Source organism: Lipophrys pholis (assembly GCF_963383615.2).
Source record: "Lipophrys pholis genome assembly, chromosome: 12".
NCBI classification, from domain to species: Eukaryota; Metazoa; Chordata; class Actinopteri; order Blenniiformes; family Blenniidae; genus Lipophrys; species Lipophrys pholis.
In genome coordinates, this window is record NC_137641.1 from 2236130 (window position 1) to 2378786 (window position 142657).

The following is a 142657-nucleotide window of genomic DNA, read 5'->3' on the forward strand; positions in this document are numbered from 1 at the left end:
GAGAGAGACAGAACGAGAGACAGAGAGCAAGAGAGAGAGAGAGAGACAGAGAGCAAGAGAGAGAGAGAGAGAGAGACAGAGCGAGAGACAGAGAGCAAGAGAGAGAGAGAGAGAGAGACAGAGAGCAAGAGAGAGAGAGAGAGAGAGAGAGACAGAGCGAGAGACAGAGAGCAAGAGAGAGAGAGAGAGAGAGAGAGAGAGACAGAGCGAGAGACAGAGAGCAAGAGAGGGAGAGAGAGAGAGACAGAGCGAGAGATAGAGAGCAAGAGAGAGAGAGAGACAGAGCAAGAGAGAGAGAGAGAGAGAGAGAGAGAGACAGAGCGAGAGACAGAGAGCAAGAGAGAGAGAGAGACAGAGCAAGAGAGAGAGAGAGAGAGAGACAGAGCGAGAGACAGAGAGCAAGAGAGAGAGAGAGAGACAGAGCAAGAGAGAGAGAGAGAGAGAGAGAGAGAGCGAGAGACAGAGAGCAAGAGAGAGACAGAGAGCAAGAGAGAGAGAGAGAGAGACAGAGCAAGAGAGAGAGAGACAGAGCGAGAGACAGAGAGCAAGAGAGAGAGAGAGAGAGACAGAGCGAGAGACAGAGAGCAAGAGAGAGAGAGAGAGAGAGACAGAGCGAGAGACAGAGAGCAAGAGAGAGAGAGAGAGACAGAGCGAGAGAGAGAGAGAGAGAGAGAGAGAGAGAGAGAGAGAGAGAGAGAGACAGAGCGAGAGACAGAGAGCAAGAGAGAGAGAGAGAGAGACAGACAGAGCAAGAGAGAGAGACAGAGCGAGAGACAGAGAGCAAGAGAGAGAGAGAGACAGAGCAAGAGAGAGAGAGAGAGAGAGAGCGAGAGACAGAGAGCAAGAGAGAGAGAGAGAGAGACAGAGCAAGAGAGAGACACAGCGAGGAGAGAGAGAGAGAGAGAGAGAGAGAGAGAGAGAGAGAGAGAGCACTTTTTTTTTACCTTTAAACAGTTCTTTTTTTCCTCATTTTAATTTTTACAAATTTGCTTTTAAAAGGAAACTCATACAAAGGTAATGAGAAATGGATGTAAAGAACTATTTATAAAATAGACACACAACCAAAACCACTCCGACACACACACACACACACACACACACACACACACACACACACACACACACACACACACACACACACACACACACACACACACACACACACACACACACAATACACACGACTCACAGAAATGCACATACAAATGTACAGACCAATCATGTCTGAGACACAGGGAGGAGGATAAAGGGCCTGCAAACACCACACACACACACACACACACACGCACGCACGCACGCACGCACGCACGCACGCACGCACGCACGCACGCACACACACACACACACACACACACACACACACAGAGTTGCAGAGGGAGTGAATGCAAATTGTTGAGCTAATGAATTTCTGAATTCCAGCTTTGGCTCCTGTGATGGTAATGAGCTTATTTTGGCACGAGCTCATAGAGGAGGGAGGAAACACACACACACACACACACACACACACACACACACACACACACACACACACACACACACACACACACACACACACACACACACACAGATCTAAGCTCCTGCTGACAGCAGCTCATCTCACCTCCTCCGTCTTTCCTGCTCACAAAAGGACACACAAACACACACAAACACACACAAACACAAATACACACAAACACACGACATCAAAACAACACAAAAGTACGACGACACGAGCTGCAGCACCGTTCGTCTCACACACAGACTGAGATTAAACCAACATCTTCACCTGGAGGTCCCAGAGCAGGTCAAAGACAATCTACAAGTTTCATTGATTCAGTTTCAAACCTTTCAAAAAGTTTTACTGTGGAAACTAAAGTTCATCGTGACCTTTTCAAAGTAAAACTGCTCTTTATCTAAACACATGTATGAGTATCGCTAATAAAATAACTTTAATGACTCAGTGCACTGAACACTTCCTGAACACTTCCTGTACACTTCCTGAACACTTCCTGAACACTTCCTGAACACTTTCTGTACACTTTCTGAATGCTTCCTGTACGCTTCCTGAACACTTCCTGAACACTTCCTGTACACTTCCTGAACACTTCCTGAACACTTCCTGAACACTTCCTGAACACTTCCTGAACACTTTCTGTACACTTTCTGAATGCTTCCTGTACGCTTCCTGAACACTTCCTGTACACTTCCTGTACGCTTCCTGAACACTTCCTGAACACTTCCTGTACACTTCCTGAACACTTCCTGAACACTTTCTGTACACTTTCTGAATGCTTCCTGTACGCTTCCTGAACACTTCCTGAACACTTTCCTGAACACTTCCTGAACACTTCCTGTACACTTCCTGTACGCTTCCTGAACACTTCCTGAACACTTTCCTGAACACTTCCTGAACACTTCCTGAACACTTTCCTGAACACTTTCCTGAACACTTCCTGAACGCTTCCTGAACACTTTCCTGAACACTTCCTGAACACAGAAATCCATCAGTCCAGTCCAGCCCCTCACCACTCTGACCTGACGGTGCTGGTGTTGCAGCACCAGCGGGGAACAGAGCAGTCGGGTTGACAGCAGCTGGAGCACAAACACATGACTAGGTAACAGGGGTTTCCACCGCTTCAGGACGTGGACAAACGTTCCCCCTTACAGATGATTGCCGAGGATCATGGCAACCCCTCGTACAGGCAACTTAGTGCGCAACCAAATTTGCACTAAGCCAGGAACAGGCGGCGATCGCAAAAACACGGCGAGGAGAGTTCCTCGCAAAAACGCTGATTTTCACGGCGACAGTGTTTGCGACAGTCGCGCTCGCGTCGCTCCGGCATCACGCAAAACCGTAATTGGCACCTGATCCTCCTCCTTCCCCGTCAGAGAGACAAAACCTTTCAAAGTAAAAGGTGGGTTTCTCTCGTCAGCATCGCTATCTGCTTGGTCAGTGTCGACTGGAGACTGAGTGGAAGTCCGCCGCACAGAACCCAGTCGTTCAGGCTGTCATGTGCTCTGAAGGAGCTCCAGGAACGCTGGAGATCAGGACCAAGACACAATCAAATGGCAGTAAAAACATTCCCGGTCAGAATCAGAGCGCGGTGGACTTTGTGGTGCCATTTTAACAGGCTTGCCGGTACCGACAGCCGGAGTGTGCTCGTGCTTTACTGGTGCAATAGCAACACGATGCGTTAAGGGAACTCATCTGCGCCACACCGCTGCTTTTCACAAGGAGTCCACTATTCCTTCATTTAAAGGAACGAGGATTTTCTCTGGAGGACACGTCTTCAACTCTTCCAACAAAACTAATCCACGGAGCAAAGTCTGGCACTTAACTGCCGGCGCACCACTCGTCGAACAGAAGATTTCTTTTATTTTCAGCGGCTCCATGAGATTTCTCTCTCTCAAACTGGACCTAAGTTTGGTTCATAGACTCCTCACATCGGCCTCAGGAATGAGCTCATTCGCTCTTCACGCCGTGGCTTTAACTACATCATAATCAGAACTTTGCCCAGGTGATAAAGTTGCACAGACCTCTTGAGCTTTTCCCACCAACTTACACTGAAGTAAAAGACTCCAAACGTCTTTGGGTCGTCTCAAAGTTGCTGCAATGCGCTCAGAAGCATTGAAATACAAATCAACCTCACTGATCTGAGGTACCTTCCTCCCAACAACATACCCTGCAAACACATTTCAACCAAACTTACCAAAATCACTTACCAAGGTAGAGAAATAGAAACCGGAGGAGGCCCCAATGTACAGGACTGTCTCAGAAAATTAGAATATTGTGATAAAGGTCTTTATTTTCTGTAATGCAATTAAAAAAAAAAAAATGTCATACATTCTGGATTCATTACACATCAACTGAAATATTGCAAGCCTTTTATTATTTTAATATTGCTGATTATGGCATACAGCTTAAGAAAACTCAAATATCCTATCTCAAAAAATTAGAATATTTCCTCAGACCAAGTAAAAAAAAAAGATTTATAACAGCAAAACAAAATCAAACATTTGAAAATGTCAATTAATGCACTCAGTACTTGGTTGGGAACCCTTTTGCATGGATTACTGCATCAATGCGGCGTGGCATGGAAGCAATCAGCCTGTGGCATTGCTGAGGTGTTATGGAGGCCCAGGATGCTTCAATAGCGGCCTTTAGCTCATTTGCATTATTGGGTCTGGTGTCTTTCAGCTTCTTCTTCACAATACCCCACAAATTCTCTCTGGGGTTCAGGTCAGGGGAGTTGGCAGGCCAATCGAGGACAGTAATGCCATGGTCAGTACACCAGTTACTGGTGGTTTTGGCACTGTGGGCAGGTGCCAGATCATGCTGGAAAATGAAATCATCATCTCCATAGAGCTTTTCAACAGATGGAAGCATGTAGTGCTCTAACATCTCTTGGTACACAGCTGCATTGACTCTGGACTTGATGAAACACAGTGGACCAGCACCAGCAGCTGACATGGTTCCCCAAACCATTGCTGACTGTGGGAACTTCACACTGGATTTCAAGCAACTTGGATTGTGCTCCTCTCCAGCCTTCCTCCAGACTCTAGCGCCTTGACGTCTGAAAACAGGACTCTGGACCACTCTGCAACTGTCCAGTGCTTCTTTTCCATAGCCCAAGTCAGACGCTTCTTCCGTTGTCTTGAGTTCAGGAGTGGCTTGACCATGGGAATACGGCTATTGTCGCCCATTTCCCGGACACGTCTGTGAACGGTGGCTTTTGATACCTGGACTCCAGCTTCAGTCCACTGTCTTTGAAGCTCCCCCAAATTCTGGAAGCGGCTCTTCTTCACAATGCTGTTCAGGCTGCGGTCCTCTCTCTTGGTTGTGCAGCGTTTCCTGCCACATTTCCTCCTTCCAACAGACTTTTTGTGAATGTGCTTTGAAACTGCACTCTGTGAACAGCCTGCTCTTTTAGACATTTCTTTTTGTGTCTTACCCTCCTGATGGAGGGTGTGAATGATGGTCCTCTGGACAGCAGTCAGCTCAGCAGTCGTCCCCATACTTGTGATTTAGTTTACTGAACCAAGCTGAGTGTTTTTAAAGGCTCAGGGAAACCCTTGCTGGTGTTTCGAGTTAATTAGACGATTCAAGTGATTAGTTAAATAGCCTGCTAGTATACTTTTTCATGATATTCTAATATTTTGAGATAGGATATTTGAGTTTTCTTAAGCTGTATGCCATAATCAGCAATATTAAAACGACAAAAGGCTTGCAATATTTCAGTTGATGTGTAATGAATCCAGAATGTATGACATTTTCATGTTTTTAGTTGCATTACAGAAAATAAAGGACTTTAACACAATATTCTAATTTTCTGAGACAGTCCTGTATGTTACAGCCCAGTGTCGGGACAAGGATGCAACACTAAACGTAAAGGAAGTGAGGAACGCAAACTTTGTCCTAAAAACATTTTAGGCACGAATTCAAACCCGGAGTCATTAACAGGAAGAGGCCGGATTTTCAGGTAAAAAGGTCTTAGGCCAAAACAAAACAAAGACAGTGTTGATAGATAGACAATGTGACAATAATCACCACAACACCAACGCAGCTGCTGTCAGGCCGAGTCCTCTTTCCTCCACCCCTCCGGAGGAAGGCGGAGGAAGGTGGAGGCTGCACTTTTTGCCTCCAGGGAGACGAAGAGACGACCAATAGGGGATTGACTCCAATTGCTGTCTGGAAGTGGGCGGGGCCAGCAGAGCTGCTGTGGAAAATACAGAGGACACACACACACACACACACACACACACACACACGGGGCTTTTCTACCAGAAAGAACCGGGTACTAGTTCTGGTCCAGGGCCAGATTTTGCATCAGATATTGGTCTTTCCACCTCCAAAGCCCCGGCCTATCAGGGGCTAAACGGGTGCTAGACTGGCCCCACATCATTGCTTGGCCAGAGCGGGGCCAGAGTGGGGCCAGAGCGGGGCCAGAGCGGGGCCAGAGCGGGGCCAGAGCGGGGCCAGAGCGGGGCAGACGCGTCATCAGCTGGGGGCGGAGTTATCGCTACCTACAAGGCGAAAGAGATTCTGAACCGGCTTTCTGAAATCTACATCGAACACGGAGCCCTAGAGTGATTATAGAGAAAAATAATAGAAACACGTGGGAACAATATGATACGTCGTTCCCTCAAGTAAACAAGATAGTTTAATCCATGATCGCGGTGCCGTGGCTCTCGAGGTGCAGAGCTCCTGCGGTCAGGCAGCTACGTTCTAGAATCTAGAAGCAGATTTCCATTGTGGGTTTTTTTCAGGCTTTTCACCATAACATGATTGTAACTAACGTCACTCCCAGGTCTTGTCTGGCGTTCTGACCGCAGGCTGAGGTCTGCATGAGGCTGCATCGCCCCATATCTTATCCCTGTATGAGCGCTGTCAGCGTTACATTGGTGAAATCCCTGACGTACCACGTTTTGGAGTGACACAAAGACGCGGCTCTCACTGGCTCCATGACAACGGAAAAACTACTGGTTCTTTGGCGGTGCTCATTTAAGAACTGAACGAGCACCTGGTTGTTTTTGGTGGAAAAGCCCTATAGTCTCCAGGCCCCGGTGAGGACCATGTGGGGACAACCTCAGTGAGAACCATGTGGAGACAACTGGACTTCATTTTGTGGCAAACACTTTCAGCTGGAAAACGAAGTCGATGTGTGATGGCACAGCGAAGTGTGTGTGTGTGTGTGTGTGTGTGTGTGTGTGTGTGTGTGTGTGTGTGTGTGTGTGTGTGTGTGTGTGTGTGTGTGTGTGTGTGTGTGTGTGTGTGTGTGTGTGTGTCCTCCTTCATGAAATATTCACTGTGACCGGAGCTGAGCGGCTCAGCAATCGTCCTGCTGACTCTGACACTTCAAACCACACACACACACACACACACACACACACACACACACACACACACACACACACACACACACACACACACACACACACACACACACACACACACACACACACACACACACACACACACACACACACACACACACACACACACACACACTCACACACACAGGCCTGAAGCTTTCCTGCAGTCTGCATCTCTAATCTGATGCCTTTTATCACAGCATGGAGAGCAGGTTTAGCAGAGCAGCAACAGGTTTAGCAGAGCAGCAGGTTTAGTATAGCAGCAGCAGGTTTAGCAGAGCAGCAGCAGGTTTAGTAGAGCAGCAGCAGGTTTAGCAGAGCAGCAGCAGGTTTAGCACACCAGCAGGAGTAGTAAATTAGCAGCAGATTTAGCACAGTGCCAGTAGAATCACGTGACCGTTTACAGGTTTAGCAGAGCAGCAGCAGGTTTAGCAGAGCATTGTAATTTACAAATTAGTATTAGCACATTAAGCATCCTTGTATTTTCAGGTCAAGCAGAGCAGCATCAATTTTAGTGCTGCCAGCAGGTTTAGAAGAACATTAGCAGGTTTAGCAGAGCAGCAGCAGATCAAGGTAATCATTAGAAAATTTGAACAGAGTGACAAAGTTTTCATTCATCCCACAAAGTGAGATGTAGTAACATTCAGGACATTTAGACAGCGGCTCCATTCGTAGGTTTAGCAGAGCAGCACCAGGAATGTTGAGTTAGCTGTAAGTTTAGCTGAGCAGCAGCAGTTAGCTCTTCTTCTGTGTGTCTAACAGGAGGCCTTTAGGTTCCTGAAGCTCCGAGAGGAAAATGGAGCGTTCGTGGGAGGGTGATGTTCACAGACACGACGAGCAGCGAGCGAGCAGACGAGCTGAGCGGAGCAGCGAGCTTCTCTCCTCTCTGGCTGACAGCGATGGGAACCGACGAGTCTGAGGCTGATGAGCGCTGGCAGGTATGTGGCGTCTCTGTCTGCCCGCACTGCTGTGACTGGTCCTCTGTCACCCTGTCAGTGTGTGTGTGTGTGTGTGTGTGTGTGTGTGTGTGTGTGTGTGTGTGTGTGTGTGTGTGTGTGTGTGTGTGTGTGGAACTGCTTTCTCTTTAGCTTCTGTTTGGAAGCTCCAGATGAACTACAGTAAAGCATGGCAGAGGCAGCATCACACAATAGGGCTTCTCTGCATAATTGAATAGTGATTAGTTATATGTCCTCTAAGATCTTCTACATCACACTGTGGAGCGCACTGATCACAATCATCATGTTTTATAACAGGAGTATAGAGAAACTAAGTAACCAAGTAAAGTTACTTGTAGTTTTGGTGACATTTGCTCTGTGAGGTCGGACTGGTTTGTTTGGAGATGAAACCTCCAGAAGAAGTCATTAAGATGTGTGTGTGTGTGTGAGAGAGAGAGAGAGAGAGAGAGAGAGAGAGAGAGAGAGAGAGAGAGAGAGAGAGAGAGAGAGGAGCTTTTAATAAGACTCAAACTGCGACCATCTCATCCATTTTGTAATTCACTATCACTCTTCATTATCTGTGGCATTACCGTGTGTGTGTGTGTGTGTGTGTGTGTGTGTGTGTGTGTGTGTGTGTGTGTGTGTGTGTGTGTGTGTGTGTGTGTGTGTGTGTGTGTGTGTGTGTGTTTCTAAAGGGTAGATAAACACACGCATCCTGCACAGAGCTGGAATTATTCATGAGCTGTCACAATGTATTCACAACCGCACAACACACACACACATAATTAAATTAACGATGTTCAAACTGCTCACACACACACACACACACACACACACACACACACACACACACACACACACACACACACACACACACACACACACACACACACACACACACACACACACACACACACACACACACACACACACACACACACACACACACACACTGTGAATCTTCTATCTTTGCTCTTTTGCTGCTGCTTTATTAGACTAGTTGTTTAGATGGTTGACAGTCCTGTAGCCTCAACATTTTTGTCTCCTGCATCTCTTAAAGTTTGGTCTCCTGCGTCCACGACACCATGAAAATGTCTCAACACGACGTAGGCCTATAGGTGGCGCTGTAACGCTGCCACAGAAATACAGCAGAAACAAAACAGAAGACATGGAGCATGAAAAAACATAGAAATGAGAAAATCCAGTATGTGTCCTTCAAAAAAGACCGTTTTCAGGCTCCTGAAGCTGTGCACCATGTGAAACGGCGTTGTGGTGCCGGCCGGGTCTCAGTCAGAGCATTTTCGTTTTGGAACCGTTTTCAGAAATGGCTGAGTAGTGCACAATCTGCTTCTGCTTCATATATTTGTGTGTGTGTGTGTGTGTGTGTGTGTGTGTGTGTGTGTGTGTGTGTGTGTGTGTGTGTGTGTGTGTGTGTGTGTGTGTGTGTGTGTGTGTGTGTGTGTGTGTTTTATAAATGACCTATCATAGATCACAAATCAGAACATTGTATTATTGTTGAGTCCACTATGAACATTAAAATCCACCAAACCACGTGTCCTGTACCAGAACTGCATGTCTGATGTTTGCTGACACTTCATTGCAGATTAGACTGAGCGGAGCGGACGACCGGACCTAGATGGCGGAGCCACCGCTCAACGCGGCGTCTCTTTATTATGTCAATGGAGAAGGTACCAGTGATGAGCTCTTGCAGGTCTACAGTGCCCCCCGGTGGCCGCAGTGGTACACTGCAGCTTACCACTAGAGCCAGTCTTGGAGAGAAACCCAAACAAGACACTGCCGTTTTGGGTTTTTCTCCTTGTCCTGTTCGGCAGCTTGACAAACAATATGATGTGATCTAGAACCTTCTGGTTCAGTTTCTGCTCTTGAACAGGAAGAGACCTGGAGTCTCCTCCTGTTGCTGCTTTATTAGGAGTTGGTATGGCTGCTGGACACGACCGGGGGGAGGAACGCTCAGAGAGAGCGAGAGAGAGGACAAGACAAGACAAGACAAGACAAGAGAAGACAAGAGAAGACAAGAGAAGAGAGATGGGGGGGATCACATACAATATCCTTGTTGTGCTACATATATTATTTACAGTTATCACACTGGTCCAAATACTTTCCAACTGTTATTAGATTAAACCAGCCTGAGCAGCTCTATCTAGACAGTAACATGATTTCCTAGATTAACCAGCCTGAGCAGCTCTATCTAGACAGTAACATGATTTCCTAGATTAACCAGCCTGACCAGCTCTATCTAGACAGTAAGATGATTTTCTAGATTAACCAGCCTGAGCAGCTCTATCTAGACAGGAACATGAAGCAGGAACATGAATTAACAAAGAAGCAACAACAAAAGAGGAACATGATTTTGATAGTTGAACGAATGATGGTAGAAAACAAGAAACTTCAGCAACTCATCTCATGAGGAGTGGAAATGTGTGTGTGTGTGTGTGTGTGTGTGTGTGTGTGTGTGTGTGTGTGTGTGTGTGTGTGTGTGTGTGTGTGTGTGTGTGTGTGTGTGTGTGTGTGTGTGTGTGTGTGTGTGTGTGTGTGTGTGTGTGTGGGTAGCTGTAGCGACACCCCGGGCCCGAGGCCATCGGGCTCAGATACCCCCACCCCGGCGGCTGGCAGCCCCCCAGACCCGGGGGGGGGGGGGGGGGGGCCCAGCGAACCACCCCAGAGAGCCACGCCCCAGCCAAGAAAGCACCAGATGGAGAATGCATAGAGCCCCCCCCCCAGGAGCCCACAAGAGAAGGATAAAAGGTACAGGGCCCCAGACCCCAACCCAAGCCGGTCAGCCGAGACTGCGGGCCGGGAGCCCCCCCCAATCCCAGCGGCGAAGCCCGGCGCACCCCCAGGAGCCCTCCCTCCCAACCAGGCAGGGCAGAGAAGGCCACAGCCCCCCGGACCAGACACCCCCCCCAGACCAGGAAGAGTGAAGGCTCGGCCGGGCCCAGTCGGAGGACAGTCAACCCCCCACCCTCAGGAGCCTCGTATCCCACCACCCACATTCCCGCCCTATGATCCTCCCCCCCGATCTAGATAGACACATCCACCCGGGGTTCAGGGTTCAGGGTTCAGGGTTCTGCCAAGCGGCAGAACCCTGAAAGCGGCTTACCCCCTCAAGACCCTGCGTGACTAGGTGTGGTTAAAATTGTGGGTGGTGCAAAGTTGGGGGAGGAACCAGACCGCATTTAGGCAGCCTGGACCCCCCACCCTAGGCACCGCCCCACTGTTCCCTATTGTAGAGTGAAGTAAGGTGAGGTAAGGCAGGGAGGGTTCTGAGGGAGGGAGGGCCCCCCGTCGCTAGGACCTTGGCCGACCCACCCCAGTCCTGGGGTTCTGATCCTCCAGCGAAGCGTTTTACTTCTTCACCTCTTCAATGAGGATAACTTCTGGAACATCATAGAAACACATCGAACACAAAGACAGAAACGTCAAAGTGTCTGTCTTCTGTCGTTATCTGACTTTCATTATGTCTTTAGTTTGTTCAGAAGTATTTCTTTCTTTTTTCAAGCAGGAAGTTTCTCACGACGTATCTTTGACAAGCTTCGAAATGTTTGATGACGCTTATGACAGAAGTATTCCGTTATAACTCGCCAGAGGTACAAAGTACAGACCTGCTAGCCTGACGATGTTTCTAATGAAGACAGAAGAACAGTCAGCAGATCCGTCTTCGTGTTTCGACAGCGTTTCTCCGTCTTAGTTGGAAACGTCATTTGATGTTTCTCTCGGAACAAAACACACCAGAGGTACGTATGTAGTAAAAACCTACTTGCCTAAAAAGAAGAAAATAAAAAAACACGTCTGAACCATTCATGTTCCTCAGAGTGAATGAATGACTGAAGTTGGTCATCGGTGTTGGACGAGACTCTGAAAGACAAAAGCGAACGCAGAGAAAACCAAAGCAGTTGACGGCACAAAACACTGCGTGCTATTCAGCAATATAGTTATGTCGAGTATTTCCATGACGATACCTGATGAGTAGAAATTTTTAAGTCGATTTTACTTTAAAATTGGAATGTCAAGAAAATGTCACAGACGTTTCAGACATTTTATTGGTTCTCAGCAGTTCAGATGTCTCAATCAAGTCGGATTAAAAAAGTGACACACGTTTTTAGCTCCGTTAAAAAAACTAATAAAGACCCAAACAGATTTAGAAAAAAACAGAACAGCAACTGAAAAAGTAAAAACTGTTCCTGAGATCTAAAACTTCATTCTGACTAAGACAGACCCAGACTCTGGATTTAGAATCTGAACCAAAGACGCTTCAGACCTCAGAGTCCAAATTCTGACTCTGTGGTTCAGACTCCAGGTTTTGGACTCCGGGATTCAGATTTGAGGGTTCCCACTTGAACTTTGGGACTTGGAGCTGCAGATTCCGGGATTTCGAGCTTGAAGGTTGGGTCTCAGGGGTTTGGACTGGAGGGTTTGGTTTGCTGCAGGAAAGAAAGTCCAAAACCACCACTTTTTTAAAGTCCGAGGTCGAGTCTTAGTCACTGGCAGATTCCGAGTCCGGTGGTCCAGGTGTGGACAACCTGGGGATAGCAGCTGCTGTGGGTCCCGAGAGGCGTGGCCTAGTTCCCTTCCCCTCCATCACAGCCAGTCACGCAGCAGGGGGCGTGGCCTAGTTCCCCTCTATCACAGCCAGTCACCCAGAAGGGGGGTGTGGCCTAGTTCCCCTCCCCTCCATCATCGTCAGTCGCCCAGCGGGGGGTGTAACGAGGGAGAGAGGGGGGAGGAGGACGAGGAGGACGAGGAGGGGAAGCTCCTCTTCTGTGCTGCTGCATGCGACACGCCGAACTCCACCCCGGCTCAGGACAAGGGGGTCTGTACCTGCCCTCTTCTCGTTGGGGGTATCTGTACCTGCTTTCTACTCGTGGGGGGGGTCTGTGCCTGCCGTCTTCCTGGGGGAGGTGTCTGTATCTGCCCTCTTCTCGTGGGGGGGGTCTGTACCTGCCCTCTTCCTGGGGGAGGTATCTGTACCTGCCCTCTTCTCGTGTGGGGGGTCTGTACCTTCCGTCTTCCTGGGGGGGGTATCTGTACCTGCCCTCTTCCTGTGTGGGGTATCTCTTCCATTCTGGGTGAGGAGGGGTCCGTGGGTGTGCGGCGGGGCAGAAAGGAGGCGGGGGGCGTGAGGGGGAGTCGTAGTGGTCGTCATGGTGACGGCGATGAGTCGGTCTGCGAGGAGAAAACGATCTGCGGGAGAAAGTTCAGAGGATTCCTTGAGTCAGCTCAGTAGATTGAATCAGACCTGATGGAAGGTTCCACCTCAGGGTTCTGGTACCTGTGGTTCCAGCTGTGAGGGGGCGGTCCTCCCTGGTCTCTCTGGGGCCAGGTCTCTACGGGTGGTTGACAAGCTTCTCCTCTCTGAGGTTCCTGCCCCGGTTCGTCCATTTTCTCATTACTGCTCAGGAGAAATCAGAGTCCGTCAGAAAGTGGAAGAACCTGAACTGGTATCTGAACCGGTACTCACCTCCTCCTTGGACCCGCACACAGGTCCGTCACGTAGTTCTGCCTCTCCATGTTGTGTCCACGGCTCGAGTTAAACACTGAAGGTGAAACACCGATGTTACAGCTGCTTCAATTACCAAATATCCACCAATCATAAAACAGATTCAACCATCAAAGCAGAACCAAGATCCAACAATGAGGAGCCAATCAACACCCAGAGAAACATCCTGAACACGTAAAATAAAAGTCATGAAATTAAATTCTGAAGAACAATTCAGATTCAAATGATTACTCAGAGTAACTAACAAACCCTCCTGATCTGTTTCTTGTTCATGTTGGGTTGTTTGAAGTGAATATTTGATTCAGGACATCGAGCATGAGCAGAAACTAATCACAGAACAAAAAGTAATCAGAGTAACTCACGCTGTACCGCCTCCTCTGGATCCATCCCGTCCACGTCGACCAGGTACCTGCAGGACCAGACATCTGTTAGACCCTGCCCAGCTGACCCGGCAGGGGGCGCCCCTCTACGTACCTGCAGATCAGGTAGCCAGTGCGGTTCAGACCGTGTGTGCAGTGGACTCCGATCAGTCGGTCTGGAAGACAAATCACACAACTAGAGTCTTGACTGTCTTCAACAACTTTAATAAATCCTTTATATGAAACTGTCTGGACTCAACACGGTCACTTCCTGTCTGGACTCAACACGGTCCCTTCCTGTCTGGACTCAACACGGACACTTCCTGTCTGGACTCAACACGGACACTTCCTGTCTGGACCCAACACGGTCACTTCCTGTCTGGACTCAACACGGTCACTTCCTGTCTGGACTCAACACGGACACTTCCTGTCTGGACTCAACACGGACACTTCCTGTCTGGACTCAACACGGTCCCTTCCTGTCTGGACTCAACACGGTCACTTCCTGTGAAGACGTCTTACCGTTATCGTTATTGTCCTGAAGAAACTTGCGTACGGCGCGTTTGAAGCTGAGGATGACGTTGTCGTTGGGAACATGATGACCTTCCGTGACGATCTTCACCACCAGCAGTGACTGTGGAACGTCCTGCACAGCAAACAAACAAATCTTCTGAGACATTTACCAGAGTACCAGAGTACCTGAGTACCTGAGTACCTGAGTACTACTCTCTGATCAACATTTCCAGGATTTGTCAGTTTCCTGGTTAACTGATCCAGACACTGGATCCTGATCACCGTTACCATGAAGCAGGTTATCAAGTCTCTGGTTCAACCCAGACCTACCTGTGCACGTTCACAAAAAAAGGGCGGAGCTTGCAGCATCTGCCCAATCACACACAGGAGAAACTGCAGAGCAGTTTACAGATTACTGAAGGAGCAGTTAATCTCTGAGATTATGAAGAATTCAAACTCATCCAGCAGCTCAAAGCAACACTGCTGCTGCAGCCAGAACCAGAACCTTCCTGACTTGTTAATGCTGACCTGGTGAGATTAGAGCAGATTAATTTATCAGCGATATAAACGGACAGCCCGTCCGCTGATCAATCAGTTTCACTTTATTCCAGCAGAACGTGTTGGGCTGAACTTCCTCACTGATCTTTTCCTTTAGATTCTCCATCCAGTTGTTTTGAGGCTGTTTCTCTGTTTTATGTTGGAATATTAATTCATCACCGTGACGACAGGAGAAGTTCTGTGTCCATAAATTCATGTTTCTGCAGTTCTGTCAGGTGTGATCATGAACCTCATCTTCCAGATTAACCCTCGTGGAGATAAACAGACCTGGAACAAGTCAAGAACCAGAACCTCCTTCAGAGCCTCAGAGACCAGGATTTATTTTATTCTGTCAAAAAGCTCTAAATTAATTTCTCCTCTCTGCTGCAGCTCAGCGCTGAACCCGTCCACCAATCACCATCGTTTAAGAATGGGCGGGGCATTTTCCAAGAGCTCTGATTGGTCAGGAGGCGGAGCTTTACACTCACTGTGATCTTACCCAGAACATATCCTGCTCTGGAGCAGGTCAGACATTCAGAGTCAGTTACCATGGTGATTTATCCTGGTGAGAAGTGAACCAGCGTCGTAGTACAGAAAACCAGAGTTAATCCTGAAATTACCTGGATTAGAGAAAACCAGAGTTAATCCTGAAGTCATCTCGATAAGAGAAAACCAGAGTTAATCTTGACGTTATCTCCATAAGAGAAAATCCAGCGACCTAGTTCGGGCCTCTGTAGTCGAGTTGTTTACCTGTTTACCTACACCTTGTTTGTACTGCGGTCAAGTCAGCCCGCAGTTTCAAAAACGAAGTCAAGTGAGCCGGATGTGCGGCTGTCGGTTGCCGTCGATGATCAAGAATGCAGCGGACTATTTCCCGCCAACTGATATAAAAGCTAATAAAAAGCTCATATCACATCGAAATGAATCCTTGAGAACTCTTTTAAAGACAGATTTTTTCAAGCTAAAAACTACTTATTAATCAATTATTCAAATAGTGTATCGATGGAATCAAACTATTGTTTTCAAAATATTAAGTCAAACTTATATTTTTACAGTAAATGCAACATGTATAATGTTGCATTTCAAAATAAAATCTATTTGGAAATTAGAATGTAACCAAACACTCTTATTTCAAGTAGGATTAACTCACTAACTCACTAAAACAACTTTGAAAATTCAATAGGACAATTCAATTATTTCAAGGTGGAATAACCCCAAAACTCCTAATTGTCCTGGGGTCATTCCACATCACAGTGATAGTACACCATCCTAGGATACCACTCAGTCCGTATGAAGGAATTCAGATATATAGTTTCAAAATAAAACAACTTTGAAAATTGGAATGTGGCATCTGATTTTGACGTGGAACAACTCAGAAATTCCTACTTGTCCCGGGGTTATTCGACCTCACAGTGATAGTCGAGGTAAACACCACTGCATGTCACAGAAAAGGGCGCGCATAACCTTTTAGCTACCACAACATTCTGACAACCGTATACAACCATCCTGTAAAAAGGTTGAGCCCTGGAGAACAGCCCATTTTAAAAACATCAATCAGAAACCTTTAATAAGTAGATTTTAGCTGGAATAAATCATTCTTTCTTTTTAAATTCCCAAGTATTCCTGGTGGAGTGCTATGAGCTTCTATTTTGAAATGACATGGCGGAAATAGTACACTGCATAGTTGATTATTGACAAAAGCCGACAGCCGCACAGCCGCACAGGTGACTTCGTTTTTGAAACTACCGGCTGGCTTGACCGCAGTTTGTTTGTTTACCTGCAGACTGTAGTAGCGTTTGGTGTTGGTGAGGTCGATGATCAGACCCAGTTCCTGGTTCTGTTGGTTCAGAGATTCCAGAAGCTCCCAGTGACCGAAGACGTGAGAGGACGGAAGCTGACGAGTCAGAGCCTGAAGGAGAAGAAGTAGTAGTAAACAAAAACAAACGTGTTGTTGTATGTGAGAGCAGGAAGTAAACAGCAGTAGACCTGTTTCAGAGGCACTTTGAAGGCGATGAATCGAGTCCCGTTCAGTCGTTTCCCCACAGATTTGTAATCCAGCCACCTGGAGGAAGTAATTTGATTACTCTCATTTATAGCTACTCTTCAAAATGACAACATAGGTCTCAGCCACAGTACCGGAACACTCACACACGCACACACAAACACACAACCTGTCCGGTACTCCGTTCTTCTTCCCGTTCATCTTTGTTTCTGTTTGTTTTGAAAAGAGTGAACACGCCGTCTCCACGTGCACGCGCACGTAAGCAGCCTCCGAGGCGCGTGACTGTGCTCCGTTAAAAACACCTGAAAAAGCTCATTTAAAAGTGAAGACCGGCCACGAGCTGACACATACACAAACACACTCCGACCGGCAGGGGCGCGGGGTGATGACGTTTGTGACGTGCAGCTCGTCGCTGGCTCTGTGACGTCATGTGACAAAAGGGAATTTAGCTTGTGAAACAATTTTATATGAATAATAAAGTTTTGTAATTCTCACTGTTCTGTGTTAAAATGTCCATGCAATCTTGTTTTCATTCCGTTAATTCTCTATTAAAACAATGTGCTTTTATTATTAATTCGTTCGTCTATTGGACCTTTAGTAAATGTTCATTGTAAATAAAGTTGTGTATAAAAAGAGACTACGTCACCCTGCGTCAGACGGAGCGCGTTCAGCCATTTGTGGAGGTGCTCCTGGCCCCGCCCCCTCCCCGCCGCTCCGGAGTCTCAGTATAAAAGCCCGGGTGTCGAGGGGACTCTGGGCAACAATGGCGACCGAAGTGCGGCAGGAGCTCGCCCAGCTCATGAACTCCAGCGGATCGCACAAAGATCTCGGCTGCCAAGTACGTACCGCCGCTTGCCGACGAGTCCGTCCTGATAAAGTGTCCCAGCGGGGGGACGCTGTCCTCACAGATAGACCAGCTCCCTCAGCCAGGCTGACGCTAGCCTAGCCACGTTAGCTTTGACAGCTTCACTGTTCCTCATCTTGAACAGAATTTAAAATTCTTTAAGTACAACTGGGAATCTAATAAACCACATTCCAGGAGGCAAACTAATGCTGACCTCCTGTAGGAGGATAATACCCCCGCTAAGCAGCTGAGCAATACTAAGGCTTACTGTAATGTGTAGCAGCAATCTCATTCAAAACAAGCTCAGCGTCCCAACTTTTCTGGAATGATTGAGTCGGTGGAGAATCAAGCACAGTTACATATTTATTTACACTGTCATGAGATGAGCGGTGTAATCGGTGCATGTGGGGTTGTTTGTGTGGCTGTGATGACCTGTGTTTACATGTAAGGACCTGTGATGACCTGTGTTTACATGCAAGGACCTGTGATGACCTGTGTTTACATGCAAGGACCTGTGTTTACATGCAAGGACCTGTGTTTACATGTAAGGACCTGTGATGACCTGTGTTTACATGCAAGGACCTGTGTTTACATGCAAGGACCTGTGTTTACATGTAAGGACCTGTGTTTACATGCAAGGACCTGTGTTTACATGTAAGGACCTGTGTTTACATGCAAGGACCTGTGATGACCTGTGTTTACATGCAAGGACCTGTGTTTTCCTGTAAGGACCTGTGTTTACATGTAAGGACCTGTGATGACCTGTGTTTACATGCAAGGGCCTGTGTTTACATGTAAGGACCTGTGTTTACATGCAAGGACCTGTGATGACCTGTGTTTACATGCAAGGACCTGTGTTTTCCTGTAAGGACCTGTGTTTACATGTAAGGACCTGTGATGACCTGTGTTTACATGTAAGGACCTGTGATGACCTGTGTTTACATGCAAGGACCCGTGTTTACATGCAAGGACCTGTGTTTACATGGAAGGACCTGTGATGACCTGTGTTTACATGTGATGACCTGTGTTTACATGTAAGGACCTGTGTTTACATGCAAGGACCTGTGATGACCTGTGTTTACATGTGATGACCTGTGTTTACATGTAAGGACCTGTGTTTACATGGAAGGACCTGTGATGACCTGTGTTTACATGCAAGGACCTGTGTTTACATGCAAGGACCTGTGTTTTCCTGTAAGGACCTGTGATGACCTGTGTTAACACGTAAGGACCTGTGTTTACATGCAAGGACCTGTGTTTACATGCAAGGACCTGTGTTTTCCTGTAAGGACCTGTGATGACCTGTGTTAACACGTAAGGACCTGTGTTTACATGCAAGGACCTGTGATGACCTGTGACTTGATAAAGTCTATAATAATTTCAGGTACCGACAGATTCTGGAGAAAGCGGTTCAGTTCACAGACGCAGACCAGCTGGAGTCTCTGAAGGCCTTCGTGGAAGCAAGTACGTTCTGCCTCTCTTTCTTTTTCTGCACGGGGGGGTTACAGTGTGTGTGTGTGTGGGGGGGGGGGGGGGGTAAAGTGTGTGTGTGTGTGTGTGTGTGTGTGTGTGTGTGGGGGGGGGGGGGGGTTTAAAGTGCGAGTGTGGGGGGGTGGGGGGATGAAGAGGGAAGGAAGGAGAAAGCTTGGGGAGGGCTGTAATTGTTTGGTTTTCTTGAAATATCTAAAAAAAATGAAACAAAACAAACTAATAAGTAAATAAATAATGAACCAATATATCTGAAAAAATATTATCCATCATGTGTTTTCTGCGTCACAGCAAAGAAACATTTAGAATTTGAAGGTTATTACGTTTCTGCGGTCCAACCCGCTGCAGATGGAACTTTCTGATTCCTGAACCTTCATCTGATTTTGACGCCTCTGATTTCAGGGGTCAAGCATTTCTTTATGTCTTAAAAATCCGTTTGTCAGCATTTAATTAATTCATGTCACAAAACTACTTGGTTCTATTATTTACATTCCCGGGTCCGTTCTTCTGCCCCCCCCCCCCCCCCCCCCCCCCAAGTGGTGAACGAGAACGTGAGCCTGGTGATCTCCAGGCAGCTGCTCACAGACTTCTGCACTCACCTGCCCAACCTGCCCGACGCCACCGCCAAGGCCGTGTACCACTTCACCCTGGAGAAGATCCAGCCCCGGGTCATCTCCTTCGAGGAGCAGGTACACAACCTCCCCCTCCCCCCCCCTCCCTCCCTCCCTCCCTCCCTCCCTCTGAATCCTGTCCTCCGTCTGCAGGTGGCGTCCATCAGGCAGCACCTCGCCACCATCTATGAGAAGGAGGGCGACTGGCGGAACGCCGCTCAGGTCCTGGTGGGGGATTCCTCTGGAGACGGGACAGAAGTGAGTCTGGGGGTCAAACAGGAAGTACAACACCTGGGGCCTCGTTTATAAAGGTTCCTGAAGCATAAAACAGGTCCTGAAAGATACGTACGCCACTTCCCACACAAAGTTTGTGATCTATAAAAATAAACTTTGCTGGAGAACGTTGGTACCGGTACGCAAACTTAGACCCTTGAGCAGGACATTCTGGAGACGGGAACCTGCAGCGCTGATGGTGAGGTGGAGAATTGAACCAGATTCACTTCATACATTTAATATCTTCAAAAGTCAGACTTTCAGATCGACGTAATCATAAAGAGCCAAGCTGCAGAGTTCTAGATGTTTCTTTAGTGGAACATTACTGCTGAATCAGCAGATCCATGTTCATCGGTCCTAGATTCATCTTCACATGATCCAGAGCTGATCGAAGTGATTGATTATCAATGGTGACAAAGTGAGTAACAATCACTCTCATTTCACAGTAAACACATAAATACACAGTCGTGAGTAAAGCTGCAGTGATACTCTGGTGTTGAGCCCAAAACTCTGAGGACGTTCCAGCTGCTTTTAGTAGGATTTACTGCTATAAGGTACAAATATACTAAACTGTATGTACACGGTAACAATATACTAAACTGTATGTACACGGTAACAATATACTAAACTGTATGTACACGGTAACAATATACTAAACTGTATGTACACGGTAATAATATACTAAACTGTATGTACACAGTAATAATATACTAAACTGTATACACAGTAACAATATACTAAACTGTATGTACACGGTAATAATATACTAAACTGTATGTACACAGTAATAATATACTAAACTGTATATACACGGTAACAATATACTAAACTGTATGTACACGGTAACAATATACTAAGCTGTATATACACAGTAACAATATACTAAACTGTATGTACACGGTAACAATATACTAAACTGTATATACACGGTAACAATACACTAAACTGTATGTACACGGTAACAATATACTAAACTGTATGTACACGGTAATAATATACTAAACTGTATATACACGGTAACAATATACTAAACTGTGTACACAGTAACAATATACTAAACTATGTACACAGTAACAATATACTAAACTGTGTACACAGTAACAATATACTAAACTATGTACACATTAATAATATACTAAACTGTATATACACGGTAACAATATACTAAACTGTGTACACAGTAACAATATACTAAACTATGTACACAGTAACAATATACTAAACTGTGTACACAGTAACAATATACTAAACTGTATATACACAGTAACAATATACTAAACTATGTACACAGTAACAACTAAAGTGAGTCTCATGCAAAAGAAACTGCAGTTGAGAAGATTTACCAACGGTTCCATGTAAAATAAAGAACTTATAGATTTGTTATTGATATTTTATTATTATACATACCTGATACAGTATATTTAGTATATTTTTACGTTTTGGCTGTAAATCCTGATAAAAGCGGCTCGCGGTACGGTCATGAGCTGTGGACGCTCTGCTGCTGCAGACAGACGACCTCCTCCACCCTCCTCCACCCTCCTCCTCCACCTCCAGTGACTGAGGATAAAACACAAAGTCCACTGAGTCTTTTCACCGTCCCTCTTCAAATATTTAATTTAGACATTAAATAAACAGAGAAAACTGAACTTTATCAGTCTGCTGTGTCTCCAACTAAATGTCTCCTTCCTCTACGACACTCTGACACACGGTGGCGTCACTCTCCTCCATGAGGTCACTCTCCTCTGACCACCATGATGTCACTCTCCTCCATGATGTCACTCTCCTCTGATCACCATGATGTCACTCTCCTCTGACCACTATGATATCACTCTCCTCCATGATGTCACTCTCCTCCATGATGTCACTCTCCTCTGACAACCATGATGTCACTCTCCTCCATGATGTCACTCTCCTCTGACCACCATGATGTCACTCTCCTCCATGATGTCACTCTCCTCTGACAACCATGATGTCACTCTCCTCCATGATGTCACTCTACTCTGACAACCATGATGTCACTCTCCTCCATGATGTCACTCTCCTTTGACAACCATGATGTCACTCTCCTCCATGATGTCACTCTCCTCTGACCACTATGACGTCACTCTCCTCTGACAACCATGATGTCACTCTCCTCTGACAACCAAAGTGTCACTCTCTTCTGACCACCATGATGTCACTCTCCTCCATGATGTCACTCTCCTCCATGACGTCACTCTCCTCTGACAACCATGATGTCACTCTCCTCCATGACGTCACTCTCCCCATGATGTCACTCATCTCGATTATGTCACTCTCCTCCATGAGGTCACTCTCCTCCATGATGTCACTCTCCTCTGACAACCATGATGTCACTCTCCTCCATGATGTCACTCTCCTCTGACAACCATGATGTCACTCTCCTCCATGAGGTCACTCTCCCCATGATGTCACTCATCTCGATGATGTCACTCTCCCACATGATGTCACTCTCCCCCATGATGTCACTCATCTCGATGATGTCACTCTCCTCCATGATGTCACTCTCCTCCATGACGTCACTCTCCTCTGACAACCATGATGTCACTCTCCTCCATGACGTCACTCTCCCCATGATGTCACTCATCTCGATTATGTCACTCTCCTCCATGAGGTCACTCTCCTCCATGATGTCACTCTCCTCTGACAACCATGATGTCACTCTCCTCCATGATGTCACTCTCCTCTGACAACCATGATGTCACTCTCCTCCATGAGGTCACTCTCCCCATGATGTCACTCATCTCGATGATGTCACTCTCCTCTATGATGTCACTCTCCCACATGATGTCACTCTCCCCCATGATGTCACTCATCTCGATGATGTCACTCTCCTCCATGATGTCACTCTCCTTTGACAACCATAATGTCACTCTCCTCCATGATGTCACTCTCCTTTGACAACTATGATGTCACTCTCCCCATGATGTCACTCATCTCGATGATGTCACTCTCCTTCATGATGTCACTCTCCTTTGACAACTATGATGTCACTCTCCTCCATGATGTCACTCTCCCCATGATGTCACTCTCCTCCATGATGTCACTCATCTCGATGATGTCACTCTCCACCATGATGTCACTCGCCCCATGATGTCACTCTCCCCATGATGTCACTCATCTCGATGATGTCACTCTCCTCCATGATGTCACTCTCCTCCATGATGTCACTCATCTCGATGATGTCATTCTCTTCCATGATGTCACTCTCCTCCATGATGTCACTCCCCCCCATGATGTCACTCTCCCCATGTCACTCTCCTCCATGAGGTCACTCTCCCCATGATGTCACTCATCTCGATGATGTCACTCTCCTCTATGATGTCACTCTCCCACATGATGTCACTCTCCTCCATGATGTCACTCTCCCCCATGATGTCACTCTCCTCCATGATGTCACTCTCCTTTGACAACCATATTGTCACTCTCCTTTGACAACTATGATGTCACTCTCCTCCATGATGTCACTCTCCTCTGACAACCATAATGTCACTCTCCCCATGATGTCACTCATCTCGATGATGTCACTCTCCTCCATGATGTCACTCTCCTTTGACAACTATGATGTCACTCTCCTCCATGATGTCACTCTCCTCTGACAACCATGATGTCACTCTCCCCATGATGTCACTCTCCTCCATGATCTCACTCTCCCCATGATGTCACTCTCCTCCATGATGTCACTCATCTCGATGATGTCACTCTCCACCATGATGTCACTCGCCCCGTGATGTCACTCATCTCGATGATGTCACTCTCCTCCATGATGTCACTCTCCTCCATGATGTCACTCATCTCGATGATGTCATTCTCTTCCATGATGTCACTCCCCCCCATGATGTCACTCTCCTCCATGATGTCACTCTCCACATGATGTCACTCTCCTCCATGATGTCACTCTCCTCTGGCCTCCACCTTCAGATCAGCCTCTTCTCCTCCACCTCTACAGTCACTGATCTCTCTCACTCTCTCACTATTTCCATCTGTGACGACGAGCTGCTGATGACTGTTTTTTTCTTTTATTAGTGATTCCACTACTGTGACACCAGATGAGATCGTCTCCTGACCTCCACCTCCTCCATCACTATTTCTTTCTCCATGAAATTCTTTTTCTTCGTCTTTTCTTTCAGGATTTAGTGTCAAATGCCGGCGATCGACAGGCTGATTGAGATGTAAAAATATTGACGAGGCACTTTGCATCGACCATTTATGGTAGAAAGTGGGCGTGTTGAGGGCGGGGCCTGAACGGTCACCTTCCAGGTGGACTGGATCTAGAAAAGGGAAGTGCATGTGATCCAAATTTTTTGTGGGTGCACGCCATTTTCTGCTTTTGGGCGCTCAAACATTTTTGGTAGGAATCCTAAACAAGGTTTTATAAATGAGGCCCTGGTCTGTTAGCCTCACTGTAGTAACCACAGCCCTTTAAGTTACTAAAGGCCAATTCATCCTCCATAAGAATGAGAAGAAGGTTTGGCAGTGCAGCTTCCTGCCGAACAAAATGACGTAATTTCTTAGGAATTAGTTTGGGCCGTTCCAACCGTCCTGGCCGAACTATGTAGGAGCTGCTCTGCTGAAACTTCTGCTCTGCCGTGTTCCAGTTCGCTCATGACTATCAGTCATATTTTAATCATATTTAGTTTGTAACAGCGCTACTGCGTGCGCCGCAGCTCGTTAAAATGTCAGAGAGCAGGTTGACGTGATGCACCTGAACGCATCACCAACAGCTGTCAGCTCCTGTTAGAACCAGACCAACATGGCGATCAGACAAAAACTCTCTTTTATTACTGAAACAGTTCAGAGAAATGTGTTTCTGAAAGCTCTGGAGGACAGAAATAAACTGCATTGAAAAGTTCAAACACCGCATCACAGACGTGTGGCTGCTGCGAGGGGGCGTGGCCTGCTGCAAGGGGGAGTGGCCTGTGCTGAGGGGGCGTAGCCTGTGAGTTTGGCAGCTTCTTATCGCTTCTTTTTCGCCAGGACTGTTCATAAACAAGGTGCAAGGTACAAGGTGTGCTTGGGGTTCTATGTACAAGGTGTGCTCGGGGTTCTATGTACAAGGTGTGCTCGGGGTTCTATGTACAAGGTGTGTTCGGGGTTCTATGAACAAGTTGTGCTAGGGGTTCTATGTACAAGGTGTGTTCGGGGTTCTATGTAGAAGGTGTGTTCGGGGTTCTATGTACAAGGTGTGTTCGGGGTTCTATGTACAAGGTGTGTTCGGGGGTGTGCTCGGGGTTCTATGTACAAGGTGTGTTCGGGGTTCTATGTAGAAGGTGTGCTAGGGGTTCTATGTACAAGGTGTGTTCGGGGTTCTATGTACAAGGTGTGTTCGGGGGTGTGCTAGGGGTTCTATGTACAAGGTGTGCTAGGGGTTCTATGTACAAGGTGTGTTCGGGGTTCTATGTACAAGGTGTGCTTGGGGTTCTATGTACAAGGTGTGTTCGGGGTTCTATGTCGAAGGTGTGCTTGGGGTTCTATGTACAAGGTGTGCTCGGGGTTCTATGTACAAGGTGTGCTCGGGGTTCTATGTAGAAGGTGTGCTCGGGGTTCTATGTAGAAGGTGTGCTCGGGATTCTATGTACAAGGTGTGTTCGGGGTTCTATGTAGACGGTGTGCTCGGGGTTCTATGTACAAAGCAAAGAGTGTCTCGTAGATCTCTGTAGGAGGAGTTTGTCTGATAGGCCACCATTTATTTAGATTCTCCGCTCTTTCCTTTAGTTTGTTTTTTATCTTGTATGATTTTCTCTGCAGGACTGTTTCGGGGGTAATCGTGGTCAAACCAGATCCGGTTTTCATTGACAAACACCTTCTTTCGCCAGGCTTGTTTAATGATCAGTTCTTTTGTTTTGAATTGTAGAAAGTTGATCACTATGGATGTCGGAGCGGTCCCTGGAGGGGGTTTCCTCCCAATGGCTCGGTGTGCTCTTTGTATCTGAAGGGCGGCTGAAGGGCGGCTGAAGCTCAGTTGTTAAGAGACGGTCGATGTATTTAATCATGTCGCTGCCTTCGGCGTCTTCGGACAGACCAAAGATTCAGATGTTGTTTCTTCGGGACCTCGTTTCTAGGTCTCTAATTTTCCCTCTCAGTGTGTGGGACAGTTCCCCTATCTCCATCAGCGCGTCTCTAGTCTCAGCCCCCCACTCCTCCAGCTCCGCGATCCCAGTCTGGGTCTCCGTTAGGGTCTTCTTCTGTGTCTGGATCTCCGTTTTACTTTCATCCAGTTTTTAGTGTATTTTGTGTTGAAAAGCAGTCATCTCCTGCTTTAGCTCTTGTTTGAATGTGTTGAAGTTCTCCTGGAAGTCGTGTTTCAGGCTTTGTATATCGCTGCGGATGCTAGCTAGCCCTGCTAGCAGCGCTTTCTCATGTTGCGAGGCTCCGTGTGTGGTCTTCTCCGGTTCCTCTTTGTCTTGGTTTTCTTCCATCACGTCAGGTCTGCCAACTGGTTCCTTCTCTTTGTCAGTGTCTGCCACCTTTCATATCAGCGGCGTAAAGTCCTAATTTTGAGATATAGTGCTCCTATCTCGAGTTGGGGAGCTCTTTCCTGTGCGCCTGGCTGCATCGCCATCTTACCGGAAGTCCTTTCACTGCAGGAGTTCTAAGCCGTGTGGATCTTTATTTTCTTTACCTTCACCAATGAAAGGGAGAATGTTTTCAGGTGTGTATTTATTTATTGCTTTGTATGTATTTTACCAACTTTCCTCAAAAACTATTAATCTAATTGGCAATGACATCTTCAATGATGATTTGTCGTCATCCAAAGACCAATCCATTAGATTTTTGGACGTTAACGACTTTGTTTCTGAATAAATCCCAAAGAAGTGTGAAAAAATGTCTCATACAAAGTGGGTGAGAGAGGAACCTCATGAAGGAGATCAAAGGAGAGCTGTTGCCATGGAGACACTCTCTGCTCAGTGTTGCCCACAGTGATGTTTGGTCAGTCCCGCTAACAGATGTGGCGTTGGCAAAGGTTTGCGCTCTACCGAGTGTAACTCTATTTTAAAGTGATTGTACAGACGGGAGACGGAGGATCTCCTCACACAAGCCCAGAGTGAGTGAGTGAGTGAGTGAGTGAGAGAGTGAGAACAAAGATACACAAACACTAAGAGTTTTATCACTGTTGATGAAGTATTTTGTGATTCTGAGGAGGACGACGATTGATCAGCCACAGAGCACAGCAGTTCGGAGTTACGTGATGCACCTGAACGCATCACTCAGGACCACGTAAAGCAGCACATGACGGCTACAATAGCAATGAGGTCAGGAAGACAGAAATATCACTTTTAGGGCAAATTCTGAAGAAGCAGAGGCGCTAAAAATAGCGCAATTACAGGTGGAAGTAGAACCTGGAGGCATGAAGCACATTGACCCTTAAAAACACATGTCATTGTTTAAGCCGCGGGGTTCGAAGCGTGTGAAAAAAGTAGCAGCTTATGGTCTGGACATTACGGTGTTAACACAAATCCCAACAATTCCAACGCGGCTTTCAGCTTTAACCAATCCCAGCAACTTTTCTGCAATTTTGACCAATTGTAGCTAATCTAACTGTGACGTCGGGGAAAAACATGTTCATTTCCACATTTCACGTTTATATCAATATTTCGTCACGTTTACCAACCAAGAGTACGGCTGAAGACAGAGTTTCTAAATGTAGAAGAGAAACTTTCTCTAATCTCACCGCAACAAAGGCCATAAAAAAACCCACTGCAGTCTTACTTTCTGGAATAACTCGAGCAAAATCAGGGATTTGGCGTCACAACAATCATTAAAAAAGCCGTGAAATCCTGGAGAAACTGACTCGCCGGTACATTGAGGGGTTCATTTTACTGTGTCTCCGAGCTCTGTTGTGTAAACAAACCCCCAAAACACTATGAAGGTTTTTACTTGATATCGTTGCCGTGTAAATAGGCTCTGAATAAAAAAAAATAAACTTTCTGATTAAGCCCTGCCCCCCGTGAACCAATAGCAGCTCAGATTTGTGCGTCTGGTCCCTCAGGCAGTACAATGTGGACTACAAGCTGGACACGTACCTGAAGATCGCCCGCCTCTACCTGGAGGATGACGACCCGGTCCAGGCCGAGGCCTACATCAACCGGGCATCGCTGCTGCAGAACGAGTCGTCCAACGAGCAGCTGCAGATCCACTACAAGGTACCAGGAGGTCCCAGAGCGGGGGGGCAGGAGCCAGACTGGTACCCAGGAGGTGCCAGAGGGGGGCAGGAGCCAGACTGGTGCCAGGGAGGTTCAAGAGGGGGCAGACTGGTACACGGGAGGTCACAGAGGTGGCAGGAGCCAGACTGTAGCATCCGTTAGCCTCTACGTTAGCTCCCACATTAGCACAGGCAATGCTAACAATGCTAATGCACTAATCACATAGTATCCACTTCCTTCTACATCAGCACGGCTAATGCTAAGGCTTTACTAACCGTTAGCTCAACTGATGCTGACACTGAAAGTGTTGCCACATTGTTCAAGTTACCAGTCATCAGATTACTCCCAGATGTTGCTGACCAAGTAAACAGCTGTGTACCTGTCCGGGTTATTAGTAATCAGATTACTGTGCAGGTGTGCTACGCCCGGGTCCTGGACTTCAGGAGGAAGTTCATCGAGGCGGCACAGCGATACAACGAGCTGTCGTACAAATCCATCGTCCACGAGAGCGAACGACTGGAGGCTCTGAAACACGCGTTGAACTGCACCATCCTGGCCTCCGCAGGTACCACACACACACACACACACACACACTCTCACACTCACACTCACACTCACACTCACACTCCTAACCGCAGTGTGTGACGGTGTGTGTTCCAGGGCAGCAGCGCTCTCGGATGTTAGCGACTCTGTTTAAAGACGAGCGCTGTCAGCAGCTAGCGGCGTATGGCATCCTGGAGAAGATGTACCTGGACCGGATCATCCGCGGGAACCAGCTGCAGGAGTTTGCTGCCATGCTCATGCCCCACCAGAAGGCCACCACTGCCGACGGTGAGGGGGGTGCACACTCCCTGGGGGTTAGCATGTTAGCTCGTCAGTCTGCTAAACGTTGCTCTCTTTACACTATGAACTTCCTCTGGTGGCTCCATTAAACTGCGAAAAACAGAGGCTAATGCTAATGACAGACCCTGTGGATGGAAGCTAATGCTAATAGACAGTCGACCCAGATGAGTCGTGGTCAATGGTCACTTCCTGTTTGTTACAGTTACGTTTGTTCTGGTGACTTCAAGTTTGTTACCGTTACGTTTGTTACCGTTACGTTTGTTACCGTTACGTTTGTTACCGTTACGTTTGTTACAGTTACGTTTGTTGTGGCGACTTCCTGGTTGTTACAGTGACTTTCTGTTTGTTACAGTTACGTTACATTTGTCGCGGTTACTTTCCGTTTGTTAGAGTTACGTTACGTTTGTTGAGGTGACTTTCCGTTTGTGACAGTTATGTTTGTTGCAGTAACTTCACGTTTGTTTCAGTTACGTTACGTTTCTTACAGTAACTTCCTGTTTGTTACAGTTAAGTTTGTTACGGTGACTTCCTGTTTGTTACAGTTAAGTTTGTTACGGTGACTTCCCATTTCTTATAGTTGAGTTTGTTACAGTTACGTTTGTTGCAGTGACTTCTTGTTTTTTTACAGTTGCGTTTCGTTTGTTGCGGTTGCTTCCCGTTTGTTACAGTTACGTTACGTTTGTTGCAGTAACTTCCCGTTTCTTAGTTACGTTACGTTTGTTGCGGTTACTTCCCGTTTGTTACTGTTACGTTACGATTGTTGCAGTTACTTCCCGTTTGTTTCAGTTACTTCCCGTTTGTTGTGGTTACTTCCTGGTTATTTTGACTTCTTGTTTGTTACAGTTATGTTACGTTTATTGCAGTAACTTCCTGTTTGTTACAGTTACGTTACGTTTGTTGCAGTGACCTCCTGTTTGTTACAGTTACGTTACATTTGTTACGGTGACTTCCCGTTTGTTACAGTTACGTTTGTTGCAGTAACTTCCCGTTTATTACAGTTACGTTACGTTTGTTTCAGTTACTTCCCGTTTGTTGCAATTACTTCCCGTTTGTTTCAGTTACTTCCCGTTTGTTGCGATTACTTCCCGTTTGTTGCGATTACTTCCCGTTTGTTACAGTTACGTTATGTTTGTTGTGGTTACTTCCCGGTTATTGTGACTTCTCGTTTGTTGCAGTGACCTCCCGTTTGTTACAGTTACGTTACGTTTATTGCAGTTACTTCCTGTTACAGTTACGTTACATTTGTTGCAGTTACTTCCTGTTTGTTACTGTTACGTTTGTTGTGGCGACTTCCTGGTTGTTACAGTGACTTTCTGTTTGTTACAGTTACGTTACATTTGTCGCGGTTACTTTCCGTTTGTTAGAGTTACGTTACGTTTGTTGAGGTGACTTCCCGTTTGTGACAGTTATGTTTGTTGCAGTAACTTCACGTTTGTTTCAGTTACGTTACGTTTCTTACAGTAACTTCCTGTTTGTTACAGTTAAGTTACGTTTGTTGCAGTGACTTCCCATTTGTTACAGTTACGTTTGTTGCGGTTACGTATTGTCTAATCTGACAGATTTTCTCCTGTAAGACTGAGCAGCACTAACCCACATTGTTCAACAGTTCCAGATGTACTACAGAGAGTACACAGCTCTCTTCAGATGGGTGTTGCTGAATGACATCTACATGAGCAGGGACACTTCCAGAGTCTCACTTTGACTCTTACTGGATCTTAGTGCTGCTTTGGACACAGTTGACCACAACATCCTGCTGGACATGCTGGAACAATGATTGGAACTTCTGGTTCTGCACTCAGTGGCTTTAAATCCTCCTGGCAAGATGGCCACTATTCTGTGTCAGCAGCTGATTATTGATTATTTTATTTTGAAGTTGTGTCCAGGAATGTTGTTGGTAAATAAGGTTGAGTATGAAGAGCTTATTCAGTTGCGGATCTTGGGTTGGAGCGTGGGAGCGCACCACGTCTCGGCCGTTTTTTTCACACCTCTCGGAAACTGGAGCGCCAAAAAAAAAAAGGAACCAGAGCGCTGTTTTCCGCACTTTTGATTGTCCAAAACATCCCCAACCAAATCAGCTTCCGACCATCTGAACAATGTTGAAGAACCAAAGGATTTCTGAGCAACAAGATTCTGAGAAACTTCTTCTGCTTTCATTTTCACTAGGTTGATTATTGTAACGGCGTGTTTACAGGCCTCAGGACACAATCTGTCAGACAACTACAGCTGATCCAGAACGCTGAGGGTGGAGCACATTACACCAACACAAAGAGGGTGGAGCCCATTACACCACCACAAAGAGAGTGGAGCACATTACACCACCACAAAGAGGGTGGAGCCCATTACACCCCCACAAAGAGGGTGGAGCCCATTACACCAACACACTGAGGGTGGAGCACATTACACCAACACACTGAGGGTGAAGCTCATTCCCCCACCACACTGAGGGTGGAGCCCATTACACCACCACACTGAGGGTGGAGCACATTACACCACCACACTGAGGGTGGAGCTCATTCCCCCTGCTCCACCCTCTCCACTGGCTGCCTGTGTATCAAAGGACTTCAGAATGGTCCTTCTGCTCTAGAAAGCTTTGAAGGGTCTCGGCCTAAATCATCTCAGATTGACTTGTAGAAGATCAAAGCTCCAGACCTCTGAGGTCATCAGGAAGAGGTTGACTCACTGTTCCTACAGTCAGAAGAAACAAGGTGAAGCAGCTTTTAGTTCCTACCTCCTCACCTGTGGGACAAACTTCCTGAACACCTGAAGACTGCTGACACACTCACTTCTTTTAAATCAGGACTTAAAACATTCCTAGATGCACAGGCTGAATAAAATTAGACTCTACTTAGTGAACTAATCTTAATTAATCTCTTACCTTATTTATTATACTTTTCTTCATTATTTGTTTTAATGCATTTCTTTCATTTCTTTGTAAAGCACTGTGAATTGCCTTGTGTCTGAATGTTGCTCTATACATAACTTTGCCTTGCCTTGCCTTGCCTTTGCCATCCAGGCTCCAGCATCCTGGACCGAGCCGTAATCGAGCACAACCTGCTGTCGGCCAGCAAGCTCTACAACAACATCACCTTCGAGGAGCTGGGGGCGCTGCTGGAGATCCCCCCCGCTAAGGTGAGTCAAGCCCCGCCCCCTTTCACCCATGAACCAATCCCAGCAAAGCACTGCTGGAGATCCATGGAGCAGTGTTTTTTGAGCCAAGGTTCATTTTTTTCATTGAAAAAATCGCGAGGCACACCACCAACAAATAACGTTAAAAAACTATACTCCGTAGCCTTTATTAACAATTTAGTCATTCTCATCAAAGTATCTTAAATATGAATCAAATAAACACAAAAAGTACTTTATCATCTTTTATATTTCTTCTTTCAAATAAAAAGTGCACTTAACATGTCCACCTTAAAAATACAGCTTGAGCATAACAAATGCCACAACAATGTGGTCTTAAAGGTAGAAAACTTCAAAGTGTTTTGTAAGTTCTAATTCTGTCCAAAGGCTTCTATCAGCAGGAATACAGAAACACTCTGCTTATTCTGACAGAAGCAATAATATTTTGGAAAGATTTCACTTTTCCACACTGAGAAATATGAAGAGTTGCATGAACACAATGTCGATCTCAGTGTATTTTACTGACTCAGTGTGAAACCTGTTTGGATGAACAGTGCTGATATCCTGGCAGGAATTGAAGCTCTTCCTCAGCACCTCTCAGTCTCTCTCTGGTTTTACTTTGTACGGCAGTCAGGCTTGACAAGCTCACCTCTCACAGATGTGTTGTGGAAAATGGGAGAAATGTCATAATAGCTTTGTTTGCCGGAATGTGGAACTGCTTGATCAGCAAAGCTTTAAACCAGGCTTTGATCTCAGGTCAGTTGGTTCCTCCTGCTCCTTTCCAACACCAGCTGAGCTGTCTGGGTCCCGAACCCAGTCAGAACTGTCAGTGGAGGCTGAAGACAAATAAGATGACATCGTCTCCTCCAGAGTTTTCAGGTGTTTACCTTTTAGCTCACAGTGCAGTGTTTGTAAACATGCTGCCATTTCTTGGTGAGTGGGAGCATTTCAAGGTTGCCACTTTCCACATGTTGCCAGAGGTGCGCCTTTGAAGGGAAGCCATTTATTTTATCCGTACTTGTGAGCAGCGTTGTTTTCGTCAACGACGACGAGGACGAAATTATTTCATTGACGCCCCTTTTTTTCACAACGATAACGAGACGGTGACGAGCTAAACACGTCTCTCTTATGACTAAAGCGTGACGTTATACATGTGTTATACATGTGTTATACATGTGTTATACATGTGACGAGACGGGACTGAAACCTCAGTGCGTGGCCTGTCAGACGTTTCCTCCTATTGTGTGTGAAATCTGTCTGTCACAAGCCGGCAATGCCGCTGCGGCTACTTCCTTGTTTGGTCGCGCCCACCACCTAGCACGGCAGCACACATTTTCACAACACCACTGAGGGAGAATTGAGTTGATTAACGTTAAGCTGTGGATGGAGCATGGCCGCAGCCACATCGAAGGGGCCTGGTGGTCGGAGGATACACTCCCATTCCCATCCATCGGAGAGAAAGAGCGAGTGCATTGTAGAGGGAGACGCTGGTAACTGTGGCGACAAACTAGGTGGAAAGAACACCACCAATCTGAAACAGCACCTGAAGGCCTTCCACGCTGATGTATTCTCCAAGATAAGTTACAACTCGCCCTCTTTACAAGGCATACATAATACACTCTTAATTACATTGGCAGGTCGAGTTACTCATCCATTGGTAATATTTGCGGGATGTTCTGGACAATCGAAAGTGCGGAAAACAGTACTCTGGTTTCTTTTTTTATTATTATTTTTTTATTGCACTCCCACCCGAGAGCCGCAATTGTGCTTCATACTCGACCTTATTTACCAACAACATTCCTGGACACAACTTCAAAATAAAAGTCAAAACAACGTATTTTCATAACAATCTTCTCCCAACCGAGCTTGTACTTTGAAAAGAATACCGGATGCGCATGCTTAAATGACATGGCGTTTGCATCCATGTGAGAGTGACTCAGGCCCCGTTTCCACGACAACGAATTCGAGTGTATCTGCAAAACTTCCTTCCCTTTTGGGGGGTCCGTTTACACGACACCAGAGTTCTGATCCACTGTATCCGCAAAGTTTTTAATCCAGCTCCCAAGGTGGAAAGATTCTTTCACGGTGCTAATCCCTCCTGCAGAGACTGATGGAGGCTACAGAGCCTGTTACTGCTCATCTCCCCCTCCCTCCTGCTCATCCAGTTGTAAACAAACATGGCCGACCCGTAGTGGTATGACTCCCGGTCCATATTCTAGTTTTATCCTCCAGATCAGTAGTTTAATAGTTGAGACTCTCCCTGATATCATCCGATGTGTCATCAGTCCATGCGGATGTCAGGTTCTCTCCATTTTCTTCACCTTTATAGTGTTTTGTTCTCTGCACACGTCTGTGTAGTTTCATTACAAAATCAAACAACAGCGCCCTCCAGTGGCCCGGCAGACTAACTACATCGTCTCTGTGTCCGCTGCTGCAGTGGACACACTCCGTTTTTTAACGGATTAGGTGTTGTCATGTGAAACGTTGTCGTGTAAACAGGGCACATTTTGAAATGACTAAAATATGATTAAAACTAATCAGCATTTTCGTTCTTAAGACTCCTGGTTCCTGCATGTGCACTGCGGCGCTCCAGTATTACATGATTACGCTGCCAGTCACTACTACAGCGCAGACAGTCCACACTGCTGCATAAAGCAACTGTGTGTGTGTGTGTGTGTGTGTGTGTGTGTGTGTGTGTGTGTGTGTGTGTGTGTGTGTGTGTGTGTGTGTGTGTGTGTGTGTGTGTGTGTGTGTGTGTGTGTGTGTGTGTGTGTGTGTGTGTGTGTGTGTGTGTGTGTGTGTGTGTGTGTGTGTGTGTGTGTGTGTGTGTGTGTGTGTGTGTTCAGGCAGAGAAGATTGCCTCTCAGATGATCACAGAAGGACGAATGAACGGCTTCATCGACCAGATTGACGGCATCGTGCACTTTGAAAGTAAGTGTGATCACAGCTGCTCATAGTGACGCCCCGTTAATGTTTCAAGTGAAAACGCATCATTTCGTTTCAGAAAATGTTTTGCATTTATGCAGAAACCATGAAAACAGTGTAATTTTCATGTTGGGCCACTAGTTGGTGCTATTGTTAGTTTTAGTACTGAAGCCACACACACACACACACACACACACACACACACACACACACACACACACACACACACAGAACAATGAGCTCTAAACATGAACACTAGGAGAACACAGACATTCTAGAGGACAGACCACCAAGTTGGATTGTTATTACGGTGACTGTGAGCACCGTTGTCATGTAAACAGACCCTGACCTGCTAACTCAGTCTGTCTACCATGAAAGCTCCTCAACATGGTGTAGTACACCTGCCAGGCCTATAGGTGGCGCTGTGACGCTGCCACAGAAATACAGCAGAAACAGAGAAGAAGACACGGAGCATGAAAAAAGGTAGAAAAGGACAAATCCAGCATGTGTCCTTATTAAAGCGACGAGCATCAGCAGCTCCTGCAGCTCCACCTGGAGCAGGTAGTCCGCCATGTTGGTGGTGTTAATGACGTCACGGAGAGGGAGGCGGGGTTATAGGTCGAGAGGCGGGGCCATGACATCATCGTTTTCAGCTAATGTGCGTCTTTGTCCGTCCACACGTCAAAGCCGAGGCGGAGTTTTCTAATTCCTCCTCTCTGGAACACGTTTAAATAAAACGTTTTCAGGCTCCTAAAACGTTGTGAGGACGATCAGACAGTAACCATGGTTACTTGAATTGGGGGCATCAGGTGGGCGGGGCCTCATGTCTGACCCTCTGGTCTCTGTGCCTGCAGCTCGGGAGCCGCTGCCCACCTGGGACAAACAGATCCAGTCTCTGTGCTTCCAAGTCAACAACCTGCTGGAGAAGATCCGCCAGGCGGCGCCGGAGTGGGCAGCTCAGGCCATGGAGGCCCAGATGACCCAGTAGACCCCCTCAGACCACCTGGATCCCCCACATGGACTCATTTCTCCACAAAAACTGAAAAAAATTTAATAAACTCCGAGTTGAGAAAAAGTGTCTGCATCTTGTTTCTGCTTCTTCACTGAAACATTTATTTTATATTTTATTTGTTTTTAATTTTTTAATTTGTGAAGGTCCGTCTTTATTGTTTATATAGTTTTTCCTAAAATCTTATTTATTTTTGATCTTATCTAGCTGCGGTATTTTGGGGTTTGGGGGTACTTCTGAGTATTTGGAATACCTGACTGTGCTGTCAGTAGTTTGACTCCAGCGCCCCCTCCTGGTGCTCCACCTGAACTGCGCCCTTGGTTTTCTCGTGTTGTTTTTTTCATTCTAACAATAAACACGGTGGGAATAAACGTGAACGCGCACGTGCTTCGGGCGCGTGCGCGGCGTGTTTTTGTCTGTTTCCTTTCCTCGGCGGGGGGTTAGTGCGCATGTCCGCAACCCCCCACCCCCCCCTCCGTCTGCAGTCTCTATCATCGGGCAGACATGACGGCCAACAGCCGGTACCGGAGCCGCGCGCCCCGGACAGGTGAGCGCGTGCACGTGTGCGTCACAGCTGGATTGAATTTACTAATCATTTGAATTAATTTCGAATCCGTGTGTGTGTGTGTGTGTGTGTGTGTGTGTGTGTGTGTGTGTGTGTGTGTGTGTGTGTGTGTGTGTGTGTGTGTGTGTGTGTGTGTGTGTGTGTGTCGCTTCTCTGCTGGATTGGGTTTCCTGCTCCAGCAGATGTGGAGGTAAGAAGTTGAGAACACATATAATTCAGTGAATCAGACGATAAATAGTTTAGAAGAACCTGAACAAGTTTCTTTCTCCACACTGATGAAATGGAATCTAGAAGATAATCTGGCTCTAGTTTGTGGATGAGATGGTGGGTGGGTGGGTGTGTAGGTGGGTGTGTCGCTCTGAAATTTCAACATTTTCACTTGGAACGGTTGCCATGGGAACGAGCCTCTGCTTGTGTGCTAGACAATAACATGCAATCCTAATCTGGTGTGGATTAAGAAGATTGTCCCAGCTGTGAAGCTGATTTTATTTTAGTTGTTTTAATATTGTACTGTGCTATTGTTGTCATAGTTACTGATTACAGTTAATAGTTACTTGTCAATGAATTTGACCAGTTACCAAAATGAAAAATTTAATGTCCTCTATAATCTGATGTTAGAGCAGGAAGATATTCTATAATCTAATGTTAGTGGAGGAAGATGCTCTATAATCTGGATGTTAGAGGAGGAAGATGCTCTACAATCTGGATGTTAGAGGAGGAAGATGCTCTATAATCTGATGTTAGAGGAGGAAGATGCTTTATAATCTAATGTTAGAGGAGGACGATGCTCTGTAATCTGATGTTAGAGGAGGAAGATGCTCTATTGTCTGGATGTTAGAGGAGGAAGATGCTCTATTGTCTGGATGTTAGAGGAGGAAGATATTCTATAATCTGATGTTAGAGGAGGAAGATGCTGTATAATCTGGATGTTAGAGGGAGATGCTCTATAATCTGGATGTTAGATGAGGAAGATGCTCTATAATCTGATGTTAGAGGAGGAAGATGCTTTATAATCTAATGTTAGAGGAGCAAGATGCTCTGTAATCTGATGTTAGAGGAGGAAGATGCTCTGTCGTCTGGATGTTAGAGGAGGAGGATATTCTATTATCTGATGTTAGAGGAGGAAGATGCTCTATAGTCTGGATTTTAGAGGAGGAGGATATTCTATAATCTGATGTTAGAGGAGGAAGATGCTCTATAATCTGGATGTTAGCGGAGGAAGATGCTTGGAATATGGAAATGATTTAATATATCAGCATCGAAGTCGCCATTCACAATGCTGGTTTGTCACTGTGCAATGAGGTTTACCACACACACACACACACACACACACACACACACACACACACACACACACACACACACACACACACACACACACACAGATCACTGCACCAACGTAAATCCTACCATGCTAATGCTAACATAGCCTGACCTCATTTTTCCAACAAGAGTGAAACGTCACCACAACAGTTATAAGCACACACACACACACACACACACACACACACACACACACACACACACACACACACACACACACACACACACACACACACACACACACACACACACACACACACACACAGCTCTCCTCAGCTAATGTATAGATTTAGCGTTAAAGGGTTGTTACATCCTCAAGTACAAATGTTTTCGGGGGCGGGGGGTGCACACACTGACACACTCCCTCACTCACTCACTCACTCACTCCCTCACTCACTCACTCACTCACTCACTCACTCACACACTCACACACACTAATACTCACACACACCATCTGTGTGGGTTTAGCCCCCCCCTCCCCCTCCTGTGCTGTATTATGAATCCATGGAGCTGCTCTAGGCACCGCCGCTCTATAAAACATGAAGAAGTGATGAAGACGTCCCACTCTCACAATCCTGCTCCTCCTCCTCCTCCTCCACCTCCTCCTCCTCTTCCTCCTGTCTCTCACTCTGTGTGTTCCAGGACAAAGAGTACGTTGGCTTCGCTACGCTGCCCAACCAGCTGCACAGGAAGTCGGTGAAGAAAGGCTTCGAGTTCACGCTCATGGTGGCAGGTGAGCAGCGGCAGGTCACCGGCCCTCACCAGGTCACCAGGTCACCGGCCCTCGCCGGGTCACCGGGTCACCAGGTCACCGGCCCTCGCCGGGTCACCAGGTCACCAGGTCACCGGCCCTCGCCGGGTCACCAGGTCACCGGCCCTCGCCGGGTCACCAGGTCACCGGCCCTCGCCGGGTCACCAGGTCACCAGGTCACCGGCCCTCGCCGGGTCACCAGGTCACCAGGTCACCGGCCCTCGCCGGGTCACCAGGTCACCGGCCCTCGCCGGGTCACCAGGTCACCGGCCCTCGCCGGGTCACCAGGTCACCAGGTCACCGGCCCTCGCCGGGTCACCAGGTCACCGGCCCTCGCCGGGTCACCAGGTCATTAATAGAATCTCTGTCGACGTTTGACAGACTTGTTTTCGATAAAAACATGTTTTTGTGGTTTGTCACTCTTTAACTTCAGAGTTTTGTCAGTTTATCACGGTGACGTCTTCACTACACTGGACCTTTACAACCGAGGCAGTTCACTTTACATCTGGACGTTTGGACCAGTTCATCACTCAGGCCCCGCCCACATGACGACGACATTTCACGTAACCATGGTTACTGTCCAATCATCCTCACGACGTTTTAAGAACCCGAAGAGGTTTTTTTTTAAAACGTGTTCCAGAGTGGAGGAATTAGAAAACGCCGCCTCAGCTTTGACGTGTGGACGGACAAGATGCACATTAGCAGAAAACGATGATGTCATGGCCCCGCCTCTCGACCTATAACCCCGCCTCCCTCTCCGTGACGTCATTAACACCACCAACATGGCGGACTACCTGCTCCAGGTGGAGCTGCAGGAGCTGCTGATGCTCGTCGCTTTAATAAGGACACATGCTGGATTTGTTCTTTTCTACGTTGTTTCATGCTCCGTGTCTTCTTCTCTGTTTCTGCTGTGTTTCTGTGGCAGCGTTACAGCGCCACCTATAGGCCTGGCTGGTGAACGACATCGTGTTGAGGAGTTTACACGGTGTTAGGGATGCAGATGTTTCCCCTGTGGACGGGGAACGTTTTTAGAACGAGGGTTTTGGCTCGGGCGACGGAGACAAGATGTCCTCGTTTCAGCAGCTTCGTCTTCACGCCTCCTCTTTCACAAATCTCTCGTCTCCTGTGAAAGTTTCTGGCTCTGATTCCTCCGATGAGTCACCAGAACAAAATATTGAGAATCTCGGCTCCGCCAGTCGACGCTTAATGAGAAAATATATAAGTCTGAACATTCGAGTCTGTTAATGATCCATCAAGAAGACTGATTGATCTGTGTGTGTGTGTGTGTGTGTGTGTGTGTGTGTGTGTGTGTGTGTGTGTGTGTGTGTGTGTGTGTGTGTGTGTGTGTGTGTGTGTGTGTGTGTGTGTGTGTGTGTGTGTGTGTGTGTGTGTGTGTGTGTGTGTCAGGGGAGTCCGGTCTGGGTAAGTCCACCCTGGTGAACAGCCTCTTCCTCACCAACCTGCACAAAGACAGGAAGCTGCTGAATGCTGAAGGTGAGTGTTCGACCAATCAGGCGCCTCTGCCCGCGTCTCGCCTGCCAGACCGCCGACATGATGACGGAGCGCGAGCTGCGTGTTTGTTGTCGCCCTGCAGAGCGAATCCATCAGACGGTGGAGATCACCAAGCACACGGTGGACATCGAGGAGAAGGGAGTGAAGCTCAAATTGACCATCGTGGACACGCCGGGGTTCGGAGACGCCGTCAACAACACCGAGTGGTGAGGACATTTCTGGTCAACTACGCTCCTGTAGTTTGCTGTAGTTCTAGGGAACGTTGGTCCTGTAGTTTGGTTGATTTCTGATGAACATTGTATAGTTCGGTGTTGTTCTGGTGAATGTTGGTCTTGTAGCTGGTAGATTTCTGGTGAACATTCCTGTGGTAGTTTGGTGTAATTCTGGAGATAATTGGTCCTACAATTTGGTGTATTTCTGGTGAACGTTGGCCTTGTAGTTTGGTCTATTTGTGGTGAACATTGGTCCTGTAGTTTGATGGATTTGTGGTGAACATTAGTCCTGTAGTTTGGGGGATTTGTGGTGAACATTAGTCCTGTAGTTTGGGGGATTTGTGGTGAACATTAGTCCTGTAGTTTGGGGGATTTGTGGTGAACATTAGTCCTGTAGTTTGGTGTATTTCCAGTGGACATTGGTCCTGTGGCTTGGTGGATTTGTGGTGAACATTGGTCCTGTAGTTTGGTGGATATCTGGTGAACATTGGTGCTGTAGTTTGATTGATTTCTGTGAACATTCCTCTGGCAGTTTGGTAGATATCTGGTGAGCGTTGGTCCTGTAGTTTGACGTAGTTTGGTGAACGTCTTCCAGCTGGCATCCCGTCACCGACTACATCGACCAGCAGTTCGAGCAGTACTTCAGAGACGAGAGTGGCCTCAACAGGAAGAACATCCAGGACAACCGAGTGCACTGCTGCCTCTACTTCATCCCACCGTTTGGACACGGGTAACACACACACACACACACACACACACACACACACACACACACACACACACACACACACACACACACACACACACACACACTCACTCTGACCCTGACCCTCTGCAGGCTCCGTCCAGTCGACGTGGAGTTCATGAAGGCGCTGCAGAACAAAGTCAACGTAGTTCCTCTCATCGCTAAAGCCGACTGCCTCACGCCGCTGGAGATCAGGAAGCTGAGGGAGCGGGTGAGACCTGGCGACCTTTGACCTCCGTCAACCACAGTCTGCTCCGTCACAAAGCAGAGCCAGAACATTATGACCACTGGCAACTGATGGGCAGAACACCGATAAGCAGCTCGGCCCGAAACCAGGTCAAAGTCAGGGTCAAAGTGGTCCAGAAAACTAGTCCAAAACCAGTCAACAAGTCCAAAACTTGGTTGGAACCAGCCCTAAAACCAGTCAACAAGTCCAAAACTTGGTTGGAACCAGCCCTAAAACCAGTCAACAAGTCCAAAACCATGTTAGAACCAGCCCTAAAACCAGTCAACAAGTCCAAAACTTGGTTGGAACCAGCCCTAAAACCAGTCAACAAGTCCAAAACCATGTTAGAACCAGCCCCAAAACCAGTCAACAAGTCAAGTATCCAGCTTCAGACCAGTCCAGAAATTCACACTTGTTACTTTACATTACTTTTGGACTTAAAATGGTTGTGAACTTCTTAAAAATGCATTTTAGACTTGTTTTGAACGTATTTGCGACAAAAAAAAGTTCAGAAATGAAACAAACTAATCCATGGAAGCCGCAGATTACTAAAAGTGTGTGTGTGTGTGTGTGTGTGTGTGTGTGTGTGTGTGTGTGTGTGTGTGTGTGTGTGTGTGTGTGTGTGTGTGTGTGTGTGTGTGTGTGTGTGTGTGTGTGTGTGTGTGTGTGTGTGTGTGTGTGTGTGTGTGTGTGTGTGTGTGTGTGTGTCAGCTGCGGGAGGAGATCGACAGGTACTCCATAAAGATCTATCAGTTCCCCGACTGCGACACAGACGAGGACGAGGAGTTCAAGCAGCAGGACAAAGAGCTGAAAGTGAGCCGGCAGTACATTAACACTTCTCCACCGTGCCACAGAGAAGGTCTTACTCCCAGAGTTTGACCACGATGTGAAGGTGTAATGTAGCTGTTGTAATGGAGTACTTTTACTCTGACAGGAGAGTTCTCCGTTTGCGGTGATCGGCAGCAACACGGTGGTGGAGGCTCGAGGTCAGAGGGTCAGAGGGAGGCTTTACCCCTGGGGCATCGTAGAGGGTGGGTGTGTGTGTGTGTGTGTGTGTGTGTGTGTGTGTGTGTGTGTGTGTGTGTGTGTGTGTGTGTGTGTGTGTGTGTGTGTGTGTGTGTGTGTGTGTGTGTGTGTGTGTGTGTGTGTGTGTGTGTGTGTGTGTGTGTGCTGATGCTGGTCTGTGTGTGTGCAGTGGAAAACCCGTCGCATTGCGACTTCGTCAAACTGAGGACCATGTTGATCCGGACGCACATGAACGATCTGAAGGACGTGACCAGCGACTGTCACTACGAGAACTACCGGGCCCTCTGCATCCAGACCATGACCAGGTGAGTCCAGACCAGGTGAGTCCAGACCATGACCAGGTGAGTCCAGACCAGGTGAGTCCAGACCATGACCAGGTGAGTCCTCCACCCAGTCTGTCTGAAGACGTCCCGACACAGTTTGGAGACTAGATTTGAAATAAATTTGGTGTACTTCTATACTGGTTATAAACTAGTTAGTATCACTAGAATTGTGATTGTGATGGCTCAGTGGTAGAGTCGCTCGTCCAATAACCAGAGGGTTGGCGGTTCGAATCCCACTCTATCAAAAGTTGACCTACATTGTGGGTGCATCAATGTTGGTGGTGGTCGGAGGGCAAAACACAGACGTAGCCAGGCCTCCGTCAGCAGCCCCAGGGCCGCTGTGGCTACAGCGTAGCTTAGCATGGCTGGAGGGACTGGTGTGGAGGAATCATGGTCTCTGGACGCGACGAGTCAGCGGAAAAAAGTGCTAAATAAATCCAAGCCATTATTATTATTAGGCTAGTTAGTGGACTAGATGGTGGATGAGTAGATGAGTTAGCAGACTCTCTAGCAGACTAGTTAGTGGACTAGTCAGTGGACAGTTACTACACTAGTTAGTGGACCAGTTCGTAGACCAGCTTCAGACTGATGTTGGCGCCGCTGGTTGACGCCGTCTCGTGTCTCGTCCTGCAGTAAGATGAACGCAGAGCAGCGGGTCGAGAGTCCGATTCCCCTCCTGCCACTGGCGGCGCCCGACGTGGAGACGGAGAAACTGATAAAGAAGAAAGACGAGGAGGCGAGTGGACGAGGTTACGCAACGCCGCCGTGCTGACGACCCACGTCCCGTGACCTCGTGTCTCTGTGTCTCCGTGTCCTGCAGCTCCGGCGGATGCAGCAGATGCTCCAGAAGATGCAGCAGCAGATGCACGAGCAGGACCTGTGACCCCCCCACACACCTGCAACCCCACCACCACTTTTAATCCCGCTGTGCTGCCGCTGAACGCGACCCGCCGACCTCCAGAGTCCAGATGGACCCCGAACAGGAAGCAGAGCGTCTTGACCGGGTGACTCTGTTCTCACAGCATCAGAAGACACGTCAGTTTACACTTTGTCACCTTCACTTCTTCACTCGTTTCCTCGTCAACGGGCCTGATGAGGCGTCTGCGTCGGTGCCTGAGTGAAAAGGCGCTTTAACATTCCGATTATTTAAACTCTACAGCCAAAAAATATAAACAAACATTTAATTTAATATTAACTCCATGATAAAATGATATCAGATCAGATATTTTTTCTAAAACTCAATAAACTTTGAGTTTTAGAAAAAATATCTGATTCACCAGATGAAAAAATCAGATTGTTTATTGAAATGAACAGAAATAAATGGAAAAAAAGGTTTTTAATCAACAAACTAAAGAAAATTCAAGCCAGAAGATTTATTTCAAAATGTGGCAACGTGTGTGTGTGTGTGCGTGCGTGCGTGCGTGCGTGCGTGCGTGCGTGCGTGCGTGCGTGCGTGCGTGTGTGTGTGTAATCAGCACTAATTGGATTTCCTCTCAATAATGTAAATAAAACTCACTCTGCTCTCATACTATCTGTTTGCATGTTGGAGGTTTTTAAAGACTCATAATCAAGTTAAATCTCAATAATCAACTTTGTCCTAATAAGAACAATAATAACAATATTAGTAATAACAAACGATAATAATGGTGATCACAGTTTGTTTTTATGCATTAATCTTTTACAAACTGCTTCAAGTTGTTTGAGTGAATAAAATCTTTCTTTTCATCCAAAGTCTCTCTTGTTTTTATCGTCATCATCATCGTCATCGTCATCGTCATCGTCGTCATCGTCATCATTATCATCTTTCTTTATTGCAGACATAAGAATCCAAAAAAACTCTTTCACAAATACATAAAACTGGGAACAAAACACTATAAAGATATCAGAAGTAGGACAATCACAGTAAATGATCCCCTCTTGACAAGAGACACCCGGACCAATGCCTCCACGAGGAAGACTGGGATTTTACAGGACTATGACTGGGACTTTACAGGACTATGACTGGGATTTTACAGGACTATGACTGGGATTTTACAGGACTATGACTGGGATTCTACAGTACTATGACTGGGATTTTACAGGACTATGACTGGGATTTTACAGGACTATGACTGGGACTTTACAGGACTATGACTGGGATTTTACAGGACTATGACTGGGATTCTACAGTACTATGACTGGGACTTTACAGGACTATGACTGGGATTCTACAGTACTATGACTGGGATTTTACAGGACTATGACTGGGATTAGTCAACAGCATTATAATGGTGTTCTGCTCTGCCCCCATTCTACTTTTAGAAAAGCTAGGAACCTCCACTAAACCAGCAATGTGAGAACCAAGAGTTCTTCTGGGGAGATCTGGGACCAGCAGTTCTCTAAGATCTGATGGAACCTGGTTGTTAAGAGCGTTCTAAGTTAGAAGGAGGATTTTAAATTCTCTTCTAGATTGAACAGGGAGCCAATGAAGCGAGGTTAGTGTTGGAGGGAGCTGATCTCTGGTGCTGGTTCTGGTCACGACTCTGGCTGCAGCATTTAGAACCAGTTATTGTTTCACCCTGATAATAGGGAGTTACAATAGTTACTCTGGAAGTAACTAATGCATGAAGTAGTTTTGTGATGTGACGTTTAAGGACCCGTTTCCACGACAACAAATTCGAGTGTATCTGCAAAACTTCCTTCACTTTTGGGGGGTCCGTTTACACGACACCAGTTTGTGGATCCACTGTATCCGCAAAGTTTTTAATCCGGCTCCCAAGGTGGAAAGATTCTTTCACGGTCTCTGTTCCCTCCTGCAGAGACTGATGGAGGCTACAGAGCCTGTTACTGCTCATCTCCCCCTCCTGCTCATCCAGTTGTAAACAAACATGGCGGCCCCGTAGCGGTACGACCCGTAGCGGTACGACCCGTAGCGGTACGACCCGTAGTGGTACGACCCGCGGTCCATATTCTAGTTTTATCCTCCAGATCAGTAGTTTAATTTTCCTCACGTTTATAGTGTATTGCTCTCTGCACACACGTCTGTGTAGTTTCATTACAAAATCAAGCAACAGTGCCCTCCAGTGGCCCGGCAGACTAACTACATCAATGTCTCTGTGTCCGCTGCTGCAGTGGAAACGCCCCCACTTTTTTTTTGCGGATTAGGTGTTGTTTACACGACAACGTTTCACATGACAACACCTAAGTTCACTGCTGATGAATATTAATCCTGGAGTCAGAAGTTAAAACACATTAAGGTTGAGATTCAACTCTTTAATTACATCAGTTAATTATACTAACAATGATGCATGGTGGAGCAGCAGTTCGCGCCCCGCTTCACAGTGAAAAGGTTGTGTGTGTGTGTGTGTGTGTGTGTGTGTGTGTGTGTGTGTGTGTGTGTGTGTGTGTGTGTGTGTGTGTGTGTGTGTGTGTGTGTGTGTGTGTGTGTGTGTGTGTGTGTGTGTGTGTGAGAGAGACAGAGAGAGAGAGACAGAGAGAGAGAGAGAGACAGAGAGAGAGAGAGACAGAGAGAGAGAGAGAGAGAGACAGAGAGAGAGAGCGGGGTTACCGCGATGGAAAGGGGCCCCCGTTTTGAGTCGGCCCCCCGGAGCAGCTGGGACCGGCCCTGTCCTCCAGTTTTCCAGGACGGTGGTCGGAGCGGCGGGCTGCGGAGCGCGTCCGGCCGGGATGGAGCGCGCTGAGGACGGCGGCTCGTCCCCGCAGAGCACGCTGTGGAAGCAGTTCCAGGCCCGGGCCAAGCCGCTGCTCAGCCCCAAGCTGGGAGCCCGCGAGCCGGGAGCGCGGGAACCGGGAGCTCGCGAGCCCGGAGCCCGCGAGCTGGAGGACCGCAAGGAGCGAGGCATGTGGATGTTCCGGAGGATGAAGCGCCGGGAACAGTCCGTCCTGGACCGGGTCATCTCCTCCTCCCAGCCCGACCTGCTCTTCTCCTCTCCGGGGGACGTGGAGGCGGCGGCCGGTGGCTCCGTCTCCGGCCGGGAGAAGCGTCACTCCTCCGTCAAACACAAGACTTCCTGCCCAAACAAGCCCACAGTAGCTCAGCTGGTGCAGTCCCATCACAAGAGCTCCTCTCTGGGCTCTGCGTGCCTTGAGCGGCTGGCCCAGCCTCCAGGAGCCAGCGGTGGCTGCAGCGGGAGCAGCGGCTCCGGCAGCCCGGGCGACACGGCGGCCGGAGCCGCAGGAGGAGCCGCAGCAGCCGGGGAGACTCAGCCGGACAACCCGCCAGGCCAGGTGAGCTTCTACCTGTTAAAACAGGCGGTTTGGCCTCAAATATGATTGTGATTGGATACTACACGTTTCATATTTTATAAAACATATTAAAAGTAATATTAAAATCTGATATTTTCATTCAGACAGGACTTTGCTGCTGTAACTTTAAAAACAGCCACAAGAGGGCGCCACAGATAATTGCTGGTTCCATTTCTTCTTTGCAGCTTATATACTAACTGTGAACAGTCGAGGTTGTATTAATCCGATTTTCCATCCCAGGCAGAACGTTACATTTTATTTATTTTTTTAATTATTATTTATTTATTTATTGAGATTAATAATCTAAGTGTGTCCTGGAGAGCTGGGGTGGCTGAGGGTCTTGCGCAGGGACCCATGCATGTTTTTGGGACTGTGGGGGAAACCGGAGTACCCAGAAGACCCACACAGAAAGGCCCTGTGTTTGAACCCACGACCTTCTTGCGGTGAGGCGAGTGTGCTAACCACTGCTCCACCGTGCAGTTTCTTATATATATACAACGGATAAAAACCTCCACGCTTGATTGAACTGCTATTGATTCATTGGTTCAATGTGACGTGGAGAGAAACAGGATCTAAGAAAGTGGCTCCTTGCATGCACTTTAATGTGCACACTGCAAACTTCATTGACAAATTTACCTAAACATTTTTCTCTTAAGTTTCTGTTTTCACTTGGGACAGGGCCGATCCGGTCCAGTATTGGTATTGGGTTCTGGTACCAACATAATTCACGGATCAGAAATTTCTGCTCCAACCTGCAGAGAGTTCTGATCCATGATCCTGGTCTGCTTCATGATCCTGGTCTGCTTCATGATCCTGGTCTGATCCATGATCCTGGTCTGATCCATGATCCTGGTCTGATCCATGATCCTGGTCTGATCCATGATCCTGGTCTGCTTCATGATCCTGGTCTGATCCATGATCCTGGTCTGCTTCATGGTGCTGAAATGATCCCCAGTGTTTCCCTGCTGCTGCTCTGCTCGCTGGCTGCAAACTGTGGACTGGATTTCCTGAAGGGAGGCGGGTCTCAATGAGACCAGGAGGAATGAGTCAGGAAATCCAGTCCACAGTTTGCAGCCAGCGAGCAGGCTAGGGAAGTAGCACTGTGCTATCCAACTTTTCATGGCAACATGTTGCTGATTGGACAGATTTTACACTCAAAACACCACAAAGCAACACAGCAACGTGGATGTTAGCAAAGCAACGCAGCAACGTGGATGGTAGCAAAGCAACGCAGGAACGTGGATGTTAGCAAAGCAACGCAGCAACGTGAATGGTAGCAAAGCAACGCAGCAACGTGGATGGTAGCAAAGCAACGCAGCAACGTGAATGGTAGCAACGTGGATATTAGCAAAGCAACGCAGCAACGTGGATGTTAGCAAAGCAACGCAGCAACGTGGATGTTAGCAAAGCAACGCAGCAACGTGAATGGTAGCAACGTGGATGTTAGTAAAGCAACGCAGCAACGTGGATGTTAGCAAAGCCGTTGTACAGCGAGGCGCCGCTCTGCCGCCAGACGCCACCATTTTAAAACTCCAGCTCGCTGAGGAGAACAGAACTGACATCAAAACAATGAACAGCAGCTCCTCCGCTGGAGGAGACGATTCACACCTCCGTCAAGCTGCGTCCTACTCCACGCTAAACTCTCTGAAAATAGTCCCAATCATTTGTGTTGTTGGAGCAGGAAGCACTGCTGTTGGTGCTCCGTTGCTAAATCATTAATAATAAAGGATTAATGAAGTCATTCTGAGGTTCTAAAGGTAGAACTAGTTTATGATGAGATGATGACGTCACTCAGACCCCCACATTGTCCACATGGAACTAAAATACTTTGTACTGCTTCCTTTTCTTCTCCTGATACTAACCTCAAGTTGTCTTTAGAGAGAATACATGTATACATTAGTACATTTCATACTTTACTGTAGAGAGGAGTTTATTACAGCCTCATATAAAATCAACAATAATGATAATAACAATATTAAAGTAAACAGCTCTGGTATCTGAGTAGTATCAGCAGATATACAAATTTAAGTATCAGGATCAGAAGTGAAAAAAGGTGTATGGGTGCTTCCCTTGTTTTCACTCTTCCTCTCTCTTCTCTCCAAGAGGAATTTATTGAGTAAATTCTGAGAACATTGAGGAAGAAGGTGGAGGAGGAAGGAAAAGTCCCATAGAGACATTAATCCTTTTAATCAAGGAAACCACAGTGCGGAGCTGCCGAGGTTTGAGCGGCGAGTGACGGCTGACTGTGGAAACAGAAACACTGAACTAGAGTCAAGGCGCTTGGAGGGTTCTGGTGGATTTCTGCAGTTTTCAACAGGTATTATGCATTTCTATGCACTGTTCTGCTGGAGTTTGCAGGAGTTTGCAGGTTTTCCGCAGCGTTCTGCAGTCAGTTCCAGTTCTATTTCTAAAAGCTGCACTGAGGTGAGCGTCAGACCACACGAAGGAGAAATGTTACGTCCCAGTTCCACTTGAATGTGACATTTGAAAACAGAACCATGGACTCTGTGGTGCAGAACTGCAGCAAGGCACAGCTGGAATCTGTGTTGCTCCAGGAACCTGAGCGGAGACTTGGCGGTTCGTTTCAGCAGATCTTTAGCATCGTGAGTAAAGTGAAGCTTTGATTTACACTCTTCCTGTTTTCTTGAGGATAAACGAGTGAAACGGGACAGTTTGGTTCAGACTCCCTGAATGAGAACGGCTCTGTTTATACTACATCATTTTCAAGTGTGAACAGGGAACTTTCAACATGTTTTGGTGTTTTGACTGGAGTCACAACTTTTTGAAACGCTCCGTCTCCATGGAAACGTGGAAAACACAACCATCATCCATCCACATGAGGTCCAGGCTCAGATTCACAACATTTCTCTCTGCTTCCTTCAGCTTCTCTTCATGGATCATTATTTCCTCCGAGTTGTGACTTCTTCACCTGCGCCTGGTTCTGCAGAACTTCTTCACCTAGCGGTGGTGAATTGTTGGTTTATCTCTGTCAAAGTGTCTTGAGTTGACTGTGGTGTATTTGGCTCTATAGAAATAAAATGAATAGAATCGTGTTTGGGAGGGGTCAAAGTATCCGTGCCAGTTGTTTTGTCTTTGGACTCAGTCGAACTCTTCAGAAGCGTCTCTTCTCTCACTTTGGCGTTTCGGTCAGTCGGGGTTAATCCAGTGGACAGATTATAGTAAAGCCAACCAGCAGGACGACTCTTCGTCCTCCCTCCTTCTCTCCTGCTGCTCCTCCTTCATTCAGCTCCACCTCGTCCACCAACACTCGCTTCTCTTTGCAAGACACTTGTAGAAGCTTCGCGAGTACCAACAGGACCGCCGACCTGTGAGTGGTTTCTCCTCCTGGACGACTCCTCTCTGTGCGGCCAGCCCGCCGCCCCGCCTGATCCTGGATCTCCTGATCGGCGAGGCGCCGGTGCCAGAATCCCGTCGAGCCATCCGACAGTTACTCCGCTGCGCCTTCAGCGATGACTCCTTCTCCTTCGCCTCCACGTGTGGACGGCTGCTGGCGGTGAGCTCCGGCTTCCTGTCCACCTCTCCGGTTTTCTCTGATGTGAGGTCGAACAAAAAAAGTTAGGAGGTGCATCAATACCATCTTTTTAAAAGAATGAGTACGAGTGCCAACTTGTTGCTACTTGCTGATACAGATATGAGTACTTATTAAATACCATAGAGTTGAATTCTTACTCCAAATGCTAACGATACGTGAAGGCTATGCATCACCACAGACCTCCTCCACCAAAGTGTCAGTCACTATAATCATGTAGCATGTAGCATATAGCACGGCTCGGCGTTACGTGCTGAGCAGTTAAACTGCCGAGTGTCATCAAGCTAAACCTGCTGGGATTTAGACCAGATGTCTCCGGTGGTGAAGTTACTGGTGGTGAAGTTACTGGTGGTGGAGTTACTGGTGGTGAAGTTACTGGTGGTGGAGTTACTGGTGGTGAAGTTACTGGTACTTTACAAACTGTCTTTCATATCCTTTTGATATTTTGTCAGAACATCATTTACAGTCTGTTTTACTTTGGTCGTTCTCACTGATTTTAAAGAATGTCCAAACCGTAGACGTTGCTCCTCCTGTTGTTTTCAAGCGAGCAACATTTGCTGATGGATGACATCACATTGTGTCAGGTATCTTTTACGAGTACCAGTACTCTGTGCATACCGGATCCTGGTATCAGTGCATCCCTAAATAAATTCCTCATCGTGTAACTGAGTACCAAAACCAAAAGAGTCCATCAGGTTCTTGACTTCAGTCTTTGTGATTCCGTATTGATCCGGAGGTGATATTCAGTCCACGTTCCACCTGATTTATGTTTACGGCCTTTCCCCTCGGGGCAGATCGGACCGATCAATACTCTTCTTCCCGCGGTGAGTCAGCAGTGACCCAGACATGGATCCAGACGTCGCGTCTGATTGGTCTAAAACCGGCACAGGATGTAACGCAGCGGCCGCGGCGGCGACTTGTTGACGGGCGAAACAAATCGACATAAAATGATTTAGTGTCTCCAGTCTGGCGTTAGTGTGCCACAACAACAGAACCGATAAAATCACCGGGTTGTTTATTCAGAACAACGTTCCGTTCCACGAGGTTCCAGCGTTTTTTTGAAATGTTACATTTTCCTTGTTTCCATGGCGACAGAATCGGAACGTTTCCAGAAAGGTCCACTTTGGCAGCCGTGCACAGAAACCCGTGTTTCCAGTGACTCTGAGCTCCGTTGTCGTGGAAACGGACCCAAAACGTGGAAATTTCTCTTGAGAATTCTTGCTTGAGTATTTAAATGACTTCAGTTTTACTGGAGTAGAATTCCAGGCCTCTTTTTTCTGGATTACTGGAGTACTCTGGTTGAAAGGTGTTGCTGTTTCCTCCCTGCAGAAATCGGAGCTCCTATAGTTAAGGTCTGGATCGTCCAACCCATGAAGCACATTTATTGCCCCGCCTGTTGTTGCTCCACATCAGAGCTTTTATCGACACCCCCCGGTACGGCCTCTTGACAGATGAAGTACTTTAGAATACTTCAAGTACACATTAGGATCACTTTACAAGACATTGGAGAGGAAATAACTCTCTGCGAGCTGCAGCAATTAGACGATTAATTGAAAGAGGGAGTTATCGACATTTTCTCAAAGCACAAACACTTTTCTTCTTCACTCAGTCAACAGATGGTTTCTATCATCAAGTACAAACATTTTTATCTAAATCTATTTAAGTTTGCTCGGTTGCTTGGCCCTCAGATTGGACTTCTTTCTAAGGCTCCGCCCAATACGACAACGCCGTCTCACGTCACCATGGTTACTGTCCGATCATCCTCACGACGTTTTAGGAACCTGAAAACGTTTTATTTAAACGTGTTCCAGAGTGGAGGAATTAGAAAACGCCGCCTCAGCTTTGACGTGTGGACGGACAAGACGCACATCAGCTGAAAACGATGATGTCATGGCCCCGCCTCTCGACCTCTAACCCCGCCTCCCTCTCCGTGACGTCATTAACACCACCAACATGGCGGACTACCTGCTCCAGGTGGAGCTGCAGGAGCTGCTGATGCTCGTCGCTTTAATAAGGACACATGCTGGATTTGTTCTTTTCTACGTTGTTTCATGCTCCGTGTCTTCTTCTCTGTTTCTGCTGTGTTTCTGTGGCAGCGTTACAGCGCCACCTACAGGCCTGGCAGGTGGACTACACCGTGTTGAGGAGTTTACACGGTGTTAGGGATGCAGATGTTTCCCCTGTGGACGGGGAACGTTTTTAGAACAAGGGTTTTGGCTCGGGCGACGGAGACAAGATGTCCTCGTTTCAGCAGCTTCGTCTTCACGCCTCCTCTTTCACAAATCTGCAGGAGCTGCTGATGCTCGTCGCTTTAATAAGGACACATGATGGATTTGTCCTTTTCTACGTCTTCTTCTCTGTTTCTGTTGTGTTTCTGTCTCAGCGTTAAAGCGCCACCTACAGGCCTGGCAGGTGGACTATGTCATGTTGAGGAGTTTTCATGGTGTCGTGGACACAGATGTTTCCTGTGTGGACGGGGAACTTTTTAAGAACGATGAGGAGAAAGAAGACCGTTTTGTCTCGTGGTGACGAGGACTCATTCAGTGCTTCACTGATTTTTACAGTTTGCGAGACGTTTCCAGGAGGTTTTGTTCTTCGTTGACTTGTTAACATCTGACGGCCGCTGCAGACTGAAACATCCCGAATGCGACTCTGGTCTTCGTCAGAGGAGCTCTGCTGGGCGGAGCTCTGCTGGGCGGAGCTCTGCTGGGCGGAGCTCTGCTGGGCAGAGATCTGTGGACTTCATGAAAACAATAGAAAATCCCTAAATTTTGACTCATTGAAAATATATGTTCATATTAGCTGTGATGACAGTTAGCATGACGATAGCAGATTGGAAGCTAACCGCTCCTGGCTACTCCACCTAAAATAGGTGTATTTAATAGGATCTGGAGGCGGTGGGGTGCTATTCTGAGCCGGGTGGAGTTTAGCTTCCTGTTTTACTGGCACACGGCAGGTAATCCTCATAATCAGCTGTTAACCCCTAAAGTCTGACCCAGACTGATTCAGGATGAGTCACATTTACTCAGGTTGACTCGAGTTCACTCAGACTAACTTGGACTAGTTTTCCACTGCTTACTGGTTCCTAGACTAGTTTGGAACAGATTTTTGTTAGTTTTGGTGTAAATTTAAGACTAGTTTTGATTCCTTATCTACTCGACTAGATTCTAAACAGTTTCCAGACCATGCTTGGATGAGTTATTTCAATACTTTTACTCCAGTTTCTAAAGTGGGTTTGGTCAGAATCTGAGACTAGTTTTCAGACTAGTTTCAGACTGGTTTTCAAACGAGTTTTGGCCTGGTTTCATACTAATTCAGACTAGTTTTGGGCTGGTTTCAGACTGGTTTTCAGATTAGTTTTGTTCCCTTTCAGTGAAACAGATATTAAATCTTTATAAGAAGAAGTTAAAAGGATTTTTAAATCTGTAAACAGCAGAAAACAACTGTCTAGCTGATAATAAATGTAGAAATAAATATCTTCTCTTCAGCTTTACGTCTCTGTTGATGTCTGTGATACTGTGATGTTGACATGATTTTCTGGGCTAACATTGATGTTAGCTCAGCTTAATGTAGAGACGAGGACCAGACGAGACCTGCAGCTCAGAGTTTACACAAAGATAAACCTGCTTACGTCTCTATTGAGTGAAAACAGCAGTTAGTTGCTTTGGTACGTGAAGTTACATGGTGACGGGATGAGTAAGTAAACTCTCCACCGCGCCTTTAAATCTGTTTATTTATGATTCAGGACCGTGTGTGTGTGTGTGTGTGTGTGTGTGCGTGTGCGTGTGCGTGTGCGTGCGTGCGTGTTTGTGTGTGTGTTTCTTTATCTTCACGGTTTTTCCTCAAAGTGTCATCATTCTGACATTTCTTAATCTTTGCTGTTTTCTGTCGGTTCTATTTGTGGTTGTTTTGTGTCTGTTTGTAGTTCCTTTGTGTCTGTTTGTAGTTCCTTTGTGTCTCTTTGTAGTTTCTGCTTTTCTGTGGTTTTGTGTTTGTTTCCTCTTTGTGTTTGTTTTGTTTTTTTCTCTTTGTCTCTTTGGGATTGCACCTTCCATCATGATGCATTAGCAGTCACTTCAAACAGACTCTCTGTCTCTGCATCTCCTGACCTGTGTGTGTGTGTGTGTGTTTGTTTGTGTGCGTGCGCGCGCGCGTGTGTGTATGTGTGGTGCGTGCGTGCATGTGTGTGTGCGTGCGTGGAAGCTTGTTAGTCCACAGGTGCTGCAGGTTTGAGTGGAAAATGAAAGTGTGTGAATAGAGTGGCAGCAGTGTGTGTGTGTGTGTGTGTGTGTGTGTGTGTGTGTGTGTGTGTGTGTGTGTGTGTGTGTGTGTGTGTGTGTGTGTGTGTGTGTGTGTGTGTGTGTGTGTGTGTGTGTGTGTGTGGTGGATGGCAGGAAACGGGTCTGGTGTAATTTCCTCTCAGCCTCACCCCGGGGAGTGAGATGTTTCACAGTGAGATGATGCAGCCGAGCTGCTGGAGGCTCAGTCAGACCTGAGAGTGAGTGTGAGTGAGTGAGTGTGTGTCACAGCGATGCAGGTGAGTTTTTGTCCATGTAGCGCAGTGACAGGAGCTGGTGTGTGTTTCATGATGTGTGTGTGTGTGTTGACAGGGTGTGGGGGCGACGTGCCCTGGGGGGGCTCCCCCCTCAGAACTCTACAAGCTGGAGCTGGAGCTGAAGAGAGGATTCAACCTGGCAGCCAGAGACCGGGGAGGCAAGGACCCACTCACATCCTCACTACTCTCTCCTCGTAGTTACTCTGTCTCCTCGTAGTTACTCTGTATCCTCGTAGTCACTCTGTCTCTTAATAGTTACTCTATATCCTTGTAGTTACTCTGTATCCTCATAGTTACTCTGTCTCCTACCAGTTAGTCTTTATCCTCGTAGTTACTCTGTATCCTCGTAGTCACTCTGTCTCTTAATAGTTACTCTATATCCTTGTAGTTACTCTGTATCCTCGTAGTTACTCTGTCTCTTAGTAGTTAGTCTTTATCCTCGTAGTTACTCTGTATCCTCGTAGTTACTCTGTCTCTTAGTAGTTACTCTGAATCCTTGTAGTTACTCTGTATCCTCATAGTTACTCTGTCTCCTACCAGTTAGTCTTTATCCTCTTGGTTACTCTGTATCCTCATAGTTACTCTGTCTCCTACCAGTTAGTCTTTATCCTCGTAGTTACTCTGTATCCTCGTAGTTACTCTGTCTCTTAGAAGTTACTCTGTATCCTCGTAGTTACTCTGTCTCCCCTCGTAGTTACTCTGTCTCCTAGTAGTTACTCTGTATCCTCGTAGTTACTCTGTATCCTTGTAGTTACTCTGTCTCTTAGTAGTTACTCTGTCTCCTAGTAGTTACTCTTTATCCTCGTAGTTACTCTGTCTCCTAGTAGTTACTCTTTATCCTCGTAGTTACTCTGTATCCTCGTAGTTATTCTGTATCCTCATAGTTACTCTGTATCGTCGTAGTTACTCTGTCTCCTAGTAGTTACTCTTTATCCTCGTAGTTACTCTGTATCCTCGTAGTTACTCTGTCTCCTAGTAGTTACTCTTTATCCTCGTAGTTACTCTGTATCCTTGTAGTTACTCTTTATCCTCGTAGTTACTCTGTCTCCTCGTAGTTACTCTGTATCCTTGTAGTTACTCTGTCTCCACTGGTTGACAGGCACCAGTGATCCGTATGTGAAGTTGAAGCTCGGAGGTAAAGAAGTGTTCCGGAGTAAAATCATCCACAAGAACCTGAACCCGGTCTGGGACGAGAAGACCACCTTAGTCCTGGACGGTCTGAGTGAGCCCCTGTATGTCAAGGTACACACACACACACACACACACACACACACACTGTAACACACATCTCTGATCCTCTGTGTGTGTGTGTGTGTGTGTGTGTGTGTGTGTGTGTGTGTGTGTGTGTGTGTGTGTGTGTCCTGCAGGTGTTTGATTATGACTTCGCTCTTCAGGATGACTTCATGGGTTCAGCGTTTCTTTACTTGGAGTCTTTGGAGCAGCAGAGGTCAGGAAGTCCTTACACACACACACACACACACACACACACACACACACACACACACACACACATACACACACACACACACACACACACACACACACACACACACACACACACACGCACACACACACACACACGCACACACATTATTATCTTAGTGTACCTTCGTGGTTGTTTTGTGTCTGTAATCCTCTTATTTTGGTTGGTTTAGTTGGTTTTGTGTCACTTCCTGTTCTCAAACAGCTCCATTAACTCTCCACTCTGCCTCCACCCACCCAGCCCTGCCTCCACCCACCCCGCCCTGCCTCCACCTCCACCACAGTGTTTTGTTTCCCCTCATTCCACACTGGAGGCGAACGTGTCTTGGTTGTTGGTCGTGTTGTGAGGCTTCACAGCTGATCCGGTGTGTGTGTGTGTGTGTGTGTGTGTGTGTGTGTGTGTGTGTGTGTGTGTGTGTGTGTGTGTGTGTGTGTGTGTGTGTGTGTGTGTGTGTGTGTGTGTGTGTGTGTGTGTGTGTGTGACAGGAGCATCCCGGTGACCCTGGTCCTGAAGGACCCCCAGCACCCGGACCAGGACCTGGGCACCCTTGAGCTGGCCGTCACCCTGACGTCTAAAGACAGTCCAGTGGAGGAGCGGCGAGACTCCACGGTACGTCCTGGAGGACTGACGTCCTCGTCACACCTCCTTTCTAGTGACAATGCAGCGATATCGCATTTTACTTTGCACGTTAACATGGCAACGTTCTTGTAATGAAAGCACACACACACACACACACACACACACACACACACACACACACACACACACACACACACACACCAGAGACCAACGGGCTCTAAACATTAACAATGGGAGACCACCAAGTTAGATTGTTATAATGGTGACTATCAAAATAAAACTACCAAGTTGGTTTGTTATTACGGTGACTGTCAAAATAAAACTATTAAGTTGGATCGTTATTATGGTGACTGTCAGAATAAAACTATCAAGTTGGATTGATATTATGGTGACTTTCAAAATAAAACTACCAAGTTGGGTTGTTATTAACATAACTGTCAACATAAAAGTACCGTATTCTCTTGAGACTTGGTGGCGGGACCAGCAGCAGTCTCCTCCGTCGACAAGGAGATGACTCCCCAACATTTCCACAAAGTGTGTTTTCACCCGCTTACGACGGAGCCCAAGCATTTTCGAAATGTTCCACTGTGGGAGCCACTGACTCAGACCCACCCTGTTTGCTCCTCATTATTGGTGCCTGTCAGAACCTCTTAGCTACCCTTAGCACCCGTTAGCACCTTTGAGCTACTCTTAGCAGCTGTTAGAACCTGTTGACACCTGTTAGCACCTGTTAGCTACTCTTAGCACCTGTTGGCTACTCTTAGCACCCGTTAGCACCCGTTAGCTACTCTTACTACCTGTTAGCTACTTTTAGCACCCGTTAGCACCCGTTAGCTATTCTTACTATCTGTTAGCTACTCTTAGCACCCGTTAGCTACTCTTACTACCTGTTAGCTACTCTTACCACCTGTTAGCTACTCTTAGCACCCGTTAGCTACTCTTAGCACCTCTTAGCACCCGTTAGCACCTGTTAGCACTGTAGCTTTATTTGTTATTGTATTGATTGGGACCCCCTGCTGGCTCAGGCTGGTCCTGCAGGCTCTGTGTTGTCTGGTGTGGCCTGACGGTGGTGCTGCTGTGCAGTGATGTCGTATAACCTCCAGTATAAGTTCTGCTGTTTCCTGCAGCAGATGGAGGTGAAGACGTATCGCTGGAAACCATACGTCAACAAAGTGAGTGTAGACATCGTTAGACCAGACCCCTCCCAGATGATCCCCCCCCCCCCCCCCCAGCTCAATCTTCTTCTTCTTCTCATGAATAAACTAAAGATCAGCATTAATTATAGAAACCTTTCCTCTGAACATCAGAGCAGGATGACATTCAAACAGAATCTTAAGTCTTTAAGTGTTTGTTTCCTCCTGACGCCTCCAACCTGTTTACTGATGGTCAACAAAACATAAATAATAGTCACCTGAATTATTTCTCTGTTTTTTTATCTAATTTTAACAGATGTTTTATATCAGAAAATGTTGTGATGTATTTAATGAATACAGTTGAATTAAGGTAAAATATTAAAATCTAGTTTAGCATTAAAGCGAGAGGCTGAAGATCCTCAGAGATCCAGAACATTCTGTCTCCTTCATCTCTTATTCCCTTCATCAATTTATACTGAGATTCTGTGATGAAGATCGAGGAGGAGGAGGAGGGGTGAGGAAGAGGAGGAGGGATGAAGAGGAGGAGGAGCAAGGAAGAGTAAAGTCAGAGTTTTGATCCTTCAGATTTGAATTAAATTTCTTCACTCTGTTTTCAGCTGCAGATGAAATGAGCTCCTCTTCCTCCTCCTCCTCCTCTTGGTCCTCATCCTCCTCTTCATCACTGAGCAGTCACCTCTAACTCGTCCTGTGGTCCTGTAGCGCCCCCTAGCTCCTCCAACAGGAACTTAGAGGGTAGAACAGAGAGAGGATGTGATGATGTGCAGATTATGGAAATAATGTGAAGAAAACTTCTGGAACCACCAAGAGCAAATTATTTGTTGTGTTTCATTCCACTGCTGAGGTCAGAGGTCAACGGGTTGAGTTAGAGGTCAGTGAGGTGGGGTCAGAGGTAAAAATAACGTTCAGATTGAATATTCTCAGTCAAAGATTTGGAGAATCCACAAAAATCTGAAGACTGGAAACCACTGCTTGGAGTCAGGGACACACTGAATACTATCGTCTGTGAACACTTCTGAGTACCATTATCGGTGAACACTGAGAACCACTGTCCATGGAGGCTCCTCAAAACACCTGTCTGAGGACACTATTGAATCCACTGTCTGAGGACACTATTGAATCCACTGTCTGAGGACACTCTATTGAATCCACTGTCTGAGGACACTCTATTGAATCCACTGTCTGAGGACACTATTGAATCCACTGTCTGAGGACACTCTATTGAATCCACTGTCGGAGGACACTCTATTGAATCCATCGTTGTCTCTGTCCGCTGCTGCAGTGGAAACACTCCTTTTTTTAGCGGATTAGGTGTTGTCATGTGAAACGTTGCCGTGGAAACGGGGCCTGAATCTTGGTTGTAATGGAGTCAGTGCCATTCTCATGCAGATATAGAGGTGTTCATTGGTGAGCCTAGAACGCTGCTTGTTTTTGATCATGTTCATAGTAGAAGAAGCTGACTCAGCTGGTCAAAGTGTCCAGTGCTCCTTTACTCTCAGACACATTCTGGAGCCAGAAAGTCTCAGGGTCCGTTTCCTCCAAATTCTCTCTTAATCAGCATTTGCTTGCAGGTCAATGAGCTCAAGCTGTAGAGATCCTGCTTGTTCCCACTAGAAGGTCTGTCTCCTTTGAGAATCCTCTGACCTCTCTGATGAGCGGAGGACAGTGGATGAGCAGGAGGAGCTGCTGACCAAGGCTGAAGCTGTTGAACCTTTTCCTGAAGTTTCCAATCAGCTTGTTTATGAAGTCAACACAGAGAGAAACATCTCTCTCACCCTGAATCTCTTCCTGCAGTTTTGGGAAGTGTTCACACTCTCCTTCAAGACCTTCTTTGAAAATGTCCAGCTTCCTCTGGAAAGAGCGATCAGCTGTCATCTGTTCTGGGCCTGCAGCTCATTAAGATGTGATGATCAACCAAAAAGGAAACCATATCCATCTCGCTGCTCTCTGACTCGACCTGCTTTAAGAAAGCTGCTGTTTCTTTGGGAACCGACCAGAAACGTCCCAGCGTTGCCTTCAGTCAGCAACCTCACATTGATGTGCAGCAGCATCTTCCAGGAATTCTCTCAGGAGGCGATGCTGAAGGGAGGAAGATGCCCTAAGGAAGACGGGTTTCCTCACTGTGTTCTGATAGAGCTGCACACAGAGCAGTCTGATGGGTGAGACAGTGGGAAGCAATAGGATCTGGGTTGTCCTCTTTCATCTTGTCCCACCATGGCAGGGACACCATCTGTGGTGACGGAGACAACCTGCTTCACATCCATGCCTCTCTTTCTCCGCATCTCTTTCATTGCTGTATAGACGTCCTCTCCTCTTGTGTGTGTTTGAAGTGGTGTTACACCCAGCAGGTCCTCACAGAGCTCCTCCTCATCTTTGTGAAGAAACCTCTCATACACCGGAAGCTGAGCTTTATCAGTAACATCTGTAGACTCATCAATGCTCTGCATGGTGGCCCTCTGAGCAGCAGCATCAAGCTGCGCCGGCACATCATCTGCTAATACCTCTACTTCCTGCTTGCTGTTGAGGCGGACGTCGGGATTTGTTTGATTTTTTCACACATCTCGTCTTTTTGTTTTCCCTCAAATAAAGTCTCAGCTTTTAAGCGCTCCTTCACAGCTGTCCCGTCACTAAAAGTTTTTTTATGTTGCCCCACCTTTAGAGAACCTTCGTTTGCACGTAGCTGGGCTGTAAACGTACGCGTGATGAGTCGGGGAGACCGGTCGTACTGGACGGTGATTTTGCGTGCCCTCAGCTCGGACTTCAGGGGGTTAACTTTGCTGAACGAGCTGTGCTTCGTTTGGTAGTGGCGCTTCACGTCGCCACAGTTTCGGAGCATACCAGGCACACTGGTCTTGAACTGCTTGGAAGAATGAACATAAATTTCTCCGTCCATTCGACTTTAAAACTTCAGTTTTCCACATCTACCTTCCTTCTTTGGGAGCAAGCTGCCTCTTCCTCTCTGCTCCGGTGCGCTGGCCGCGCAGGGTAAACAAACGATTTGATTGGCTCAACTGAGTGACGCTATTGTCGTATTAACTGAAGTAGCAGCGCCCGCAGTATACAGCAGCGACCGGCGGAAAAAATGCTGCATGAAAATGATCTATTCTCGTGAATTCATCTTCTTTATTGAGATTGGTCTCGGGTCCGAGCAGAACCATCCCGCGGTCCGGCATTTGGTGACGCCTGCTCTATTGAATCCACTGTCTGAGGACACTCAGAGGTGTCAAATTTCCACCGAGGACACGTCAGCATCATGGCTGCCCTCAAAGGGACAAATGTAACTGTAAGACAGTATAAATGTAACTAAATGTAATCAAATATAATGTAAAATAAATGTAACTACTCCTCAGTTTCAAATAACTCTGACTTTATTAATTACTCATATTACAAATATTACATATGTATTTGCGTAGATAAAAATATATATTTTCTCGTTGCTCTGTTCAGTCTAACTCTGTCCTACTTCCCTCTGTACTCGGTGTCAAGATGTGGACTTTTATTTTACTCTTTGAAACCGACACGTCTCAGAACACTAAAGACAAACATGTCTTCTCCATCGTTCATCAAACATCCTGTCATCTGCATCACGTTTTCTCTTCCTGGACAATTTGGGATCATTTATATTTCTCTATTCTACTTGTAGAAAATTGCATTGATGTTTATTTACTGCAATCTTCACGGGTAATATAATATTTATTTATTTATTAATTTGATCGGGACAACACACACTAATAAACAATCATATACAAATTGTAAATGTCCCAGATTGTAGCAAAACTGCAAATTTACATCTTTAGAATTATAAAATAAAACAATCGACATGCATTGTAGGAAATGTAGTTTATGGTCAATGCAGTTTTATAAAGATGTGGTGAGCCGGAAGAAACAAACCTCACTACTTGATAAGCGCATAAACAACAATCAATTACATTTTTTTTACTTTTTTCTTTTATTGTTACCACCGCTCCGCACAGGGCTTGTGCCCTGGAGGGAGCAGTCACCCGGGCCGCCCGGTGCACCTTGTTGGGCCCTCGTCCCTCCGTGACCGGGCCTCATCGCACCGCGCGGGGGCACGGGGCAGGGGACGGCGTTCGCCGCGGTTTCTTGCGCGGGGTTGTCCGCCGTCGGGTGGAACACGGGTCGGCGCGGGGAACATCTTAATCTGGATATGCACAAGTGCAGAACGACTTCCGTGTAAACAAAGACACAGATGATTACCGTATTTTATCGAATGTTTGAACCTGCGCTCACATGTTCCTAATGGACGCAGCCCTAGGCTTGCACTTGTGCACTGCGCATCTATTGGGAACAATACGGTATTTATTTTAAGACAATCAGACCTTTAAGCGCTCGCGGGCCACAGAAAATTACGTGGTGGGCTAAATTTGGCCCGTGGGCCTTGAGTTTGACACATATGCTCTATTGAATCCACTGTCTGAGGACACAATTAAATCCACTATCTGAGGACACTGTTTCGACCACTGTTGTGCGGACACTCTATTGAATCCACTATCTGAGGACACTCTGTGTCGACCACTGTCTGAGGACACTCGTCCCAGCTGGTTTGAAATGATTTGCACGTCGTCACATGTAGTTGGTAGTTTTCTAGATGTTTGCTGGAGTTTCCCCAGAGCGTTTCTTTGGTTCTAACGATTCTTCATGTTGTTCAGACGATGCTGCTCAGGAGATCCTGGAAACGATCCACCAAGGTAAATCCTTACCTGCGTGTTCCCTCTCACCTTCATCATCGTCATCGTCATCATCAGCATCGTCATCATCAGCATCGTCGTGTCGATGTCTGTAGTTTCTGACGCACGTTTTAAGTTTTTTAATTATTCCCGTCGGACGTGAAGCAGATGTTGAACGTGGTTGGTGTGTGGTCGTCTCCATCCACTGTCGGTGAGCAGGGCTCTCGTCTTTAACCTTTGACCTTTACTCAATAAGGCTGACACGACGCAGGAAATGAAACGACGCAGAAGGAACATTTCCACAAATTCGTCTTTTTTATTTAACTTTTAAAATAAATAAATTTTAATAAGACACACATTTAAACATTTAAAGATCCGAGCCCTGCTGTGCCTAAGTTCTCCTGAATTGTAACCGGATATATTCAAATTGTGTGTGTGTGTGTGTGTGTGTGTGTGTGTGTGTGTGTGTGTGTGTGTGTGTGTGTGTGTGTGTGTGTGTGTGTGTGTGTGTGTGTGTGTGTGTGTGTGTGTGTGTGTGTGTGTGTGTGTGTGTGTGTGTGTGTGTGTGTCAGCAGCAGCAGTCCCTCCGTCTCTCCGAGTTGCACCGTAAGTCCCAGCTGTGGCGCGGCATCGTGAGCATCGCGCTGATCGAGGGGCGGAGCCTGACCCCGATGGACCCCAACGGGCTGAGTGACCCCTACGTCAAGTTCAGACTGGGCCCGCAGAAGTACCGCAGCAAGGTGTGTGTGTGTGTGTGCGTTACCATGTGTGTGTTCAGGTGTGTGTTGATGAAAACCTACCAAAATAAAATTATAATCTCAGATCTGATGCCCTGAACACGTCCATATGCTAATGTCCAGTCACAGTCATAGCGCCACCTATTGGTGAGAGGACGTTTAAGGCATTATATATTATATTTTCACAGACTTTGTGATGTCATCTTTGAGATTGGTCGGGACATGAAGCACATCAGGACACAGTAAAATGTCCTGACAGTCAGACTCTAAACAGGAAGTCCACCATTTGGCGTTAACTCTGACTTCCTGGACCCGGTTCTTCAAAACTCAGTTATCCTTTAACCAGCCGTTAAATACAGTTAACTGACAGTTAACTTTAACAGCACTGTTATCTTGTTGTTCAAAACTGGGTTAACTTTAACCAGATGTTATCTTGACGTTAAAGTTACCGCACCTCCAGACCTCCACTAACTGTTTACCAGTGGTTAACTCTCACCATGGCGTTCACTGGCAGCGCTGCGTAAGTCAATATATATAAAAAACGTGTGGGAATTAGATACTAGTAACCTCAGGTTAATAACTGGAGACACTGAGGGACTATCTCCTTCCCTCGTATTATATTTTTCACCAATGTCGCCTCCATCCCGTCATATTTGCTGCTCTGGAGCTTTAAGAGCCTCGTTTCCACGGAGCACATTAGATCTTGGTGTTTTCTAACTAAACCTGTGAAGTCCAGACGAGTTAAACTCTCCTTGGTCCAGAAAGAGAAGATCTCATTCTCATGTCTCTCCTCTTTATCATTAGTAAATGATCCTGGGTCTTATTTTTCACCATTCCAACATTCCATAGTGACTTTCTGCTCCTTTCACTTTATTTCTGGACGTGTCTGAATCAAAAGCTTCAACATGGAGGAATGGAGGTGTAGAATGATAGAACGCTGCTCTACAGCCGTTTCCATGGTAACCTAGGTAAACACTCTGATTAAAGTTCTCTTTCACACGTCTAAACAATCCAAGCTTTCATTTCCAGTAGTTTGTAGTTTGTTTAGTAGTTCCTGAGGAACCAGAAGTCTGGCTTCATTATAAAGAAGTTCTGTGGAGCGTCTCATAGCGGAGCGCCCCCTGCTGCCTCATGCAGACCTCAGCCTTCGTCAATCCAGAGATTAAATGATCTGGTTCCCTCGCTTTATTAATTTGAGGGAACAACTTATTATCTGGTTCCCTCGTGTTATTATTATTTTCCTCTCTGGCCACTCAGTCCACTCTCTAGAAGGTTCTCTCTAGATGGTTCTCTCTGGGTGGTTCTCTCTAGATGGTTCTCTCTAGATGGTTCTCTCTAGATGGTTCTCTCTAGATGGTTTTCTCGAGATGGTTCTCTCTAGAAGGTTATCTCTAGATGGTTCTCTCTAGATGGTTCTCTCTAGATGGTTCTCTCTAGATGGTTTTCTCGAGATGGTTCTCTCTAGAAGGTTATCTCTAGATGGTTCTCTCTAGATGGTTCTCTCTGGATGCTTCTCTCTAGAAGGTTATCTCTAGATGGTTCTCTCTAGAAGGTTCTCTCTAGAAGGTTATCTCTAGATGGTTCTCTCTAGATGGTTCTCTCTAGATGGTTCTCTCTAGAAGGTTCTCTCTGGATGGTTCTCTCTAGAAGGTTCTCTCTAGATGGTTCTCTCTAGATGGTTCTCTCTAGAAGGTTCTCTCTAGAAGGTTCTCTCCAGATGGTTCTCTCTAGATGGTTCTCTCTAGAAGGTTCTCTCTGGATGGTTCTCTCTAGAAGGTTCTCTCTAGATGGTTCTCTCTAGATGGTTCTCTCTAGATGGTTCTCTCTTGATGGTTCTCTCTAGAAGGTTCTCTCTAGATGGTTCTCTCTGGTCAAATTAAAAACGATGAGGCAACATGAAGCCTCTGATCATCCAGCTCAGTTTTTATCTTCCACTTTAACATCCTGGTAGTTTGTCATGTTTGATGGTAGTTTAATAGAGCAGATAAAAACACTGCGCTGCCTCCACCACAACGTTTAAGACAAAACATGGAAGAACGGAGACTTGAAAGTGGGCGGAGCCTTGGGTGGAGCGGCGTCAGGGACGATAACCACTTGTTAACCTCACAGTTAACTTTGACTGCGATGTTAACTAACGGGATGACTAACCATGTTTTCAACAACGCATATTTAACGGTCGGTTAGCTAACGGCAGGTTAAGGATTTAACCGGTGGTTAGGGCTTAACCAGTGGTTAAAGTAACCCAGTTTAGAACAACTGGGTCCTGCTGTTGAACTCCTCCTGCAGGGTAAGACCATGAGACCTAAAGTTTGGCCTGCTTATACAACAGTCCTTCATAGTGAAAAGGGTAAAAAAATACTTTGCAAAACTCAAAGAGCGTTGCCATGGCAGCCTGGCGAATATCTGATGGTTCGCCATCAAACAGGAAGTGATGTGTAACTCTGCTCTTCATGCTGCAGTGGGCCTATAACTTTAAATGTATGATCAAAGCCTCCCATGATTAAATCTACATGCCAAAGTACATACAGACATAGTGCCACCAAAGATCATGGTTTACATTTGTATTGGTTATTATTAACTATTTGACTATATTAACTTTAGGCATGGTGTTGTGAGGGTAAAATCTGTCGTTGATGACTCACTTTTGGCGAAAAGGCGTGTTTATGGCGGCACTTTGAACTTTGATGTGTCAGGCCTGAAAGACGGGGGGGGGGGGGGGGTCTCTGTCGATAGCGGATCAGAAATTTGACGTTTTTGACTCTTTCATGTTAAATTGTTTGAAACTCTGTGTGTCGGTGTGCGAGGACACACTTTAATTTTGGGTTTGTTATCTTTGTGTGTGTGTGTGTGTGTGTGTGTGTGTGTGTGTGTGTGTGTGTGTGTGTGTGTGTGTGTGTGTGTGTGTGTGTGTGTGTGTGTGTGTGTGTGTGTAGACTGTGCCTAAGACTCTGAGTCCCCAGTGGAGGGAGCAGTTCGACCTCCACCTGTACGAGGAGACTGGAGGAGTGCTGGAGATCACAGTGTGGGACCGAGACACTGGCCGGAGGGACGACTTCATCGGGCGGTCAGTGTGTGTGTGTGTGTGTGTGTGTGTGTGTGTGTGTGTGTGTGTGTGTGTGTGTGTGTGTGTGTGTGTGTGTGTGTGTGTGTGTGTCCAGCCTAATTGATCTTCCATACCAAAACAATAAGGCCACACTGGCCTCCAACCTTCTGCACTTTAACTCAAGCCCCGTTTCCATGACAACATGTCAAGTGAAAACGTTTCGTTTTCTTCCCCTTTAATACATTTCCGAATTTCATGTTTACACAGCAACATTCTGAAAACCACCTCTGTTTCAACAGAAATGGCAAAAAACAATATGCTTAAAACACTGTAGTTACCATCTTGGTCCACTAGTTGGTGCTGTTGTTAGATTTCGTACTGAAGCCACACACCCACACACACACACACACACACACAGCAGACAACAAGGAGCTCTAAACATGAACACTGGGAGAACATTCTAGTGGACAGACCACCAAGTTGGATTGTTATTACGGTGACTATCAAAATAAAACTACCAAGTTGGACTGTTATTACGGTGACTATCAAAATAAAACTCCCAAGTTGGATTGTTATTACGGTGACTATCAAAATAAAACCACCAAGTTGGCTTGTTATTAGTGACGTTGACTGAAGTGTCGTTTTCTCTCTTTTACATGCATACTGTTTTCAAACAGTTGTGTTTTCAGTGACTGTGTGTTGTTGTCATGGCAACCAAAACATGATATAGGTTTTGCGTATTCACTTGAAATGGTCACGTAAACGAACCCTCAATGGGACCGTGTCCGATGTTCTGGCTCCAGATGCCAGCTGGACCTTTCCAAGCTATCCAAGGAGCGGACCCACCACCTGGAGATCCCCCTGGAGGAGTCGCGGGGCTTCGTGGTGCTGCTGGTCACTCTGACCGCCTCCGCCGCCGTCTCCATCGCAGACCTGTCGGTGACGCCGCTGGACAACCTGCAGGAGCGCCGGGAGATCCTGAAGCGATACGTGAGCAGCACGCCCACATGGTTTGGAAACATGGCAGATAAAGTCTGAGTGGAAGAGGTTTTGAGCTCAGCTGTTTCCTCCAGCGGGCCACGAAGTCCTTCTCCAACATGAAGGATGTCGGCATCGTGCAGGTGAAGGTGATGAGAGCTGAAGGACTCATGGCTGCTGATGTCACAGGTAATCAATCAGTCCATTGACCAACCAACCAGATAGTCAGTCACTTAATCAATCAGTCGGTTGGTTGTTTGCTCAGTCTTTGGTTTGGTCAGTACATTGGTTGATCAGTTAGTTGGTCCGTTGGTTGTTTGGTTGGTTATTGACTCTGTTGAATGATCAATCGGTGAATTTGTTGGTCAGTTGGTTGGTTGGTTGGTCCATTGAATGATTGGTTAGTTGGTTGGCTGGTTGTTCCATTGAATGATTGGTTGGTTGGTTGACTGGTTGGTCCATTGAATGATTGGTTGGTTGGTTGGCTGGTTGGCTGGTTGTTCCATTGAATGGTTGGTTGGCCGGGTGGTCCATTTGTTGGTTGGTTGGGTTGGCTGGTTGGTCTGTTGAAGGGTTGGTTGGTTGTCTGGTTGGTTGGTTGGTTGGTTGGTTGGTTGGTTGGTTGATTGGTTGGTTGGTTGGTTGGTTGGTTGGTTGGTTGGTCGGTTGGTTGGTTGGTTGGTTGGGTTGGCTGGTTGGTCTGTTGAATGGTTGGTTGGTTGTCTGGTTGGTTGGTTGGTTGGTTGGTTGGTTGGTTGGTTGGTTGGTTCGCCGATTGGTCCATTGAATGGTTGGTTGGTCGGTCAGTTAGTGAGACATTCAGCTCACTAGTTGGTCTATCAGTTGGGTATTCAGTCAGTGTTTCTTTCTGTGTGTCTCATGTAAAGTGATGGTTTCTCTCTCTCTCGCTCTCTCTCTCTCTCTCTCTCTCTCTCTCTCTCTATTAGGTAAAAGTGATCCGTTCTGTGTGTTGGAGCTGGTGAATGACCGCCTGCAGACCCACACTGTCTACAAGAACCTGAACCCAGAGTGGAACAAAGTCTTCACTTTGTGAGTCCTACGTTCATCCAATCATCCGTTCATCCAACCATCCGTTCATCCAACTCGACTTCAAACAGCTGCTTAACTTCATCTTCTCATTTCCATCTTATCTACTAATTTTTCATGTGTTCATTTATGTCTACAAAAGTAATAGAGTACCAGTAACTCATAACAAAATGTTATTAGAGAGCAGACTGAATTCATCAAATCCAGGTGAAATATACTATCCATGTACTAACCCATGCTAATGCTAACCACAGCTACTGTGGCTACAGGCTAATGTTAATGCTAACTACAGCTACTGTGGCTACATGCTATTGCTAATGTTAACCACAGCTACTCTGGCGACAGGATGATGTAAATGTTAATGCTAACCACAGCTACTGTGGCTACATGCTAATGCTAAACACAGCTACTGTGGCTACAGGCTAATGTTAATGCTAAACACAGCTACTGTGGCTACAGGCTAATGTTAATGCGAAACACAGCTACTGTGGCTACAGGCTGATGCTGATGATAACCACAGCTATTGTGGCTACAGGATGATGCTAATGTTAATGCTATCTACAGCTACTGTGGCTACAGGCCGATGCTAATACTAATTACAGCCACTGTGGCTACAGGGTAATGTTAATGCTAACCACAGCTACTGTGGCTTCATGCTAATGCTAACCGAAACTACTGTGGCTACATGCTAATGTTAAACACAGCTACTGTGGCTGATGCTAACCACAGCTACTGTGGCTACAGGCTAATGCTTATGCTACCACAGCTACTGTGGCTTCATGCTAATGCTAACCAAAACTACTGTGGCTACATGCTATTGCTAAACACAGCTACTGTGGCTGCAGGCTGATGCTAATCACAGCTACTGTGCCAACAGGCTAATGCTTATGCTAACCACAGCTACTGTGGCTACAGGATGATGCTAATGTTAATGCTAACTACGGCTACTGTGGCTACAGGCTGATGCTCATCCTAGTCACAGCTGCTTTGGTTACAGGCTGATGCTAACCACAGCTACTGAGGCTAATGCTAGCTACAGCGACTTTGGGTTCAAGCTAATGCTAGTGCTACTTACAGTGGAGCATGTTTGATGTACTACTGACGCGTTTACAGGGCCCTTCTGGTTTGTTATTGAACAAAGATGACATCAGCATTGATGCTAACTCTTCGTAGCATTGTGTAAAGCCTGCTGTTGTGGACCTGACCTGTTGTGGAAACACCGTGGTTGCTCCAGCCCTGCGAGGTCCTGAACGTGTTGATGTTTGTCCTCAGTAACGTGAAGGACGTCCACTCGGTTCTAGAGGTCACCGTGTTCGATGAAGACAGAGATCGGAGCGCAGACTTCCTGGGAAAAGTGGCCATTCCTTTACTCAATGTGAGTGTGATATGAACACACACACACACACACACACACACACACACACACACACACACACACACACACACACCTGACCCGTGCCTGCATGTGCGTCAGGTGCGTAACGGCGAGCACAAAGCCTATGTGCTGAAGAACAAGGAGCTGACGGCTCCAACCAAAGGAGTCATCTACCTGGAGATCGAAGTCATCTACAACACGGTGAGAATCAACAGTCATTATTCTTACAATTCTTTTAATGAGAGATATTCGGTCAGAGGAGCAACCTGCAGCACAAAAAGTTATGTTTTGACAACAAATAAATCTGCAATCTAAAACATGTTTTTTAATGTTATTTAAAAAAAAACATACACATGTATCATCAGCATATAGCTTGTTCTCTTCATCAATAATATAAGAGACCCAACAAAAGTGGTCCCAGTACGGATCTTTGTGGGACACCAGTACAGATCCCACTGTCATATCTAATGCATGTTGATGTAAAACATACTGTGTGTGTGTGTGTGTGTGTGTGTGTGTGTGTGTGTGTGTGTGTGTGTGTGTGTGTGTGTGTGTGTGTGTGTGTGTGTGTGTGTGTGTGTGTGTGTGTGTGTGTGTGTGTCTGCAGGTTAAAGCAGCTTTGAGGACCATCGTTCCTGCAGAGCAGAAATACATAGAGGAAGAACCAAAGGTCTCCAAGCAGGTTGTTACACCTCCTGACAAAACTTAATTTCGTTTCTCCTCTGGTCAGACTTCGAGGACTCAAACCAGTCATGCTACTTTACCAGCGGGACGTAACAGGACACATGAAACTGAGTGTAGGACGTAAGTCCAGTCTTTAGACTCGGCTGGCTGATGGCTCCACTGCTAACTCACCAGATGATGGATGTTTCTGACTGAACCTCTCCTGTGGTAGCAAATACACAGGTGGTTGGTTGATTCAATGGTTGGTTGATTTATTGATTCATTGATTCATTGGTTGGTTCATTGATTCATTGGTTGGTTGATCCATTGATTCATTGGTTGGTTGATTCATTGGTTGGTTGATTCATTGATTCATTGTTTGGTTGATTCATTGATTCATTGGTTGGTTGATTCATTGGTTGATTGATTCATTGGTTGGTTGATTCATTGGTTGGTTGATTCATTGGTTGATTGATTCATTGGTTGGTTGATTCATTGGTTCAATAGTTGGTTGATTGATTCATTGATTCATTGGTTGGTTGATTCATTGATTCATTGGTTGGTTGATTCATTGGTTGATTGATTCATTGGTTGGTTGATTCATTGGTTCAATAGTTGGTTGATTGATTCATTGATTCATTGGTTGGTTGATTCATTGATTCATTGGTTGGTTGATTCATTGATTCATTGGTTGGTTGATTCAATGGTTGGTTGATTCATTGGTTGGTTGATTCATTGGTTGGTTGATTCATTGGTTGATTGATTCATTGGTTGGTTGATTCATTGGTTCAATAGTTGGTTGATTCATTGGTTGATTGATTCATTGGTTGATTGATTCGTTGATTCATTGGTTGGTTGATTCAATGGTTGGTTGATTCAATGGTTGGTTGATTCAATGGTTGGTTGATTCAATGGTTGGTTGATTCAATGGTTGGTTGATTCAATGGTTGGTTGATTCATTGGTTGGTTGATTCATTGGTTGATTGATTCATTGGTTGGTTGATTCATTGATTCATTGGTTGGTTCATTCATTGGTTGGTTGATTCATTGGTTGGTTGATTCATTGATTCATTGGTTGGTTGATTCATTGATTCATTGGTTGGTTGATTCATTGATTCATTGGTTGGTTGATTCATTGATTCATTGTTTGGTTGATTCATTGATTCATTGTTTGGTTGATTCATTGGTTTGTTGATTCATTGATTCATTAGTTGGTTGATTCATTGGTTGGTTGATTCATTGATTGGTTGATTCATTGATTCATTAGTTGGTTGATTCATTGGTTGGTTGATTCATTGGTTGATTGATTCATTGATTCATTGGTTGGTTGATTCATTGGTTGGTTGATTCATTGATTCATTGGTTGGTTGATTCATTGATTCATTGGTTAGTTGATTCATTGGTTCAATAGTTGGTTGATTCAATGGTTGGTTGATTCATTGGTTGGTTGATTCATTGGTTGGTTGATTCATTGGTTGGTTGATTCATTGATTAGTTGATTCATTGGTTGATTGATTCATTGCAAACCTGCCAACCTCTACGCATTTTGCGTAGCAAGTACGCAATTTGACTATCTAAATACGCTGGTACGACTCGCCCCTCGAAAGCAGCAGACATTTGAGTTCAGTGGCAAACGTGCAGGACTCATGTCTGACAACACGATGCAGCAGCGCGGTGAAGCAGTAACGAGTCTACCGAACTATAGCGTAACGGGTTTTATTGTTTTTATAACCAGTTTCCAGACGGTGAATGAGGAGGTTACTGCCTGCAATGTAATGGAGTTGCAAAAGTCTGCGAAAAAAAGCCACACAACACAAGTGGTACTCAGAATATTTTGATCAGGTTGGCAGGTCTGCCATTGGTTGGTTGATTCATTGATTCATTGGTTGGTTGGTTGATTCATTGGTTGGTTGGTTGATTCATTGGTTTACTAGTTGTTTGGTTGATTCATTGGTTTACTAGTTGTTTGGTTGATTTATTGGTTTACTAGTTGTTTGGTTTACTCGTTGTTTGGTTGATTTATTGGTTCATTGGTAGATTGGTTCACTGGTTGGTTGATTGGTCAGTTGATTGATTGATTTGTTGGTTGATTGGTTGACCAACTAATCACTCGATAACTAAACAGTTGAAAACAGAATAAAAATATTCAAGTATAGAAATCTAAAAGTCTAGTCTATTAAAGTACATTAGTTTATAGTAACGTCATTCTGTTCTATTTGGTTCTATTTGGTTCTATTTGGTTCTACTTGGTGTTCCAGTTGCTGCAGCAGAACTTCAACCGGGTGAAGAGGTGCATCATGGTCCTGTTCAGCTACGGGAGCTACGTCAACAGCTGCTTCGAGTGGGAGTCTGCACAAAGGAGCATCATCTCCTTCGTGGTAGGACACACACACACACACACACTCTCACACACACACACACACACACACACACACACACACACACACACACACACACACACTCAGCAGTGTGTCCCTGCGCAGCTCTTCGTGGTGGTGGTCTGGAACTTTGAGCTCTACATGCTTCCTCTGGCTCTGCTGCTGCTGCTCGTCTGGAACTTCTTCTTCTGCTCCGGCAGAGACGCAGCCGACGTGGTGAGGAAACCACACACACACACACACACACACACACACACACACACACACACACACACACACACACACACACCCCGCTGATGATTGTAACTGTGTGTTTCTGCTGCAGTCCATGGAGGCAATGTTTGATTGGGAGGGCGAGGACGAGGACAAAGACGACAAGGTGAACCTTCTGGAAGCTGCAGCTCAGTTTATCCTTCGTCTCGCTTCTTCGGCTCTGATTCAGTAACATTCATTTATTTAAATAGCAGTAGTGACAAAAGCAGTCTGGAGATACCTGACCTAACATATTCAGAAGTATGTAAAAAAAATTAAATTACAGCTGATTTGGGCTGAAAAAAAATAAAAAATAAAGAATTTTTTAAAGAAAAATTAGAGTTTTGATTTTTTTTTCCCAATGCACTTAAAAATGACTGCAGACATCAAATATATTGTCAAAAGTGCAACCTTATTGCTGTGATTGTCCTCAGAGGTTAAATAAAGAATCCCAAAATGAAAAGAAAACGAGGCTCCGTTATTCAACAAATTCACGCTTTAAACAGGTTTAAGCAAAAGTGCAACAGCAACGACAGAAACCCACAAGGAAAGGAAAGGAAAGGAAAGGAAAGGAAAGGAAAGCAAAGGAAAGGAACGGAAAGGAAAGGAAAGGAACGGAAAGGAAAGGAAAGGAAAGGAAAGGAAAGGAAAGGAAAGGAAAGGAAAGGAACGGTACAACGGAACGGGAAAATGCCCAAAAACTGTGGAGAGAAAAAAACTAGAATTTGCAAAATAAAATTTTTTTGCTACAAATTCGATGAATTGATTAAATAAAATATTTGCCCAGCCCTAAATCAAATTCTGTAATTTATCTGAAAACTTCATTTGAATCTAATTCAAACAAATAATTTACCATAAACCTTTTCTCCTCTTCATATCTGTGGAAGAGCTGCGTATCCTCGTGTCAGAGGAATCATTCAGGCTGCCGAGCGGACATTAAAATCAAGAACTGTCTTTCAACAATCTGCACTTCAAAAAGGAGGGAGAGAGAGAGGGAGGGAGGGAGGGAGGGAGAGAGAGAGAGAGAGAGAGAGAGAGAGAGAGAGAGAGCGGGAGGGAGAGAGAGGAAGGGAGAGAGAGAGGGGGAGGGAGGGAGAGGGGGAGGGAGGGAGAGGGGGAGAGAGAGAGAGAGAGAGGAAGGGAGGGAGGGAGAGAGAAGAAGGGAGGGGGGGAGGGTGAGAGAGGAAGGGAGAGAGAGAGGGGGAGGGAGGGAGAGAGAGGGAGGGAGAGAGAAGGAGAGAGGGAGCAGGAGGGAGGGAGAGAGAGAGGGGGAGGGAGGGAGAGAGGGAGCAGGAGGGAGGGAGAGAGAGAGAGAGAGAGGGAGGGAGAGGGGCAGAGAGAGGGAGGGAGAGAGGGATTTGCTGATTGTGATTCTGACGAGGAAGGTTTTCCTCTGAGGATGATGATGACCGCTCAGCCAGCAGGTCGGAGTTACGTGATGCACCTGAATGCATCACCCATATATTGGCGTCATGAAGCTCGTTTCCTCGTAAAAACCCATAAAGTAGAAAGTAGCAGCTTGTCGTCCAGAAAGCTGTGGAATGTGTCGGCCGGTGTTACGGAGATAAACGTCTCCTGGACTGAAGCTTCCCGTTTCCTCCCTGCCAGGACTCGGAGCCCCGGGGCTTCATGGACAAGCTGTACGCCATCCAGGACGTGTTCATCAGCGTGCAGAGCGCCCTGGATGAGGTGGCGTCGTATGCTGAGCGCCTGAAGAAGTACATAGCTGTTAACCCTGATCTCTGTGTGGCGTGTTTAACTGATCTCTGGCTTTATAGCTTCTTTCACGACATTTAGGCGTCTTTATAACTGATTTTAAGCAGTTTAACTGATTTGAGCCTCTTTATAACTGATTTTAAGAGATTTGAGCTTTTCTCTAATGCATTGTAACCCATTTTAAGATATTTTAGCATCTTTATAACTGATTTTAAATCATTTTAACAGATTTTAGCTTTTTTCTAACCAATTTGAACTGATTTGAGTTTCTTTATAAATGATTCTTAATTTATTCTAACTGGTTTTAACTGATTTGAGCATCTTTAAAATTGATTTTAACTTATTTTAGCTGCTTCATAACTGATTTGACGGTGTAATTTGACGGTCTGTTCTGTGTGGCGGTGTTGGAAGCGGTCTCACTCTGCTCTGCCCCCGGCAGCACGGTCAACTGGACGGTGCCTTTCCTCAGCTGCCTGGCCATCACCGCCTTATGTCTGGCCACCTTCCTCCTCTACCTCGTCCCCCTGCGCTACCTGGTGCTGGCCTGGGGTGAGGTGTGTGTGTGTGTGTGTGTGTGTGTGTGTGTGTGTGTGTGTGTGTGTGTGTGTGTGTGTGTGTGTGTGTGTGTGTGTGTGTGTGTGTGTGTGTGTGTGTGTGTGTGTGTGTGTGTGTGTAGGTGCGTGTGATATAAACATTAAATAAAAAATTCAACCTTTAGGTTTCAGTAATCGATTGAAATTAACGTTGTACCTCATTGATTCTGACGTTGTAATCTGTAATCTGTAATCTGGCAACGTCTCACCCTCTGCAGGTGTGAACAAATTCACCAAGAAGCTTCGGGATCCGTACCTGATCGACAACAACGAGCTGCTGGACTTTCTCTCCAGAGTGCCGTCAGACGTCCAGGTGGTGAGTGTGTGGAAGAACCATGACCGGCCGGTCCAGATCACATCAGATCACATCAGATCACATCAGATCACATCTGATCACATCTGATTTCAACTGATTCAAAACTCATTTTAGCTTCTTTATAACCAATTTGAACTGATTTTAAAAGATTTGAATGATGATAGCGTCTTATAACTGATTTGAGCTTTTTTATAACTTGATAACTTTAAATACTTAATCACTGATTTTAAGCCATTTTAACTGATTTTAGCTTCTTTATAACAGATTTTAGCAGATTTCACCTGCATTTTGCTACTTTATATTTGATTCTAACTGACTTTAGCTTCTTTATAACTGATGTTATACTGACTTTTTAAGTATTCAAACAGATTTTTAGCTTTTTCCAAACTGATTTTAAGCAATTTTCACTGATTTGAGCATTTTCATAATTGTTTGGAGGTAGATTTTTACCTGATTTTAGCTTCTTTATAACTGATTTTGCTGCTTCATAACTAATTTTAACAGATTTCAATTTCTTTCTTGCTAATTTGAACTGATTTTAGCTACTTTACAACCACTTTCTATGATCTGCCTGTGTGTGTGTGTGTGTGTGTGTGTGTGTGTGTGTGTGTGTGTGTGTGTGTGTGTGTGTGTGTGTGTGTGTGTGTGTGTGTGTGTGTGTGTGTGTGTGTGTGTGTGTGTGTGTGTAGATGCAGTACCGTGAGCTGAAGGTCGACCCAGGTCAGAGTCCAAACAAGCGCCGGAGGACCAACCTGAGCTAACAGGACCAACCTGAGTTAACAGGACCAACCCAAGCAAACAGGACCAACCCGAGCTAACAGGACCAACCTGAGTTAACAGGACCAACCCGAGCTAACAGGACCAACCTGAGTTAACAGGACCAACCCAAGCAAACAGGACCAACCCGAGCTAACAGGACCAACCCGAGCTAACAGGACCAACCCGAGCAAACAGGACCAACCTGAGTTAACAGGACCAACCTGAGTTAACAGGACCAACCTGAGCTAACAGGACCAACCTGAGTTAACAGGACCAACCTGAGCTAACGTCGAACCATTTCAACTGTAAACAGTGTAAACACGTTATTTTAAAGATTTTTTCTATATTTTGAGGATAAAATGAAAAAATCGGCGACTTTTTTTGTTACCGTGAGAAGATTTATTTTCTAAATCCTGTACAATCACCTCAGTTCCTGTTAGTCTCACACACACACACACTCACACACACACACACACACACACTGGGTGCATGCCTCTGAAGCTGCTGCATGGACTCGTTGCACGCTCAGGTTTTCCCCGCAGTTTGTTAGCGGGTATGTCGTCGACGTGTCACATGTTTTAAAACTGCTGCTGTTCTTTCAGAATCTGTTTGATCAAAGATCCACAACACGACTGCATGTTCCAGTTAACAGAAGAAGAGTTATAACGCATTTACACGTTTCCATCTCAACAGAAAAACACGATGCAGTTATCATGTTGGGCCACTAGTGGGCGCTGTTGTTAGTTTTTGTAATGAAAACACACACATGCAGCAGAGAACAAGAACATTTTCAAAAAGAAAAGTGTTTCTGAGCGCCGTTGTCGTGGAAACGGACTTGAAGAACCAAAATTCCCTGAAATCCTCCAGAACGTCAGTGCTTCCAGGTTCATTCTGTGTGTTGGAGCTTTGGTGTGTTTCAGTTTTGGACATTATGACTGAATATTAGAATTTAATTGAAGTTCTTTACGTTTAGTTCAGAGGTATTTTGCACTTGTTGCAGCTCCGCGGGCTGTGTTCACTTTATTTCAAGCTGCTGCTTGTTCTCTTCTTTTTCAAATTCAGATTTTATCACCAGAAAAAAAAAACTATTTATAACCAAATTTGTTGTTTAGTTCAGTTTTGTTCTTTCTCTCAGCCACATTTCAAACGTGTTCAGTCTCTTGCAGCTTGACTGTGTCTCAACATTGGTTCAGTATTGAAATTATCTTCTGTATTTACTTGTTTGCTGCATATTTGTGTTTCTTCCATCACTTCTTTGTACTTCCAGAACAGAACCGGTCTCCCAGCAGGTTCTTATCAGCTGCATTTGAAACTATTTTCTGGACTCTTGAAGTTAAACTGTGTTTTAAAATGTTGTTTTTATGGCTGGAATGTTTTTAATTTGTTGCATATTTGTGTTTCCTCTGATTGTTAATTTTATTTCTCTGTCCAGAACACCTTCCACAGTTTCATCTTTTCGTTTCACCTGGAAACCCGACGCCCTGGTTCGGCCATTTTAAAGTAAAAGCGTCACTGTGTAATATTTGCACTGCTGCTGGGGCTGTTCACACACAGCAGGAAGATGAACATCAGAATCAGTTTCATTTTCTAGGTTGCAGGACCAGAACAGGCCTGTAGGGGGCTCTGTAGGTTCCTGTAGATACTTAACTACGTCATAGCTGATGTTAAAGTCTTCCTCATTTTCATTCACATGAATATTTTAAGTGTTTTAAAAGATGTCAGCCCAACTGAATTGCAGAACAGCGTCGTCTCAGCAACTATAGAAATGTTACGATCACTCCCCGGGTCGCCCCGTGTCGCTCCGGGTCGCTCCGAGTCGCCCCGGGTCGCTCCGGGTCGCTCCGAGTCGCCCCGGGTCGCTCCGAGTCGCTCCGGGTCGCCCCGGGTCGCCCCGTGTCGCCCCGGGTCGCTCCGAGTCGCTCCAGGTCGCCCCGGGTCGCTCCGGGTCGCCCCGGGTCGCTCCGGGTCGCTCCGAGTCGCCCCGGGTCGCTCCGGGTCGCTCCGGCTAAAGTTTGAATCACGATTGTTAGATTGGTACTTAATACTTCTGAAGCTTTAACGTCAAAAGATTTAAAAGTTAAAGGTTGAAAAGATTTTGACATGAAAAAGTTTCTGCTGATTATTGACGGCCGATATCTTTTGTTGACTTCAGTAAAATTTTGTAAGTTGATCACTGACATTAAAACATTAGAATACGTTAAGTGTATTTAAGTGGCGTCTTGAACCGTTAGTCTCTCGTCCTGTCGCTCATATTTATTTACCTCTCGCTGTTTTCAACTATTTCTTATGTTTTGGTCGAAGTGTTTCTGGGTCTCTGCACTCTTTTCGTTTTTTATCTGTTAACGTTATTCTTGGGGGGGGGGGGGGGGGGTCTGCATGTCTGCTGCCGTCCGTGGTGTGTTCTGCATGATGACTGAAACTTTAATGTAAAGATGTAAAGTGCATTTACAGAAACTGAATGTGACGACTGTGAAAACGAGAGCTGCTGATGATTCTGTTTACTGCCCCTGTCTGCCCCGATCTGCCCCGATCTGCCCCGGTCTGCCCTGATCTGCCCCTGTCTGCCCCGGTCTGCCCCGATCTGCCCCGATCTTCCCTGCCTGTCTTTCCAGCAGCAGACTATTAACTGTGTGACTTTACCGAGAAATTATAAATATATTTCTACACCTGAAGAGTTTGTCTGCTTCCTGTTACCATGACAACGTTTCAGGAATGTTTCGTGTTTCCATGGCAACATTTGGAAAACGATGTCCATTTCTACAGAAACAGCAGAATCACTTCTTTTTCTTCCTCCTCTTCCTCCTCCTCAGTTCCAGCTCTGACCAGCAGAGGGAGTCACACTCATTTTAACTGACTGGCTCAGCAGGTTTATAATGTAATGAGAGTAAAAGTTACTTTTACATTAGATTACTCTTTGCGAGGCTCCTGTCATGAGGCCCTGGCCCCTCCAGAGGTCAGCAGGTCAACCTGGGGGGGTCATTGGGGTCTCACGTTATATCACATTAAAAAGTGTAATCTATTACTTTTAAAAGCAATAAAGTGGATACTCTCATTCCTCTGAAGGAAAAACAGAGAAGCTATGAAGGGGGGGGGCACTTCTGTCCAGGAGGTTCCCCTCATGAGACCCCCCCAGAGCATCTGTGTGTGTGTGTGTGTGTGTGGGTGTAAACAGAGGCTTCTTTTAGGGAAGCTCCTGCTTCCAATCCCACCCCCCCCCCCCCCCCCCCCCCCTTACTTGGCCTGTTGTCTCTCAACACGAGAAACTCACACAGACTCCTCAGTCCTTAATCTTCGTCATCATCTTCGTCATCGTCATGGAGTCAACTGAACTTCGACGCTGTTTCGTTTTTAGTTTATTTCTGAGTTTGATTATAAACTGGATTCAGAAGATTTTGGAGCTGATTTAAGATTCGTTCTGCCCGGCTGAACTGTGTGTGTGTGTGTGTGTGTGTGTGTGTGTGTGTGTGTGTGTGTGTGTGTGTGTGTGTGTGTGTGTGTGTGTGTGTGTGTGTGTGTGTGTTGCTTGGCTGCAGCGTTCGGCGTGCCTAATATTATGGCTCAGCCCCTCCACCCCCATGAAGCCCCCCCACTGTGAGCTTCTGGGCCGAGTGACAGCAGCTCAGAACAAAGCATATCTGAACGTCTCCCATGATGCTGCCGAGCCATCAGAGGACCCCCCACCTCCACCTCCACCTCCACCTCCACCCCTGGGCCTCCTCGGCTCTAATCAGGTTTATGGAGTTTGAAGCTGGCAGGAAGCTTCAGTGTAACATCACAGGTTAACACCATCACCCCCCCCCCCCCCCCTCCACATACAAACAACCCCCCTGGCCCCGACTACACCAACCCCCACCAAGCCCCCCAACCTGACTCCAACAATACCCACCCCTCTGACAACACAACAACCTCCCAGCAAAAACACAAACTACACACACATACAAATGCACACAAACCCCCAAAACATACGAACTCCAGAAACACAACACAAACTACACTAACAAATCACACAAACAAACTACACTAACAAATCACACAAACAAATCACACAAACAAACTATACAAACAAACTACAGAAACAAAGCACACAAGGATATTACACTAACAAAATAAACAAACACAACAGAAAACGAGCACAATGATAAAAACAAAATCATAAATAAACCAAAACTGAAGCATGAAGATGAAAAACGACACTGAGGCTGAACTGTCGTGTGAATTAGCATGAAGCTAATCGATGCTAACAGTCCGAACAGGAATTCGACTTCAATCATTAAAACTCGTGACGTGAAACTAAAACAGAAGATGTAAAGAAAGTGGAGCAGAGAGTCGTTTGATTGGTCGAAGTCGTTACTGCCAACGAGCTGGAAGTCATTAGTGCCTGCAGAGCGCCGACGTCAGCACGGTGTGTGTGTGTGTGTGTGTGTGTGTGTGTGTGTGTGTGTGTGTGTGTGTGTGTGTGTGTGTGTGTGTGTGTGTGTGTGTGTGTGTGTGTGTGTCGGGGGTAACGACAGACGGGAGGAAGCAGCAGATGAAAGTCAAGGTGGTTAAAGTCTCCGAGGAGGATCTGTTTGCGTGGACAGGAAGTAGCGAGGCGGCGCTGTCCGGTCGCTCCCCGACGCCGCACATGTTGCTCTGATCAGACGCAGCTTGAGTCCGAACGCTGAGATGACGACACGTTGAGTGTTCCTCGATCGACCGTTTACATGAACATCCGATAAAAAGATTGAATTCTAAGAACATTGTTGGTCCGTGGATCAATCCCATCATGCTTTGCACTGACCGGATCACATGATCCCACATCCAGCGACTCAGGCGCCGTTCACACGAGCCAAAACGATGTTTTCTCCTCGTTGTTCTGAAGAACTTCTCCGTCCACACGACACCATGGAAACTCCTCAACACGGTGTAGTCCACCTGTCAGGCCTGTAGGTGACGCTGTAACGCTGCCACAGAAACACAGCAGAAACAGAGAAGAAGACACGGAGCATGAAAAAAGGTAGAAAAGGACAAATCCAGCATGTGTCCTTATTAAAGCGACGAGCATCAGCAGCTCCTGCAGCTCCACCTGGAGCAGGTAGTCCGCCATGTTGGTGGTGTTAATGACGTCACGGAGAGGGAGGCGGGGTTATAGGTCGAGAGGCGGGGCCGTGACATCATCTTGTCCGTCCACACGTCAAAGCTGAGGCGGCGTTTTCTACACTGAACTAAAAGCAGTCAGTATGTGGTGAGACCACCATTGTCAGTGCAACACTTCTCCTTCACATCGAGTTGATCAGGTTGCTGATTGTCGCCGGTGGAATGTTGCTCCACTCCTCTTCAATGGCCGTTCCAAGTTGTTGGATTTTGGCAGGAAGTGGAACACGCTGTCGTCTACGCCGATCCAGAGCGTCCTTACCATGGTCAGTGGGGGACATGTCCAGCGAGGATGCTGGTCATGAGAGAACTGGATGTTTCAGCTTCCAGGAATCGTGTCCAGACCAACATGAGGCGGTGCTTCATCACGCTGCTACAGGAGCTGATGGTTCTGGATGAACGGCACCACAATGGGCCTCAGGACCTCCTCACCGTATCTCTGCATTCATAATGCCGTCAATAAAATCACTGGTGTCGTTGTCCATAACGTACGCCTGCTCATACCATAACCCCACCTCCACCATGGGCCGCTCCATCCACAACGCTGACATCAGCAAACCGCTCACCCACACGACGCCACACACTGTCTGCCATCTGCCCTGAACAGTGACAACCAGGATTCATCCGTGAAGAGAACACCTGTCCAACGTGCTGGACGCCGTCCAATGTGAGCATCTGTCCACTCAAGTTGGTTAGGACGAGGAACTGCAGTCAGGTGGAGTCCCTGATAGGACGAGGAGCTCCAGTCAGGTGGAGACCCCGATGAAGACGAGGAGCTCCAGTCAGGTGGAGACCCCGATGAAGACGAGGAGCTCCAGTCAGGTGGAGACCCCGATGAGGACGAGGAGCTCCAGTCAGGTGGAGACCCCGATGAAGACGAGGAACTGCAGTCAGGTGGAGACCCTGATAGGACGAGGAGCTGCAGTCAGGTGGAGACCCCAATGAAGACGAGGAACTGCAGTCAGGTGGAGACCCCGATGAGGACGAGGAGCTCCAGTCAGGTGGAGACCCCGATGAAGACGAGGAGCTGCAGTCAGGTGGAGACCCCGATGAAGACGAGGAGCTGCAGTCAGGTGGAGACCCCGATGAGGACGAGGAGCTCCAGTCAGGTGGAGACCCCGATGAAGACGAGGAGCTGCAGTCAGGTGGAGACCCCGATGAGGACGAGGAGCTGCAGTCAGGTGGAGACCCCGATGAGGACGAGGAGCTCCAGTCAGGTGGAGACCCTGATGAGGACCAGGAGCTGCAGTCAGGTGGAGACCCTGATGAGGACCAGGAGCTCCAGTCAGGTGGAGACCCCGATGAGGACGAGGAGCTGCAGTCAGGTGGAGACCCTGATGAGGACCAGGAGCTGCAGTCAGGTGGAGACAGTTCGTGCAGAACGTCTTTGGTTCTGCAAAGCGATGGTTGCAGCAGCTGTCCAGGTGGCCGGTCTCAGACCCTCATGGAGGTGGACATGCTGGAGGTGGAGGTCCTGGGCTGGTGTGGTCACACCTGGTCTGCGGTGGTGAGGACGGTTGGATGCACTGCAAAATTCTCTGAAACGTCTTTGGAGACGCTCATGGTGGAGAAATGAACCTTCAATTGACGGGCATCAGGTCTGGTGGACATTCCTGCAGTCAGCATGTCAACTGGACGCTCCTCAAAACCTGTGACATCATCGGCAGTAGCTGTGACATCAGACTGCACATTTCAGAGAGACTTTTATTGTGGACACCCGAAGACACACCTGTGCAGTATTCCTGCTGTCTCATCAGCATCTTGATATGTCACACCTGTGAGGTGGGACGGATTGTCTCGGCAAAGGAGACGTGCTCACTAACACATGTAGACGGATCTGTTTCTCACAGGAAGTGCTCCTCTGTTCTAGACATGGTTGCTCCCGTCAAACCTAAAAAACATTCCTCAGTAAAGTCCTCAGCTCGAGTCCATTCGCTGTCTCAGGCGTCACTGCAGGACAGGGGTGTCCAAACCTTTTGCAAAGTGGTCCATGTTTGGTGAGGTAGGGGTCGAGCATTCAGCCTGATGTTCTTTGAACTGTTTGATGATCTTATGTATTGCAAAAGGTATACTTTACATGTACTTTACATACACAGAACACAGATCTAAAGTTTTTACCAAAACCGCTCTGCCTTTCATATTAGAAGACAAAGTCTGTCTGGAAGACAAATCTGTTTTTGAAGCATTTTGACGTTTCCTTTCATAAGACATTTGAAACATTACAAGTTATTCACTATTAAATGTGCAGAATGAACTTCTAGATCCAAAACATGTGAACAGGAAAGTTACACTAACAGTTGTATTGTTCAGAAGTACAAAACATTGAGGGCCACATGAATCGTAGTATTACTCGTTACCAAAGAGGAGAAAGGCAGTGCTTCTCATTATTTCAGTTTTACACTCTGATCACAAACAGAAAATAGAAAAACGGGCTGTCTGACCAAATTTGATTTGAATATTTAGTTTGTGACCAGGTTGGATCGTCTATTGAAAAACCAAAGATCAGATTCTATACAAATTGAAAGGAATCAGTGTCATATTCAAAACTGGGGTTTAGGGTGATACCGAGACCTTGACTTCAGGATCGGGGCCTGCTCTGGCTCAAAGGCAGTGGTTTGGATTTGCACGACGTGCCGCAGGTGAGAGTCACTGAGCCTCGTCCTCACGCCGTCTTCTTTCAGTTCATCAGTGAGAACGTCTTCTAGTACGAGGACGTGGAGCCAAACCAGCTCAGCATTTTGCTTTGCAAATGTCCGGATCTCTTGGAACCTGCCGTTGTCCAGCCGGCGGTGAACGTTGCTCAATGGGCTCCAGCTGCAGGCGGTCTGGAGCGTCGGCAGGGTCCCCGGAGAAAGGAGTGGGAAAAGTCTGATCTCCTTTTCAATGGCCGCAAAATCCCCAGAAGTTCAGCTGAAAGTCCCAGAGAAGAGAGACCTGCTGCACTCCTCCTCGTTTGCTGGCTCAACTTGTTCTGTGGAAATCTGGGAAATGTGTGGCGTTGGGCTGCAGGTGACGGCTGCCTTTGACCACTGCATCCTGACCCTGGACGATCGTGTTCCTGAACCCTGGGCGTTCAGGTGTCTGGATCTCTCAACTGAAAATCCCAAATCAGCAAGACAAACAGGATCTGACAGTTCTGGCCTCGGTTGTCTCTGATTTCCTCTGTAGGAGAGTCGAAGCGCTGCAGTGCACCACCTTCCATCGCTGTGATGCTCAACATCTCCGTATTCAGCCTGGATGACGCCTAGAAACAGTTGAAACAGGCGGTGGCACGGCGCTCTGGAGCAAATAGAATTAATGGCCTTCATCACATGATCATAATCCAGATGTTTGGCCCAGACAACTTGTTGGTGAATAACACAGTGGAGTTTGGTAGCTTTACCTCCTTCTTCTTCTTCTTCTTCTTCGCTGACGTCGTTACAGATGAAGGTTGCTCATCCACCTCTATCACCAGCCATGGCAGGCGCACCATCAGTAGTTACCCCCGTCACTTTATTTCACGGTAGTTTGATGTCATTTATAATGTTTGGTCCTTAAGACTCTGGAGGTCCAGCAGCTCTTCACTGATGTTCATGTCATTGTCCACTGCTCTCACAAAAATGTGTGTGTGTGTGTGTGTGTGTGTGTGTGTGTGTGTGTGTGTGTGTGTGTGTGTGTGTGTGTGTGTGTGTGTGTGTGTGTGTGTGTGTAAACAGAGGCTTCTTTTACCCCCCCCCCCCCCCCCTCCCTACTTGGTCTGTTGTCTCTCAACACTAGAAACTCACACAGACTCCTCAGTCCTTAATCTTCATCATCATCTTCGTCATCGTCATGGAGTCAACTGAACTTCGACGCTGTTTCGTTTTTAGTTTATTTCTGAGTTTGATTATAAACTGGATTCAGAAGATTTTGGAGCTGCAGTCAGGTGGAGTGGAGACCCTGATGAGGACGAGGACGAGGAGCTCCAGTCAGGTGGAGACCCCGATGAGGACGAGGAGCTGCAGTCAGGTGGAGTGGAGACCCAGATGAGGACGAGGAGCTGCAGTCAGGTGGAGACCCAGATGAGGACGAGGAGCTCCAGTCAGGTGGAGACCCAGATGAGGACGAGGAGCTCCAGTCAGGTGGAGACCCAGATGAGGACGAGGAGCTGCAGTCAGGTGGAGACCCAGATGAGGACGAGGAGCTCCAGTCAGGTGGAGACCCCTTTTCTCTACAATTCTCATCACGCGGTCTTTAATGAATTCAGCCCAGTGAAGGCTTTTCAGTGCTCGGCAATCAACGCTAAGCAGCTTCCAGTGGCGTCAGCGCTTCACCAGTTAGCTTGTCGTAGTTTGTGTGTTTGGTCTGATAGTACCTCCTGATATTGAAACAGCAACAGTCTCCTGGCACATTAGGCAGACGCAATTGTTTCGTATTTCGGTGAAATAATACTCAGATTTCCACTTGAACTTGTCCCTCGCTGTCAACTTTCCTTTCTTTAGTTTCAGTCGCCATTTTTGAAATGGGCTTAAAGGATCCTACACCACCCACGTTGACGAGGGTCAAAGTTTCCTGCGGTGAGAGTGTGTCTACTGCCATCTTCTGGTGAAATATATAACTGCTTTTGTACACTGTATTTTGTACCGTGGTCAACAGTGCCTGCGGTGGCATATTATTGATTTCATGGCCACTGGAAACTAGAACACAGGCCGCATTTGGCCCGCGGGCCGGACTTTGGACATGCCTGCTGTAGGAGGACAGAGCGTTTATGGAGATCCACTGAACTCCAGGTCCTCCACCTGAAGAAATTATTACTGGAACTCAATGAAATGACGAGATTGTAAGAACAGAATACTTCGCCAGACTAATTTCTGTGAACAAAAGAAATTCCAAAGTTCTCTTTAACACCATAAATGTGATAGTCTGTCCTTCCACTCCACCAGTCCCCGTGTCCTCTCATACTCTGTACTGGTACTTCTGGACCTCAGCTCTGCTGTTGACACTGTGGATCACAGTGCTCTGCTGTTGACACTGTGGATCACAGTACTCTAAGAGCCTCTGGTTTGCTAGCATTTAGCTGAAGGCCTGCACACATTTAAAATGGAAGGTTTATTGATCTCTTTGGGATTAAAGGATTAATATACCTGAATGTCATCTGCATACAGACGGTAAGAAATCCCACTGACACTGCTAATGATCTGACCCAGAGGCAATAAATACTATAGAAATACTAATGGGCCCAGGACAGACCCCTGAGGTACACCACAGGACAGAGGGGCTGAGGTACACCACAGGACAGTTCTCTGAGGTCCAACACAGGACAGTTCTCTGAGGTACACCACAGGACAGACCCCTAAGATACACCACAGGACAGAGGGGCTGAGGTACACCACAGGACAGAGGGGCTGAGGTACACCACAGGACAGAGGGGCTGAGGTCCAACACAGGACAGACCCCTGAGGTACACCACAGGACAGAGGGGCTGAGGTACACCACAGGACAGACCATGTCAGCCTGGTCACACCTTCCTGCTTTCTCCACCTGCGGAACGTCACCAAACTAAAAGGAACGGTGTCCAAGGTGGAGCTGGAGATGATTTTACTGTTTTATATCTCCTCCTTTAGACTACTGTAACATCCTTCTTTCTTCTCCTTTAGACTACTGTAACATCCTTCTATCTCTCCTTTAGACTACTGTAACATCCTTCTTTCTCTCCTTTAGACTACTGTAACATCCTTCTATCTCTCCTTTAGACTACTGTAACATCCTTCTTTCTCTCCTTTAGACTACTGTAACATCCTTCTTTCTCTTCTCCTTTAGATACTGTAACATCCTTCTTTCTCTCCTTTAGACTACTGTAACATCCTTCTATATCTCCTTTAGACTACTGTAACATCCTTCTTTCTCTTCTCCTTTAGATACTGTAACATCCTTCTTTCTCTCCTTTAGACTACTGTAACATCCTTCTTTCTCTCCTTCAGACTACTGTAACATCCTTCTATATCTCCTTTAGACTACTGTAACATCCTTCTTTCTCTTCTCCTTTAGATACTGTAACATCCTTCTATCTCTCCTTTAGACTACTGTAACATCCTTCTTTCTCTCCTTTAGACTACTGTAACATCCTTCTTTCTCTCCTTCAGACTACTGTAACATCCTTCTATCTCTCCTTTAGACTACTGTAACATCCTTCTATCTCTCCTTTAGACTACTGTAACATCCTTCTTTCTCTCCTTCAGACTACTGTAACATCCTTCTATCTCTCCTTTAGACTACTGTAACATCCTGATATCTCTTCTCCTTCAGACTACTGTAACATCCTTCTATCTCTCCTTTAGACTACTGTAACATCCTTCTTTCTCTTCTCCTTTAGATACTGTAACATCCTTCTATCTCTCCTTTAGACTACTGTAACATCCTTCTTTCTCTTCTCCTTTAGATACTGTAACATCCTTCTATCTCTCCTTTAGACTACTGTAACATCCTTCTATATCTCCTTTAGACTACTGTAACATCCTTCTTTCTCTCCTTTAGAATACTGTAACATCCTTCTATCTCTCCTTTAGACTACTGTAACATCCTTCTTTCTCTCCATTAGACTACTGTAACATCCTTCTTTCTCTCCTTTAGACTACTGTAACATCCTTCTTTCTCTCCTTTAGACGACTGTAACATCCTTCTATCTCTCCTTTAGACTACTGTAACATCCTTCTTTCTCTCCTTTAGACTACTGTAACATCCTTCTTTCTCTCCTTTAGAGGACAGTAACATCCTTCTATATCTCCTTTAGACTACTGTAACATCCTTCTATCTCTCCTTTAGACTACTGTAACATCCTTCTTTCTCTCCTTCAGACTACTGTAACATCCTTCTATCTCTCCTTTAGACTACTGTAACATCCTGATATCTCTTCTCCTTCAGACTACTGTAACATCCTTCTATCTCTCCTTTAGACTACTGTAACATCCTTCTTTCTCTTCTCCTTTAGATACTGTAACATCCTTCTATCTCTCCTTTAGACTACTGTAACATCCTTCTTTCTCTTCTCCTTTAGATACTGTAACATCCTTCTATCTCTCCTTTAGACTACTGTAACATCCTTCTATATCTCCTTTAGACGACTGTAACATCCTTCTTTCTCTCCTTTAGACTACTGTAACATCCTTCTTTCTCTCCTTTAGACGACTGTAACATCCTTCTATCTCTCCTTTAGACTACTGTAACATCCTTCTTTCTCTCCTTTAGACTACTGTAACATCCTTCTTTCTCTCCTTTAGAGGACAGTAACATCCTTCTTTCTCTCCTTTAGACGACTGTAACATCCTTCTATCTGTTCAGTTCCTCTTCAAACCGTCCCAAATGCAGCTGCTCGTCTTTAAACAGGAACAACCCGGAGAGCCCACATCACCACTGTCCTCTCCTCCCTTCTCGTCCCTCCATCCTCTCCTCCCTTCTCGTCCCTCCATCCTCTCCTCCCTTCTCGTCCCTCCATCCTCTCCTCCCTTCACATCCCTCCATCCTCTCCTCCCTTCACTTCTCCCAATAATGTTCCTCGTTGGTTTTAAAATACGACACCGATCAGAACGATGGATCAGAACGATGGATCAGAACGATGGAGCAGAACGATGGAGCAGAACGATGGAGCAGAACGATGGATCAGAACGATGGAGCAGAACGATGGATCAGAACGATGGATCAGAACGATGGAGCAGAACGATGGATCAGAACGATGGAGCAGAACGATGGAGCAGAACGATGGATCAGAACGATGGAGCAGAACGATGGAGCAGAACGATGGATCAGAACGATGGATCAGAACGATGGAGCAGAACGATGGAGCAGAACGATGGAGCAGCTGGAAGAAACGAGGCTGAAGCCTCCTGATGTCATTTACTGAAAATTTTTCATTAAACAAAAAATCTAATTTTAATCACAAACTGAAGTTTTTCTCAGAAACATTGTTTGTTTCCTCTGAACTGATTTTCATTAAAACAATACGCCTCTGTGTTCAATCAGAGCTGCAGCCAGAATCTGACTGTTTCTCCTCCTCTTATTACTCCTCCTCCTCCTCCTCCTCCTCCTCCTCCTCCTCCTCCTCCTCCTCTTCCTCCTCTGACTGCTGTCCAGTAATCTGTGTAAACACATCTTCTCTGCAATGTTTCTTATTAGTTTGCAGAACCGTTGTTGTTTCACTCCAGTGTTTCCATGCTCTGAAGAAGAGCCTGATGAAGGTTTCTCAGTCTGAGGGAGGCGTCACAGTGACAGGACCTTGATGAGGTTTCAGGAAACTTTTATTTTAACATTGTTCTGGTTTCAAGAAACTTTTATTTTAACATTGTTCTGGTTTCAGGAAACTTTTATTTTAACAGTGTTACGGTTTCAGGCCACTGTACATCCTCATATCAGGCATCATCAGCTCAAAAAAAACCTGCAAACGTAGCATAGCAGGAGCAGGGAGTCCAAAAACAACATTATGAAGTTTTTAAAAGTGTGTTTTAGTAGAAAAGGTCGGTTAAAAAGCATTAAAACCATAAAAACAGCGATCCTTACTAACTGGGGATTTACCTTGTGAACCCGCCCTTCTATGCCTCTGATTGGTCAGCATCCTTCTCTTCATTGATTGGATTGGTTAGAGTCTGAAAAATAAAGCCTGATCACTGGCTCTATTGAGAGAGGTTTAAGGATCTCAGCCAATCAGAAGCCTCCTGAGGCGTGTCGCGCTTTGCCTACCTAAAGACCCTAAAGACTGGCGAGTTCACTTCCTGTGCGGCTTCAAACCGATATGAAATCACTATAAAACATTTGAAAGGGGAATTTAACGGCCCGGATCAAAGCGGAGCCGCGCCAGGTAAGACGCACTCTGACGTCACGCCGACATCACATACACAAACCTTAACTGCGCTCACGTGCTTCTCTGTTTACAAAACTGTTAGCTGCTTTAGCCTAGCCGCTGCTCGGTTTGCTCTTATTTTCTGCAGCTTCAGAGGCACAAACACGACAAACAGGGTGTATGTGAGGCTAAATTACACGTGAATTTAATTTAAAGGCGGAATAATCACGTATTTTCAGAATATCTGCGGGTTGTTTTCACCAGGGAGACTGACTTGCCGCCATGTTTGATTTGGGCAGTGAGCTTCAACTTTTAAAAACGAGTTTGAAAGTTCATATTTCGACGTTGTGACTTTATAATTACAACAGTGACGATTAGAAGAAACGCAGAGGGTTGGAAATATAGCATCACTTAAACTGTATGTCTGTTTTTTATCGACTTTAACTATAACGTGTTAGAATTATCAAACTTTATTTACACGAATTTTCATACCTTGAGAATTCAAAGTCTGACATAAATGATAACAACACAGAAGTGAGCACAGACAATGACATAAAACAGGATTAACCGCTCAATATGCAGTGTGGACTTTGGGTAAATCAAATTCTTTGTGCCTGATTTTAGTCAAACTTAAGAAATAAAAAGTTATTTATTGGAAGGTGAGATCATTCAGCTTCAACAAGATGTGTTCAGCTTTAAAAGCTCATTTTTAGAAACTCTATCCAGTCCAGAGGGTTTGGGTCTAGTTTAGAAAAATATCGTTTTGTGATTATGAGTGGAACGTCAACAAGGCTGTGAGCTTTAGCATTAGCATCAAAGTCTGTTTTTGTTTCACTGAGATCCTGTTTACTGAAGACAGCCTCAATAATCCTGAATTAACTCTGGAACGGGCAGTAGGAGGTAGAAACGCCCAGTAACATCAGATTATAGAGCATCTTCCTCCTTTAACATCCAGATTATAGAGCATCTCCCCCCAAACATCAGATTATAGAGCATCTTCTTCCTCTAACATCCAGATTATAGAGCATCTTCTTCCTCTAACATCCAGATGATAGAACATCTTCTTCCATTAACATCCAGGTTATAGGGCACTTTACTCCTCTAACATCCAGATTATAGAGCATCTTCCCCCTCCACATCCAGATCATAGAGCATCTTCCTCCTCTAACATCTAGATTAATAAGCATCTTCCACCTCTAACAGCCAGATTATAGAGCACCTCCCGCCTCTTATATCCAGATTATAGAGCATCTCCATCATGTAATATCCAGATTATAGAGCATCTCCCCCTCTAACACCAGATTATAGAGCCTCGTCCCCCTAACACCAAATTATAGAGCATCTGCCTCCTCTAACATCAAAGTATAGAGCATCTTCCTCCTCTAACATCCAGATTAGAGAGTATCTTCCTCCTCTAATATCCAGATTATAGAGCATCTCCCCCTCTAACATCAGATTATAGAGCCCCTTCCCCCCTCCAACATCAAATTATAGAGCATCTGTCTCATCTAACATCAAATTATAGAGCATCTTCCTCCCCTGGCATCCAGATTATAGAGCACCGGCCTCCTGTAACATCCAGATTATAGAGCGTCTTCCTTCCTCTGTAACTTCAGCTAATAACCGACATTAAAATAATGACTGTGTGAATATTACAGGACATTACAAGGAACCTTGCAGTGTAACTAGTTACTTTCTAACTGCAGTTAGTAGTTGTGACCTAATACTGTTCAAGGTCTTGAATCAAAGTAGGTAGAAAGTGCAAATCACGCTTTATTATGAACCCAGCGTCTGAATTAAATGGTTCAAACGCCATGTTTATGCAATAATAATCAATCTTAAATATATATATATATTATTTTTGGGGGGGGGGGGGTGTCTTGCTCCGTCCCACGTGACAGAAAACGAATTCTCTGTTTTTCACTGTGGATTTTGTTCTTTGGAGACTCAACAGCTTCTTGACGGTTTAGAAACAATTAAACCAGACGACGTGCTGCTGAAGTTCTCTGAAAAATGCCCGTGCTCCCGGAAGAGTGAGGGTCACGTAATTGTTAACGGCAGGTTTTACTCTCGCCGCCGTGTCATCGGCGCCGTGCGGCGCTCTGTAATCTGTCGTTGAAGAAACCCAGCGAGCTGCCGGCTAATGACCGGCCATCCCTCAAACACCTGCTTCCCGCCGACACCAGGCTGCGCCGCTCGTTTTATCGTCTGCTGAAGACAGAATGACGCCAGCGCTGAGCAGCAAGGTTCTGCTTCATGGTTCAGCTTCATGGTTCTGCTTCATGGTTCAGCTTCATGGTTCAGCTTCAGGGTTCTGCTTCATGGTTCTGCTTCATGGTTCTGCTTCATGGTTCACGTGGAAATTATAGTTCAATCGCTTCATCTGCTCACAAAACACATATTCATGTTATTGCAACTTCCACAATAAAGTGTAGTGAGCCCCATATTGAGCCCTGTGGAACACCACAGGTCAGGTTAACAATAAGAAATGAATCATATGAAAAGTCCAATGAAATGTTTTTATTTCCTTCTTTGTCTTTTCAATCTAAATTTAAATCCTGACTGCTCTAGGGAAACATTAAAGGGGACATATCATGCTAAATCCACTTTTTTAGCCCTTAAATGCATGTTGTTGTATATTTAGAGTGTTTAGAAGTACAGAAAAGTTCAAAGTAGTCTCTTCAGGTGCTCCGTTGATATCTTTTTATTCTGTTTTGGTCATATTTTGCGATCGGTTTCGATTTTTCTATTCTCTATTACGTTTTTTGAACAATGACGTCACAGTATTCTCAGCGGAACTGCCAAATTAGGACATCGACATTTCGAGCAATCCGCCATTTTTGTTTCTCGCTGCGATTTTGTAGTCCAACCGAAGTTACGAGAGGATAAGTGGAAATGTTCGGTTGTTGGATGTAGTAACCCACAAGCTTCGTTACACCGTCTCCCAGCATCAGAACCTTTTCCAAGTGCCTGGTTGAGTTTTATTTTTCACAGAAATGTACCCACATCTGTGGGTAAGGTCATTTTTGTGTGCGCGAAGCACTTTAAGGACGACTGCTTCAGCAACCTCCGCCAGTATAAAGAAGGATTTGCCGAAAGACTTGGTCTGATTGAGCGGTCAGTTCCTTCTATCTATGGAGACGACGAACAGAGCACTTCGGTAAGCTGTATATAACGCTAAAAAGTGTGATGATAAGACGTCCCTGTCATTGTTTTGTTAGCATTAGCAGTTGCACCGTCTTCATATGTTAGCGCTGTGTGCTCGTTTTAGATTAGAATGTAACTTCTGTGTTAAATAGTCGTTGTAATACAGGCAGTATTGTAGTAGTGGGCATGGATGGAGAAGTTAGTGTAAATATAGTAACACACCATTGCGTTACATCCATATGAAGACGTTGTTCTTCAGGTGCATCATGGTCATTTTCATCTGGCTCCGCCGGGTCCGACTCTGGCTCCAACATGTATGGCTGGATGGACAAATCTTCCCTTGTTGACATTTTGTAAATAATGTGTGAATATAAAGTTTCTGCGCCGCTAGATAATTGTATCTGTTCTATCAAACTACAAAGATGGCCGAACAGGGTGGAGTTGAACCGAGTGTCACCTCTGCAACCTGGAGAGGAGGCGGGGTATGAAGAGACCGCCCCAAAACGAGTTGCTCTCAGAAGCACATCAGAAAAGGGGTAGAAAAGGGGCCTGTGGAGCTCTAATAATGAGGAATTCAGACCCAAGCATTGCAGTTTCGCGTTGTATAGACCACAACTGTGTGATTTATATGTAAAAAGGAAGGATTTAAAAGCATGATATGTCTCCTTTAAAACTTAAGTGAACTGAACACACGGAAGATAAGATGATGGTGAATCGAAGTCATTTTACCAGCTGAGAGTTTTACTAAATAATTCAACGAAAAGGGAAACTACTTGTTCCTTCACACGTTGTGTTGTTTGTTTATAGAAACCAAATAGACGAGTATCATCAGCAAATAACTAATTTGTGATGGAAATGAATCCTGATTCAGTTGGTTTGATATGATCTTATCTAATAAAACAAATGTAACGGGCCCAGTGTTGAGCCCTGAGGGATTCCTGGGGTTGGTTTTATAGTTCTGATATATAGTAAATAACAGAACTAGCGCCCGAAGGAAATAGATTTTTTTCGATTGAACAATTTCAATTAAAACAAAACTTCTGCTAATAAAATCTAATGAAAATCATTTTTTATCATGAAATCCTGAATCGATCAGTTTGAAGAATGAACCGCAGTGGGTCCAACATTCAGCCCAGTGGAACTTCACATGTTGGGTTTCCATTAAAAACAGAACAATAAAACCTGTTTCAGTTCTCTCCTGAAGTATTAGAAACGTTGTGTGAAGTGAGATTTGATCAGCTCAGATGTTGGATGAATGCTGGGAGTCTTACGAAATGTAACCACTAAGACGTTTACAGGATTATCCAAACCAAATAAACAACAGTATAAAAAACTGTGTATTCTGTAGATAACATACATTTACATTATCAAGAAAACTCTTCAACAACTGCAGATGTTGGATGGAGGCTCTGAATTGTACATAAACAATTTAACGACATACGCGGAAGCTGCAATTTTTGAAAATGCTCTAAAGTAGTTCCACAAGTACTCTTTCTATGATTACAGGCACAAAATATTTTCATCTGTGTATCATGTCATGTAAACTTTGATATTGTTGAAAATAAGCTTGAAATAAAATGCAGCATTTGTGAAGGAAACCTAAATCCTAAGGGTCCCAATGTTGAGCCCTGTGGAACGCCACCAGTTGTTTTCATTGAAGTAAAACTGCCGTGTGTCTGCAGACATGAACACTTCCATCCGTGAAATCCCCGTGTCCTCTGAGCCAGACTCCTCCTACTTCCTGCGGGTGGACTGGGAGGGGCGGGGCTTAGGGGCGGGCTTCCAGGTCCTCCTGACTGACGGACAGAGTGCCTGGACGGGACAAGGTACGTCTTCGTCCGCTCTATGTTTCTGTTCTCTTCATCCGTCTCGGCTCAATTCAGCTTCTTTTTTTTCTTTTTCACGTTTCTGTCGCCACATGAACTAAAGTGTAACGGAGTAAAAGCTCACAGCTGATTGGTCGACTCGCATTGTCACACCTGAGAAATGAACATTAGACTGAGGAACACAGTCTTCAATAGCAACAAACTGTTTCCTGGGTCTTTTTGGACAAAACTGGTTTTAGTCCAGTTTAAAACTGGTTTTAGTCCAGTTTAAAACTAGTTTTAGTCCAGTTTTAAACTGGTTTTCCACCAGTTTAGTTTACAGACAAACCGGCTGTAATAATAAGATTTGCCAACAGAAAGCATAAAATGTGACCGTTAAAGCAAAGGGAGGAAACTGAAAGGCCGGGACGCTTTTCTAAATGAGCACTTCACCAAAAAAAAAAAAACATCACAAGAAAGGCGAGACGACCGAGGAAGCAGGGAAAATCCCAAACACATGGACACAAAACTGCAAAATAGTCCTAAAACTGAAGGGATCTCCATAAGAGGACAAGGTCTTGGTCATCTGAGATTAATGTCCAACTGGACAAATTCTGAGGAATCGAAGTGATGAAATGATCAAACTCAAGAAAAAACCTACAATCATGACACAAGGACCCGGGACACAAGAGCTGGACACGTTCCTTTATACGGAGCATAAAACACAAGATATAATAATAACATTGATAAGGAAAATAATCAGCTTCTGGTGTTACACTGAAAATCAGTACAATACAACGACCAGAGAAGAAAATAAGATCTCAGTTATTCACTTCAACACCAGAAGTTTGTACGCCAATATCTCAGTCGGTTCAATACTCTATTCGATATAATATCATATCAGAAACCTGGATCAATGATGAGAGGGGAGCAGAGTTTGAGCTAAACGGGTAGGAATTTATTTATATCAACAGAAAAACCAAAAACAGAGGAGGAGTGGCAGTATATGTTTATATTAGTGTGGAATATAAAATTAATTAGAAAAATGACGGTCGCTGTTGATGATTTGATTGAGTTCATCACAGTAGAAATATGTTGTGGAAAAAATAAAAACTATAACGTGAGCTGTAAATACAGATCGCCTGGATCAAGCATCGAAGTGTTCAGGGACTGAATGGAACGTACTTCAACGTAATCCAGACAGAAGGTCACGTACATGTGTGGTGGTTTTAACATCGACCGCTTAAATCATAAGAAACATAAAATGACAGAAGAATTCATGAACTCAGTGTTCGGTATGGGATTCTATCCCACCACCCCCAGACCAAGCAGGATCCCTTCTCACTGAGACACTTCAATACATAATATATTTACTAGGGATATTAGTGATTTGTTAGTGATTTGTGAGTGATCGGGGATCGGCAAATCCAGCCGATCACCCCGCTGATCTAAAAAAACAACAACAAAAAACAAACCGCGGTCCACAACGTCCCCTACTAACCACAACGTCCCCTACTAACCACAACGTCCCCTACTAACCACAACGTCACCTAATAACCACAACGTCCCCTACTAACCACAACGTCACCTACTAACCACAACGTCACCTACTAACCACAACGTCCCCTACTAACCACAACGTCCCCTACTAACCACAACGTCACCTAATAACCACAACGTCACCTACTAACCACAACGTCCCCTACTAACCACAACGTCACCTAATAACCACAACGTCACCTACTAACCACAACGTCCCCTACTAACCACAACGTCCCCTACTAACCACAACGTCCCCTACTAACCACAACGTCACCTACTAACCACAACGTCACCTACTAACCACAACGTCCCCTACTAACCACAACGTCACCTAATAACCACAACGTCCCCTACTAACCACAACGTCCCCTACTAACCACAACGTCCCCTAATAACCACAACATCCCCTACTAACCACAACGTCACCTAATAACCACAACGTCCCCTAATAACCACAACGTCCCCTACTAACCACAACGTCACCTAATAACCACAACGTCACCTACTAACCAGAACAATCAGGGACTAGAAGCTCGGGTGGAGCTGCAGAAGCTAGAAGCAGGCGGAGCGGGGCCATAGACCTATAAAACTAGAGTTATATATAGTGGTTATGTGTTTATGTGCAGAAGGCTACTTCTATATTTCTATGTGGTCTGTCTTCTTCTGCTTTTCTGTTGTGTTTGGTGAGTCACAGCGCCCCTAAAGGCCTGACATGTGTACTACATGTCCTGAAGCCTCGTGTTGAGCCGTGTTCATAGTCGCTCCAATAATAGACTATTGAGTATATTTGCAATAGTAAGTATCAGATCGGGAAAGTATCGGTATCGGCCGATACTAAATTTTGAAAGATCGGATCGGTATCGGGGGCAAAAAAGTGTGATCGGGACGTCCCTAGTTTTAACCAATTCTTTTTAAAATGTGGGACCAGATTTAGCAGGAAAAATAAAGGAAGCAGAGACGACACAAGGTGGGGACATAGAAGTTATGGGGTACAGAAATCCAAGTACAATTTTTCTAAGTGCAGTTGATAATCAAGTAATTATGGAAATTGTAAGAAAATGTAAAAACAAGACCTCTACAGGCTGGAATGATATCGACATGTCAACAATAAAGACAGTTATTGAAGGAGTTGTAAAGCCACTCACCCACAGCTGCAGTTTATCTTTTCATTCAGGTACATTTCCAGACCAAATGAAAATTGCAAAAGTGATACCATTGTTCAAAACCGGAGATAAACACCATTTCACAAACTACAGGCCTGTTTCTTTACTCCCCCAATTCTCCAAAATACTCAAAAAGCTTTTATCAGATAGACTGGACCAATTCATTAAAGACAGAACCTCCTTACTGACGGTCAGTATAGATCTAGAACAGACAGATCAACTTCGCTGGCACTAATGGAACTAATAGAGGAAATCACAAACTGTATGGACAATAAACAAAATTGGAATTGGAGTATATACGGCCCTAAAGAAAAGCATTGGATTCCATTGATCATAAGATCTTATTAGTAAACTATAAGTATGGTATTAGGGGAGTTGGACTGAGCTGCCTGTCGAGTTCTCTAAGAAACAGTTTGTGCAGATCGGTGAACATAAATCTGATTTCATGAACATTACATGCGGGGTACCACTGGGGTCGATATTAGGTCTGAAATTATTCATATCTATGATTTGTGTAGAGTTTCACAAGTCCTGAAATTTGTTTTGTTTGCAGACGACACCATATGTTTTTTTCAGGCGAGAATCTGAAGCAGACTTTGGAGACGATCACAACTGAAATAAATAAACTAAAACTATGGTTTGACAAAAATAAATTATTATTAAATCTAATCAAAACAAAGATCATGTTGTTTGGGAGACACTAAATAGATTGTAATCTAGAATTGATAATAGACCATACTAAAATAGAAAGGATACAGGAAATTAAATTTGTTGGTGCGATTTTGGATTATAAATTCTGCTGGACACCTCATGTAGGATACATACGAGCTAAACTGGCAAAATGCTCGGCAATTCTGTGGAAAGCAAAACATATTCTGGACTACAAACCCTTGCTTACTATATATTGCTTATTATTTTTGCCATATCTGACTTTCTTTGTAGAAATCTGGGGAAACACCTACAACACCACTCTGCAGCCGATATGCAGGATCCAGAGATCACACAAACCCGCTTTTCATAAAGTCACACATGTTGAAATTTATGGATCTGGTCTAATTCAGAACAGCACAACTAATGTAGAAAGCGCGAAATAATCTATTGCCAAAAAATATACAGGGAATGTTTAGTGGAAGGGAGGGGGGACCTAAACTTTACAAAAGGTTTGAACAAAGATGAAAAACATGTGTGTATCCAGCTGTGGGGTGACTTTGTTTTAGTTCTGTCTCCAGACTGTTCCACAAAGTGCAAATATAAATCTGTTTAAAAAAAAAAGGTACAAAACAATATTTTTGAACAAGTATATAGAAGAGGAAGTATGTCTCTATACATAGAATAGTCTCTGAATAGATTAGTGTTGATCGTTAGATTGTAACTAAGTACATGGTATATATTTAGTTATGAGGATAGTTGTTTTTATATATATGTGTGTGTATATGTATGTGTATATATATATTTATTTATAAGGATATGTATTTAGTAGATTTCTGTTTTTGTAATTATATATTTATATAGATATTTATGAAATGTATGTATGGTATGAATTTATATAGATATGTGTAAAAAGTATATATTTATATAGCTGTATTATATAATTATAAGGATATCTGTGTACAAACTAAAACATAGGTGATAAGTGGTGGGGAATTTAAAAAGTGTTGTACTTCTTCCCACTCCTTTTTCCAACAATGTGCGGTGTTTTGTTATGTATTGGCTCTATGTTTATTTTTATTTTTTTACTTTTTCTTTCTTTTGTATTTACAAATAGTTACATATTTTTTATACATGTTTGAAATTAATTCATTCATTCATTCATAGTTTCAGTCTAGTTTTATTCTAGTTTCAGTCTAGTTTTATTCTAGTTTCAGACTAGTTTTATTCTAGTTTCAGTCTCATTTTATTCTAGTTTCAGACTAGTTTCAGTCTAGTTTTATTCTAGTTTCAGACTAGTTTCAGACTAGTTTCAGTCTAGTTTTATTCTAGTTTCAGTCTCGTTTTATTCTAGTTTCAGACTAGTTTCAGTCTAGTTTCATTCTAGTTTCAGACTAGTTTTATTCTAGTTTCAGTCTAGTTTTATTCTAGTTTCAGTCTAGTTTTATTCTAGTTTCAGTCTCGTTTTATTCTAGTTTCAGTCTAGTTTTATTCTAGTTTCAGACTAGTTTTAGTCCAGTTTCAGTCTAATTTTGAAACTAGCTTTCAGGCCAATTTCAGACTATGCTCAGACAAGTCTTTTGCCAATTTGAGGCTTTACAGAGGCTTTACAGAGCAGTTTTCGATGTGTTTCCAGACTAGTTTAAGTCTAGTTTTACAATACGTTTCAAACCAATGTTAGATTTGTGTTCGACTTGACTTCAGACTACGTTTCACTCTTAATTTTGACCTAGTTTTAGACTAGGTTTGTAGCCAGTTTTTGAATCCGTTTCAAGTTTCACACTTTAGATTAGTTCCAGACTAGTTTTTAGACGGGAGATTTACCAACACACTGTCTGATCACAATCCGTGTCAGACTGGATCAAAGAGGAAAAAATACTCTTGTTTACACTCTTGATGGAAATAGAAGGAAAATCTTTGTAAAGTGAGTGTGTGATGCCGTTCCACTGTAGGAACATTCAGCACAGTACACACGATACACACGATACACACGATACACCAGATACACACCCACTGTGAAGAGAGAAAACTACATGAACACCATACAAGCTGGTGGAGATGTAGTCCAAGAAGGAGTGTAGTCTCGTGGTTTGTTTACAGTTTGGATGATGTTTTAATGTGAAGCTGTAAGACTACAAAGATGGCTGACGTTTGACCTCCAGTGACCTCCAGGAAACGTTTTCCTCTGCTCAGTGGGAATCTGGGTGGATGAAACCTCAGCTGCTCGACTCACCTTTTATATGACAGATTTATGCTCACCTGACACCTCACCTGCGTGACAACACACACACACACACACACACACACACACACACACACACACACACACATATACACACATGCATCGCCTCACCTGCCAGAGCTGCACAGCTGACCTCTTCTCATCTGCACACCCGGCTGCAGGTTTACAAGGGTCACCTGAGGGGTCACCTGAGAGGTCACCTCCAGGGTCAGTCACCTCCTGCAGGTCACAGAGCGTCCTGTCAGAGCAGGTCTGTGCAGAGATGAAGCGTGTGAGTGGATCAACAGGAGGGAGAGAGAGGGGCAGACAGACAGAAATGTGATACTTTGAAGAAAATGGCCGCCGGGATGAAGCAGGATTCACTGTAATTGTATTGTTGTTTCTGTGTCCTCGCTATGACGTCACTCTTCTCCTCTTCCTCTCTTCCTCTTCTTCAGTGAGCGAGGTGGAGGTGCGCTCCGAGGCAGAGGAGCTGGAGATGCAGACGGAGCGTTACGTCCACGACCTGCAGGAGGCGCTGACGGGGACGGGAGCCTCCGCCCCCTACAGCTTCACGCTGGCGGAGCGGCGGGGCGGCGGCGTCGCGCTGACGTACGAGAAGAAGCAGAAGGACATCTCAGTGAGTTCAGCTGAACAGCGAGCCACGTGGGAGGAAGATGTTCTGTGTTCTGAGTCAAACATGGTTTTGAAAATGAATTTAAAGTTCTGAGGGCAAAGTTGTGTGTTTCTGTAGTTGGAGTTGTGCGATTGTTGGTTGTTAGTTGGAGTTGTGTGATTGTTGGTTGTTAGTTGGAGTTGTGTGATTGTTGGTTGTTAGTTGGAGTTGTGTGATTGTAGTTCTTGGAGTAATGTTGTTGTTGGAGTTGTGTACTCCCTGGAGTTGTGTGTCGTTCCCCAGGTGTCTTTGTGTGTCTGAGAGCTTTGAGTTGATAATCTCTGACGTTATGTGAACCGAGCTGTTTTTCTGCTCCGAACATTTTTAACCTGTGAGTGACTAATGGTGCACCCCCCCCCCCCCCCCCCCGCCTCGCCGCCATTGGACCACTGTGTTTACGTTGGAGGCAACGTCGGCGCCACCTGCGATGGAGATAACGGCACCGTGGCCTCAATTTCCCAGAATCCAACTGTTTGTTTAAGAGTGCGGAGTGACTGCTACCAGCTGTGTGTGTGTGTGTGTGTGTGTGTGTGTGTGTGTGTGTGTGTGTGTGTGTGTGTGTGTGTGTGTGTGTGTGTGTGTGTGTGTGTGTGTGTGTGTGTGTGTGTGTGTGTGTGTGTGTGTGTGTGTGTGTGTATATGTTCAGTGTGTGTGAGTGAGTTGAGGGTGTGTGTGTGTGTTCAGAGTGTGTTGCCTGATGTTTCCCTCTAATCTCACATCAGGATCCAGGTGTTTTACATACCTTCACTGTGTGTGTGTGTGTGTGTGTGTGTGTGTGTGTGTGTGTGTGTGTGTGTGTGTGTGTGTGTGTGTGTGTGTGTGTGTGTGTGTGTGTGTGTGTGTGTGTGTGTGTGTGTGTGTGTGTGTGTGTGTGTGTGTGCGTGCGTGCGTGCGTGCGTGTGTGTGTGTGTGTGTCAGTTCAGGCTGGGCAGTGTGTCGCTCTCCGGCGTCTCAGAGCCGTTTGAAGCAGTGAAGAATCTTCTGCGACAAAACCTGCAGAGAAGAAACGAACTGAAGCTTCAAAACCAGAAACTGAAGGAAGAAAACCAGAGACTGAGAGCAGAGCAGCAGCGCATGGCCACGCAGTAAACACACACTTCTTCTAACACACACACACACACTTATTATAACAAACACACTTTTCTTCTAACACACACACACACACACACACACACACACACACACACACACACACACACACACACACACACACACACACACACACACACACACACACACACACACACACACACACACACACACACACAGAGCAGAGCAGCAGCGCATGGCCAAGCAATAAACATACACACTTCATTTAACACATACACTTTATATACTCTGTGTGTGTGTGTGTGTGTGTGTGTGTGTGTGTGTGTGTGTGTGTGTGTGTGTGTGTGTGTGTGTGTGTGTGTGTGTGTGTGTGTGTGTGTGTGTGTGTGTGTGTGTGTGTGTGTGTGTGTGTGTGTGTGTGTGTCTCAGGCTGAAGCGTTACGCTGAAGGTAAAGAGACTCTGGAGGCCGACTTGTTCTCGCGCTTCGTTCTTGTCCTGAATGAGAAGAAAAGCAAACTGAGGAGTCTGCAGGAGACAGCGAGTCGCCTGGAGGACAGGTAACACACACACACACACACACACACACACACACACACACACACACACACACACACACACACACACACACACACACACACACAGGTTTGATGGAGGTGTGTGTTGCAGGAACAAACCGAAACACAAAGATTCCTTGAAGTCGGAGCAGACAGTCGATCAGGACGACGAGTACGGAGGAAGTACTGATGAAGAGCCGCCAACCACGACCTCTGACCTCCCAGCACCAGGTGAGGCACTGCCAGGACCACATCAACACAACGTGACACTAAAACACACAAAATAACATTTAAACTGTCACATCCTTTCCTCTTCTCTATCCCCTCACCGCAACTGGCCAGCAGAAAAGCCTCCGCCTCTGAGTCTGGTTCTGCAGGTTCCTCCTCCATGAGTCTGGTTCTGCAGGTGTCTCTTCCTCTGAGTCTGATTCTCTAGGTGTCTCTTCCTCTGAGTCTGGTTCTGCAGGTGTCTCTTCCTCTAAGTCTGGTTCTGCATGTTCCTCCTCCATGAGTCTGGTTCTGCAGGTGTCTCTTCCTCTGAGTCTGGTTCTCTAGGTGTCTCTTCCTCTGAGTCTGGTTCTGCAGGTGTCTCTGAGTCTGGTTCTGCAGGTTCTTCCTCCATGAGTCTGGTTCTGCAGGTGTCTCTTCCTCTGAAGCTGGTTCTGTAGGTGTCTCTTCCTCTGAGTCTGGTTCTGCAGGTTCCTCCTCCTCCGAGTCTGGATCTGCAGGTTCCTTCGCTTCTGAGTCTGGTTCTACTTGTTTCTCCTCCTTTGAGTCTGGTTCTGCAGGTGTCTCTTCCTCTGAGTCTGGTTCTGTAGGTGTCTCCTCCTCTGAGTCTGGATCTGCAGGTTTCTCTTCCTCTGAGTCTGGTTCTGCAGGTTCCTCCTCCTCTGAGTCTGGATCTGCAGGTTCCTCCGCTTCTGAGTCTGGTTCTGCAGGTTTCTCTTCCTCTTTCTCTGGTTCTGCAGGTGTCTCCTCCTCTGAGTCTGGTTCTGCAGGTTCCTCCTCCTTCTCCTCTGGTTCTGTAGGTTTCTGTTCCTGTGAGTCTGGTTCTGCAGGTTCTTTCTTGTTGCTGTATAAATAAAGTTGAATTGAATAGATTTGAAAAACACACAAAGACTTGAGAATAAACAGAACGACACAAAATCCAAGTAACTCGTTACTTTGCTTCTGCAGTAAATTCAAATGAGTTCTCTGAATTGTAATCAAGTAGTCACTTCCAATGGCTAAAACAACACACACACACACACACACACACACACACACACACACACACACACACACACACACACACACATACGTGTCTGTGTTTACATCATCACTGAGGTAATCTGTCACAGGTTGTTATGTAATGATGGAGCGTGTGGGGTGTGTGTGGGGGGGTTGTTCGGGGGGTCACCCTCCTCCTCCTCCGTCATGTGGTCATTCTTCTTCTCTGACGGAGGTTGGAGGCTCGGTGTTGTAATTTCTCTCTGAGTGACGGGGGAGTTCTGCAGGGTCAGTGTTGTTGCTGCTGTTGCCATGGCGATGCCTCAGACGGTCGGGGGGGGGGGGGGGGGGGGGGGAGGTGAAAAGTGAAGTCAAGTTGTGTGTTTGCGAATGAGCTTCATCATCTTCATCCTACACTGAGATGAAGTGAAGAAGAGGGTTGTGTCTGTTTGGAGAACTTTACTTTCTTCAAGCCTCGAGGCGTTGATGTTTCCTTTATTTTATTATCAATTCTGTTTTGAATTCTAAGGCCCCGTTTCCACGACAACGTCTCAAGTGAAAACGTTTTTGCTCTTTCGTTTCAGAAAAGTTTCACGTTTAGACAACGTTCTGAAAGCTTTGTAGTTCGCATGTTCTCCCGTTTCCACAGAGACGGAACGTTTACAAAAAGTTTTCAGTGACTTCGAGCTCCGTTAAAGTCTCCTGTCTCCCCCGTCCAGAGACGGCCCCTCCCGGCAGCCCATTGGACGACAGCCTGAGTGACATCACAGACGTGGCGCCCAACCGCAAGCGTCGTTTCCGTCAACTGGAGGCGCCCCCGCCCGCCGTCACCCAGGGGGGATGCCCGGGGGCGTCGCACACACACAGGTAACACACACTAACACACACACACAGGTAACACACACTAACACACACAGGTAACACACACTAACACACACACAGGTAACACACACTAACACACACAGGTAACACACAGGTAACACACACTAACACACACAGGTAACACACACTAACACACACACAGGTAACACGCACTAACACACACACAGGTAACACACACTAACACACACACACACACACAGGTAACACTAACACACAGGTAACACACACTAACACACACACAGGTAACACACACTAACACACACACAGATAACACACAGGTAACACACACTAACACACACACAGGTAACACACACTAACACACACACAGGTAACACACACTAACACACAGGTAACACACACTAACACACACACACAGGTAACACTAACACACAGGTAACACACACTAACACACACACAGGTAACACACACTAACACACACACACAGGTAACACACACTAACACACACACAGATAACACACACTAACACCCACACAGGTAACACACACTAACACACACACATGTAACACACACTAACACACACACAGATAACACACACTAACACCCACACAGGTAACACACACTAACACACACACAGGTAACACACTAACACACACACAGATAACACACACTAACACCCACACAGGTAACACACACTAACACACACACAGGTAACACACACTAACACACACACAGGTAACACACACTAACACACACACAGATAACACACACTAACACCCACACAGGTAACACACACTAACACACACACAGGTAACACACACTAACACACACACAGATAACACACACTAACACCCACACAGGTAACACACACTAACACACACACAGGTAACACACACTAACACACACACAGGTAACACACACTAACACACACGATGTCTTTCCGTGTGTGTTGGACTGTTTAATGAAGCTCCTCCCACTTGGCGTCTGTGTCTTTATTGTCTTTATTGTGTCTTTATTGTCTTTATTGTGTCTTTATTGTGTCTTTATTGTGTAGTCTAGTGGGTTGTGGGGTTCTGCTGGTCTCAGCCAGTGAAGTTCTGTCAGATTCGTCTTCAGGGTTTGACGCCGTCGCTAAAAATAAATACCACTTTGTTTTCATAGTGAGACATGACCCCGCCCTCCTTTACTGTGGAGCCACACCCACCAAACCCCCCCTCCCGTTCTCCCTCACCCCACTCATTATAGAGCATCTTCTTCCTCTAATGTCCAGATTAGAGCAGATTATAATCCTGTGAGCTCCTGCAGGGATTAGATCTCCAGTAGGAGTGAAGAGACTGAGATGGAGGCAGACAGTGAGGGAGGACGTAAAGTCTTTGACCTCCTTTCAGTTTCTGGACCTCCAGCTGAACACCTTGGGGGCGTCCCTGGGTGGAGGGATATCGGGTTTGGCTCCGGCGAGTTTTATGGGCGCTGAGCGCCGGCGGCGGGTTTACGAGGTTCTGCTGCGACGTGTTTCCTCTGCGGCTCAGCAGCTGGCGAGGAACAAAGATCTGAGGGTCACTAATGAGATGAGAGACGTGTAACCTGGAGTCAGCTGTGTGTGTGTGTGTGTGTGTGTGTGTGTGTGTGTGTGTGTGTGTGTGTGTGTGTGTGTGTGTGTGTGTGTGTGTGTGTGTGTGTGTGTGTGTGTGTGTGTGTGTGTGTGTGTGTGTGTGTGTGTGTGTGTGTGTGTGTGTGTGTGTGTGTGTGAGACTTTCGTCTTTTCACAGCTCCTCACAGTCTCTGTTCTTGTTCTGAAATCTGCTGCCAACACAAAGTCACTGAGCGGGGCAAAAGCAACAAACTGCCCTCCAGCTCCAACAATCTGCCCTCCAGCTCCAACAATCTGCCCCCCAGCTCCAACAAACTGCCCTCCAGCTCCAACAATCTGCCCCCCAGCTCCAACAATCTGCCCTCCAGCTCCAACAATCTGCCCTCCAGCTCCAACAATCTGCCCCCCAGCTCCAACAAACTGCCCCCCAGCTCCAACAAACTGCCCTCCAGCTCCAACAATCTGCCCCCCAGCTCCAACAATCTGCCCTCCAGCTCCAACAAACTGCCCCCCAGCTCCAACAATCTGCCCCCCAGCTCCAACAAACTGCCCTCCAGCTCCAACAATCTGCCCCCCAGCTCCAACAAACTGCCCTCCAGCTCCAACAAACTGCCCCCGAGCTCCAACAATCTGCCCCCCAGCTCCAACAATCTGCCCCCCAGCTCCAACAAACTGCCCTCCAGCTCCAACAAACTGCCCCCCAGCTCCAACAATCTGCCCCCCAGCTCCAACAATCTGCCCCCCAGCTCCAACAAACTGCCCTCCAGCTCCAACAAACTGCCCCCGAGCTCCAACAATCTGCCCCCCAGCTCCAACAATCTGCCCCCCAGCTCCAACAAACTGCCCTCCAGCTCCAACAATCTGCCCCCCAGCTCCAACAAACTGCCCCCCAGCTCTAACAAACTGCCCTCCAGCTCCAACAAACTGCCCTCCAGCTCCAACAATCTGCCCTCCAGCTCTCTTGATGATATTTGTTGAATTATTGTTTTTGTTGGATTATTGATGATATTTTTAGGGTATTTGTTTTTTGATATATTTGTTGGATTGGATTTGTCAGATAATTGGTGATATGTTGGATTATTGACTATTTGTTGGATTATTGACAATATTTGTCAGATTATTGATGATATTTGTTGGTGATAATTCCCAGGTAGATTGTGATTTTCGGGACCACACTGGGTTCCTCCTTTCCTGGGGTACTCCCTTCCTGGTTTCCTCCCTTCCTGGGGTACTCACTTCCTGGGTTCCTCCCTTCCTGGGGTACTCACATCCTGGGTTCCTCCCTTCCTGGGGTACTCGCATCCTTTCTTTGAAACGTTTCCTCATCAATGGAGACTGAAGAAAAGTGTCCCCATGAAAGAAAAAGCCCTAAATGAGCCTGCGCCTCTGAATGAACTCAGAACGAGAAGCAGGACGTCAGACGGTGAAAACGTTACAACACAGGAAATGAGCTCAAACGTTTGTGAAAAGTCCCAAATGAAGCAAATGTTCAGCTCAATCATGTCGAAAAGGTCAAAAGAGCACAGAGATGTTTCTCTGTGGTGGGCTCAGGGTCTCCAGGTCATGTGGCGTGTTCATGGTACCCAGGTCATGTGGTGTTTTCATGGTACCCAGGTCATGTGGTGTTTTCATGGTACCCAGGTCATATGGCGTGTTCAGGGTCTCCGGGTCATGTGATGTGTTCAGGGTCCCCAGGTCATGTGACGTGTTCAGGGTCTCCAGAGGCCTGTACTACTCCCTGATCAACGTATCCAGGATTTGTCAGTTTCCTGGTTAACTGATCCAGACACTGGATCCTGATCACCGTTACCATGAAGCAGGTTATCAAGTCTCTGGTTCAACCCAGGCCTACCTGTGCACGTTCACAAAAAAAGGGCGGAGCTTGCAGCATCTGACCAATCACACACAGGAGAAACTGCAGAGCAGTTTACAGATTACTGAAGGAGCAGTTAATCTCTGAGATTATGAAGAATTCAAACTCATCCAGCAGCTCAAAGCAACACTGCTGCTGCAGCCAGAACCAGAACCTTCCTGACTTGTTAATGCTGACCTGGTGAGATTAGAGCAGATTAATTTATCAGCGATATAAACGGACAGCCCGTCCGCTGATCAATCAGTTTCACTTTATTCCAGCAGAACGTGTCGGGCTGAACTTCCTCACTGATCTTTTCCTTTAGATTCTCCATCCAGTTGTTTTGAGGCTGTTTCTCTGTTTTATGTTGGAATATTAATTCATCACCGTGACGACAGGAGAAGTTCTGTGTCCATAAATTCATGTTTCTGCAGTTCTGTCAGGTGTGATCATGAACCTCATTATTCCAGATTAACCCTCGTGGAGATAAACAGACCTGGAACAAGTCAAGAACCAGAACCTCCTTCAGAGCCTCAGAGACCAGGATTTATTTTATTCTGTCAAAAAGCTCTAAATTAATTTCTCCTCTCTGCTGCAGCTCAGCGCTGAACCCGTCCACCAATCACCATCGTTTAAGAATGGGCGGGGCATTTTCCAAGAGCTCTGATTGGTCAGGAGGCGGAGCTTTACACTCACTGTGATCTTACCCAGAACATATCCTGCTCTGGAGCAGGTCAGACATTCAGAGTCAGTTACCATGGTGATTTATCCTGGTGAGAAGTGAACCAGCGTCGTAGTACAGAAAACCAGAGTTAATCCTGAAGTTACCTGGATAAGAGAAAACCAGAGTTAATCCTGAAGTTATCTCCATAAGGGAAAACAACAGTTAATCCTGAAGTTACCTGGATTAGAGAAAACCAGAGTTAATCCTTGAAGTTATCTCGATAAGAGAAAACCAGAGTTTATTTTTGAAGTTATCTTGATAAGAGAAAACTCAGCTTCGTAGTACAGGTCTCGGGTCATATGGTGTGTTCAGGAGCCCCCCCGATGTGGTGACCGTGTTTTAATGCTTCCCGTGTCCGTTGATGTAGTGTCCTTGAGCAATGAGCACTGTTGAGCAGCCCCCCCCCCACCCCACCCCACCCCCCACCCCCAATCCCCCTTCAACGGTTTGAGCCATAGAGTCTCCGCTGGTCCTGGAGGTTCTCTCCTCTGGAACACATCTCCTGTTTCCTCCTAACTGGTTCCAGCAGTTTGTCGTCCAGTTGGTAATGATTTTAACTAAGCCCCGCCCCCACATCTTTTTGACCTGAAGCTTTGTGGCTTTGAATCCCCAGAATCCTCTGCTCTTCCAGCTCGCTTTACTCCCCGTCCAGTCCATCCAAAACGATGTTTTCTCCTCGTTGTTCTGAAGAAGTTCCCCGTCGACACGACGCCATGAAAACTCCTCAACACAATGTAGTCCATCTGCCAGGCCTATAGGTGGCGCTGTAACGCTGCCACAGAAACAGAGAAGAAGACACGGAGCATGAAACAACGTAGAAAAGGACAAATCCAGCTCATTTTGACTGTTTTCACTGCTTTTCCGTTCATATTTCACTATTTAAAGGTTTATCTTGGATATTTGCGCTTCCTTTTCTCAGCACAACCTCGCCTCCATGATGCGACTATCGTTTATTCAGTTTGACTCACCAGATGAACACGCTCCACCGAAAATAGCAACAAAAAAAAATAAAAAGCAAAATATGAGCAGGAAAAAGATCCTGAAATAAAAGATGAATTAAGGCATATCTAATCGAATTCTTACAAAAAAGTTACAAGTTAGGTGTGTAAATGCGTTTTCACGAGACCGGCGCATGAGCTAATTAGCGGAGGTGCCAGCGGGCTGTGTGACGCCGGCTGCCACCAAGAATTCCTCCCCCGTACCATGAATAACGACATATACAATCTAGTTCTTATTAAAAAGTTTGAAGTTCTGAGTGTAAATTGTGTTTTTACACGATAACGGTTCCTCAGCGGCTCTGTCTGTGAGCAGAAGCCTAGCGAGCATATTTCGGGCAGAGTGGGCGGACTTTATCGGGGAGCGGAGTTCACCCATGACTTCTCCACAGTTAGATGAAAAAAGCTATCCTATCTATCTAACCTAATTCTCCAGAAAGAAGGGATTTATTTTGTGTGTAACACGAGTTTTGACGACGAGCGCCGGCGGACAGCGGCTCGCTACGCGGCACTACGCGGGGAAAGGAGTCGCGGATTACGGCAGTTGGCGTGACTCTGCTAGCTGATTACAAACAGTCGCTTCCAAAGCCGTTATCTGCTCCATCATGTTGAAATACTCAGCCCGTGAATTAAACATTATTTCCTGATATGCCGGCCATTTTCTTTTTTCGATTGGCCGGTTGCGGGGGCCATGTGATTCGGTGAGGGAGCGGGGATCATAGAGCTATAGAGGAGAGATAGAGGTATGTCCCTAGAATGCATTTATCATCAGTTTTATTATAGATCGTTGCCAAATTAATTTAAAAAAAACGTTTTTTAGCGGCTCCAGCTGCTCACCGAGCGCGGCCGACGACATCACGCTGAGTTTTCATCATGAATCTGGTTTCTATTAACTCGATTCAAAGACTGGCAGGAAGCTTCAAGTCTGCCCTCAGTAGCTATGGTGCCCCTGTGCCGTCACGCTACGTCATCGTAAACAAGGCACGAGAATAGGATGCTTATAAGCGTCCATCGCTGCGTTTAAAGCGACGAGCATCAGCAGCTCCTGCAGCTCCACCTGGAGCAGGTAGTCCGCCATGTTGGTGGTGTTAATAACGTCACGGAGAGGGAGGCGGGGTTATAGGTCGAGAGGCGGGGCCATGACATCATCGTTTTCAGCTGATGTGTGTCTTGTCCGTCCAAACGTCAAATCCGAGGCGGCGTTTTCTAATTCCTCCTCTCTGGAACAAGTTTTTTTAAAAGAAACCTCTTCGGGTTCTTAAAACATCGTGAGGATGATCGGACAGTAACCATGGTTACGTGAAACAACATCCGTGGTGGTGACGGGGACTGAAACTGAGCCAAACACAAACTTTAAGAAACAGGATGAAAGATTTCACCACACGGCTGAGTCACACACACACACACACACACACACACACACACACACACACACACACACACACACACACACACACACACACACACACACACACACACACAGCCATGTGTTTCTAGTCTCCTCCTGCGCTACATGATCCACTTCCTCTTTGGGAAAACTGTAAACCTGCTTCATTAGTCCACTGACCTGTGTGTGTGTGTGTGTGTGTGTGTGTGTGTGTGTGTGTGTGTGTGTGTGTGTGTGTGTGTGTGTGTGTGTGTGTGTGTGTGTGTGTGTGTGTGTGTGTGTGTGTGTGTGTGTGTGTGTGTGTGTGTGTGTGTGTGTGTGTGTGTGTGTGTGTGTGTGTGTGTGTGTGTGTGTGTGTGTGTGTAGTGTCTCTCTTGCAGGTCGCTCTAAAGAAGCTGCAGCAGCTTCATCAGCTGAGAATCTGTTTGACGACTTCTGAGGCTTCAAAGTGTAACACACACACACACACACACACACACACACACACACACACACACACACACACACTCTTGGACGTATGTTCAATGTGTAAAATGAATGAAACTCTGTATTTGTTGTTTTCTTGTTGGTTTAGTTTTTCGGTGAATAAAGGTCGTAAAGCTTCATGTTGGGTTTGATTTTCACAAACAGGAACCAGAATCATTCTGACGAAGCGACTCGTGTTTGGATCACAGCCGCTCTTATTTTTGGCCTCGTTGCTCTTGAATGTGTTCAGATTTATGATTTTAATTACAAAACATCCCTGAACGTGTATTTATCACGTCACAGATGATAGAAGAGGACGGAGCTCAACATGGAGCAACTTGTGATCTGAACAACCCAACACATTAAGACTGAACGATCTTTTAAAAAGATTTTAACGTTTCTCAGTCGGGCTGCTCGAGCATGGAAAAAATCCTAATCAGGATTATTTGGGGCAATATTGAAATCACGATTATTTACACGATTATGTCTTTGAATTTAGAACAGCATTTATTGTACATATTTTAAAAAAGACTCTCCGGTTAAATATATAAAAATATCTTGTAGTGTATACACTACAAGATATTTTAGTTACTTAAAACTTTTAGTTACTTAAAACTATACTATAGTTACTATAGTAACGAAAGATAAACTTGTACTGCACTCAAAACAAGAAATAAATAAAATACAATAAGCGATAGATACACTTAAATAAATACTTTTATATATTGGTCCAGAATAAAATTGTGGTGGGGAACTTTATTTTGTAGAGAGGCGGGTTTTCTGGTCGGACGTATTTTGGTGTTACACAGTGTACACGCTCTCATGTTGGAGAGAAAAGAGTTACTGGAGTGTGTTTGGATGGAGAATAAAGTTTGGAGTTCCTTTCAGAACGACTCCCGTCCATCGCCTCGACAACGTCGTCCTTTTTCCTCCATTCCAGGACTCTTGAGATCGTCTGGAGACGTGATCGTCGTCGTCTCTACTCAATGAAGCCCGAGTTCTACTGTTCCATCGTGTGAACATGATGAACTCTGATTTCAAAGTGAGCAGTTTGTCGGAAAACACAACTTTGTGAAAACGCTCCGTCTCCATGGAAACGGGGAAAACGCTTCATCTCCAGACAAGACACTTTGTGAAAACGCTCCGTCTCCATGGAAACGGGAGGAAAACAACATGTAAACTACAGTTATCAGCGTTGCTGATGTTGCTGTTTAAACATGAAAGTTGAATCAATAAAAACTTTCTGTCTGAACAATTGTATGAATTGTGACGTCAGATGGATCAGAACCAGGGAGGGTCACGTGAGGTCCGGACTGTTGGACCCTCCTCCACATGATCAGTGACTTTAGTTTGAATATCAGTGTTTTAAAATAGATAAAACATTTTACATTTAAAGTCTTTCATTAAAACAGGAATTACTGGAGATGAACAACTTTTCAACAAAGGAAAGTTCAGAAAGAAAGAAAAGTATTTTTCCTGCAGGGAAGGGAAAGCTGAAGAAGTCCTCCTCCTCTCTCCTCCTCCTCCTCTCTCCTCCTCCCTCCTCTCTCCTTCCTCCTCCTCCTCCTCTCTCCTCCTCCTCCTCTCTCCTCCCTCCCTCCTCCTCCTCCTCCCCCTAATGTGGGACCATAAAGTGTGTAAAGTGGATTTGAACTTGCAGCCGGTGCAGAGCAGCAGCAGGAGAAGGAGGAGGAGGAGGAACAGTTCGAGCAGCAGAGGGAGGAACAGCAGAGGAACCTTTTCTCCTCCAACTCTTTAGACAAACTTCTGAACTTTTCCTCTGGAACATCTGGAAGGTAACGAGGCTCTTCGGGGTCTGGGCGCACTGTGCGGGGCAGATGGGTGTGTGCGTGGCTCTGCGGGGCAGATGGGTGTGTGCGGTCAACGTGCGGGTCTTTTTCTGCAGTCTGCGGGTCTGTGCTGTCTTTCTACAATATGTTTGCGGTTTGTTTGCGGGTCTCTGCGGCGTGTCCGAGTCCAGGGATGTGCTGTGCGTTTGCGGGTCTCTGCGGAGCGGGTGGTCTCTGCGCGTCTATTTGTGGTGTGTGTGCGGGTGTGTCTACGGTGTGTGCGGTCACTTTGCGGGTCTATTTGCGGTGTGTGCGCTGTGTGCGGGTGTTTCTACGGTGTGTGCGGTCTCTTTGCGGTGTGTGCGGTTACTTTGCGGGTCTATTTGCGCTGTGTGCGGGTGTTTCTACGGTGTGTGCGGTCTCATTGCGGTGCAGCCCCGCAGTGTGTCTGATGTTCCCACACTGATAATCTGTGATGAGTCTCGGCCATAACCTCGCGCCACCTCTGCGTGCACGCGCACGCGTACGTCACGGAGCTGCGCGCTCCCTCTCTGAAACTGCGCAAAAAATCAAAATCAAAACCAAAATCTGTAAGTTCGTGAGCGCGTGGAGAGTGAAACAGTGAACGTGCTGGAAATGAGGCGAGGAAGTTGGTTTTCACGGAGGCACTTGAATGCAACACGTCTGCTTCAATTTCTGGATGAAGTCTTTGAGACAATTCTGAGACATGAAGAGAAAAGTCCTTTTAAAAGTAAAGATTTCTCACTAGACTATTCTGAAATACATATTTAGATGAGTCCAGTGTGTTTCAAGGACCCCCCCCCTCCCCGGACTCTGAGATCTGATTGGCTGAAACATCACTGTGACGACAAACACCTGAGGACACGCCCAGAAAAACAACAACACAGGACCGTTTCTCTAATCTGGGTTTTATAAAGTGTTTTATTGCATTTTTATTATATTTTAATATTTGTTTTATCATTATGATTCCAGTGATGTGTGTTTGTTATATTTCAGACAAGTAAAGGCCTCTTCATCCTCCTTAAGAAGAAGAAGAAAGTTCGGCAGTGCAGCTAAATGACGTCATTTCCTTCTTCCAGCTCCTTCTGGCCGAAGGAATTAGTTTGGGCCGTTCCAACCGTCCTGGCCGAACTATGTAGGAGCTGCTCTGCTGAAACTTCTGCTCTGCCGTGTTCCAGTTCGCTCATGACTATCAGTCATATTTTAATCATATTTAGTTTGTAACAGCGCTACTGTGAGCGCCGCAGCTCGTTAAAATGTCAGAGTGCAGGTTGACGTGATGCACCTGAACGCATCACCAACAGCTGTCAGCTCCTGTTAGAACCAGATCAACATGGCGATCAGACAAAAACTCTCTTTATTACTGAAACAGTTCAGAGAAATGTGTTTCTGAAAGCTCTGGAGGACAGAAATAAACTGTGGATTGAAAAGTTTAAACGCCGCATCACAGACGTGTGGCTGCTGCGAGGGGGCGTGGCCTGCTGTGAGGGGGCGTGACCTGCTGTGAGGGGGCGTGGTCTGTGAGTTCGGCAGCTTCTTATCGGAGTATGAACAGTCACCTAAAGGCCCCTACATCCTCCCTTTTTGAACCCATAAGAACAAGAAGAAAATTCGGCAGTGACGTCATTTCGGCAGGACTGTTCATTCTCGGATAAGAAGCTGCCGAACTCGCAGGCCACGCCCCCTCGCAGCAGGCCACGCCCCCTCGCAGCAGCCACACGTCTGTGATGCGGCGTTTAAACTTTTCAATCCACAGTTTATTTCTGTCCTCCAGAGCTTTCAGAAACACATTTCTCTGAACTGTTTCAGTAATAAAGAGACTTTTTGTCTGATCGCCATGTTGGTCTGGTTCTAACAGGAGCTGACAGCTGTTGGTGATGCGTTCAGGTGCATCACGTCAACCTGCACTCTGACATTTTAACGAGCTGCGGCGCTCACAGTAGCGCTGTTACAAACTAAATATGATTAAAATATGACTGATAGTCATGAGCGAACTGGAACACGGCAGAGCAGAAGTTTCAGCAGAGCAGCTCCTACATAGTTCGGCCAGGACGGTTGGAACGGCCCAAACTAATTCCTTCGGCCAGAAGGAGCTGGAAGAAGGAATTGATGTCATTTAGCTGCACTGCCGAACTTTCTTCTTCTTCTTAAGGAGGATGAAGAGGCCTTTAGGTTTCGGAAATGACAAGTTTTGAGAAAGCAGTTGTGTGTTTGAGGTTTTACTTTAGTCCAGAAAACAACCTGCTGTCATCCAGTAAATCAATCAGTTACTGTCTCTTTAATGGTTTTACAGCCTCGGTCACTTCTTCTCTCGTCGCCAGAAACACTTTGTGACAGTTTACGATCAAACAGGAAACACGGTGAAACTTCGTGAAAGTTTTTGATCAAACAGGAAACACATTGAAACTTTCTAAAAGTTTACGGTCGCCTTTTTGGATGGAATTTTCCAAAATTATTCGGACAATATTTATGAAAGACATTCCGTTGGATTTGCCTCCTGATAACTTCTCCTTTAAGGATAAATTTCCGTTTCAGATATTTCGTGCCGAAATTACAAGAAAGTGGTTGAAACTAGAAAAACCAACAGTGGACGAGTGGATTGATGTTATTTTTGATGTTTTTAAGATGGAAAGAAATACATTCGCCATAAGACTGCAACAAAACGTGTTTTTGAAAAGATGGGAAAGACGGATCAAGTCTATAGAACCAGAGAGGCCGTCTGATGTGACCGGTGGTTCCTTCCTCACGTTCTGGTCAGCTTCACTTCTGATCAAAGCTTTTCTGTTTATTTTCATATTTTAATCCCCGTGGTTCCCCGTGGTTCCCCGTGGTTCCCCGTGGTTCCCCGTGGTCCCTGTTCTAGGTATTTAGTGGTGAGATTCTAGTGGAAGGACCAATCGTTCATGTACTATTTAGACAGGTTGTGTCGTGTCGAGGAGATTCTAATGTCGTGTCCAGATGAATCCTAAAGCCAAAATGTTATGAGGAGGATTTTCTGAACCATGAAAATACCAAGAAAATAAGAATTGTAAAAAAAAACCACGCTGATCGTTTCTAAAAGTGTTTTTTCATCAGAGTTGTTTCTCCTCAGATTGTTTGAAGATGATCGTCTTCACGTGTCTGTTGAGTCTCTTCAGTCTGTGTGAAGCTCAGAGAGGTGAGACTCACTGATCCTCCTCTTCCTCCTCCGCCTCTTCCTCCTCATTCTCTTCTTCCTTCTCTTCTTCCTCCTCCTCCTCTTCCTCTTCCTTCTCCTCTCTTCCTCCTCTTCTTCCTCTTCCTCCTTCTTCTCTTCTTCCTCCTCTTCCTTCTCTTCTTCCTCCTCTCCTCTTCCTCATCCTTCTCCTCTCTTCCTCATCCTTCTCCTCTCTTCCTCTTTCTCCTCTTCCTTCTCCTCTCTTCCTCCTCTTCTTCCTCTTCCTCCTTCTTCTCTTCTTCCCACACTTCCTCTTCCTCTCCCTTCTCCTCTTCCTCCTCTTCCTCCTCCACCCGGTGGAGAACCAACTTGGATTTAAAACTCCATCTGTTCTCTGCAGCTCCAGAGACCTCCAGGCGCCCCCCGGTGGTGGGGTCTCTGGCGGGCCGGGCGGTGCTGCCCTGCCATTTCTCTATCGTGCCGGACCGCCCCCCCGGCGCCACCACGCTGGTTCCCGGCCCCACCCACACCCCGCCCCCTGGCCCCGCCCACACCCCGCCCCCTGGTCCCGCCCACACCCCGCCCCCTGGCCCCACCCACACCCCGGGCCCCGACCAGCAGCTCCGGATCAAGTGGACCCGGTTGGACGGGCCCGAGGAGACGGTGGTGCTGGTGGCGCAGGGCGGGGCGGTGAAGGTGGGCCAGGAGTTCAAAGGTCGCGTGTCGGTGCCCAGCCACCCGCGCTCGGTCGGAGACGCCTCGCTCACCGTGGTCCGGCTGAGGGCGAGCGACGCTGGCCTGTACCGCTGCGAGGTGATGCACGACATGGAGGACCAGCAGGACACGGTCAGCCTGAACGTCACCGGTGAGTCCACCTGCTGAACCAGACCCCTTAGTCCACCTGCTGAACCAGACCCCTTAGTCCACCTGCTGAACCAGATCCCTTAGTCAACCTGCTGAACCAGACCCCTTCGCCCACCTGCTGAACCAGACCCCTTAGTCCACCTTCTGAACCAGACCCCTTTGCGCACCTGCTGAACCAGACCCCTTATTCCACCTGCAGAACCAGATCCCCGACCCGTTAGTCTGGACCAGACCCGTACAAACTCTAACCAACTCATTGCATAACATTACTAATTACAGAGTTTTTTGTAAATGCAAAACTTTAATGACCCGTTGTCATGGAAACAAGGCCTTAGCACCAATGAGAAGGTGGGGGTGGTCATATTAATTAAAACATTTTTTATGACGGGGTAGGAACAGTGAAAGAGAAGACAGACATGGGGAGGGGGGATGTTAGACCACCAGGGCCACATGACCCTGAAGGTTCCTGATATTTCCTGTTCAGAACTGAAGACGTTTGAATCCAGAAGAAAACTGCAGTTTCTCGGACCGTTGGTTCAGATTTCTCTGAGCGGAGTCGGAGGATCTTCCTTCTCAGGCTTTTTCTCGTAAACTGAGGAGGACTCATTGTCCGACGACACAAAGACGTTTTCAGTCACAGACGTGGCCGTTCAGCTCTCAGCCTCGGTGGAAGTGGAGCGATGACAGTGATGACGATCAAGTTTCATCAGTCTGAGGAGGAGCTGTGGCGCCAGCAGGGGGCGCTTTTCTAATGTTTTCTGTAAATAAATAACTTCAGTAAAGAGAATAATATGATCATTTGAAAAAAAAGTTAATGTCTCTTGACATTTCATTTTTGATTTTATTTTATTTGAGCTGATTCTGGATATTCAAACGGATCTTTCAGGGTTTATTTAATATCATCCAATCACAGAGCAGCTCTCGTCCAGGTGCCTTCAGGTGTGTTGACCTTCTTCTCTCCGCCTGCAGGTGTCGTCTTTCACTACCGAGCGAACACCAGCCGCTACACACTGGATTTCCCCGCCGCCGCCGAAGCGTGCCGTGCCGCGGATGCCGCCATCGCCACGCCCGAGCAGCTGAGCGCCGCTTACGAGGACGGATTCGACCACTGCGACGCCGGCTGGCTCGCAGACCAGTCGGTCCGGTACGTCCTCACCTGGTTACTCCAGTTTGTCGTCACCTGGTGGATGTCACCTGATGTCATATTTGTACCTCAGATATCCGATCGCCACGCCGCGTCCCGGCTGCGAGGGCGACCTCCTGAGCCGACCCGGTGTGAGAACCTACGGCGTCCGCAACGCCACAGAAAGATACGACGTGTACTGCTACGTGGACAAAATACACGGTAAAGACAAAAACCCAACTGCAGGCTCCGCCCCTTCCTGAGCGTCCCTTCACCTCATTGGTTGTCCGCCTGCAGGGGACGTCTTCTACCCGCCGTTGCTCGGAGACAAGCTCACCTGGCAGGAGGCCGTGGACGAGTGCCAGAGGCTGGACGCCGTGCTGGCGACGACCGGCCAGCTGTACGCCGCCTGGAGGGCGGGGCTTAACCGCTGCGACTATGGCTGGCTGTTGGACGCCAGCGTGCGCTACCCGGTCACCGTCCCGCGGCCGCAGTGCGGCGGCGGGCTACTCGGGGTTCGAACACTCTACAAGTACGAGAACCAGACAGGATTTCCCGACAGGAGCCAACGACACGGAGCGTTCTGCTTCAAAGGTCAGAGAACCATAATGCTAATGCTAATGCTGATATCAATTCTCATTCTAATGCTAATGCTCAAACGAATGCTCATGCTTATGCTAACACTAATACTAATGCTTATTCTAATGCTCACACTAAAACCAATGTGTATCCGAACACTAATGGCCATGCTTATGCTAACACTAATGCTAATGCTAACGATAATGCTAATAATTAAAAAAAAATTGAAAGGAAACAATTAAGATTAACCAAAAATAGTGGCTAAAGTTACAAACTAATGAACTGAAACAAAGTAAAACAAACAAAAACAATTGAATAAATAAATAAATAGTAGAGACACCGCGAGGTGTTCGGGGTCTTTCTGCAGTCGGAGAAATGAGCTTCACCGTATAGGTTAAATGTTTTTATCAGGTGTGTGTGTGTGTGTGTGTGTGTGTGTGTGTGTGTGTGTGTGTGTGTGTGTGTGTGTGTGTGTGTGTGTGTGTGTGTGTGTGTGTGTGTGTGTGTGTGTGTGTGTGTGTGTGTGTGTGTGTGTGTGTGTGTGTGTGTGTGTGTGTGTGTGTGTGTCAGTAAATACTGGGAGGATGACGAGTGGAAAATAAAACGTTTTTAAGAGAGAAACAGACGGAACCCCATCTGCAACTATAACACACTCATGTATATGTACACACACACACACACACACACACACACACACACACACACACACACACACACACACACACACACACACACACACACACACACACACTATGCTCTCTGTATCTTTGGTTCTCAGCAGGTTTTTTTGAATCTTGTCTTCCAGCTAAACTTCCAGAACTCTCCTCAATGATTACTACCCCCCACTCCCCCATCGAGAGCACCCGGCTGGGCCTGGCCTCCCCCCACACCACGGCCCCGCCGGCCCCCGACACCACAATGGACGACTATGATGTGCGAGACTTTGACGGCGTCCCCGGCGTGGAGTCGGTCCCGATGCGAGGAGACGCTCTGGTCCCCCTGGAACTGCCCCCCCTACCCACCCTGCGCCCGCGGCCAGGGCGCCTGGACATCTCCCATGACGGTGAGGACGACGCCGCTCAGGTTGTATCGGGCCGCGGCGAGGAAGGCGGATCCGGCAGCGTGGCCCCCAACGCCAACTCAGTCACTCCGGAGCCAGGGGTCCCGGCGGGGACCGCGGCACACGGCCTGCAGACAGCCGTGGTCTTTAAAGAAGACGTCGTTCTGAGGGCTTTGCCGACCGTTGATCTCGAGCAGTCCGGCGCTGCTTCTGTTGGACACGCATCAGGTGTCTCGCCGGTCCACATTATCGTGGTCAATGTGCACAGCGACAACCAGTCAGGTGACCTCTTCACAGACCAGATTACACCAGATTAAGAATCTTTACAGACCAGATGAAAAGTCTTTCCAGACCAGATTAAGAGTCTTTCCAGGCCAGATTAAGATTATTGAAACTTTGTCCCTGGTTGTGTCTCCAGTCGATCACGTCCTGAGCTTCTTGAACCAGCCGGTTAACAAGTCCCAGTCTCACTTCCCGTTCCTCGCTGACCTGTCCAAGCTGACCGACAGCCTGGACTTCAGTCCCGTCGAGCCGTCGCCCATTGACCTTCCTCAGACCATCAGCTTCGTCAATGGAAAACACGAGGTAATGCACCGTTGCCGTGCAAACAGACTCCCAAATGCTACACAATTTTTAGTGTTTTCACTCTGAGATGCTGTACCTCCGGTGAACAAGGATTCTCATCCACTCAGGTGACGTTCGAGCCGGAGGAGCCGGAGGAGGCGCGAGGAGATCAGTTCGAGACAGCCACCCCGGTCCAGGTGGAGGAGGTGTTGGTGGAGGAGGAGGCCATTGTGCCTCCCTTCGACGACGGTGCCATAGAAATCTCCACAGACGATACGCCTGCGGGAGGAGCCAGCGATTCGACCGATGGGGAAACTCTCCCCGACGTCTTCACCAACTCTGACAAACTCTCCACGAAAGGTCGGTCGGAAACCGTCACGGCTGCCTCACTGCAGAAAACTTCCACCGATCCATCCGACCAACTCCTTCCTGACGGCGTCTCAACCTACGAAGACATGGAGGGCTCGGCTCGCCGCCCCGCAGGCCACCAGGGTGGCGCCACACAGGAGGGCTCAACAGATGGAGCTCCGCCCACCCCGGCCGCCAGCCGCCTGTTTGGAGAGGTGACCGATGAGACGGAGCTCGGTGGGACGGAGTCTCCCACTATGATCCCGGACACAAAGTCCAGTCAGACCGCCGCAGCCGCCATGCAGACAGAGGACTCTGAAGGATCCGCCTCCGGGGAGGACGAGGCTTCGGGGCAGGAACCCCGGGAGACGCCTGGTCAAAGCAGTACGCCGGCACTAGTGAACCACCCACTTCACACCCAGAAGCCCCGCCCCTCCGCAGGCAGCCAGGTCACCGAAGGGCCCGTCGTTTCCCCGTCAGACCCAGAGACCGGTTCAGGGGCAGAGCAGCAGCCCGGTGATGCTGAAGCTGAAGAGCCGACCGTTCAACCAACTCGGTCGGGTGGTCCGGGCGGCCTTCAGGGGGAGGCGGCTGTTCAACCGACTGCGGCTGCTGTGGCGTTTAGAGACGAAACCACAACCGCAGAGAGTCTGACAGTCAAACCCTCCAACTATCAGTCACTCGCTCAGCATCCCACCAAGCCTCCAAGCTCCACCTCCACCGAGCTCCCCATCAACTACACCCAGCACTCCACCTCTACCGAGCTCACTGTCAACCACACCCAGGGATTCACCACGAGCTCCACGCAGACCGCCGTCCGGACCACTCGCTCTGCCACCTCGCCCCTCTACACCTTCGATGGGAGCACTCGGTCAGTCCCTCAGTGGGCTCTGGTCCCCGACCCGGCCGCCACCGCTCTGCCCGACGAGTACTACGGAGAATACGACAGAGAGATACCTACTTTACTGGAGTCCCATCCTTGGATGCCCGAAAACACACCAGAGACCCCGGAGACCAGCACCGACTCATCTCTTCCTGTGGTGGCGAGCACAGTGGACATCAGCGGTACGTGAAGGATGTTTTGGGTTTTCCCGAACTCGTCTGGTGGTAACGAGAGCAAATTACAGACGTGTTACTTTCTTCTTTCAGGTAGAAAATAGGGAAATACACATACTTGTAACTGGATACTTGGTGATGTACTCCCAAGCAGATTTTTCCGGAAGTCTGACTCCACCTGCTCTGTTTGCGACGTCAGCGGATCTGATTTAGTGGAGTTTCAGGAAATGTTGGAAATGACGTTGCGTCAGCAGACTGGTGGAGGTGACGTAGCATCGACACAGACTGGCAGTGACGTAGCATCGGCAGACTGATGGAGGTGACATAGAGTCGACACAGAGGCTGGTAGAGGTGACGTAGCATTGGCAGACTGGTGGAGGTGACGTAGCATTGACACAGAGACTGGTGAAGGTGACTTAGCATCGACACTGAGGCTGGTGGAGGAGATTCATGGCCTTCGCATATCATTTGCACATGAAGTATGAATTTTGCTGTTTGATATATAATAAGTACTCATATCGGTCCTGTGTGTTGGCAAGTAGCTAATGGTTAGTACTCGTACTCGTCCTTTAAAAGGTGTCGTCTGTGCGTCTGACCTCTGACCTTCGCCTGGACTCGAGTCTACTGACCACATTTTAAGGATGTAAAGTACAAAAGTTTGGATAAACTGAGTTCTGCACTTTACTTTTCTTTGATAAATCTGATGACTGTACCTCCAACGTGTGCGTGTGCGTGTGTGTAGATCTGCTGCCGTGCTCCAGCAGTGTGTGTCATAACGGAGGCTCCTGCTACAGGGGGGGGCACCAGCAGGTGTGTGTGTGTCGGCCGGGGTTCGGTGGTTCTCTGTGTGAGCGAGGTGAGTCCGGCCGCTCGCCGCCGTTCTTCTTGTGGACTAAAGGTTAAATCTGATGACGTGTTTTCACCTGGGACGTCGTCGTGTTTTGTGTCTGCAGACGTTGACGAGTGCCACTCCAACCCGTGTCTCAACGGCGCCACCTGTGTGGACGGAGTCAACTCTTTCAGCTGCCTCTGTCTGCCCAGCTACTCTGGAGAGCTCTGCCAGCAAGGTCGGCACAAAAACCACCTCCAACAGGGGGCGTTAAGAGTCCACCTCCACCAGGGGGCGTTAAGAGTCCACCTCCACCAGAGGGCATTAAGAATGCACCTCCACTAGGGGGCGTTAAGAGTCCACCTCCACCAGGGGGCGTTAAGAGTGCACCTCCACCAGGGGGCGTTAAGAGTCCACCTCCACCAGGGGGCGTTAGGAGTGCACCTCCACCAGGGGGTGTTAGGAGTCCACCTCCACCAGGGGGCGTTAGGAGTCCACCTCCACCAGGGGGCGTTAAGAGTCCACCTCCACCAGGGGGCGTTAAGAGTCCACCTCCACCTGGGGGCGTTAGGAGTCCACCTCCACCTGGGGGCGTTAGGAGTCCACCTCCGCCTGGGGGCGTTAGGAGTCCACCTCCACCTGGGGGCGTTAGGAGTCCACCTCCACCAGGGGGCGTTAAGAGTCCACCTCCACCAGGGGGCGTTAGGAGTCCACCTCCACCAGGGGGCGTTAGGAGTCCACCTCCACCAGGGGGTTTAAATATTGATAAGAAAGTGGGACAGTTCAGACTAAAGTTTGGATTTTGGGTGTAAAGTAATTTAAAGGCTTAAAAATCACTTGAAACTGGTAAAAAGTTGTGAAAAGTTCTTGTTCACAGCTGCAGATGTTCCAGATGTGCCTTCTTGCAGTTAAGACGCGTTATGGTAACTGGTGACGGCGTGTGCTTACGTCTGTGTGACGAGGCCAACTGTGTGTGAAGTGAAAGTGTGTGTGTTGTTGTGAGGAGGTCTGGGGAACATGTGAGCTCACAGGTAAACAGAGCGAGTCCTCGCCGGGGCGTCGCCTCCGCTGCAGATTAGTTCCAGCCTCTGGTCCAATTCCTGGGTCATGACTCAGCAGCTCGGAGCCTCGGAGGACTCAGCTTTTCCATCAGGCTCCGGAACGTCACCGGTCTGGAAGCAGAAACTGCACGGCGGCGTTTTGGAGACAAGCTCACGTTCCTGCTGGAACCCTCAGATGTTGGCCGGGACGCCAACAAGTTTACGAGGCGGCGAATCAGTTTTCACTCAGTAAAGATCCGTCGTTAAACAGCTGCTGCGACTTCGGTAGCTTTGTTTTGATACGACCGCCGATGAAAACATGAAACCGTGTGTCAGAGACGAAACAACATAGACGGCGATAAGGTCTGTCACAGTGACACACAACATAATGTGCCGTCAATGTTTTTAGTACTTTTCTGCACCAAAACTACAATTTTAATAAGAGTAGAAGAAGAACACTCTAAAGCGCCGTAGTGTTGATGATGACAGTGATGAAGATTAAAGCGCACAAAGTAAATCTAATCTAAATGTAATGAACTCATGAAACGGAGACGCCGGCAAAAGGGAAAGCTGAGAACAAAAGTTAAAACACAGAGAAAGTTCAAATATTGATGGAAAAGTTGAAACACTAGGAATAAAGCTGGAACACCGAGGCCCCGCCCACACCATGTAACCATGGTTACTGTCTGATCATCCAAACGACACTTCAGGAGCTTGAAAAGGTTTTATTTTAAAACGTGTTCCAGAGTGGAGGAATTAGAAAACGCCGCCTCAGCTTTGACGTGTGGACGGACAAGACGCACATTAGCAGAAAACGATGATGTCATGGCCCCACCTCTCAACCTATAACCCCGCCTCCCTCTCCGTGACGTCATTAACACCACCAACATGGCGGACTACCTGCTCCAGGTGGAGCTGCAGGAGCTGCTGATGCTCGTCGCTTTAATAAGGACACATGCTGGATTTGTCCTTTTCTACGTTGTTTGTCTTCTTCCCTGTTTCTGCTGTATTTCTGTGGCAGCGTTACAGTGCCACCTATAGGCCTGGCAGGTGTACTACACCGTGTTGAGGAGCTTTCACGGTGTCGTGGTGACGATGGTTCCTGAGTGGACAGGGACATTTTTAGAATGACGGCCAAAGATGATGTTTTGGATGGTGTGGACAGGGACGGAGTGCTTCACCAATTGCTTTACTGGTTCTGGATAAATTTGAAGTATTTTTTAAATGATTGTCATGTTTTATACTCTATATTTTATGCTTGTGTTTGCTTTCGGAAGGTTGTTGGACTAGTTTTCAGTTGAATTTGCATCCAGGACGGTTCGGCTCTGACTGAAAGACTCTGGTTAAATAGTCTCTGTGATCTTTTGGATTTTTTGTTCGGACATTTCACAGTTTGAGCAGAAACGTTTTGAGACATAAGAGCAGTGAAATCCCTGTGACTTTCTGTTTCCTGGAGCATGGAATCGGCGGAGGGGGAATCCCAGCGTGCAGGGTGGATCCGTGTGAAGGGTTACAGGTCCAGTGCAGCGTTTTGCTGATGCTGTTATGTTTCCCTCCCTGATGCCTGCAGGAGCAGCACAGACACAGCTGTCCTCCTGCGGCGCTCCTCCAGTGGAAAGAAAAAAAGAAAAACACATAATTGCTCCATTATTTTGCCAGAAAAGCTTTTGCAGCTGTGCGGCAGTGAATCAGCGAACGACCAACTCAGCGAGCCACCCCGCGCCCCCCCGGAGCTGAAGGAGGCTCCGGCCCGGCGTCCATCAGCAGAACTCACCTGACCCTCCACCTGGAGGGCGGGGCCTGAGGAAGACCAGGCTGCCCGACGAAGGCTGACGCCATCTTTCGATCATCAACAGCGTGTTGGCTCTAATCTGAAGCTCTGATACAAACCAGGACTTTGTTCCCCACAGCCAGTGTGTGTGTGTGTGTGTGTGTGTGTGTGTGTGTGTGTGTGTGTGTGTGTGTGTGTGTGTGTGTGTGTGTGTGTGTGTGTGTGTGTGTGTGTGTGTGTGTGTGTGTGTGTGTGCTGTTTAAGAGGTCCAACTGTGAGCTGTTGAGCTGCTCAGAGGAGCTTTTATTCTGCGGCCGGACGGCGGCTGGCCCAAGTCGCTCTCAGAAATGGAGCAAATAGACGCTGCTGTTTGCTGGTTGTGGGGAAACAAAGCGGGCAGCAGCTGCGGCGGCGGCGGTAGCGTGGCGCGATGCGACGTGCTCCGCGCAATCAGAATGTGTAAATAAAGATCCTGTTCCAGAAGTTCTGCAGGTTCCTTCTGCTCCGTTTGTTCGGTTCTCGTCTGGGTTTTATTCTCGTGTTGCTCCTATTGAACGGCTGTTGTCAGTTTGTTGTGCTGTCAGAGGTCAGAGGTCAGAGGTCAGGTTTATGAGGCCCTCTAGTGGTGAGACTGATTATGCGCAAACTAGAAAACAAAGACGAGGCACAAAAAAAAAAGGACCAAAAATAAAAGACATTCTAGTTATTAACTCTTTAGCCCCTTGTTGTCTATTAGTCTTTTACACTGAGCGTCTGTCCCTCCAACCATCTGTCCCTCACTCCCTCACTCCCTCCCTCCATCCGTCCGGGAGGTCAGTCCCTCGGCTCCTTTAACCACGTATCTATTGAGTTATCAGGAATTCCACCGGTCGATGCTGACGATCCTTTCCGATGTGTTTCTCTCCCTCCATCTTTGCAGATATTGAGGTTTGTGGATTCGGCTGGCAGAAGTTCCAGTCTCACTGCTACCGCTACTTCACCCACCGTCGGACTTGGGACGCCGCGGAGAGGGAGTGTCGCATGCACGGAGCCCACCTAGCGAGCATCCTGTCGCAGGATGAGCAGATCTTCGTCAACCGTAAGCCCGCAATGTTTTCACGTCGGTACTCAGAAGGACAGAACGTCTTACCTTTCACTCAGAAAGTTAACCGGCTGACTGGCCAGCCTGGTTAGCCTTGTAATACCACTTTTCACCACCAGGTGATGTAGCGAGTCACTTTTCTTCTCTTCCTACAAAGTAGGGACTAATTAAAACATAAACCTTCATCATGAATACTTTCATCATGTCATTGAGTTTTGTTTCAATGCTAAACATCGGATGATTCAGAGACAGATTTGAGTTTTAAATTATATAAATAAGTAAATAAAATTGACTAATGAAAAGTTTCACGCCGTTTCCCTGCAGGTCTGGGGACGGATTATCAGTGGATCGGCCTCAACGACCGGATGTTCGAGAGAGACTTCAGATGGACAGACGGAAGGCCGATGGTAAGACACTGGAGGAGCTACTAGTGGGAGGAAGATGCTCTATAATCTGGATGTTAGAGGAGGAAGATGCTCTATATCAGGGGGTCTCACTTCCGGGCCTTGAGGGCCGGTGTCCTGCATGTTTTATCTCTCCCAGCTTCAGCACACCTCGATCTGATGATGATGTCATCGTCTGGCTTGTAAAAAATCCAAGTAACGAGGCCTGATTGGATTCAGGTGTGTCGCACCTGGGAGAACCCTAAAATATGGAGGACACCGACCCTCCAGGACCAGGATTGAGAACCCCTGCTCTATATCCTGGATGTTAGAGGAGGAAGATGCTCTATAATCTGATGTTATAGGAGGAAGATGCTGATATTAGAGTTGTTGTTGTAGCGTGTTCTGAGCTCTGATCCTCACACAAAGACTCCAAATGCACAAATTAAGAGTTTGTGCCTTTCCTCCTGTAGAAAGTTTCTGGCTATAGTCCACTCAGCAGCACCCCACTCTGGCTCCTCCCAGAAATACATAAATAGTAAAAAAAAAAAGGTTTCAGGCTCAGAAAAAACAAAGTTGATCATTTCTTTGTTTGAAACTTCCTTCCTTATTGGTGTTAATAATCACAGGATTCTTCGTTGGCTTCCATGTTTTCACGGTGAGTTTTCCTCCGACAGCAATATGACCACTGGAGGCCGAACCAGCCGGACAGCTTCTTCCAGTCCGGGGAGGACTGTGTGGTGATGATCTGGCACGAGGGCGGCCAGTGGAACGACGTGCCCTGCAACTACCACCTGACCTTCACCTGCAAGAAGGGAACAGGTACCAGCTAATGCTAACTGCCAACAGGCACCTGCGAATGCTAACTGCCAACAGGTACCTGCTAATGCTAACTGCCAACAGGTACCTGCTAATGCTAACTGCCAACAGGTACCAGCTAATGCTAACTGCCAACAAACACCTGCTAACGGTAAAAGATGAGAGCTAACAACTACAACCAACAGGTACCGGCTGGCACTAACTACTAATGCTAACTGCCAACAGGCGCCTGCTAACGGTAACAGATGAGAGCTAACAACTACAACCAACAGGTACCAGCTAATGCTAACTGCCAACAGGTACCTGCTAATGCTAACTGCCAACAGGCACCTGCTAACGGTAACAGATGAGAGCTAACAACTACAACCAACAGGTACCAGCTGGCACTAACTACTAATGCTAACCGCAAACAGCAAACGCCGTAGCATATTTTAATGAGACAAATTTTTCCACCACTAGATGGCGTGTCGAGTCATGAAAGGTGCAACAGGAAGAAATTAAACATAAAATATCTGAAATTGGTGCGAAAATGACTCAACACTGCCCCCAGTGTACAACAGAGGAATAAACTGATTCGAAAGTCTTTTTCTCCGAGTGTGTCGACGTCGTATTGGTGTCTTATATGTTTGGTCTCCTGGTTCAGTGTCGTGCGGCCAGCCGCCCGAGGTGACGGACGCTCGAGTGTTTGGGGCCAGGAAGTCTCGTTACGAGGTCAACACGCTGCTCCGCTACCACTGCGAGAAGGGCTTCATCCAGAGACACGCCCCCACCATCCGCTGCCGCGCTAACGGCCAATGGGATGCACCTAAAGTCAGCTGTACGACTCGTGAGTGTCTGAGCACAAGGGGGGGGGGGGGGGGGGGGGGGGGGGGGGGTCAGACAAAGCAGTCGTCAGCTGATGTTGTCACGTCTCCAGTCCCCCGAAAATTGTCTTTAAATCAATTCTTAAAATTTATTTGGGAAAAAATCAAACATGGAGCTTCGTTCTGACCCTGTTTAGTCCTGCAACTTCCTCTCGTGAGGTTTTGACGGGGCGGATATTGACTGGCCACAGGAACTGTCAATCATGACAGTAGCATAGCGGTAGCATAGCGGTCCTTCGCTCACATGTAAAATAAAAATGATGGTTGAGCGTAAATCACATGGAGGTCAAAGGTTATACTAGTTCTGTTAGCGGCTATCCGCTGGTGGCTAATCCCTTAAAACATGATTTTTGGTGTTGGACCTCAGTTGAAACTGAAAATCCAGAGTTTAAAAGTGTTTATTTTTTATTTCTTTTTGGGCTCTTTTGGTTCAAATCAGAATAACTTACAATTGCTAACCGCTAGCCGCAGCTAACCGCTACATCTCACAGAGGTAGTTAATGATATTAGCCTCCTCTGTTGACGGCAGTCCTAATATTCTGTTTTGGAGTACGCCCCCTTGTGGACGATTCTGGTTTAAACAAAGAGCACATAGAAAAAAACTGACCGCTTTAATACTCCAGAATTTCAGTTTCCACTGAGGTCCAACACCAAGAATCAAGTTTTAATGAGGAAACAAGGGCTTAACGGTGACGACTCCATTAACGACAGAAATAATGACGCTGTTTCGTTTGTGGGCCGCGACACGTCGTTCACCGTCTGTTTCTGTCCTCAGCTGCCTCCTACCACCGGGCAGTGAGCGTTCGTCGTCAGAGGGAGAAACAAAACCAGGACGTCCACGTCCACCACAGCCAGACTCCAGAGAACCAGGACCAGGACCAGGACCTGCTGCAGAGCCTGTGGAGCCCATTCCAGAGGAAAGTCCAGCACCTGCTGATGGAGAAGAAACAGACCCGCTCTCGGGGACAGACGGGACACTGACAGGCGGGTTTTCTCAGCGGTGGCAGTCCGGAGGCGGCTGTCGACAGGTGACGGCGTCGTCACCCTGAACTGATCATCACTTCTCCCTCTGGGACGACGTTCCACCACCAAGAACAATTCCGTTTCATCCGACGGCCATTTTGTTTCCTCCACAGTGCTGCAATCCTCACATCACTGACTCACCTGCTCTGATTTCACCTGCAGTTTACCGTTCCTCCTGTAGGGGGCCATTTAGTCCACATCACATCACGACTTCCACATTTATGCTTTAGCATGATGTTAAAAACAAACGTGTGGCAGCGACAAATTGTCTCCTGTTACTACGGTTAATATTTGTAAGAAGTCTGAAAAGACCCGAGCGCCTGTTGGTGGCTGTAGGTAAAAGTTCCTCTTTATTTATGTTTGAAAAGTCCGTCTGAAGCTTGTTTCCATGACAACCATTTCAACTGAAAACTCAAAACTTTTGTAGCATTTCGAGGTCCGTGTACACGATAATGGTGACAACTTTTTGAAAATACCCAGACTCCGTGGAAATGTGGGACACACTTTCTGGAAACACTCTGGTTCTGCCTCCGCTGGAACTTAGATGGACAATATGGCCTCGTTTCCACTGCACAGTACGATTCAGTAAAGCAAAGCGCACCCAGACGCGACTCTTTTTCGTGGTTTCCACCTCATAATGTAGGCGGGGTTAGAACGACGTAGTTATGTGACGTCATCACTACGTGACCGGAGTTGTGTTGTTGCTCAGAAGGCGGAGCTACAGCTCGGGAGGCGGAGCTACAGCTCAGAAGGCGGAGCTGCAGTCATGAGCCTCGTTCTCTGTGACACAGTGAAAACCTTGTCATTGTGATCAGCAGCATCCAGCTCCTGCTGAAGCTCCTCCTCTCCTGTTACTGAGAGGAGTGTCTGCACCTCATCTGAACACCAGGGGGCAGCGTAGTGCCACATTTCAATAAACCAGTTCACTAAACAACCAGTGAGCACAAAGCGGCGTAACAACGGAGGGTTTATATGCCGAGGAGATATTTAAATATTACTGCTGCTCCAGAGTGACGATCGTCACTGACCAATCAGCAGACGGCTGCATTGTAGCTCCGCCTTCTGGAACCATACTGATGTGCGAGCTGCCACAACAGAGCTTTCTTTACCATCCACAACTTTGTCAATGCGAACGCAGGAAAACCTGTAGCGTATTGTAGCGGCGCGTACGGCACAGTGGAAACAAAGCTTACAAACACTGTTTCCCCCGTGGTGTAGTGACTCCCAGTCTATATTCTCCTGGACTTGGTACTTTTATTTTGACAGTCACTGTAATAACAATCCAATTTAATAGTTTTATTTTGACAGTCACCATAATAACAATCCAACTTGGTGGTTTTATTTTGACAGTCACCATAATAACAATCCAACTTGGTACTTTTATTTTGACAGTCACCATAATAACAATCCAACTTGGTACTTTTATTTTGACAGTCACCATAATAACAATCCAACTTGGTGCTCTGCCCACTAGAATGGTAATTTTCTCCTTATTAATGTTTAGAGGTCAGTGTTCTCTGCTGTGTGTGTGTGTGTGTGTGTGTGTGTGTGTGTGTGTGTGTGTGTGTGTGTGTGTGTGTGTGTGTGTGTGTGTGTGTGTGTGTGTGTGTGTGTGTGTGTGTGTGTGTGTGTGTGTGTGTGTGTGTGTGTGTGTGTGTGCTTTCAGTACTAAATCTAACAACAGCACCAACTAGTGGCCCAACATGAGAACTACATCTTTTTAAACAGACATCATTTTCAGAACGTTGTTGCCTAAACATGAAACCTTTTTTAAACTAAATTGCCAAAACAATGAGTTCTCAGTGGAAATGTTGTCGTGGAAACGGAGTCTCAACATGTGTCACATTTATTCATTCAAAAACGATGAATGTTGTCGGGACGACTTCGCCAGCTCAAACAACGAAAACCAAACAAAAGCTTCTCAGCAGTGTGAGCACTTATCGTTAAAGTTTCATAAAGTGACACTAAAACTGAAACGTTGACGGTTTAATTTCCTACTTTTCCACGCGTGTTTTTACTCGTTTTTCACATTTTTGTACAAAAGTATTTGTGGTTAAAGGTTTGAAGCACACGAGCGGGACAGAGTTAACGATGGGATACATACGACTCTACGAAGTCTGAAGATTTTAACTTATTGATCCCGTCTGAACGGACGGAGATGTTTGCTGGCGGTTCAGCGGAACCGGAGCGTTGCTGTTTCTGGTGTTGTTCACAGATCCTCCTAGAGTCCGATGTCACAGGCTCCCGGTGTTTCCTGCGCCGTTACTACGGCCGCTAGTTTTACTGTCTGAGCTCGTTGTGTGAGGAAAACCAAAGGAATATGAAGCGTCCAGATGTTCCAGGTGTTTCTACGTTACACAGGGTGTGTTCTCCAGAGGGTTCCAGCTTCTTTACTGTCTCTGCTTCCTATTTAATGTAATTGTTCACGACTATATGTGTGTGATAATGGCTCTGTATCTGTGTGTGTGTGTGTGTGTGTGTGTGTGTGTGTGTGTGTGTGTGTGTGTGTGTGTGTGTGTGTGTGTGTGTGTGTGTGTGTGTGTGTGTGTGTGTGTGTGTGTGTGTGTGAGAGATAAGATGAGCTGTTAAAACACAACCTTCTGCACTCGTGTCTTTTATTTTTTTCTATTTTAACGTCCATTAGCCTCCAGTCATCTGGTCACGTTTTAAAAATGTCTTTAAGTTGCAGAGTAAAGTTCAGATATGAAGAAATGATCTTCAGAAACCAGGAATCTTCTTTGTTTTGACCGTTTTGTCAAAGGGAGATCTCAGGACGCACAGAAACACAACTTTCTGAAAAAACAATGAAACTAGAGCTACACTCGGTAGAGCGCAGACCTTCACCAACACCACATTTATCTGTGGAACCGAGTTAGCATTGCTAGCATGATAGCCGTTAGCTCATATAGATGCGAACTAGCCTGTCAGGTAGCTACATCACTGTGTGAAACACTGAGCGGGGAGCGTCTCCATGGCAACAGACGCTGATGTCCTCTGATCTCCTCCACTGCCTCTCTTGTCCACTTTGTATGGGACAGTTTTCACAGGTTTTGGGGATTTATTCAGAAACGTTTAGCTGGAAACGTCTCAAAATCTAATGGATCGGTCCTTGGATGATGACAAATCATCCCTGAAGATTTTATGCAAATTGGGTGAGTCTTTCTTGTGAAAAGTTGGTCAAATACATACATACAAACCAATAAATAAATACATGCAGATGGAAACAAAACCTTCTCGGCCAACCTTCATTGGTGAAGGTAACAATGGCAGAAACAAGACTTTGTGAAAACACTCAGGCTCAGATGGTCCTGGTCCTGGTCCTGGTCCTGGTCCTGGGCTCAATGGCCATGGTAACTAGTAGTTGTGCGCATGCTCAGTGCAACTTTTTGCAAATGCTCCGACTCCATCTCCATGGAAACAGGTGAATCTGCAACTTTTTGAAAACGATGCAGTTTCGCTTGAAACGTCGTGCAAACAGAGACTCAGAAATCTGAAGGAAGAATAAATTGCAGTAAATGGCAGCCTGATTCTGATATTTTAAAAAACGCTGACGATGTCTGAAAAAGCAGCAGCATAGAGAAAGTAGAAAGTCTTAGAAGAAGAAGAGAAATAAGAGTTTTACACCTGGGAGACACACACACACACACACACACACTATAATGTGTCTCTATTTGACAAATAAACTTATGTAAAAGCCACAAAAAAGGCATCCTGTAGCTCTGTGGCGCCCCCCAGAGGAGGCCCCGCCCCCCAGACTGAAACAGGCAAACCAACACGTCACCCTGTCATCAGTTACAGACCAGAGAAAACAGCTCCATGAAAGGCCCCGTGTTCCCCCTCTACACACACATTACTGCATCAGTCAGGAACTCCACCCCAGAAACAACATTCCCAGAGAGCTGCTTCACATGTTCACTGAGAGTAATCAGATTACTTCTGATCATTAAAACATAACGAAATGAGACTGAAACTTCCTGTTATTTTCTAAATATGTTGAATCCCAGAGCGTTAGCATTAAATATGCTAATGTAGCAGCTAATGGACGTTATGATCCAAGCATGAGAACCTTGGATCTCCTCCACCCTCACCTGGGGAGGACGTTGGATCTCCTCCACCCTCACCTGGGGAGGACCTTGGATCTCCTCCACCCTCACCTGGTGGACCCAGGTGACGCCCTGGTTTCTCAGGTGACCTCAGGAACGGTTCTGCTGTTTCTGTCTGCTGAGCTCAGAGTTTGGATGGTAATCAGCTGGTCGGTGCCAGGAGCTCGGCGCTGGTTCTGATCTGGCTCCGGTCCAACGTGTGACCTCAGCTTCCTGTTCTGACGTCACCCAGAGACTCCTCCGTCCTGCACAGGGACCGTCTGTCTGAATAATCCAGAATAATCCAGAAATAACATGAACCACCTTCCACTGGAGCTACTGTTAGCATTAGCATGTAGCCACAGTGGCTGTGATTGGCATTTAGCCTCCGCTAGCATCCAAATTATAGTGTGTGTGTGTGTGTGTGTGTGTGTGTGTGTGTGTGTGTGTGTGTGTGTGTGTGTGTGTGTGTGTGTGTGTGTGTGTGTGTGTGTGTGTGTGTGTGTGTGTGCGTGCATGTGTGTTTGAAGAAACAGAGGCAGGCTGAGTTATTCACCCTGAGCTGCCTCAGGTCTTTAATCCAAAATAAAGTTTAAGATTACACGTTGTCACAGAGGAAGCTGATTGGACGTCGATGTAACCATGGAAACGGTGACCTGCAGCTGGTTAACAGGTAAACGGTTTCAGGTCTGCGTTTGCACACAAACGACAGACTTCATATCAAAAACAGTTTGTGGATACGAGCGAGAGACAGAAGCTGCTGAAGCAAAGCCAAACGTCCCAAACAGTTTCAGCCTCAAACGTTTTGGAGAAACGGCGTCGCAGCGAATATTCAGGCCGAGCATTTTAACGCTGCTGCAGAAGACGAACTCCCGTTTATTCATTATGTCTTTTTCTATAATGCAAAATCCAAACACATCTTTATTCCTTTTTTAAATCCATTGTGAGTTTCTTGTTACGCAAAGAGACAAAAAAATATTTCTGCAGTTTATCAAAAAATAGTCGCTAACCTACTTTCATATATTCTCATAAGGTACTTAACAAACGATGCTAACAGGTCGATGCTAATCATCTAATCCTCGATAAGTTGAAGCAACCAATATCGTTAAAGTTTTTTTTTAAGATGATTCTGTGTTAGCACGGTATGCTAATGCTATGCTAGTTAGCCAACTTTTTTTTTTTAACCAGATTGTAGCCAACATCCATAAGTCACACAATGCTTCAATGTTAGCAGGTAATGTTGATGTAATAACTAGCTAACACTGATAAAACAAGATCAAATACCTTCAAAATATAAGCGACTTTAATGATATCAGATGCTATGCTAGCTGACACTGCTTCGAAAAAATCCAAATAGATTTAATACTGTATAATAGTGGACAACATTGTAATTAGCTGCTTTAATGCTATCATGTAACGAGGATGTCACACGAGGCTCGTTTGCCAAACCTAATAAACAAAAACAAAACTAATTTGACGTAAATATGGCGAACATTTATAAAAACAGTGGCTGTTTTCTCTTAAGTAGTTTATGTAGACGTGATGCTATGCTAGGTCAGACTTTAGATGGCGAAACGATATCGACGAAACACTGAAGCAGCCCGCATTTATAACTACATTCATCACGTGATGAAGACGTAACACTACGACAGCCAACATGTACGTAAACATAAGTTGCTGTAGTAGTTTAAGAAAAATTTGTAAACATAAAAATACATTTATAAATCATCACATTGGACATAGTTGTAGAGCTAAAACAATGCTAATTGATGCTAAAGCTCCTTCTTCTGTGGTGGTGAGACGGACGTTTGGTCCAAAACATTAGTATAAAAACGTAAAACACTGGACAGTCGGACGAAGTACGAAGCACCGGTCGTAGCACCTTGATACGATTGAACAGCAGAGGTCACTCTGAGGTGTGCTCAGCTGGAGTTTCTACGTCACAGGACAAAAAACGTTGCTAACGTTCATCTTGTTTCTGCGTCACAGGACAGGAAAGTTCACTAACATTGGTTTTGTTTCTACGTCAAGGGAACGGAAGCTAACATTCGTCTGGTTTCCGATGTTTGACGCTCCGGCCCCGAGAGGTTTCACCTTCCTGGACACGTTCTTGTTCCTCCGCTCTTGTATGACAGCGTGCCCAAAACTGCGATGTTTTCCACCCAGGGAACCCAACAAACACCCCCACAAGAATCCCCCCCCCCACAAGAATCCCCCCCCCCCCACCCCAAGGGTTTGATTAAATAATGAGAACCTTAAATATGTGTAAACCTTCTGGTTGAAGGTACAAAGCAACAACATGAGTTTGTCCAAAGGTGGTGTGTGTGTGTGTGTGTGTGTGTGTGTGTGTGTGTGTGTGTGTGTGTGTGTGTGTGTGTGTGTGTGTGTGTGTGTGTGTGTGTGTGTGTGTGTGTGTGTGTGTGCGCGCTCAGTCGTGGCCCTTGAAGCAGTACACTCCGTACAGCTTGTGCTTCTTGTCAGGGAAGCCGTTGAAGCGCACAGCGGCCTCGGTGGGGCTGCAGCGCCTCCTGGGGTTGGAGATGGGGTAGCGCACGCTCCCATCGGCCAGCCAGCCGGCGTCGCAGCGGTCGAAGCCCATCAGCTTCCAGGCGGAGTACATGTGGCCCACCTTGGCGATCTGAGCGCCGTCTTTCTGGCACGCCCGGACCGCCTCGTCGTAGGTCAGCTTGGACGGATGGATCAGGTAGTAGAACCGACCTACAACGCAGAGAGTCGTGTTAGCATCCGCTAACATTATAACCGCTGACGGGATCGATCCAGGTCGACCCGTGTCCTCCACTGCTCCTCACTCCGATGGTGTCCCACGGGGCTCAGTTGTAGGGCCTCTTCTGTTCCAGAGTTTGCGCACAGGACCTGGTCGACTGTAGAATTCACCCAGTGGAAGTGTGATTTTATTGTTTGTATTCAGGTTTTTACCTGCATGTTATATTTTGTTTTATTGTTGTTCTGGCTTGGGTTTTGTAATGCTTTTAAGTTGACATGGTGATTTTTATTGTTGTACTTCCTGCTCGGGCAGTCATTGGGTACGTCCGAATTGTCCCTCCTATCTCCTGAACTATCGACTTCTCCTGAACCCCAGAAGTGTTTAGTGTGGCGGCCATGATGAGGACTGTCTGAATCCTCAATAAGCAAAGGAAAGGAGGCTCGTTGCTTCCTTTAGAACCTCCTTTAGCCTAGGAACCACTGATGCTTCCTTTAGAACCTCCTTTAGCCTAGGAACCACTGATGCATCCTTTAGAACCTCCTTTAGCTTAGGAACCACTGATGCATCCTTTAGAACCTCCTTTAGCCTAGGAACCACTGATGCTTCCTTTAGAAGTTCATTAATGTTCATTTCGCCAAGTTCATTTTCAGAAACTTGTAGTTCTTTCCTCACCATGGCAGACGTCACTAACTAGAGCCGCCGTCGCTTTATTATGACGTCACTTAGTGAAAGTGCAACTGCCTCACCACCGTGATCTCCTTTACTAACTCCTTTAGGAAGCCTCCTAACACATTTCACTAACTCCTTTAGGAAGCCTCCTAACACCTTTCACTAACTCCTTTAGGAAGCCTCCTAACACATTTCACTAACTCCTTTAGGAAGCCTCCTAACACCTTTACTAACTCCTTTAGGAAGCATCCTAACTCCTTTCACTAACTCCTTTAGGAAGCCTCCTAACACCTTTCACTAACTCCCTTAGGAAGCCTCCTAACACCTTTTACTAACTCCTTTAGGAAGCCTCCTAACACCTTTCCTTAACTCCTTTAGGAAGCCCCCTAACACCTTTACTAACTCCTTTAGGAAGCCTCCTAACACCTTTTACTAACTCCTTTAGGAAGCCTCCTAACACCTTTCCTTAACTCCTTTAGGAAGCCCCCTAACACCTTTACTAACTCCTTTAGGAAGCCTCCTAACACCTTTTACTAACTCCTTTAGGAAGCCTCCTAACACCTTTCACTAACTCCTTTAGGAAGCATCCTAACACCTTTACTAACTCCTTTAGGAAGCCTCCTAACACCTTTTACTAACTCCTTTAGGAAGCCTCCTAACACCTTTCCTTAACTCCTTTAGGAAGCCTCCTAACACCTTTCCTTAACTCCTTTAGGAAGCCTCCTAACACCTTTCACTAACTCCTTTAGGAAGCCCCCTAACACCTTTACTAACTCCTTTAGGAAGCATCCTAACACCTTTCACTAACTCCTTTAGGAAGCCCCCTAACACCTTTACTAACTCCTTTAGGAAGCATCCTAACACCTTTTACTAACTCCTTTAGGAAGCCCCCTAACACCTTTACTAACTCCTTTAGGAAGCATCCTAACACCTTTCACTAACTCCTTTAGGAAGCCTCCTAACACCTTTACTAACTCCTTTAGGAAGCCTCCTAACACCTTTTACGAACTCCTTTAGGAAGCCTCCTAACACCTTTTACTAACTCCTTTCCTTAACCTCGTGATGTCATCCAGGGGTTCAGGTAAAGTCCATAGATAAGGAGATAGGAGGGAGAATTCGGACCTACCCATTATGTTCATACCCCGCACCTCTGATTAGGTGATTAATGCACCAGAGCAGAAGTGGAGTTAAGTGAAAATGAGAGTGACAGACCGACGGGAGGAGCAGAAGGCCCAGCCCAGCCCGGCTCAAGAGAACGAGTTAGAATTATATATATTTTAATGAAATTTATTTGAAAATATATCAAATAATCAAAACAGGAGAATGAACTGTGGTTAAGCCTTCAGATCAGCCATAACGATGGAATTTGGAGAACTCCCTCTTTTCTCAGGTGGTGCACATCATGAAAACTGTTGTACTAGATTAATATAAACTCACTATGGGATGTTCTGCATATAGAAAAAAAGGGTTTAGAATTGTCTGATTAAAAAAACCAAACGACCGATCAGCAGAGGAGCTGCAGTTATTGTAGTGAGAAATGTTATCATGGTCACCTGGTTAATGATGGTTACCATGGTCACCTGGTTAATGATGGTTACCATGGTCACCTGGTTAATAATAGTTACCATGGTGACCTGGTTAATGATAGTTACCACATAACCTGGTTAATGATGGTTACCACGGTGATCTGGTTAATGAATGTTAACATGGTGACCTGGTAAATGATGGTTACCATGGTCACCTGGTTTATGATGGTCACCTGGTTAATGATGGTGACCACAGTGACCTGGTTAATAATGGCTACCATGGTGCCCTGGTTAATCATGGTTACCATGGTCACCTGGTTAATGATGGTTACCATGGTAACCTGGCTAATGATAGTTACCATGGTGACCTGGTTAATGATGGTTACCACAGTAACCTGGTTAATGATTGTTGGCACGGTCGCCTGGATAATGATGGTTACCACGGTGACCTGGTTAATGATGGTTACCATGGTCACCTGGTTAATGATGGTTACTATGGTCACCTGGTTAATGATGGTTACCACAGTCACCTGGTTAATGATGGTTACCACGGTGACCTGGTAATTGATGGATAACACGGTGATGTGGTTAATGATGGTTACCATGGTAACCTGGTGAGAGAAGACATTGTCCGGGTTGTTGAACTCCTACCTCTGAACTGGGACGTGAAGCAGAAGACGTCGTACTGGTTCTTGTCCTTGTCCCTCAGCCCGTAGTTGCGGACTCCCGGCACCATGTTCTTGCCCCCGCAGGGCTCCCTGGGGTTGTTGATGGGGTATTGGACCGAGCCGTCACTCAGCCAGCCAGCGTTGCACCAGTCCATCCCCGCCCGCCAGGCGTCGTACAGCTGGTCAAAGGACGCCACGACGGCGTCCTGGTCCCGGCAGGCGCGCTCGGCATCATAGAAGTTGAGGTTGTAGCGGCCAAGGCGGGGGAAGTACGGGAAGACCACGCCTGTGGGGGGAGGGGACTCTGGGTAATGAGTGACAGCGCTGTGCAAGCACGCTGCTTTGTTTGCCCCAGCACTTCTGGCCGGGGCGGTAATGAAGCTGATGTACGCCGTGCTTACGGTAGGATCCAGACTTTCCCCCGAGCTGATTCACATCTCGGCTAAAATTAGACCTGCTGCTGCAGCCTGAGCAACGCCATAGTCACACTCACAATCCACCTCTTTACACTCACCGGGCCTCAGGAGGACAAAGTAACTAAGTAACTGTACTTTGTTACTAAAGTAGAGTATTTTCCCTCTTCATCTCTACATGTGAAGACAAATCTCTTTATTTCTTCTCATTAAGAAACACAGACATTCTAGACGACAGACCACCAAGTTGGATTGTTATTATAGTGACTGTCAAAATAAAACTACGAAGATGGATTGTTATTATGGTGACTGTCAAAATAAAACTACCAAGTTGGATTGTTATTATAGTGACTGCCAAAATAAAACTACCAAGTTGGATTGTTATTATGGTGACTGTCAAAATAAAACTACCAAGTCCAGGAGAAATGGACTGGGAGTCATGAGACCACAGAGGAAACTTTGTTCTGATTGGCTCTACTGAGCATGTGCAGAACTACTAGTTACTACGGCTGCGGTGACGGTGACGGTGACGGTGACGGTGACCAGGACCAGGACCAGGACCAGGACCAGGACCAGGACCAGTGCTTCCACCATTTACATGGTGACAAAGGATGAGCGTTTTTGAAAAGTTTAATCGCAGGAACTTTTTAAAAAGTGGCGTTTCCAGTGACTCTGAGGACACAAAATGCTATGAACATTTTGTGTTTTCATTTATAAACATTGTTGTGTAAACAAGGCCTCAGTTTTAACATCTAAATTAATGTGGTATTTTTATACAGAGGCCCCGTTTCCACGACAATGAAAACGAGTGTAACTGCAAACTCTCGTGGCATTTGGGGGTTCTGTTGAGAGTCCCTGCAACCCCGTCTGTGTCTGTGTGGTTTCATTAATAAAAATAAACAACAGTGCCCCCTTGTGGTCTGGCAGACACACTGCAGCAGTGATGATTGCTCTGACCTCTCGGGGGGACCATACATCTGAGTTTCTGGACCTGACCGCCACACGACACCTGGTCCATTAAAAACCTCCGACTGCCATCTATCGGATCAGAACAATTCGCTCATCGTACCTTCCAGGTCCAGAGCCACGACGGCCGTCCCATCCTCCAGACCGTCGATTACTTCACATTTATATCTCCCATAATCCTCCAGGGTGATTTCAGTGATGACCAGCGAGGCGTCCATGGGGGAGGAGCCTTGGAGGCGGACGCGGCCGTGGAAACTGCCGTAACTCCTCTTGTGATGATCCATGGCGACGAAGACGTCCACCTGGGGAACGATCAGACCGTCAGGTAAACTGGAGGGAACATTTGTTGACACGTTATGGAAAAACCGTGAGCAGGTTAGATTCTACGAGCAGAAGTCGTAAATAATTTAGTTCAAAGGTGCCGAAGGGCCGACGAGGTTCACTCAGATTATTTTACACTGAGATTGAGGACTACTCGTCACTGGGTGCAGGACATGAACTATAAACCTGTCAAGTTGTGAATCTGTACGTAAGAAATACATAAAGTCATATTGAAGTTCAATCAAATGCAGAAAAAACTATCTATATCCATAGTAATAAATCAGTGCAGTTGATGACTCCATGTTTTACAACAAAACCAGTTTTATTTGTACTGTGTAACTTTTAAAACGAGAACCTTGGA

At 46.4% G+C, this 142657-nt stretch overlaps 7 protein-coding genes across 12 annotated transcripts in view; 5 read left to right on the forward strand and 2 right to left on the reverse strand.

Annotated features, from left to right (window-relative positions):
- Positions 1–11830: 11830 nt before the first annotated feature.
- Positions 11831–17085, reverse strand: dusp11 (dual specificity phosphatase 11 (RNA/RNP complex 1-interacting)). The gene is made up of 9 exons (XM_080476392.1): positions 16886–17085; positions 16701–16776; positions 16492–16623; positions 14187–14310; positions 13780–13840; positions 13668–13714; positions 13267–13342; positions 13078–13197; positions 11831–12989 (listed from the first exon to the last, which is right to left on the reverse strand). Exons 1-9 carry the CDS (start codon positions 16915–16917, stop codon positions 12464–12466), a joined length of 1194 nt encoding a protein of 397 aa, XP_080332518.1. The 5' UTR covers positions 16918–17085; the 3' UTR covers positions 11831–12463.
- A 394-nt stretch (positions 17086–17479) lies between these two features.
- On the forward strand, positions 17480–36063 carry cops4 (COP9 constitutive photomorphogenic homolog subunit 4 (Arabidopsis); the record flags this gene model as incomplete). Its single annotated transcript, XM_080476586.1, is given in 12 exon segments — positions 17480–17545; positions 17547–17554; positions 18945–19024; positions 19586–19737; positions 19813–19890; positions 19892–19917; positions 27941–28094; positions 28509–28659; positions 28755–28925; positions 31951–32066; positions 34907–34991; positions 35840–36063. Coding segments are annotated over 12 exon segments (1221 nt in total). The 3' UTR covers positions 35974–36063.
- A 406-nt stretch (positions 36064–36469) lies between these two features.
- On the forward strand, positions 36470–44405 carry LOC308117610 (septin-5-like). Its single transcript, XM_080476587.1, has 11 exons — positions 36470–36549; positions 38525–38615; positions 40041–40127; positions 40228–40351; positions 40953–41087; positions 41196–41313; positions 42040–42141; positions 42263–42359; positions 42524–42659; positions 43311–43413; positions 43498–44405. Exons 1-11 carry the CDS (start codon positions 36499–36501, stop codon positions 43558–43560), a joined length of 1107 nt encoding a protein of 368 aa, XP_080332713.1. The 5' UTR covers positions 36470–36498; the 3' UTR covers positions 43561–44405.
- Positions 44406–50202: 5797 nt separating this feature from the next.
- Positions 50203–79454, forward strand: LOC308117744 (multiple C2 and transmembrane domain-containing protein 1-like). Of its 5 annotated transcripts, none has more exons than XM_080476825.1 (23): positions 50203–50436; positions 55083–55185; positions 56127–56269; positions 56395–56474; positions 56996–57119; positions 58217–58261; positions 62911–62949; positions 63501–63668; positions 66599–66729; positions 67512–67698; positions 67782–67875; positions 68634–68736; positions 70006–70108; positions 70208–70309; positions 70716–70790; positions 73030–73149; positions 73255–73365; positions 73475–73528; positions 75010–75119; positions 75557–75666; positions 75929–76026; positions 76716–76801; positions 76879–79454. In XM_080476825.1, the coding sequence occupies exons 4-22, from the start codon at positions 56431–56433 to the stop codon at positions 76785–76787; spliced, it is 1890 nt and encodes a 629-aa protein (XP_080332951.1). In that variant the 5' UTR covers positions 50203–50436; positions 55083–55185; positions 56127–56269; positions 56395–56430; the 3' UTR covers positions 76788–76801; positions 76879–79454. The 5 variants fall into 5 exon arrangements, with proteins under 5 accessions (XP_080332951.1, XP_080332952.1, XP_080332949.1 ...); XM_080476823.1 differs by lacking the exon at positions 50203–50436 and adding an exon at positions 54922–55009; XM_080476826.1 differs by having other exon boundaries at positions 50210–50436; positions 63504–63668; positions 76716–77860.
- Positions 79455–90546: 11092 nt separating this feature from the next.
- On the forward strand, positions 90547–113826 carry xrcc4 (X-ray repair complementing defective repair in Chinese hamster cells 4). Its single transcript, XM_080477418.1, has 8 exons — positions 90547–90724; positions 95536–95679; positions 101691–101872; positions 102827–102993; positions 103388–103516; positions 103626–103744; positions 105442–105589; positions 112478–113826. Exons 2-8 carry the CDS (start codon positions 95538–95540, stop codon positions 112548–112550), a joined length of 960 nt encoding a protein of 319 aa, XP_080333544.1. The 5' UTR covers positions 90547–90724; positions 95536–95537; the 3' UTR covers positions 112551–113826.
- A 409-nt stretch (positions 113827–114235) lies between these two features.
- Positions 114236–133530, forward strand: vcanb (versican b). 2 transcript variants are annotated; one of them, XM_080477603.1, is made up of 16 exons: positions 114236–114372; positions 117479–117544; positions 117924–118388; positions 119357–119531; positions 119605–119732; positions 119808–120104; positions 120895–121431; positions 121568–121734; positions 121842–123126; positions 123860–123973; positions 124071–124184; positions 127677–127835; positions 128163–128245; positions 128899–129043; positions 129684–129866; positions 130679–133530. In XM_080477603.1, exons 2-16 carry the CDS (start codon positions 117490–117492, stop codon positions 130882–130884), a joined length of 4113 nt encoding a protein of 1370 aa, XP_080333729.1. In that variant the 5' UTR covers positions 114236–114372; positions 117479–117489; the 3' UTR covers positions 130885–133530. The 2 variants fall into 2 exon arrangements, with proteins under 2 accessions (XP_080333729.1, XP_080333730.1); XM_080477604.1 differs by lacking the exons at positions 123860–123973; positions 124071–124184.
- A 2024-nt stretch (positions 133531–135554) lies between these two features.
- The window catches only part of LOC308118247 (hyaluronan and proteoglycan link protein 1-like), a 23377-nt gene continuing 16274 nt past the window's right edge, over positions 135555–142657 (reverse strand). The window contains exons 4-6 of the mRNA XM_080477588.1: positions 142079–142277; positions 140580–140882; positions 135555–137726 (exon numbers count right to left, since the gene is read on the reverse strand). Coding sequence (XP_080333714.1) covers positions 137437–137726; positions 140580–140882; positions 142079–142277 — 792 coding nt within the window. The 3' untranslated portion in view covers positions 135555–137436. The remainder of the gene's footprint in view (positions 137727–140579; positions 140883–142078; positions 142278–142657) is intronic.

Bases quoted from the DNA above. Each gene is read 5' to 3' on its own strand.
- dusp11 (XM_080476392.1), bottom strand. From the start codon at position 16,917: ATGAACGGGAAGAAGAACGGAGTACCGGACAG. The intron at 13,841-14,186 runs GTAAGACGTCTT...TTTGTCTTCCAG, and splicing joins TCAGGACAATAACGATAACG to ACCGACTGATCGGAGTCCAC. The intron at 13,343-13,667 runs GTGAGTTACTCT...TTTCACCTTCAG, and splicing joins TCCAGAGGAGGCGGTACAGC to TGTTTAACTCGAGCCGTGGA.
- LOC308117610 (XM_080476587.1), top strand. From the start codon at position 36,499: ATGACGGCCAACAGCCGGTACCGGAGCCGCGCGCCCCGGACAGGTGAG. The intron at 41,088-41,195 runs GTAACACACACA...GACCCTCTGCAG, and splicing joins ATCCCACCGTTTGGACACGG to GCTCCGTCCAGTCGACGTGG. The intron at 43,414-43,497 runs GCGAGTGGACGA...CGTGTCCTGCAG, and splicing joins TAAAGAAGAAAGACGAGGAG to CTCCGGCGGATGCAGCAGAT.
- LOC308117744 (XM_080476823.1), top strand. The intron at 55,186-56,126 runs GCAAGGACCCAC...ACTGGTTGACAG, and splicing joins GGCAGCCAGAGACCGGGGAG to GCACCAGTGATCCGTATGTG. The intron at 73,150-73,254 runs GTAGGACACACA...GTCCCTGCGCAG, and splicing joins GGAGCATCATCTCCTTCGTG to CTCTTCGTGGTGGTGGTCTG.
- xrcc4 (XM_080477418.1), top strand. From the start codon at position 95,538: ATGAACACTTCCATCCGTGAAATCCCCGTGTCCTCTGAGCCAGACTCC. The intron at 95,680-101,690 runs GTACGTCTTCGT...CCTCTTCTTCAG, and splicing joins GAGTGCCTGGACGGGACAAG to TGAGCGAGGTGGAGGTGCGC. The intron at 103,517-103,625 runs GTAACACACACA...TGTGTGTTGCAG, and splicing joins GCGAGTCGCCTGGAGGACAG to GAACAAACCGAAACACAAAG.
- vcanb (XM_080477603.1), top strand. From the start codon at position 117,490: ATGATCGTCTTCACGTGTCTGTTGAGTCTCTTCAGTCTGTGTGAAGCT. The intron at 129,044-129,683 runs GTACCAGCTAAT...CTCCTGGTTCAG, and splicing joins CACCTGCAAGAAGGGAACAG to TGTCGTGCGGCCAGCCGCCC. The intron at 129,867-130,678 runs GTGAGTGTCTGA...TTCTGTCCTCAG, and splicing joins TAAAGTCAGCTGTACGACTC to CTGCCTCCTACCACCGGGCA.